Raw genomic sequence first — 144,179 nt, forward strand, 5'->3', positions numbered from 1 at the left:
ATCCCGCCAGCAGAACCTGAGAATCGTCGGTCTCCCGGAGGGATCCGAAGGAGCGGACGCTGGGGCATACATAGCGGGCATGTTCGAGAAGTTGCTGGGGGATGGGATGTTCTCCCAACCGGTGGAGGTGGACAGGGCTCACAGAGCACTCGCGAGGAAGCTGCGAGTGGGGAACCCCCCGAGGGTAATGGTGGTGAGATTCCACAGGTACTTGGATAATAAGCGTATTTTACAGTGGGCCAGGCAGACACGGAGCTGTAAATGGGACAACAGTATCCTGCGGATCTATCAGGGTCTGAGCGCGGAGGTGGCCAAGAGAAGGGCGGGGTTCAACCAGATAAAGTCGACCCTTTTGAAGAAAAAGGTGAAGTTTGGACTGCTGTATCCGGCCCGTCTCTGGGTCACGTATGCGGAGCAGCATTTTTATTTCGAGTCGCCCGAGGAAGCGATGGACTTCGCGAAAAGGAAAGGACTGGTGGCGGGCTGAGGACGTTGAATTTTGCTACAACGTTCATGTTAAAAAAGATTCTTGTTTTTCATTTTTCAGACGTTATTTGTAATGCCTTCTGTATTGATTTGGGGCCAGTTGCAGAGCTGATTGAGTTAAAGTTTACATTTGCACTGATGGGGGATGGAGGTGTGTTTGTCTAGATGCTGGATCTTCTGTTTGATCTTTTCTGTGCTTATTGGTTTTTTTCTGCAGGGCAATTGTGTTGGGACTGGTTTGTCGTTTGAGTATGTGTGTATGAGGGAGGGAGCGGGTGGGGAGGGAACAATAGGTGGGAGAATGTCTGGCGCCATGGGCGGGGGTCACCAAGCTAGCTGGGTGGGCTAGCTCATGGAAGCACAGTGGGGGGGGTGAGCAGATGTTATGCTTGTCGAAGGGGGTGGTTTACATTGTGCTGTTATTAGTTGGGGGGGGAGGGGAGGGAGATGTTCTGCTGACGAGGGAGGGACTGTTGCTGAGGGACAGAAAGGAGGTCGGGGACGTAGGCTGCCTGGGGGCGGGCCTGCAGATGCGTGGGGCGCACGCGGGCTGGAGACTGGCCCAAGAAAAGTGATGGCTGATCGGCGAAGGGGGGTGGGGGGTGCGATGAGCCCCCTAAGAGGACTAAATGGGCCGGTTAAGAGGGCACGCGTGTTCGTCCATTTGAGGGGACTGAAGGCGGACGTGATAATGCTACTGTGGTGAATGCATTGTACTAACCATTCACCACTGTATTACATTGTATCACGCTGTTGCCCATGTGGACTCCACCTATGGACCATTGTACAGTACTACACGGAATGTATCATGTTGGTGCCCTTGTGGGCTCCGCCCCCTTGAGGGGAGGTATAAAGAGCAGCTGCCCTGTAGGCGGCTCTCACTAGCAGAGCAGTCGCAGGCAGGCACTGTTCTAGTCGATTAAAGCCACTGTTCACTTCAACTCTCTGTCTCGAGTGAATTGATAGTCGCATCAGCTACAGGAGACGCATCTTAGAGTAGCTGATCAGATCAGATTAAGGAAGGGATGAGTCGGACAGGTTTTTCACTCGGGGCTGGACTCAAAGACTAGAGGGGTCGCGATCCTGATTAATAAGCAAGTGGTGTTTGAGGCGGGAAGAATAGTTACGGATGTGGGAGGCCGGTACATTATAGTCAGTGGGAAACTGGAGGGGGTGCAGGTGGTACCAGTAAATGTGTATGCACCAAATTGGGATGATGTGGAGTTTATAAAGAGGATGCTGGGGAAGATCCCGGACCTAGATTTGCATAAGTTGGTCATGGGAGGGGACTTCAACACAGTTATTGACCCTGGTTTAGACCGGTCGAGCTCAAAGACGAGCAGGGCACCAGCAATGGCAAAGGAGCTTAAGGGGTTCATGGAGCAGATGGGGGGGTGGACTCATGGAGATTTGGGCAGCCGAGAGTGAAGGAGTTTTCCTTCTACTCACACGTGCATAAAGTGCACTCCCGGATTGATTTTTTTATTTTTAACAGGGCTCTACTGATGGGGGTGGTGGACACGGGGTATTCGGCGATTACAATCTCAGATCATGCCCCGCACTGGGTTGATCTACAGGTTAGCAAGGAGAGTAGCCAGCGCCCGCACTGGAGGCTGGACGTGGGACCTTTAGCTGACGAAGAGGTGTGCGGGCGGCTGAGGAAATGTATTCAGAACTACCTGGAAGTCAACGACACGGGTGAAGTTTCGGAAGCGGTGGTCTGGGAGGCACTGAAGGCAGTGGTTAGAGGGGAGCTGATCTCGATACGTGCCCACATGGAGAAGGTAGACCGAGCAGAGATGGACCGACTGATAAAGGAGATATTGCAGGTCGACAGGAGGTATGCGGAGACCCCAGAGGCAGGGCTTTTAAGGGAACAACGGAGGCTACAGGTGGAGTTTGACTTGTTAACTACAGGGAGGGCGGTAGAGCAGCTGAGGAAGGCAAGAGGGTCGATCTATGAGCATGGGGAGAAGGCCAGCAGAATGCTTGCACAGCAGCTTAGAAAGAGGGAGGCAGCCAGGGAGTTAGGGAAAGTGAAGGATGGGGACGGAGTCTGGCTGGAGACTCAGCAGGGGTGAATAAGGCATTCAAGGAGTTTTACAGTAGGCTGTATGGGTCGGAACCCCCAGCGGGGCCAGAGGAGATGAGGCACTTCTTAGGTGGGCTGAAAATCCGGAAGTTGGTAGAAGGGCTGGGGGCCCCGATTGGGTTGGAAGAGATGGTGGAGGGTCTGAAGGCCATGCAGTCGGGTAAAGCCCCGGGGCCGGACGGGCACCCAGTGGAGTTCTGTAAAACGTTCTCTGGGATACTGGGGCCGTTGTTGATGAGGACATTCACTGAGGCAAGGGAGCGTGGGGTGCTTCCCCCAACGATGTCACAGGCCACAATCTCATTGATCCTGAAGCGGGACAAGGACCCGGAGCTGTGTGGGTTCTATAGGCTGATATCCCTGTTGAATGTGGACGCAAACTGCTGGCCAAAATCTTGTCCTCTAGGATTGAGGATTTTGTTCCGGACGTTATTGGGGAGGACCAAACGGGGTTTGTTGAGGGAAGGCAGTTGGTGGACAATGTAACAAGGTTGTTAAATGTGATCATGATGCCTCCGGAAGGTAGGGAGGTGGAGGTAGTGGTCGCAATGGACACAGAGAAGGCTTTTGATCGGGTAGAATGGGATTAACTGTGGGAGGAACTGGGACGGTTCGGATTTGGGCGGGGCTTTATTGACTGGGTCAGGCTGCTGTATCAGGCTCCTGTTGCGAGCGTACGGACGAATAGGACAACATTGGACTATTTTAGGCTGCATCGGGGAAACGAGACAGGGATGCCCCCTCTCCCCACTGTTGTTTGCGTTAGCCATAGAGCCGCTGGCAATTGCGCTGAGAGCCTCAGGGGGCTGGATGGGGCTGGTCCGGGGGGGAGTGGAACACAGAGTCTCGCTTTACGCAGACAACCTGCTCCTGTATGTATCGGACCCATTAGAGGGGATGGAAGAAATTATAAGGATTCTGGGGGAATTCGGCCGGTCTTCGCGGTATAAACTAAATATGGGGAAAAGTGAGATGTTTGCGGTCCAGGCAAGGGGGCAGGAGAGGCGACTGGGGGAACTGCTGTTTAGAGTGGTAGGGGGAAGCTTTCGATACCTAGGCAACCAGGTGGCGCGGGAATGGGAACGGCTGCACCAGCTAAATCTGGCCCGACTAGTAGGCCAAATGAAGGACGATTTTCGGAGATGGGACGCGCTCCCTGTGTCACTAGCTGGGAGGGTGCAGACAGTGAATATGGTGGTCCTCCCGAGATTCCTGTTTGTGTTTCAGTATCACCCCATGTTTATTCCGCGGTCCTTTTTTAAACGGGTCAATAAGGTAATCACTGGCTTTGTATGGGCGGGCAAGACCCCGCGAGTAATAAAGGGGATGCTTGAGCGGAGCCAGGGGGAGGGCGGGCTGGCGCTGTAATTACTATTGGGCGGCGAACATAGCCATGATCAGGAAGTGGGTGGGGGGGGGAGGGTCGGTATGGGAGCGTGTGGAGGTGGCTTCTTGCAAGGGCACCAGTTTGGGGGCATTGATAACAGCGCCTCTGCCGCTCCCGCCGGCACGGTACTCCACCAGCCCCGTGGTGGTGGTGGCCCTGAGGGTAATGGAGGAGGCACGTGGGAGCGGATGGAGCATTGATGTGGTCTCCAATCTGTAATAATCACCGGTTTGCCCCGGGAAGGATGGATCGAGGGTTTCGGAGATGGCAGAGAGCAGGGATTGAGAGGATGGGGGATTTGTTTATAGAGGAGAGCATTCCTAGCCTGAGGGAGCTGTAGGAGAAATTGGGATTGGCGAGGGGAAAGGAATTTAGGTAGCTGCAGGTGCAGGACTTCCTACGCAGGCAGGTTTCAACCTTCCCGCTCCTACCACCAAGGGGGATACTGGACAGGGTAGTTTCTAGAAGGGTGGGAGAAGGGAGGGTCTCTGACATTTACAAGGAACTCATGAGGTCAGAGGAGACGCAGACTGAGGAGCTGAAGGGCAAGTGGGAAGAGGAGTTGGGAGGAAAGATAGAGGATGGTCTCTGGGCAGACGCGTTGAGTAGAGTCAACGCGTCCACAACATGTGCCAGGCTCAGCCTGATACAATTCAAGGTTGTTCACTGGGCTCACATGACAGTGGCCCGGATGAGCAGGTTTTTTTGGGGTAGAATATAGTTGCGCGGGAGGGCCAGCGAACCATGTCTACATGTTCTGGACATGCCCAAAGCTGAGGGGATTCTGGCAGGAGTTTGCGGACGTCATGTCCACGGTATTAAAAACAAGGGTGGCACCGAGTCCAGATGTGGCGATTTTCGGAGTATCAGAAGATCCGGGAATCCAGGAGGAGAAAGAGGCAGACGTTCTGGCCTTTGCTTCCCTGGTAGCCCGGAGGCAGATATTATTAGCTTGGAGGGACGCAAAGCCCCCGAAGTCGGATACCTGGCTATCTGACATGGCTAGCTTTCTCTGCTTGGAGAAAATCAAGTTCGCCTTGAGAGGGTCAATATTAGGATTCGCCCGGAGGTGGCAGCCGTTCGGCGACTTCTTTGTGGAAAATTAACCTCAGCAGAAGAGGGGGTGGTGGTGCTGGGGGTTAGCTTAGTTTAGAGTAGGGGGTTAGTAAAGGTGGGTGTAAGGGAGGAAGACGGCTTTTGCACTATGTTTATAAATTCATGTACTTTGTTTATTTTGCTGTTGTTGTAAAACCATAAATACCTCAATAAAATGTATTTTTTTAAAAAGTATCATGGGTCTGAAACGCAGCGGTATGACTATCCGGTCGAGTCGAAGAAGTAGACCATCCACGACCGTCAAATCTCTTTGAACGTTTCTAAATTGAGGACACTGCCCTTTTGACCATCCATTATTGATATGGCGTATGGCGCGTTTTAGCAATGCATCCTTCTTTGTCTCCTCTCGGATAAGGTTGATCTTTTCATCTGAGGCGGGAACATTGTCTGCACACAGCTGTACTTGAGATTCAACATGTTGTATGAACTCAAATGATTCACTTTGTGCAGTGATGGAGTGTGATAACGCATCTGCTATGATCAAATCTTTTCCTGGCATATAGATGAGGTCGAAGTCGTATCTTCTGAGCTTCATCAAAATTCTTTGGAGTCGTGTCGTTGAGATCCTTCTGTGTAATATGAACCAACGGTCTGTGATCCGTTTCTACAGTGAAAGTGGGGAGTCCATAGACATGGTCATGGAACGTCAATATGCCGGTTAGTAGACCAAGATATTCTTTTTCTATTTGAGAATATCGACATTCTGTTGGTGTCATCGCTCTGGATGCATATGCAAAAGGAACCCAAGATGAACTGTCATCTTTCTGCAACAAAACTGCTCCTAATCCATCCTGACTCGCATCAATCAAAATTTTTGTCTCCCTGTTTGGATCGAAAAATGTCAATATTGGTGCAGTTGTTAGTTGTGATTTCAAATCAAGCCACTCTTTTTGATGATCACTTGTCCATTCGAAAGAGGTTGATTTCTTGATCAAGTTGCTTAGAGCTGTTGTTCGGTTTGATAAATTAGGTATGAATTTGCCTAAGACGTTGACAACGCCTAGAAAATATAGAACTGCTTTTTAGTCCTCTGGGACTTTCATTACTTGAATGGCTGCGATTTTGTCAGTGTCAGGTCGCACACCGTTTTCAGAAATTTGGTCTCCAAGGAATTTGAGTGTGGAAGTGCCAAGGCTACACTTGGATTGATTCATCTTAAGGCCATACTTGTGTATGCGCTGAAAAACTTTGCTCAGTCTCGAGATTTGTTCGTCTTCTGTTGATGACCATATGACAATGTCATCTACGTAGACAGGACATCCACTATTCCCTCGGTCATCTGTTCCATAATGCCGTGGAAGATTTCAGACACAGAGATTATTCCGAAAGGCATTCTGTTAAAGCAAAATCTGCCAAAAGGTGTATTGAAGGTGCAGAGTTTTCTGCTCGAGCCATCCAACTGCATTTGCCAGAATCCTTGTAATGCATCTAATTTTGTGAAGTTGCATGCATTTACCATCTTGCTGGTAATTTCCTCTCGTTTTGGAATGGGATAGTGTTCCCTCATGATATTCTTGTTGAGATCTTTGGGGTCTATAAATATCCGCAGATCACTTGACTGTTTCTTCACGCAAACCATCGAACTGACCCAGTCAGTCAGTTTAGTGACTCTGGAAATTATTCCTAGCTGTTGGAGTCTTTCTAATTCTAGCTTTACCCTTTCTCTTAGTGGAGCAGGAATTCTCCTAGGTGGATGAACTACAGGTTTTGCATCCGTCCTGAGTAAAATCTTGTGTTTGAATGGGAGCGTGCCCATGGCTTTGAAGACATCTGGATATTGTTAAAGGATACCTTGGATATCATCGTACAGTACAGGTTGAAACAAGGTTGCAGTGTAAATTTGGTGTATTAAGTGTAACTCCTTGCAAGCTTGTGCACCTAAGAGTGATGCTTTATCTGATTTGACAATCTGATATACTTGTGGGAAACTATCAAATAGCATGATCCAATTGATGAGATTGAATAGCCATTGTAGTCTTTTAATCTACAGGCAGCTGGAAGTGTTTTATGGGTTTTCTTAAGCCTTGTGAGATCAAGCTTTGAAAGGAAATTAGCTGAAGCGCCTGTGTCCAACTTGAAATTAATTGGGCAGTTGTTAACTTCTAACACTGTTTTCCATTCTGTGTTGGAATTAATGGAATTAATTAATTTGGTAGTTGCTGTTACTTCAGTGGAGTTTTCATATTTTTCACTAATCCCTACAAAGAATGCATTTTCCAGAGAGTAACTATCTGAATCTGTTGAAAAATTATGTTCTACATCTTCTTCCTTGGATTCAACACTACGAACATTAACCTGTATTGAAATGGGTAGAGCAGATTTAAATGCGAGTGAGGATCTGCATTGTGCAGCACAATGATTTAATTTGCCACATTGTGAGCATTGTTTTCCTTTGGCAACGCATTTTTTCTGAAAGTGGGAGGTTCCACATGTTGAACACGTCATGACGTTGACGTCATTACGCACGACACTTCTTTACGCATGCTCAGATCGGCTTTTGTCCCTCTCGCATCTTTTGATGAAGTGCGCATGTGCAGGGTTATAATGCGCATGCACAAGATGGCTGCCATCCGAAATGTGCATCTTCTTCATCTGCAACACTGCTTTAACAAACTCTACCTCATGGTGAATTTTTGTACCCTTTTCACGGAGAAAATACTCTTGGTACTGATTTTTAGATTGTTGATGAACTATACACATTTCTATTGCAATTTCTAGAGTTAGATCCTTTTGCCTGAGTAATATTTCTCTTAGATGTCCATCATTAATGCCAAACACTATTTGGTCACGAATTATCGAATCATTAAGTGCAGAAACGTTACAGGATGGTTCTAGCAGTCTTAGATCAGGTACAAAGCTGTTTGATGGTTCACCTTTGTTTTGCAATCTCTTCTTAAATATGTAGTGCTCAAATGTTTCATTAGTTTGAATTTTACAGTGGCTATCAAATTTTTCAAGAATTATATCAAACTTTGTTTTGGTTTGACCCACAGTGTATTGAAAAGAAGTGTAGATCTCAATTGCATGTGGACCAGCTATAGTTAATAGCAGAGCAATTTCACGAGCATCTGTTGCATTAGTTAAGTCAGAAACTTCTAGATAAATCTGAAACTGCTGTTTGAATAAACGCCAGTTTACATTTAAGTTACCGGTGATCCTTAGATGTTGAGGAGCTTCAGTTTTGTCCATCGAGCTGAGATTCTTCGAAGTTCTGCAATCAGAAGGTGTTGCTTCACCAGTCGAATAGCTGCTAAGTTTTTACTTTTTTCTTCTCTCACTGGATTATACTAGCTCGTTTCTGTAGCCAAAAGCCTGGTACCATGTTATATTACTCTTTTGGTAATATATCTCGTTACTCTTTGCTTCTTATCCAGAGTGGTCTGATGGTGTGATTCTGAAGAAACCATGAGCCTTTAACTTAAAGCAAACTAATTTATTGAGTAATGATTGATTAATATTGAGTTTGCACACTCCACAGAACTATAACAAGTAATCAAGTAATTTATATTAAAGTATTAACTAATTCAAACTACATGTGCTAAACTATGCTGTGGTCTATCTATCATACACTCTACTGTCTTTTCACTCCTGGTTGAAAGAGAGAGATGGAGACCAAGATCCTTTAGGTGTTCTTATTTATAGTGGGATCCAGTGGTGCCCTCTAGTGGTTGTGCTAGACTGAGATGTAATAATTAACCCTTTAGTTATCTACATATATACATATCATTACAGAAGGTGCTTGGGTTAAGTAGCTGGAAAGTATGAAGGTTAGCCATATGTTTTATTAAATCAGTTCTACAAACATAGGGGCTTGAGATTCCGGACCTGAGATGATTTTGCGGCAATGCAAATCGTGCCCAAATGTGTAGCTGTCCTGTTTCCATAAATCTTTATTCCCCTCTTTATAATTCTCTCCAGGCTCACATCACTTTTTACCTCTGCAATCTCATTTAGCCCAGTGTCCCAGCACACAACTCTTTTCCCCAATTTTAGTTTCCATTGCACTTACTTCTTCCCCCCACCCCGCCCAGCTCCCCACTTTCCCACCCCCAATTCCAATTCAGTTTTTGCCCCACGCTCTAGAATAAAGTCTTACCTCAACCATATCTGGATCACTACTTACCCTAATCTTTGAAAAACCTCCGGAAAACTTACTTCTTGGATCTTGCCTTCAATCTCCATTGTTAGACCTTCTCCCACCACTGCTCAGTTCTCATTAACCTTTCACCTCCATGGAGCACGTTGGGATATTTTCATTACTGGACATTTGCTGGTGGTTTTCTTTCAGGAACATAACTTGAAGAAATGCTCCTTTTGAAAAGCAGAATGAGGGAATATTGACAGAGCCAGCAGCAAGCGAATTGGGAATGGTCGCTTGTCCTGCTCATTGACTCAAGCTCCCATAGTCTCAGGTGCCGTAAAGGTGCTGCTCCTATTTCAGCTGCAAAAAGACCTCTTTGATCAGCACAAAAGCCAACATACCCACCTCCTGATAACAGTAAATAATTTGACCTATCGATATTGCAGAAATGGGGAAGAAGATCAAAGCAGAAAATGAGAATTAAAAGTGCACATTGCGAACCCGGGTCAGAAATCGGCTTAGCTTCACTCTTGCAAATTCCCCCCCAAAAATAGGAATTACTTTTTGGATTTTCTTTGCAAAGCATCAAATCTGAATGCAGCAATCAATGGCAGAATCAATTTGCAGTCAAATTAAGTGCACTGCACTACCAGTCAGACTGACAGCTCTGCACAATAATAGCTTTAACTAGCTCTCCACTATTTTAAGGAACCAGCTAACATTCTCAAAAATCCCTATCTGGACAATTTTATTAACATTGTGTGAATCTGGTTATTTCTAATGGGTTACTGACTGATTGTGTTTAGACAATGCAGACAAGGGTTTCTACAAACCTATTACCAGCATCCTAAAAATAACCCATTGAGGTGATTCATTATCTGCCACTTGAGAGCTGTTTCCTGTTGAAATTAACTTTTAATAATCTCTCAGATATTGAGTGAAGCCAATTTTAGGTAGAAGCGGGTTGTAGTAATTCTTTGGATTGACATTTACTGTGTAATTCTGTCAACAACCAAGACATTAATCAGAATAACGTTAGATAATACTGATCAGGGCTTGCACCTGTATAACATTAGCCTACGTTTATTTTTCAGAAGTTGATTACCTGTCAACACATTTCAAGATATTTCGTCTTTATTTCGAATGTCTGGCAATCACATTTTTTGCCGCAGTGAAAAATCAAAGGTGATCTATGTTATTGTTAAAGAGAGCGAGACATGTCGAAGCTTTTCATCTTACAGTCATCAGGACAAAGAAAAGAATGCCAAATTTGAAACAATCACAGCAATTTACACCAACGCCGATAAAGATATTGATTGGGTTGGATTGGATTGGATTTGTTTATTGTCACATGTACCGAGGTACAGTGAAAAGTATTTTTCTTCGAGCAGCTCAACAGATCATTAAGTACATGGGAAAAAAAGGGAATAAAAGAAAATACATAATAGGGCAACACAAGGTATACAATGTAACTATATAAGCACCGGCATCGGATGAAGCATACAGGGTGTAGTGTTAATGAGGTCAGTCCATAAGAGGGTCATTTAGGAGTCTGGTAACAGTGGGGAAGAAGCTGTTTTTGAGTCTGTTTGTGCATGTTCTCAGACTTCTGTATCTCCTGCCCGATGGAAGAAGTTGGAAGAGTAAGTAAGCCGGGTGGGAGGGTCTTTGATTATGCTGCCCGCTTCACCCAGGCAGCGGGAGGTGTAGATGGTGTCAATGGATGGGAGGCAGGTTTGTGTGATGGACTGGGCGGTGTTCACAACTCTCTGATGTTTCTTGCAGTCCTGGGCCGAGCAGCTGCCATACCAGGCTGTGATGCAGCCAAATAGGATGCTTTCTATGGTGCATCTGTAAAAGTTGGTAAGGGTTAATGTGGACATGCCGAATTTCCTTAGTTTCCTGAGGAAGTATAGGCGCTGTTGTGCTTTCTTGGTCATACCGTCGACGTGGGTGGACCAGGACAGACTTTTGGAAATGTGCACCCCTAGTAATTTGAAACTGCTAACCATCTCCACCTCGGCCCCATTGATGCTGACAGGGGTGTGTACAGTCCTTTGCTTCCTGAAGTCAATGACCAGCTCTTTAGTTATACTGGCACTGAGGGAGAGATTGTTGTCGCTGCACCACTCCACTAGGTTCTCTATCTCCCTCCTGTATTCTGATTTGTCGTTATTCAAGATCCGGCCTACTATGGTCGTATTGTTAGCAAACTTGTAGATGGAATTGGAACCGAATTTTGCCACGCAGTCGTGTGTGTACAGAGAGTAGAGTAGGGGGCTAAGTACGCAGCCTTGCGGGGCCCCGGTATTGAGGACTATTGTGGAGGAGGTGTTGTTGTTCATTCTTACTGATTGTGGTCTGTTGGTCAGAAAATAGAGGATCCAGTTGCAGAGTGGGGAGCCAAGTCCTAGGTTTTGTAGTTTTGATATGAGCTTGACTGTGATTATGGTGTTGAAGGCAAAGCTGTAGTCAATAAATAGAAGTCTGATGTTGGAGTCCGTGTTGTTGAGATGCCCTAGGGATGAGTGTAGGGCCAGGGAAATGGCGTCTACTGTGGACTGGTGCGACGGTATGCGAATTGCAGTGGATCAAGGCTTTCTGGGAGTATGGAGGTGATGCGCTTCATGATCAACTTCTCGAAGCACTTCATTACAACTGAAATCAGGGCCACCGGACGGTAGTCATTGAGGCATGTTGCCTGGTTCTTCTTTAGCACCAGTATGATGGTGGTCTTCTTGAAGCAGGTGGGGACCTCGGAGTGGAGTAGGGACAGGTTAAAGATGTCCGCGAACACCTCTGCCAGCTGGTCCGCGCAGACTCTGAGTGCACGATCAGGGATCCCGTCCGGGCCCATCGCCTTCCGAGGATTCACTTTCAGGAAGGCCGATCTGACTTCGGAAGCTGTGATGGTGGGTATGGGTGAGTTATGGGCTGCTGGGGCACTCGACAGTGGATTGTTGGCTACTTGCTCGAACCAATCATAGAGTGTATTGAGTTCATCGGGGAGGGGTGTGCTGCTGCCAGAAATACTGCTCGGCTTCGCTTTGTAGCCCATTATGTTGTTTAGTCCTTGCCACAATCGCCGAGAGTCTGTGACTCTAGCTTGGTTTGATATTCTCCCTTGGCATCTCGGATGGCTTTGCGGAGGTCGTACCTGGATTTCTTGTATAGATCAGGGTTGTCTGACTTGAACGCCTCAGATCTGTCCTTCAGTAGGGAGTTAATCTCGTGATTGAGCCATGGTTTCCGGTTGGGGAATGTACATACTGCTTTCTTCGGCACGCAGTCGTCCACACATTTGCTGATGAAGTCTGTGACGGTGGTGGCATATTCATTTAAGTTGGTCGCTGAGTTCTTAAATATGGACCAGTCCACTGTCTCTAAGCAGACAAGCATCTCAGATGTTTACTCGGACCAGCACTGCACGGCCTTCTTAGCTGGATTCTCCCGCTTGAGTTTCTGCTTGTATGCCGGGAGAAGGAGCACCGTCTTATGGTCTGATTTCCCAAAGTGCGGTTGGGTGATGGAACGGTAGGTGCCCTTGATTTTTGAGTAGCAGTGGTCAAGAGTGTTGTCGCCCCAGGTGGGACAGGAGATGTGCTGGTGGAATTTTGGCAGTACACTCTTGAGGTTGGCCTTGTTGAAGTCTCCGGCCACGATGAACAAGGCCTCTGGATGTTCTGTTTCGTAGTTGTTTATAACTGTGTACAGTTCGTTCAGCGCCTTCCTCACTGCTGCCTGGGGTGGGATGTAGACCGCTGAACTCACGCAGAAGATAGTATGGGCGGCACTTCATGGTCAGGTATTCCAGGTCCGGGGAGCAGTAGGTCGCCAGAGTCGCCACATCCAAGCACCAGGAGGAGTTGATGAGGAGGCAAACCCCCCCACCCTTCGCTTTCCCTGATGATGCCGTGCGGTCCGCCCGGTGAATTGAGAAGCCTTCAGGTTGTATGGCACAATCCGGTGAGGCGAGGGTGAGCCATGTCTCTGTGAAACAGAGCACACAGCAGTCTCTTACTTCCCTCTGAGAGGTAAGTCTGGCGTTAAGTTCATCGAGCTTGTTTCCGATCACTTGGACGTTTGCCAGGAGTATGCTGGGGAGAGGGGGGTCTTGAAACCGCGTTGCTTCAGTCTAACCTGCAGGCCGCTGCGTTTCCCTTGCTTCCTCGGCCGGCGGTTGCGGCTGCATGGTCCTGGGATCCGATGCGAGAAGTCTGACCTTGTGGAAGGTATGTGGTTGCGTCTGGTGAGTCATTGGTTGGAGAGTCGACTCTAATTGATTGAGATAAAAGCAAAATACTGTGGGTGCTGGAAATCTGATATGAAAATAGAAAATGCTAAAAAATCTCAGCAGATCTTGCACCTCTGGAGAGGCTAAACAGAGTTAATGACCAGAGTTTTCCAGTTGTTCTCCAGCGGTGGGTATGTAGAATGGAATATCCCAGGGCCAGCAGCGGGATCAGAATATCTCACCACCAGCCAATGACGGGCCACCTCCGCAGCCGTGAAACACACGCCGCAGACTTGTTTCGAGTCCATATGGCTATTCTTCAGAGCAATTGACTGAGAGGTTGTCAAATGTACATATGAACGTACATACAAATTTGGAGGAAGAGTAGGCCATTCAGCCCCACGAGCCTGCTCTGCCATTTGGTAAATTCATGGCTGATCTGTGATCTGTTTGTGGTCTCTACCTTAATATCCAATCCCTAAACCCTTTGTCTCCCTGTCTTTTTTAATGCTTTGTAACACATATTACTAACACTATTGGTTCTATGTAGTGTATAGTGGGTGAATGGGCATGGAAAAACCATAGCTTGGCATGGAGGGCATGTAGATCCATAAGAGTTGTTTGGGAGCATACCTTGGCATGGGCGGAATGAGGAGACACGGTGGGTGGAGGGGCATAGCCTGGTATGAGGCCATGAGGTTGCATGGGGACTTTGTGGGAGGCTTGAGGGTATGAGGAGTGAGGGTTAAAGGGCCTTAATTTCAAATTATAAATGTAATGAAGTCCCACAACACTCAGGCGGGCCTTTTAAATAACCCACCTCAGCATCCAGCAGCCTCTGACTTTTTCCCTGGGTCGGTTGGCTTGACTCCAGCTTCCACCCACTCTCCAGAGTGAGGATCTAACCTTTACAGGTACCTACTCCCAAGCCAGGCAAGCTGACTCAGGAATTTTCCTGACTTCCAAAGGACAAAGAAAAGTACAGAACAGGAACAGGCCCTTCGGCCCTCCAAGCCTCCGCCGACCATGCTGCCCATCTAAACTAAAATCTTCTACACTTCCGGGGTCCGTATCCCTCTATTCCCATCCTATTCATGTGTTTGTCAAGATGCTGCTTAAATGTCACGATCGTCCCTGCTTCCACCACCTCCTCCGGCAGCGAGTTCCAGGCACCCACCACCCTCTGTGTAAAAAACTTGCCTCGTACATCTCCTCTAAACCTTGCCCCTCGCACCTTAAACCTATGCCCCCTAGTAATTGACCCCTCTACCCCGGGGAAAAGTCTCTGACTATCCACTCTGTCTATGCCCCTCATAATTTTGTAGACCTCTATCAGGTCGCCCCTCAACCACCTTCGTTCCAGTGAGAACAAACCAAGTTTATTAAACCTCTCCTCATAGCTAATGCCCTCCATACCAGGCAACATCCTGGTAAATCTCATCTTCACCCTCTCTAAAGCCCCCACATCCTAGTGAAGATCTAGGCCCTTATGTCCTATTTTACAATTTACATTCCTACCTATCTTTCTGCCATCAGCATGTTTAGCAACCAGGCATTCTTTTCATCCACATCATTGATATTTGATTTGATTTGATTTGATTTATTGTCACATGTACTGAAGTACAGTGAAAGGTATTTTCCTGCGGCTGAGGAACGTACACAGTACGTACATAGTAGACACAAGAATAATCAACAGAGAACATTGACAAATGGTACATCGACAAAACAGTGATTGGTTACAGTGCGGAACAAGGGGCCAAACAAAGCAAACAAAACAAATATGCTGAGCAAGAGCAGCATAGGGTGTCGTGAATAGTGTTCTTACAGGGAAAAGATCAGTCCGAGGGAGAGTCATTGAGGAGTCTTCTAGCTGTGGGGAAGAAGCTGTTCCTATGTCTGGATGTGCAAGTCTTCAGACTTCTGTACCTTCTGCCTGATGGAAGGGTCTGGAAGAAGGCAATGCCTGGGTGGGAGAGGTCTCTGATAATGTTTTCTGCCTTCCTGAGGCAGCGAGAGGTGTATACAGAATCAATATGGGGGTGGCAGGTTTGTGTGGTACGTTGGGCTGAGTTCACCACAGTCTGCAGCTTCTTCCAATCTTGATATAGATTATAAATAATTGAGGCCCCAATACTGATCCGTCCATTGGCTACATCTTGTCAATTCAAAATGGTCAATTTATCCCTACTCTCTTTTTTACTGTAAGCTAACCAATCCTCTATTCGTTTTGGCATGTTGCCCTCTCTCCAACATTGTCTTCTGTAATAACCTTTGATTTGGCCCCCTGTTTAATGCATTTTGGAAATCTAAGTACATGACATCTTCAGGTTACCCTTTATCGATGTTGAATATTGCTTCCTCAAAGAACTCTAATAAATTAGTCATATATAGCGGCCATAACTTCCGTTGATTGGCAATCGGCATTGAATTGCCACTCCATACTCACTTACCTATGCTAAAATTCTTAAGTGTCTGTCTCATCCGACCTTCATGACTATGTGAGATTCATGCGGTGCAGTGTGTCCACGGCTCCAGCGTCGAAGTCCAAAAGAAGCGGTGTAAAGGAGCACACACACCCTTTTAATGGCGCTAGCTACCATAAAGCAGGTGAGTTTAAAGGTCCCACTGAAAATAACAGGTCAGGGAGAAGGTAAGTGGAAGGAATCTGGGGGTGGGGTGGTTACACCTTGTGGGGCAGTCAGATTTTGGTGGGGTGGTGGGAGGGGGGTGGTTGGACATCAAGGGGGTGGGGTGTAATGAACTGGGAGGCTAGGTGGTCGGACTTGGGGGCTAGATGGTTGGGTCAGGGTGACAGGGGTTGGGTTGGGCCTGGGGGGTAGGGTTATACAGATGTAGGCATCAGGTCAGAGTGAGTGGGCTTCAGTGTTGGCTCAGGTTGGGGGATGTTCAGCCAGGTTGAGTCAGTTTGGGGGGATTGGGGATCAGTTTAAGGGGTTTGGGGAATTCCATATGGGTGAGGATCATGGTGGGAAATACCGTGGGGTGCTCCTTGGGGGGGGGTGGAGGAATGCTCTGGGGGTTCGGGAGTGTCAGGGGAGTCCTGTGCAGGACTTGGTCTGGGTGTTTAAAATAGTTGTACTGATATTAGAAGTGCTTTTATTTCTCCTAACTCTTTCCAAGTAACTGTTAGCATATCACTGGCAGAACCATCCGAAGTTAACACTTCTGGACAATTGCTATGTAAACTCTTACCTGGGAACTTCTGAAAGGAATTCCCCAACACATCTTGGGACACCCACCCAACGCCGACGCTGGAGAACTAGGAAGTTACTGAATAATGTTCCTTCCACAGAAACATGTTGACCCCGCCTGATCATATTGCAATTTACTAAGGCCCTGCTATACCCTCCTTAAAAATAGATTCCAGTATTTTCCTATTATAGATGTTAGGCTAATTGAGTAGTTTCCTGCTTTCATTCTCATTTCTCGAATAGAGGATTTACATTTGCTATTTTCCAATCTGATGAGTTCTTTCCAGAAATTAGGGAATTTTGGAAAATTAAAACCGACTTTCTCAGCAGCCATTTCTTTTAAGGCTCCAAGATAACATCCATCAGGAGCTGGGACATGTCAGCTTTTATGTTTCCTCTCAGTACCCTTTCCCTGGTGATTGCAATTGTTTGAAGTTCCTATCTCCCTTTCATCACTTGATGTATAATTATTTCAATAGATGTTATTTGCATCATCTACAGTGAAGGCAGGCATCTATTCAATTCTTCCACCAAGGGCGGCATGGTGGCACAGGGATTAGCACTGCTGTCTTACAGCGCATGGGACCCGGGTTCTGTTTCAATCTCGACCAACTGATTGTGTGGAGTTTGAACATTCTCCCCCTGTCTGCGTGCGATTCTTCCCACAGTCCAAAGATGTGCGGGTTAGGTGGATTGGCCATTCAAAATTGGCCCTTAGTATTTAAAGGTTAGGTGGGGTCACGGGGTTGGGTGGGGGATTGGGCCTGGGAACGGTTCTCTTTCGGAGGATCGGTGCAGATTTGATGGGCCAAATGGCCTCCTTCTACACTGTAGGGATTCTATGATTTCCCTTTTTCCATTATTCCCCAGACTCACTCTCTGGAGGACCAATGCTCACTTCAGTTATTCCTTTTCTTTTCCATACCTCTAGAAATTCTTAATACTTGTTTTTATGTTCCTCGCTAGCTTTCTCTCATACTCTAATTTCTCTTCATTTTTGCCTAGTTTTTACATTCTGTTCAATCTTCTAATCTTCTGCTAATTATTGTGGAATTATACTCCTTTTCTTTCAATTAGATATTATCTTTAACTTCCTTAGCTACCCAAGAACGATGAATCCTTCTCCGAGAGTCTCTCTTTCTCAATGGGCCACATCTTTGTTGAGGGTTATAAAATATCTCCTTAAATGTCTTTTACTACATTTCTACTAATCTATCGCTTCATCTAATTTTCAAGTTCACTTTAACCAGCTCTGTCTTCATATCCTTACAATTGCCTTTATTTAAGTTTAAAACACTAACATTAGATCCACTCATCTCCCCTCAAACTAAATGTGAAAGTGTTATGATCACTGCTACCTAGGGGAAAGATGTATTTGCTAATTTAATTGTAAATCCAAAGTATGTGCACTAACTATATTAACTATAATCTTAGACTAAATTATCCTTGCACTAAATAGAACTAATATGGCTGAATTGCAGGCTTAAGGCAATACGGCGTTCCTGAATACATTATCTAATCACCAGCAAAACATTCAACATTGAGACAATAAAACAAGACACAAAGGTCTGTCATGGTTCTATCTTGTCAACTGGTATTCATGAGCATGTCAATGTGCAGTGATGCTGCCACTTTCAATGCAATGTAAAGTGATTTTGTATTAGAATGCAACAGAAAGGTAGCAATGTCACCAAACCACACTGAAGCCAAGTCATGATTATTGTGAACACTATTTCAACTTTGCACCACTTCCATTATAATTTTGGTTCAGAATGAAGCTACATTTCTAAACTGTCCCGAAATCCATTGGGAACATTTAAAAGACTGAGTGATTTTTTTTTTTATGTTAGGAGAAAGGAGACTCATAGACTCAGGTTAGTTTGCAGAATGATGGCTGTGTGTTCACTGAGCAACTGAGCAGAGTTACTGGTTCAACATTGAAGGCTCCAGCTTAACTGTAGCTTTCCCTAAGCCCTCTCCTCCTCAAAAAAACAAATCTTTGTGCAAATCTTCAGTTAGTCATCCTAATCTCCGACTACCTCATGGCAGGCTGGTGCAAAAGATTAGATCACCTGGGGTCAGGGGTGAACTTGCTGGATGGATCCAGAAATGGCTTGGCCATAGAAGACAGAGGGTAGCAGTGGAAGGGTGTTTTTCTGAATGGAGATATGTAACTAGTGGTGTTCCGCAAGGATCAGTAAATGGGACCTCTGGGGCTGGAATCTCCGCAGCCCCGTGCCGAAGTCACGTTTGGTGCGGAGACGGAGAATCAAAGTTTCCGACGGAAATGTGCCCAGCGCCACTTCGGCGATGCTCCGGGCCCCGAATAACCGCATGTCAGTGAATTGCGCCATGCAACTGGTGGGCCACTGCCAGAGGCCCGCCCAACGGTACTCCGCTCCTGACCGGCCGAGTTCCTGACGGCGTGGAACTAATATGGTATGGCCGGTCGGCTGCCCTGGTGTGGGGCGGGGTGATCGAGCACTGGGGGGGGGGGGCCTTATGAGCGGCCAGGGCAGCGATCGGGCCAGTCCGATGCATGGGCGCGCAGCCGATTGGGCTGCCATAAATTGTTTGTGTTGGTCCGTGGTCCGAGTCCGCCATGGTGCTCGGTGAGCCCACTGGAGGCCGCCGCCGCGCATGCGCGGACTTGGAACCGGAAGTGCGGGGCCCGTATCCGCAGCCAAAGCTGCGTGAAGCACTTCGGGTCCCTGCTTGCCCCATGTAAGTGAATCGGATTGGTTTTTTTCACAATCAGGAGCATAGAGACACAGAGAGATATGGCGTGGAGGTCCAGCACAGGTCGGAATGGTGGGAAAGAAAGTATATGGCATGCTTGTATTCATAGGACGGGGTATCGAGTATAAAAGCTCGAAATTATGTTACAATTATATAGAACGTTGGTTAAGCCACATTTGGAATACTGTGTCCAATTCTAGTCACCGCACTACCAGAAGGACGTGGAGGCTTTGGAGAGAGCACAGAAACGATTTACCAGGCTGTTGCCTTGTATGGAGGATATTAGCTATGAGGAGAGATTGAATAAACTGGGATTGTTCTTCCTAGAGAGACAAGCGGCTGAGGGGTGACCTGATGGAAATTTATAAAATTATTAGGGGTACAGATAGGGTGAACAGTTCGAGGCTTTTTCCCAGGGCAGAAATGTCAATTACAAGGGGGCACAAGTTCAAGGTGAGGGGGAAAAGGTTCAGTGGAGATGTGCGGGGGAATTTCTTTGAAACAGAGGGTGATGGTGGGCTGGAATGCACTGCCGAGTGAGGTGGTTGAGGCAACTACGTTAGCGACCTTTAAGACTTATCTGGATAGGCACATGAACAGACGGGGTATAGAAGGATACAGGTGGTTGGTCTAGATAGGACACATGATAGGAGCAGGCTTGGAGGGCCGAAGAGCCTGTTCCTGTGCTGTATTGTTGTTTGTTCATTATAAAGAAGGAAAGAGGAATAGAGAGGTGGAGAGGTTTATGTAGGGAATTCCAAAGTTAAGTACCTTGGCAGGTCAAGGTCCAGCAACATATTGTGGAGTGGTGAAGGCTGGGGATGCTCAAGTGGAGAGAATTAGAGGAGCACAGATATCCTGGAGGGTTGAATGAGGGGGCGAGGTCATGAAAGCTAAATCTGTCTGATGCCCGCACATAATCTCCGCGCTGGGATTGAATGCCCTTTGTTGGCGGTCCGGGAGAGTAACTGACAACAGCGGATGTCAGTTTGGTTAATTATCTATGCCGGCGTTGTGCTTGAGGGAGAGCAGTCTCCCCTCCAGGCGAATGATTAACTGGGAGGTAATGTGCCTGGGAGGACTCCAGTGACAATGGGCTCAGTGTTCATGCTCGGGCCACCTGCACACAGCTCAGTTAACTGCAGCCTGGTGGGAGGGGGGAGCTGCTGTTGCTCACCCTCCCGACCTCCCCCCGGCCCCGTGCAATGCCTGCCGAGGTGAGAACAGCTCCGGAAGACATCCTGACAGAAAGGCGCCAAGTGGAGCGTGTGCTGACGGTGTGGGGCGAAGCGAGCAAGGAGCCCGAAGTGCCCGAGTGTTTCCTCGCCTTCCCGCAGGATCTGGCCAAACGTTTCTCTCACACGAAGCGGGTTGGGAATTACCTGGTGGGTAAGATGATCAACAAAGGTTCCTTCGCCAAGGTGATGGAAGGGCTGCACGTCCCAACAGGGGAGAAGGTAAGGAGACAGGTCCCTCAACTGCGCTTGACTCCTGAGTAAGAGATGACACACGAAAAGTGCATTCGAGGGGAAAGCCCAGAGCCTTACATTAATTGATTTACGGCAAATAGTTGAAATAGAAAGAAAAAAGTAGATGGAGTCCAACATAGAAAAACAAAATTAACGAGCCCCATATATATTATCACCTCCAAACAGGTTCTGGGACCTGAGGAGAGGCTCAGGGCGACTCTGCTGGAGTTCACCAGTCTTCAAGATTTTCACTCCGGTGAATTAAAATTCATATGTTTGCGCGCGCGTTTGCTTCTCTCGTGTCATTCTGCCTCGTCTATACCGACGTTTTATACCTGTCATTTGTGCAGAAGAACCTCGAATTTGCTGTGCAGAGTGCCAATGATTGCGACTGCGAAAACCCAGCCTGCGTCATTCTGGGCTAGCCTGCGGAGTGCTTACTACTGTCTGACATTGTCTGATTCCATGGCATTTAATCCCATACTCAAATAAAGCTTTACATTTCTCGTGAGCGTTTCATCAATCGGCGATGATCAGTTTTGGAAATGCATTGCTGAGCCTGCTTTACTGTTAGTTTTTGGTTCATTTATTCTTGGAAGGGAGGTGGGCGCCACTGGCTAGGCCAGCACATCCATAATTGCCCATGGTGGTGGTGAGCTGCCTTCTTGAGCGGCGGCAATATATATGGTGTAGATACACCCACTGTGCTGTTAGGGAGGGCGCTCCAATGGCAGTGAAGGAACGGCCATATATTTCCAATCAGGATGATGAGTGGCTTGCAGGCAGTGATGCTCTCATTCAACTGCTGCCCTTGCTCTTCTAGGTGAGGGAGAAGGTCGCTGGTTTGGACGGTGCTGTTGAAGAAGCCTTGGTGAGCTGCTGCTGTGCATCTTGTAGATAGTATACACTGCTGCGACTGTGTCCGTGGCGGGGGAGAGTGATCATTGCGCTGGTCAAGGAGACACAGCCTGAGTGAGTGAGACATAGACAGAGTGAGAATTTGGTATTTTGGTGCAGTGAGCTAATTCGGTGAAGAGTGGGAGAAGGTGCTTTTTCCCGACTGTTTCTCTCTCTTTCTTCGGGCCTAATTTTGGGAGCTGTTCAGAGGAGGAGGAGAAGTCTCTGTGAGTATAAAAACCTAACGGTAACTTCCTGTTTTCCAGCTTTGTTTTATTTTCCAAAAGTGACATCAGAGGGAAGCTGTGATCTGATTGGTTGATAGCAAATCTGCCCCAAATTTTTTTTAAAACGCAGCGAAACTCGTAAACTTAAATTAAACTAATTAATTAATTAGTGATGGCTGGTCAGGTGATGTGCTTGAGCTGCTTGATGTGGGAGCTGGCAGATCCCATTGCGAGCTGCAGCGACTACATCTGCAGTAGGTGTTGGCTGCTCGAAGAGCTCCGGCTCAGAGTTGATGAGCTGGAGTCTGAGCTTCAAACACTGAGGCACATCTGGGGGGGGGGGAGACTTACCTGGACACTGCGTTTCAGGAGGCAGTCACACCTGTCAGAGTAAGTAGTTTAAATCCTGCCAGTGGCCAGGGACAGCAGGGTGTGACTGCAAGTCAGGCAGGTAAAGGGAACCAGCAGTCAGGAACTCAGGAGCCTCAGCCCTTGACCCTGTCCAACAGGTATGAGGCACTTGCTCCCTGTGTGGATGGCGAACAGGGCTGCAGGAAGGATGAGTCAGCTGACCAAGGCACCATGGTTCAGCAGGCCATTCAAGGGGAGGGAGTAAATAGGCAAGTTGTAGTTGTAGGAGATTCTATTATCAGGGGGATAGATAGTATCCTTTGTGAGCAGGATAAAGAGTCCCGCATGGTATGTTGCCTGCCCGGTGCTAGGGTGCAGGACATCTCTGACCGGCTTCAAAGGATACTGGAGAGGGAGGGGGAGGATCCAGTTGTTGTGGTCCATGTCGGTATCAACAACATAGGCAAGCCTAGAAAAGAGGACCTGTTTAGAGATGAAAAGAGCTAGGATTCAAATTAAAAAACAGGTCCTCAAGGGTCATAATCTCCGGATTACTGCCCGAGCCACGTGCAAATTGGCATAGGGAGGCAAGAATAAGGGAAGTTAACACGTGGCTGAAAGAGTGGTGTGGGAAAGAGGGGTTCCTTTTCATGGGACACTGGCATCAGTTTTGGGACAGGGGGGACCTATACCGTTGGGATGGTCTCCACCTGAACCGAGCTGGGACCAGTGTTCTGACGAAAAGAGTAAATAGGGTTGTCAATAGGACTTTAAACTAGAGATTGGGGGGGGAAGGAAAAGTCAGGGAACCAAGAGATGAAGTAATCAGTGGGAAGCGTAGCTGCTTAGGAATACAAAAAAGCACGAAAAGACAGAACTCAGGAGAGGTTACGATAGTCCCCATCCCACAAAATATGACACAGTGTATGGAAAGGCTCAGTAAACAAAGGTCCACCACACTAAGAAAACAAAAAGGGACGGTCAATAGAGAATTAAAGGTGCTATATTTAAATGCGCGCAGTGTACGGAACAAGGTAGATGAGCTTGTGGCCCAGATTGTGACTGGCAGGTATGATGTGGTAGGGATCACAGAGACGTGGTTGCAGGGGGTTCAGGACTGGCATTTAAACAACCAGGGATTCACAACCTATCGAAAAGACAGAGAGGTGGGCAGAGGGGACGGTGTTGCCTTGTTAATTAGGAATGAAATTAAATCAATAGCACTAAACGACATAGGGTCAGATGATGTGGAGTCTGTGTGGGTAGAGTTGAGGAACCACAAAGGCAAAAAAACCATAATGGGAGTTATGTACAGGCCTCCTAACAGTGGTCAGGACCAAGGGCACAAAATGCACCACAAAATAGAAAGTGCATGTCAGAAAGACGAGGAGCGTCTGGGTCGGAGAATGGCCGTTGGCCGCCGTGAATCCCGTTCCCGCCCCCGCCGAATTCTCCGGTACCGGAGATTGGGCGGGGGCGGGAATCGGGCCGCGCCGGTTGGCGGGACCCACCGCTCAATTCTCCGGCCCGGGTGGGCCGAAGTCCCGTCGAGAAATTGCCTGTCCCACCGGCGTAAATTAAACCTGGTATTTACCGGCGGGACCAGGCGGCGTGGGCGGGCTCCAGGGTCCTGGGGGGGGCACGGGGTGATCTGACCCGGTGCCCCCACGGTGGCCTGGCCCACGATCGGGGCCCACCGATCCGCGGGGGGGCCTGTGCCGTGGGGGCACTCTTTCTCTTCCGCCTCCGCCACTCTCCCCACTGCGCATACGCGGGAAACTTTCAGCGGCCGCTGACGCTCCCGCGCATGCGCCAGGAAACTGTCAGCGGCCGCTGACGCTCGCGTGCATGTGCCGCATTTCCGCGCTAGCTGGCGGGGCAACAATCGCCGTTTCCGCCAGCTGGCGGGGCGGAAATCCCTCCGCCGCCGGCCTAGCCCCTCAATGTTGGGGCTCGGCCCCCAAAGATGCGGAGCACTCCGCACCTTTGGGCCGGCGCGATGCCCGTCTGATTGGCGCCGTTTTTGGCGCCAGTCAGCGGACATCGCGCCGTTGGGGGAGAATTTCGCCCAAGGTCACAGTGATCATGGGGGACATCAATATGCAGGTGGACTGGGTAAATAATGCTGCCAGTGGACCCAAGGAAAGGGAATTCATTGAATGTTTACAGGAGGGCTTTTTGGAACAGCTTGTGATGGAGCCCACGAGGGGACAGGCCATTCTGGACTTAGTGTTATGTAATGAGCCAGACTTGATTAAAGATCTTAAATGGAAAACTTAGGAGGCAGTGATAATAATATGGTAGAATTCAGTCTGCAATTTGAAAGAAAGAAGGTAGAATCAGATGTAAAGGTGTGACAGTTAAATAAAGGTAACAACAGGGGCATGAGGGAGGAACTGACGAAAATCGACTGGGAGCAGAGCCTAGTGGGAAAGACAGTAGAACAGCAATGGCAGGAGTTTCTGGGAGTAATTGAGGACACAGTACAGAGGTTCATCCCAAAGAAAAGAAAGGTTATCAGAGGGGGGATTAGGCAGCCATGGCTGACAAAGGAAGTTGGGGAATGCATCAAAGCAAAAGAGAAAGCCTATAATATGGCAAAGAGTAGTAGGAAGTCAGAAGATTGGGAAGGCTACAAAAACAAACGGAGGATAACAAAGAGAGAAATAAGGAAAGAGAGGATCAATTATGAAGGCTAGCCAGCAACATTAGGAATGATAGTAAAAGTTTCTTTAAATACATTAAAAACAAACGGGAGGCAAAAGTAGACATTGGGCCGCTCCAAAATGACGCTGGTAATCTAGTGATGGGAGACAAGGAAATGGCTGAGGAACTAAATAAGTACTTTGCGTCAGTCTTCACAGTAGAAGACATGAGTAATATCCCAACAATTCAGGAGAGTCAGGGGGCAGAGTTGAATATGGTAGCCATCACAAAGGAGAAAGTGCTAGAGAAACTAAGAGGTCTAAAAATTGATAAATCTCCAGGCCCAGATGGGCTACATCCTAGAGTTCTAAAGGAGATAGCTGAAGAAATAGTGGAGGCGTTAGTTATGATCTTTCAAAAGTCACTGGAGTCAGGGAAAGTCCCAGAGGATTGGAAAATTGCTGTTATAACCCCCATGTTCAAGAAGGGAATAAGGAACAAGATGGAAAATTATAGGCCAATTAGCCTAACCTCGGTTGTTGGCAAGATTCTAGAATCCATTGTTAAGGATGAGATTTCTAAATTCTTGGAAGTGCAGGGTCATAAGAACATAAGAACTAGGAGCAGGAGTAGGCCATCTGGCCCCTCGAGCCTGCTCCACCATTCAATGAGATCATGGCTGATCTTTTGTGGACTCAGCTCCACTTTCCGGCCCGAACACCATAACCCTTAATCCCTTTATTCTTCAAAAAACTATCTATCTTTATCTTAAAAACATTTAATGAAGGAGCCTCTACTGCTTCACTGGGCAAGAAATTCCATAGATTCACAACCCTTTGGGTGGAGAAGTTCCTCCTAAACTCAGTCCTAAATCTACTTCCCCTTATTTTGAGGCTATGCCCCCTCGTTCTGATTTCACCCACCAGTGGAAACAACCTGCCCGCATCTATCTTATCTATTCCCTTCATAATCTTATATGTTTCATGCTAAAGTGCAAAGGGACTTGGGAGTCCTAGTCCAGGATTCTCTAAAGGTAAACTTGCAGGTTGAGTCCATAATTAAGAAAGCAAATGCAATGTTGTCATTTATCTCAAGAGGCTTGGAATATAAAAGCAGGGATGTACTTCTGAAGCTTTACAAAGCACTAGTTAGGCCCCATTTAGAATACTGTGACCAATTTTGGGCCCCACACCTCAGGAAGGATATACTGGCACTAGAGCGGGTCCAGCGGAGATTCACATGGATGATCCCAGGAATGGTAGGCCTAACATACGATGAACGTCTGAGGATCCTGGGATTATATTCATTGGAGTTTAGGAGGTTGAGGGGAGATCTAATAGAAACTTACAAGATAATGAATGGCTTAGATAGGGTGGATGTAGGGAAGTTGTTTCCATTAGCAGGGGAGACTAGGACCCGGGGGCACAGCCTTAGAATAAAAGGGAGTCACTTTAGAACAGAGATGAGAAGAAATTTCTTAGCCAGAGAGTGGTGGGTCTGTGGAATTCATTGCCACAGAGGGCGGTGGAGGCCGGGACGTTGAGTGTCTTTAAGACAGGAGTTGATAAATTCTTGATTTCTCGAGGAATTAAGGGCTATGGAGAGAGAGCAGGTAAATGGAGTTGAAATCAGCCATGATTGAATGGTGGAGTGGACTCGATGGGCCGAATGGCCTTACTTCCGCTCCTATGTCTTCTGGTCATATGGATGGTGTCGAGCTTCTTCTGAGTTGTTCGGCATTGCACTCATCCAGGCAAGTGGGGAGTATTCCATCACATGCCTGATTTGTGCCTTGCAGATGGTGAACAGGCTTTGGGGGTCAGTCAGGTGGTCAGTAACTGGCTGCAGGATTCCTAGCCTCTGACTTGCTCTTGTACCCACAGTATTTATATGGCTAGTCCAGTTTACTTTCTGGTCAGTGATAACCCAGGATGTTGATCGTGGGATGGCAATGCCATTGAATGTTACTGCTGTTCACCACTCAGTCTCATCCTTCACCTGGCTTTTCACATGATTTCTTTTTTCAATAAAACTATGGGCTTCACTTGATTTTAGGCATCAAAGCAATGTGTTCGGGTGCACAGTACTGTGCTCAATATGGGCTGTCTGAAAGTAGAGTAGTCACATTTCAAAGCTACTGTCCTGAACGCAATGGTTAAACCCTTCCCACAGTTGTCTTTGACACTGCAGCAATGCAAGTGGCGCTCATTTAAAGGACCGCGGAGTCCCTAGACGAAACTCAAAGGCGAGCTTTTAAGCACAACTAAATATAAATCTAAAAGGTGCATGAGTTCCTCCTTGATCCGCATTAAATCTGTGGGCTGCTGACTTTCATTGCTCAGCTTCCCCCATTCCCAATCAATGACACCTTCCTCCCCCCTCTCCCCCATCGATTTGGGCCAACAATTATTCCTTTCCGTGGCTGGGATCTTCTTCTTGGGGGTGCCACTAGTGCCATGGTTGCCTTCTGAAGCAAGAAAACCAATATTGCACAATCTTTCAGCCCATCAGTGTAGGTGCAGCAGTCATTATTGCCACTAGGTTTGTGCCTTAATAATGGACGCAAATCATTTTCTTGGATTACTTGCTTTCCAAATTGAGTACACCTTTCTGATAAAATGCCATTTCTACTTAAATGGTCCATTGCAAGAAATGTTGCCATCTGTTAAGTGTGGTGCGTCATAAGAATATGGGCCTGACCTGGTCTATTTGATTTATGCATTCTGTCCACCATGTACTTAAAAGCAATCCACAATAGTAGGACTTCCCATGTCGCCCTTGCAGAAATAATAAAACTGAAGGTTCAATCCTTGACGCTATTTAATTCCTTGTCTCCATTCTATCTGCTTTCAATATAATTCATGAACCTCAACATTTATATGCATGCTGATAATATCCACTTTGTTGTGAATATCAGATTTAATAATTCATGTATTTTAGAGAAATAGCTTTTATTTTTAGGAATTAAAGTGTTAAATGCAATATAAATAGGAACATCAGATTGAGAATGGTGGAGGAATTAAAATCAGGAATGGTCAAGAGACCAAAATTATATGAGCGTAATATGTTGAAAGGTTTTGGGGTCGGAGGAGATTACAGAGATAGGGAGGGATTTAAAAACACAAATGAGAATGTTAAAATCAAGGCATTGCTTCTCCGAAAGCCAATGTCAGTCAGCGAGAACAGGAGTGATGGGGGAACAGGACTCAGTGCATATTAGGACAGGGACAGAGAAGCTTTCACTAACCTCAGATTTATGGAGGGTAGAACTTGCAATGCCTGCAGGAGTGCATTGGAATAGTCAAATTGATAGGTAATAAAGACATGAATGAGGATTGCAGCAGAAAGTAAGCTGAGGCAGGGACGAAGATAGGCACTGTTACAGAACTGGAAATGGGCAGTCACGGTGGAGGCACAATGCATGGTCGGAAACTAACCTGGAGATCCAATACGACACCAAGGTTACAAAAAGTCTGGTTTACTCTCAGAGTTGCCAAGCAGAAGGATGGAGGTGGTAGCTAGGAGTGGTGTATGTAGTGAGAAGCAAAGACAAGACTTCAGTCTTTCAGGAGGTTAATTTGATGGACTTTCTTCTCATCCAGTACTGGATGTCGGATAAGCGATCTGATAGTTTAACAACACTGGAGGAGATGAGAGAGATGGTAATAAGCCCGAGTTGGCTGTCATCAGTGGAAATGTGAAAACTAACGGTGTGCTTTCAGATGATGTTCAAAGAGATTTGGGGGTGCATAGCTCTTTAAAATGCGATAACAAGTGCAGAAAGTAATCAAGAAGGCTAATGGAATGCTGGCCTTTATAACTAGAGGACTGGAATATAAGGATGCAGAATTCATGATGCACCTTTACAAAACCCTGGTACGATCCCACTTGGAGTACTGTGAGCAGTTCTGGGCATCAGACCTTAGGAAGGATATTTTGTCCTTGGAGAGAGTGCAACGTAGGTTGACAAAAATTATACCTGGGCTTCAAGGGTTAAGTTATGAGGAGAGATTATACAAATTGGGCCTGTTTTCTCTAGAATTTAGAAAGTAAAGGAGTGATCTGATTGAAATCTTCAATATATTAACAGGAAAAGACAGGGTAGATAAAGATAAACTGTTTCCACTGGTTGGAGATTTTAGATCTAGGGGACATAGTCTAAACAAAGAACAAAGAAATGTACAGCACAGGAACAGGCCCTTCGGCCCTCCAAGCCCGTGCCGACCATGCTGCCCGACTAAACTACAATCATCTACACTTCCTGGGTCCGTATCCCTCTATTCCCATCCTATTCATGTATTTGTCAAGATGCCCCTTAAATGTCACTATCGTCCCTGCTTCCACCACCTCCTCCGGTAGCGAGTTCCAGGCACACACTACCCTCTGCGTAAAAAACTTGCCTCGTACATCTACTCTAAACCTTGCCCCTCTCACCTTAAACCTATGCCCCCTAGTAATTGACCCCTCTACCCTGGGGAAAAGCCTCTGACTATCCACTCTGTCTATGCCCCTCATAATTTTGTATACCTCTATCAGGTCTCCCCTCAACCTCCTTCGTTCCAGTGAGAACAAACCGAGTTTATTCAACCGCTCCTCATAGCTAATGCCCTCCATACCAGGCAACATTCTGGTAAATCTCTTCTGCACCCTCTCTAAAGCCTCCACATCCTTCTGGTAGTGTGGCGACCAGAATTTAACACTATACTCCAAGTGTGGCCTAACTAAGATTCTATATAGCTGCAACATGACTTGCCAATTCTTATACTCAATGCCCCGGCCAATGAAGGCAAGCGTGCCGTATGCCTTCTTGACTATCTTCTCCACCTGTGTTGCCACTTTCAATGACCTGTGGACCTGTACTCCTAGATCTCTTTGACTTTCAATACTCTTGAGGGTTCTACCATTCACTGTATATTCCCTACCTGCATTAGACCTTCCAAAATGCATTAAACATTAGATCCAGACCATTCGGGAGAGTTGTTGGCAAGCGCTTCTACACACAAAGGGTGGTAGAGGTTTGGAACTCTCTTCTACAAATAGCAATTTAAGCCAGATCAGTTGTTATTTTAAATCTGAGATAAACTTTTGTTGAGGAAAGGTATTAAGGAATATGGGCCAAAGGCAGATATAGGGAATTAGGTCACAGATCAGCCATGATTTCATTGAATGAGAGATCAGAATCGAGGGCTGAATGCCTACCCCTGTCCCTATGTTCCTAAATTGTCTTGGGGCAAGAAAGTGGCCAAGAGTAGATTTTTGGGGTCACCGGAGGTAATGGACTGGGTGTGGCAAGAGACCCCATTGATGGCAATTCTCTGACTCTGATTAGATTGGTGAGAATAGAACCAAGTGATGCAGTCCCAGACCATTGGAGGAGAATGGTGTGGTCAACCACATCAGAGGTTGCAGACGGGTCAAGAAGGATGAAGAGAGAAGGTTGACTTTGTCAGTCACACGGGATATCGTTTGTGACTTTGGCCCTGCGGCAAAGGCTGAAAACCTATTGGAGGGATTCAAAACTAGTGAAAGATGGGGTTGGATTTGGGAGGCAACAACAAGTTCAAGGACTTTGGAGAGGAAAGGGAGGTTGGAGGTGGAACGGTAGCTTACAAGTTTTGTGGTGGCAGGACTTTTTGAAGACACGGGGGGGTGAGGAAAGCAGATTTAAGGGAGAGAAGGACAGCACCTGAAAAAAGAGAACCATTAACAATGTCAGTTAACATGGGGACGAGGAGGAAAGTTGGGTAGCCGTTGGTTTAATGGGAAAAGGATTGAGGGAACAGACATGGATCTTATGGTTAAGATGAGATCAGAAACGGCCAAAGGAGAGATAGGAAAGAAACTAGAGAAAGGTGTGTGTTCAGTTCTGGGATAGTTATGTTGACACTCTTGGTCTCTGTACAAGAGGTCAAACAGTTTATATATCAAACAAACATTCTACACTGTAATTTATGATTCAATACAATTTTATTATATACTTCAATCAAATATGCCACTCATGTGATTCTTATCTTCACTAATGATTACAATTGTCCCAAGACTCACAACTTGGACGTTTAGATATTACCCATTCAGGAACTGATCAGGTTCTCTTCTGCAGGGCCTCCCATCCATTGGCTTTGTCTACACCTCCCGCTGACTTGGGAAAGCAGGCAGCATAATCAAAGACACCTTCCACCTGGGTTATTCTCTCTTTTAACCTCTTCCATCAGGCAGAAGATACGCAAGTCTGAGAATACACACCAACAGAGTCAAAAACAGCTTCTTCCCCGCTGTTAGCAGACTCCTGAATGGCCCTCTTATAGACTAATCTGATGTCTCTATGCGTCATCTCTACTTTGTAGTACCACACTCCGTATGCTTCACCTGATGTCTGTGTCTATGTATTTACATTGTATATTTATGTATGTCCTATGTTTTTCATGTATGGAACCATCTGCCTGGACTACATGCAGAACAATACTTGTCACAGTATCTCTACACGTGACAATAAATCTAACTCTAAAGCTGACATGAGGAATTTGTTCTCTCAGAGGGTTGTGAGTTGTTGGAACTCCTTGCGCAGAGAGCGGCGGGGGAAGGGACCTTGTGTATATTTAATGCTGAGATAGATAGATTTTTGATCAATAAGAGAATCGAAGGTTAAGGGCAAGGGCAGGAAAGTGGGTGCGAGGAATGCCGGATCAGCCATCATCCTACTGAAGGGCGGAGCATGATTGAGGAGCTGAACACCTATTCTTGATCCTATTCGTTATGGTCTAACTCCTGCATTCTCCTATTGCCTAAGATGCCAGGCTGGTGATGGGGAAATGTTTTTGACACCTTGTTTTGGACCCTGAAGAAACCTTACACTGTGGGTGAAGCCTGGTACCCTCTTGTCATGCTTCACTGTATCCATTGAGAATGGGAAGGAGATGCTCTTCCGTGCAAAGAAACTCAGTGATCACCCTGTTTTGCAGGGCACACCGAAGTGCAGTTTGTCACTCATGAATCCAGTGGCCTGTAATGAGCCCATTGCAGAATCGTTAGTGGTCAAAGTGACCATGATAGTTCTAAGCAGTGCAGTTTGTGTCCTAATTGTGGGTTCAAATTGGGACCGCAGCAGGCAATGTGGCTGCAAGACCATCTCCTTAGTAACATCATGGTATGCTTGGTAACATCATGGTACAAAAAGTGCTGCCTGAAGACCCATTGTGGGTATAGCCTCCTGCACGTAGCCCTCCCACTCTCTCTTCCAGATGTTCCTCTTTTCTTCACTGCTCCCACTCATCCTCAGCCATGAAGGAAGACCACCGGATCTTGAATAGCTTGAATAAAACAATTTATAAAGCAGATAAAATCTATCCTGCACTGACAAGAAGCATAATTTGCTGAGAAAGGTCTTGATTGGCAATCAATTCCACAAATGGGACCTTTAACAAGCAGGGGGCCTTAACTCTAATACTATAAAAAGGTTTAAAAATGTCTCCAAAGGGGCTTAGGAGACTAACTGACAGCTAGATGCAAAATGACAGGTAGTCGATCTTTGGCGAAGAAATGAGCACACACATGTCACCCACGATATTGGACTCTTAGACATCTGTTTTATGTCTGTAGAACAGGCAATGGATAATCACATTGCTTAGCCAACATCTGAAAGCATCCACTAATTTGATTTGGTTGATTTATTTCACAGGTAGCCATCAAAGTGATTGACAAGAAAAAAGCAAAGCAGGACACCTATGTACAGAAGAACATGAAGAGAGAGCCCCGCATCCACCAAATGATCAAGCACCCAAACATCGTGCAGCTGTTTGAAACACTGGAGACAGAGAACTCCTACTACATGGCAATGGAGTTGTGCCAGGGGGGAGACCTTATGGATAGAATCTGTGAGAAGAAGAAGCTAGAAGAAAGAGAAGTGAGAAAATACACCAGGCAGATCTTGTCAGCAGTGGAACATCTCCATCGTCATGCGATAGTACACAGGTAGAATTGGAATTGTTTCCTGTTGTTATGATCCCGGTTGATGTTTTAACTGGACGGGTGAATTCCAGAATCAAACCCTGGCCCACATGACTGCAACTTTTAATTTTTGACTTGTGGACAAGTACACACTCTACTCTGAACCCAAGTTAGTGTCTATGGTTTTCTTCTCAGAATTCCCCAGATGATTTTCGCATGAGTTTCCAAACTCCACTCCCAAAACTTAATTCAAAATCTTCTCTTTCTCTTGATGATTTGCATTCCAAAATTCAGTCCAGGCTTTGCATATGACATTTTCAACAGAACTTCCTCTGCACTTTTAACAGCGAAACCAGTCCAGGATTTCACACCAAGCTCTTTAGGAGTTCTTTGTCTTGATGTTGTACAAGCTTCTCACAATTGCTTTGACTTTTGATTCTTAACCGCCTTACCTATCTGCCCAGCCACTTTGCGGTCTGTGGTTATGCACTCCAAGGTCCCTCTGATCTTTTGTGCTATCCAGGGTCCTACCATTCATAATGTAATTCTTTGCTTTGTTAGCCCTCCTCAAAGGCGGCACGATGGCACAGTGGTTAGCACTGTTGCTTCACAGCACCAGGGTCCCAGGTTCGATTGCCGCCTTGGGTCACTGTCTGTGCGGAGTCTGCACGTTCTCCCCGTGTCTGCGTGTGTTTCGTCCGGGTGTTCCGGTTTCCTCCCACAAGTCCTGAAAAACAAGTTTGTTAGGTAAATTTGACATTCTGAATTCTCCCTCAGTGTACCTGAACAGGCGCCGGAGTGTGGCGACTAGGGGATTTTCACAGTAACTTCATTGCAGTGTTAATGTAAGCCTACTTGTGACACTAATAAAGAATATTTTAAGATCGTATTAAAATGTCATCAACGTTTCATCTCCCTCTGATGTTTGCTGTGCTACTTTAAATCGAATTACTGCGATTGTTGCTTTAATTCAGTACTTTATTTACTCTTCCCTGAATTCTTCTGAACATTACCTTGTTTTCTGGGACGTGATTCTCCACTCCCACGCTGATTGGGAGAATCGCCTGGGCCGCCAAAATTCCCTGGGATGCCGGTCCGGTGCCCTCCCGCGATTCTCCCAAGCGGCGGAAACGGCCCGGTCGAGTTTCGCGGGCCGGAGAATCGCCGGAGACACCGAAAATGGCGATTCTCCGGCACCCCCGCTATTCTGAGGGCCGGATGGGCCGAGCGGCCAGGCCAAAACGGCGGGTTCCCCCCGGCGCCGTCCACACCTGGTCGCTGCAGTCGTGAGCAGTGTGTGGACGCTGGGGGGGCGGCCTGCGGGGGGGCTAGGGGGGATCCTGCACCGGGCTTTACCTGAAATGTGGGGTGGCCCGCGATCGGTGCCCACCGATCGTCGGGCCGTCCTCTCTGAAGGAGGACCTCCTTCCTTCCGTGGCCCCGCAAGATCCGTCCGCCATCTTCTTGCGGGGCGGACTTAGAGAGGACGGCAACCACGCATGCGCGGACGACGCCTGTTATGCGGCGCCGGCCGCGTCATCTATGTGGCGCCGCCTTTACGCGGGCGACAAGGCCTGGCGCGTGTAGATGACGCAGCCCCGATCCTGGCCCATTGTCAGGGCCTGAATCGGTCGGGACCGGGGCCGTTTTGCGCTGTCGTGAACCTCGACGGCGTTCACGACGGCGCGGCCACTTTGGCGCGGGAGTGGAGAATCCCGCCCCTATTCTCTTAACTTTGTGTCTAATAAATGTTCTTTCTGTCTCAATTCCCAGGTTATCTGGATTGTAATGTGTGCTTTAGGAAGCCTGCTTCTTTGCATCTCCCATCCTGTCCAGTCTTTCTTCTGCAGAGTTGAAAGATGTTCACTCTCCAAGAACCTGTCTTCAACTGCTCTCAAATTACCTAATCGTAAACTTAAAAGCTTTTTTGTCCTTACAAGGGCCTCCAGTTACTAAGGAACCCCCACATGCGTATGCCTTTTATTTATTTTTCATACCACAGCCCTCTCTAAGCACAATAGAAAGACAGTTGGAACTTAATTAACCCCCACACATACAAACACCTTTGTCCGGCACGAATATAACTATAGGTTTTATCCTTCCAGGCACAGAAACACTAAACTAAACACACCTAAAACTATATCTTATTTCCAATATTTCCCAATGCAAATATAAATCCCTTAAAACTACTTTTGTTCTTGTAACACTGTCCATCCAAAAGAGTTAATTCCTGCTTTCCTATACCTGTGTGTTGTCATGATTATCCATCCTGTCTCGGTTCTGAAGTTATTTATCACGTCAAACTTTAAACAACAGGGATTGTTTAGATTCCATCCTGCCAAAGGGAAATTTGGGAGTGTGCGGTAGGCAGGTAATTTAAATGGTTGTAAGATTACACAGCACACACTGCTGAATTGCTAATATCACTGCCAAATTAGAAAATAGTCCTTATTTCCTATTAATCCTAATTTATGACACGTAGTAAGATTTTGATGGATTTTAGTTCTGTGCAATCAGTGAGACACATTTCATCTGGGGCAATTCTGCGAAGAAATCCACAGACACAAACTTGGGTTCAGAGCAGAGTGTGCATTTGATCACAGCCAATCTGTATGTTTAAAGGGACTTTGTGTTTCTGAGACCATTGTAGTTTAAGATGTACTTTGTAATCTGTTTAAACCGTAAAATCTGAGTGTTTGTTAAGATAAGGGGGAGTAAAGGAGTATTGTACCATAACCCAATTTGTCATGTTCAATAAATGTTGTTTTCTTATTGTTCAAACTAATTAGTGATCCTGTGACTCTGTTCCTTCACATTTTATTTAAAAAGTAAAAGTTACGGTCTTTTGAGCCAGGGTCCCATTTTGGGACCTACCTGTCCAGTTATAACACCAACTGGGACCGTAACGCTGTCCCCAACAAGACAGAATCAAACCGACTCCCCCTTGACATTTAATGGCATTACCATTGAGTTTTGCTGAAAAAAGACACATGCTGTTGAACATTTTTATCTTGAACTCATCAGGACATTCACAAGAATATCAAATTGTAAAAGAAACAACAATTGATATTGCATGAAAAGAGACTGCTGATTGGCTGGCAAGGACTCACATAGGTAGAGGTATTGCCATGGAGAATGCACCACTTGACTGATACCTGGCAGTTAATTGTCAATCTTTGTTTCAATTCATACCAGGCAGGTTGACTCTGAATGGTTAAGGCCTTCCCTTAGTGAATGAACCAGGAAATGATTGCCATCTATTTAGTTTAATTGAAAAGGGAATAATGTGTGTACATGGTCCTACAAAAGAAAAGGTCCTGTATATTATATATTAATAATTTGGATGATACAAAGTTGGGTGGGAGGGTAAGCTTTGAGGAAGATGCAGAGATGCTTCAGCGTGATTTGGACAGGCTGAGTGAGTGGGCACATGCATGGCAGGTGCAGTATAATGCGGATCAATGTAAGGTTGTCTACTTTGTTAGCAAAAATATGAAGGCAGATTATTACTTGAATGGGTGTAAATTGAGAGAGGTGGGTGGATACTCAGCACGACCTTAGCGTCTTTGTGCATAAGTCGCTGAAAGTAAGTACACAGGAACAGCGGACAGTAAAGAAGGCTAACGGCATGTTCGCCTTCACAGCAAGAGGATTTGAGTATAGGAATAAGAATGTTTTACTGCAATTCTACAGGACGTTGGTAAGGTCACACCTGTAATATTGTGTGCAATTCTGGTGTCCTTATCTGAGAAAGGATGTTCTTGCTACAGAGGGAGTGCAGCAAAGGTTTATCAGGCTGATTCCTGGGATGGTGGGACTGTCATATGAGCAGAGACTAAGTCGGTTAGGATTATATTCATTGGGGTTTAGAAGAGTGAGTGGGGATCTTAATAGAAACTTATAAAATTCTAACAGGATTCATCAGGGTAGATTCAGAAAGAATGTTCCCGATGGTGGGGGAGTCCAGATCTAGGGGTCATAGTTGAAAATAATGGGTAAACCTTTTAGGACTGAGATGAGGTGAAATTTCTTCACCCAGAGAATGATAAATCTGTGGAATTCACTACCACAGAAAGTAGTTGAGGCCAAAATGTTGTGTTTTCAAGAAGGAATTAGAGAGCGCTTGGGGCTAAAGGGATCAAGGGACATGGGGGGAAAGCGGGATCAGCGCATTGAATTTAATGATCATGATGAATGGCGGAGCAGGCTCGAAGGGCCGAATGGTCCATTCCGGCTTCTATTATGCATGTTTTTATGTATTAATATATATATAGCTTATAGCACACATAAGTGAACCACACTGAGCCTGACTGATAATCTTAAATTGGTTGTCAGCATCATTATTCAGATACTCAGGACAGTTTAGTAAATGTTGTCCAATCACGGAATAACATCTGATGTTGGGCACTATGGGCAGGATGTCCTGGTCCCTCCCACCAGTGGGATAATCCACTCCCAGTGAAGTCAACAGAGATTTGAATGGGTCGCTGTGTGCATCGTGGGGAGAACCCATCATGTGGGGGTGCTGGAAATCCCAACCAATGTTTCGAGTTTTGCAAGAACTCAACGCTGAATTGGCTGGTTGGCTACGATCTGTACTTTGTGTGTTGCGGACAGCTGAAGGGATATGCTGTTTGTTACGATCCACCAGTCTCTGAGACATACAGACTACATGCCTATCATCGCATCGACACTGAAATTGATATACCACATCACTCGTTTGTGTTTCGAATCTGTATGACTTTGAGCATATGTCTTTTTTCAGAAATGCTCAAGTTCTGTATACCAAATAACTACTGGCATTACCATCACAGAAGGCCCCACTAACAACATCCTGGGGATTATTAATGAACAGAAACTGAACTGGACCGGACAGACTTGAAATGCTAACTCTGTTTCTCGCCCCACAGATGCTACCAGACCTGCTGTGATTTTCCAGCATTTTATTTCAGATTTTCAGCATCAGCAATCTTTTGCTTTTAGTTAACTGCCAAGTTTTGTTTAAACTCAAGCCAGGCAGATTGACAGTGATTGGTCAAGCATTGCCCTGGGGAAAGAACCAGGGAATGAACTGCCTAATTGGAAAACGAACAACGTGTGCACATGTTTCTTCTGTCTGCAAAAGACAGAGCCTGGTATAGTAATATACGTACCTTCTAGCATGCTTATCTGAGCTACACTGGGAGCCTGGCTGCAAGATCAAGGTGAGTCCTGATGAAGGAGCTATGCTCCAAAAGCTAGTGATTCCAAATAAACCTGTTGGACTTTAACGTGATGTTGTAAGACCTCTTCCTGTCCCCAAAGCCAAGTCAGGAGTGTGATGGAATATTCTCCACTTATCTGGATCAATGCCATCCCAGAAACACTCAAGAAGCTCAACACCATTCAAGACAAAGCAGCCTGCTTAATTGGCATCCTATCCATCATCTTAAATTCTCACTCGCCCTCCATCACTGACGCACAGGAACAGCACCAACTCACCAAGACTCCTTTGACAGCCCCTTCCAAACCCGTGGCTCCATCATCTGGAAGGACAGGGACAGCATCTGGAAGGACAGGGGCAGCAAATGCATGGGAACACCACCACCTGCAATTTCTCCTCCCAGCAACTCACGATCTTGACTTGGAAATGTATCGCCGCTCCTTCACTGTCGCTGAGTCAAAATCCTGGAACTCCCTCACTAACAGAACAGTGGGTGTGCCCTGTTTTGTATTTTCTTTTTATTTAATTTTCTTTTCATAAATGATCTTTTTGAGCTGCTCACAGAAAAATACTTTTCACTGCACCTCAGTACACATGACAATAAACAAATCCCATCAAATCCATCAGATGATTTATACAATTATACCAGGGATAAGTGGGGCGAAATTCTCCATCAACGGCGCGATGTCCGCCGACTGGCGCCAGAAACGGCGCCAATCAGACGGGCATCACGCCAGCCCAAAGGTGCGGAATGCTCCGCATCTTTGATGGCCTAGCCCCAACATTAAGGGGCTAGGCCGACGCCGGAGGGATTTCCGCCCCGCCAGCTGGCGGAAATGGCGTTTGTTGCCCCGCCAGCTGGCGCGGAAATGCGGCGCATGCGCGGGAGCGTCAGCGGCCGCTGACAGTTTCCCGGTGCATGCGCGGAAGCGTCAGCAGCCGCCGACAGTTTCCCACGCATGCGCAGTGGGGAGAGTCTCTTCCGCCTCCGCCATGGTGGAGGCCGTGGCGGAGGCGGAAGGGAAAGAGTGCCCCCACGGCACAGGCCCGCCCGCAGATCGGTGGGCCCCGATCGCGGGCCAGGCCACCGTGGGGGCACCCCCCGGGGTCAGATCACCCCGCGCCCCCCCCCAGGACCCCGGAGCCCGCCCACGCCGCCTGGTCCCGCCGGTAAATACCAGGTTTGATTTACGTTGGCGGGACAGGCAATTTCTGGGCGGGACTTCGGCCCATCCGGGCCGGAGAATTGAGCGGGGGGTCCCGCCAACCGGCGCGGCCCGATTCCCGCCCCCGTCCAATCTCCGGTACCGGAGACTTCGGCGGGGACGGGATTCACGGCGGCCAACGGCCATTCTCCGATCCGGTGGGGGGTCGGAGAATGACGCCCGTGATTTCAGTTGTGTGCACAGATTGGAGAAGCTGGGTGTGTTCTCCTTGAAACAGAGAAGATCAAGGGAGAGATATTTAAATATATCAGGGCTTTTAATCAAATTGGTCAGGAGAAACTTACTCTGGCAAGTGGATCTGTAACCAATGGGCATGGATTTAAAATAATTGACAAAAGAACTAGCGGGGAAATTAAGAGGTGTGTTTTCACAATGGATTTGGAACGTACTACCAGAAAGGGTAGCAAATAAGATTCCATAGCAACTTTCAAAAAGTAATTAGACATGTGTTTGAAGAGGACTAATTTGTATTGTAATGGGTAAAATGCTGGGTTGTGGGAGTAAATTAGGAAACTCTTTTAAAGAGCGGGCACAGATATGATGGACTAAATGGCCTCCTTCTGTACAGTAAGATTCTATGATTCTAAATATAGAATCAAAGAACAAAGAACAAAGAAATGTACAGCACAGGAACAGGCCCTTCGGCCCTCCAAGCCCGTGCCGACCATACTGCCCGACTAAACTACAATCTTCTACACTTCCTGGGTCCGTATCCTTCTATTCCCATCCTATTCATATATTTGCCAAGAATCATCGAGCATAAAATCTTGAACATCCTACCAGCAATGGCACTAGGGAGAAAGTCATTCATTGTGAATCATTTCCTTTTTGATCAACCTGCTTAATCTAACTTCGACTCTCTGTACCATTTTAACATTCTGTTGTACTCAGCATGGTGTAGCATATGAGATGCTTGCCTTTATTACCGAGGCATAGAATATAAAAGTACGGAGGCTATGATGAACCTGTATAAAATGCTTGTTACTCCACAGCTAAACTACTGTGTGCAGTTCTCATTGCCACACTGTAGGAAAGATGTGATTGCTCAGGAGAGGGAAATTTTACCAGGATGTTGCCTGGGCTGGAGCGTTTCAGCTATTAAGAGGGGCTGGTTAAGCTGGGGTTATTTTCCTTGGAGCAGGGAAGGTTGAGGGGAGACCTGTTTGAGGTGCACAAAATTAGGGAGGACATAGATAGGAAGGAAGCTTTCCCTTGTGGAGGGGCAATAGCAAGAGGACATAGATTTAAGGTAAGGGGCAGGAGTTTTTGAGCGGTTTCAAGGAAATTCTTTTTTAGCCAGAGGGTGGTGAAAATCTGGTACTCACTGCCTGAAAGGGTGGTAGAGGGAAACCTTATAAAATTTATGAAGCATTTGGCTGAGTAGTTGAAATGCTATAGCATACCAGGCTACAAACCAAGTGCTGGAAATTGGATAAGAATAGATGGCTGCTTGATGCCTGATAGAGACACAATGGGTTGAAAAGCCTCTTTTTGTGATGCAGAATTCTGTGACATTATGGGCAGGACGTTTTGCGCAACCTGCCATGAAGGAAGCGCACCATTGACTGGTGGATATTCTTGGCCTGCCTTTGTCAACGGAGATTCTCATTTAATGCATCCCTCACCACAGGGAAGCCCGCGTCTCAGGTGTGCAGTCAATGGCACCGGAAGATCCTGCCGGCATGAATAGTGGAAACTTCCAGTCTATGATTCATGGGACTTGGACGTGGAAGACGCAGACTGTGCCAGCGTTTATTGTCCATGCCTAATTTCTCTTGAGGGGCAGTTAAGAGTCAACCACATAGCTGTGGGTCTGGAGTCACATGTAGGCCAGGCCAGGTAAGGACATTAGTGAACCAGATGGGTTTTTATGACAATCGACAGTTGTCTTCATTCGACTTTTTCAAAATTCCAGATATTTTATTGAGTTTAGATCCATCACCTGCCGTGGTGGTAGTCGAACACAGATTCCCAGATCATTTTTCTGGGTTTATGGATTACTAGTCCAGCGACAGTACCACTATGCCACCATCTCCTGCGCTGGTGGGAGCCCAAGATGTCTCTGTAGCAGCACAGATTTCTTGCAGCTCAAAGGGAACCTCACCCCGATCTAACCAGGGTCGGTGGTGAAATTCTCTGCGTGACATTCCACCATAAATTGGGATTAACAACCCACATTTGTTTAGGCCGAGGCTACTTGTCAGAAGGAATGTGGCCTTGGCATGGAGCTTCCACGCTGAGTTTACATTTGGTCCGGGCCTGCATTTCACCAGTTGGGAATGGACCCTGACGATGACTGGGATTCAGCTTTTGGGATACTCTTCCCTGGTTCCCTTAAGGAAGGGGGTATTTTTATTCCTGTACACTAGGGGCAACAGTGTCCTTGAGAGCAGCCTTTTAATACGGCCTGTACCTCCATCATGGCTTTGATGTTCCCATAGTGCCTCAGAACTCTGTCAGAAAAAATTGGAAAAGCACATCTTCTCCTGAAATAAAAACAGAAAGTGCTGGAAAAACTCAGCAGGTCATTCAGCATGCGTGCAGGGAGAAACTGAATTAATGTTTTGAGATCAATATGACTCTTCTCCTGATCCTGAAAAGGTCAGGAGGTTGTAGATCCACAGGTGCATCTTATTTGCACCTGAGAGGAATCAAGAGACAAAAAAAACCAAAGAGCATTGAACAATTCAATCAAACTCAGTTTAAATGTAAAATGTCAGTTGAAATGATTGCATTTTAAAAAAATAATTTCCTTTCGTTTTCTCAAGGGACCTGAAAATTGAAAACTTCCTCCTTGATGAAAATAATAACATCAAAATTGTTGGTAAGTATTGGTAAGTGTAACACAAAATAGAGTAATCATTAGAAACTAGTGATCCTGAATATATTTCTTGATTAGAAGTCACTTGCTCTGCATTTATAATAAATTGCTTGCAACCACCATTAATATGGCAGGGAAAGGAATTCAATTCAAACACAATAATGGTAATTGTGACATTAAACAATGGTGTAAAATGTGCAATGTATGTCAGCCTCCCAATAAATGCCACACCCAATTGACTTCAATGGAAACAAAAATCAGGGGAAGTTTTCAACCGAGCCAAACCAATATCATTGATCTGACATTATCATCAGAAGCCAAAATTATTGAGTGTGTTACAGACAGGAAGTGGGTCAATTTAAACAACCCTGACTCTGAGTGTTCTAAACCTCTATTAATAATCCCACAACAAATTGGAGGTGAGATAAAATAAAAGGGTTGGTTTATTTTACAAACACAAGCAAAATGTGGGAAAGAAATTTTGCAAAGTCCTCCCATTTTGCACTCATACAGTAAAATAGGGATAAGGGAAAGAATGGGGTGTAGGCAGGACCACGATAAAAATAAGAGTTATGATTTTACATGAGTCCAGATTCCGGAATTAAAAGACCAATGGCTTAACCTTCAGAGGGTAGTCGTCTTGTTATTGCAGGGTTGTCTGTCTTTCCAGGAGCAAGGACTCCCACAATGGCAGAAGGCACGTAGAGGTGAATTAGTCTTGAAGGCATAAATACATTAGACCCATTGTTCCAGTAGTTCACAGTATAGATGAGGGCCAGGCAATTTATATAGACAGAGCTCATTCTGCTGCTACCTGCTCAATGGTAAAATAGTAGCAGAGATAGGCTGCCTGCCTGAGGTCCTGCTTCAATTCTGAGGTCAAACAGTGATTGAAGATAAAATTCAATGACTTTATAATGAAAGGAGTTCAGACAGAGTCTCGGTCATGTGGCAGGGTTGTTTTGTGTTGAGTTACTCGGCTAACAAGACCCATGATTGAAACCCATTGTGTTTTGGAGCAGGTATTAGCAGTGCTGCCTCACGGCGTCGAGGTCCCAGGTTCGATCCCGGCTCTGGGTCACTGTCCGTGTGGAATTTGCACAATCTCCCCATGTTTGCGTGCGTTTCGCCCCCACAACCCAAAGATGTGCAGGGTAGGTGGATTGGCCACGCTAAATTGCCTTTTAATTGGAAAAAATTAATTGGGTACTCTAAACTTTTTTTTAAAATGTTTTGGAGCAGGTAACAATGGGGGCCATTAGCACTGCATTGGAGATTAGGACAAACAGCTGCCTTTGTCCTTAGCTGGCTGGGGAAAGACATTTCGTCTGCAAATCCAACAGCATCTGTGGAGTCAGAAACGGAGTTAACGTCTTGAGTCCATGTGACACTGCTAAAGAGAATCATATGGACTCAAATCATTGACTCCGTTTCTCTCTCCACAGATGGTGCCAGACCTGCTGGGTTTTGCCAGCATTTTCTGTTTTATTTCAGATTTCCAGCAATTGTAGTATTTTTCTCTTATTATTGTCTGCTGATCGATTGTGTTGGCTTGGCTGGAATGTTTATATGATGCAAGGAGTGGTACATGCCAGGGGGTGTGAGGTGTTAGCATTTGTTCATTTTCAAACTGCTCAAAAACTTACAGCATGTAGCTACCTGCAGCCTTTCTGTCAGCTCAGCAACTATCCATTTTGAAATACAGAAAAAGAATTTTAAAACAGCAAGGTTGATGGGGCTATATATATTCTTGATATATATATATATATATGTTGTCATCCTGTCTCCTGGCCGAGATCAGTGTAAAAGATTTTCAGAGCAGTCTATTTCTGTATTTGACATATGAATGTCACCACATTATATAAATGTATTCAAAAAATGTTTAACAAGAAGAGTAGGATTCTGAAATTAATTAAGTTTATTTGAAAAGGGTGCCAGGGGTATAGTTCCCTTATAATAATCCTTTATTGCAAGGCAGATGAAATATAAAAGTAAGGAAGTGTTGCTTTAACTGCATAGGGCATTGGTCACATCACATCTTGTGTACTGCATACAGTTTCTGCCTCTTTGTGTAGGACTTATAGACTTGGACTGGAGGAAGTTAATTCACAGGCTGATGGGGTTGTCTTATAAGGAAAGGTGGATCAGGTTAGCCTGAACTCGGTGGTGTTTAGAAGAATGAGAGATGACCTTATTGAAGCATTTAAGATCCTGCCGGGCTTGACAGGATAGAACCATAGAATCCCTACAGTGCCGAAGGAGGTCATTCGGCCCATCAAGTCTACACAGGCCCTCTGAAAGAGCAGTCCACCAAAACCCACTCCGCTTCCCTATCCAAATAATTCCTTAACCTAACCTACACATCTTTGAAAGACTTCTTACTGTGCCCACCCCAGTCCAACGGCAGCATCTCCACATCACACATATCTTTGGACATCAAGGGGTAATACAGCATGGCCAACCCACCTGACCTCCACTTCTTTGCATTGTAGATGCTGAGAGCATGTTTCCCTTTTTAAAATCTAAAACTAGGGGGCACATTTTCCAAATAAGGATCTCCCATTTAAGATGCAGATGAAGAGAAATTTCTTCTCAGAGGACCGTTAGCCTGTTTGAATTCTCTACCTCAGAGAGCAGTCAAGCCTGGGTCATTGAATATATTCCAGGTTGAGATTTTTGATCTTCAAGAGAGTCAGGAATTATAAGGGACAGACAGTAAAGTGGACTTGAGGCCACAATCAGATCAGTCATGATCTTATTGGATGGGGAAGTAGGCTCGAAGGACCAAATAACCTACTCCTGCTTCTATTTCTTATGTTTCTTATGTCTTGTAAACAAACTAATGGAAGCCATTTTACTGTTCAGGCACCATTCAGGGTTTAATGCGGCTGTGAGGAAGAATAATTGAAGACTACTCTTGCCCGTGCCCTCTTTTCAATCTTCCACCTAAACTAAGGCCTTCCATGGTGCAAATCAGAAAGCTGAACACATCATTTGTAATTTTCCACTGTGGAAGATGCCTGATACCTGTGGAACCAAACCAACAAAAAAATCAATCCTCCATGAGAGGAAAGGGATTCGGATTTTCAAAAGTTCATGAGTAAAAAATAAGGTCCACACTTGTTCACCTATTGAACTCTTAGGTAACTTTTTTCGTAGTCATTTCATGTTTTGTTTTTTCTTCAATGTAGATTTTGGATTGAGCAACACCCTAAAGAATGACAGCCAGGAGTTACTGAACACACAGTGCGGGAGCCCCGCCTACGCTGCCCCAGAGCTACTGGCCCATAAGAAATATGGTCCCAAGGTGGATGTCTGGTCAATGTAAGTATTAGATTAGGAGTAACAGCTAATAATTAAACCTATGTTGGACTACAGGATGTTTTTGTGCATCCCCATTGCAATTGGTGCAATTTAATATATTTCAATGTCTAAAAGAATCGTGTACTGATTTATGGGACTACATTTTCAAAGGGCTTGAGAAGTGAGCCTGGACTCTCCGATCTGGAGACTAAATGCTCCCACCAACAGAGAATCGTGACTGGTGTCTGCTGGCGCTGCGAACGGGGCCCAGGTGTGAGTCTCTGTCCTTAGCCATGCAAATATATGCAAGGTGGAGAGCTTGTCGGATTCCGTTGGAAATCCGGCATCAGGCTGCCGTTTCGAGCAGGCAACCTAATCCCCGAGATCCAGTGGCAGGCCCCCTTCCCTCCCTCAATGCAAATCCTGCACCCCCTTCTCTCCCCCTACCCCCACCCGCTCCACCCTACCCCCACCCCCACCATGAGAATAACGAATAATCCCGTCCGGAGCACGCATGCATGACGATGATCCCCCCTCCCCACTGACCCCACCAACTCCCCTAGCCCCCCATCAGTCACAGCCATCAGAGACCCTTATCAGTCATCCCTGCCTGAAAGCTGAAGAGCAGTCTAGGCAGCACTGTGAAAGGAGATCAAGGGTTATGGGGAGAAGGCAGGAGAATGGGGATGAGAAAAATATCAACCATGATTGAATGGCGGAGCAGACTCGATGGCCGAGCGGCCTAATTCTGCTCCTGTGTCTTGTGTTCGAAAGATCATTGCATTGTCACTTATCCTTCCCTCACATCTGCTGCCTCAAAGAAAAGTGATTAAAGCAGCAGCTATTACAAGTGTTAGCACCTTCCACCAAAGCCAAGTCTACTTGAATGGGTATCAAATCACTTGACAACCTTTGAAATGCAAAACTTTCATTCAATTTCACACAGCAATACATTCACTAGCCTGTGATTGACAGTTGCATTAATCCAGAGACAGGTGCTTTATCTATCTTTCCCTTCACGCTTAACTTGCTTTGATGCTAACCACAATGTTTATAAACACTCTTGCTTGGATTTACTGCTCCTTACCACATTAAAAGGAGCTAAACTATTTCACTTCCTCTTATTCACAACAGCAATCACTTAACTCCTTTTGATGTTAAAGTTGCGCCCATAACTGGTACTCCACAGATGCTTCCCTGCCTGACTTAAGTGCTTCCGTCATCTTGTGTCAGATTTCCGAGATCTGCAGTACCTTGTTTTTTCCCTTATCCTAAAGTTACGAGCCTGGTTTCAAAACAATTATAAATCCAGCTGCTGTAATTTCCATTAAAGAGGTATTTTTAAAAAGGATTCAGACAGCGTGAAACAGACGCAGTCAGATGTTACGGTGGGATGGTGAGACAGTGTTAATGTCACTGGGCTACTAATCTGCAGACCCAGGCTAATGCGCTTCGGATATGGGTTCAAATCCCACCATGACAGCTGGTGAAATGTAAATAAAAATGAAAGGTAGTCTCAATAGCGTTTTTGTAAAAAGCCTTTGGTTCACTAATATCCTTCAGGGATGGAAATTTGGCCTACCTGTGACTCCAGACCCACAAAATGCCCTCTGAAATGGCCTCATAGGGCAATTTGGGATGGGCAATAAATGTCAGCCTTGCCTGTGTTGCCCACATGTCATGATAAAATTAGAAAAAGCTGAAATTTCTGATCATTGGATTTCACAACTCCTTCATGGAATCATAAATTACATCATAGAAGGAGGTCATTCGGCCCACTGTGTTTGTACAAGGTCTCTGCAGGCGCAATTTGGGAGCAATTCAGCTAGTCCCACACCCCTGCCTTTTCCTGGTAGCCCAAACCTTCTCTCCTCAGATAATTATCCAGTTCCTTTTTGAGAGGCGCTAATTAGGTTTGCTTCCACCCTTTAACACAGGTAGTGAAAAGGGATTTTTTTTCCTCGTGTAATCTCTGGGTCTTTTGCCAGTCACCAATCACTAGTGGTCAGCATGGCTGCCTCACAACGGCAGGGACCCGGGTTCAATCCCGGCCTTGGGGTGACTGCCCGTGTAGAGTTTGCACATTCTCCCTGTGGCTGCATGGGTTTCTTCCGGGTGCTCCGGTTTCCGCACACAGTCCAAAGATGTGCAGGTTAGGTGGATTGGCCATATTAATTGCCGCTTAGCATCCAAAGATGTGCAGGTCAGATGGGATTATGGGGATAGGGTGGCAGATTGGACCGAGGTAGGGTGCTCGTTCAGAGGGTCGGTACAGACCTAATGGGCCGATTGGCCTCCTTCTGCATTGTAAGGATTCTATTCTATTCCATCCTCTGGTTCTTGACCCTTGAACAAATAGGACCAGTTTGTCCCTATCTACTCTGTCCAACGCCTCATAAATTTGAGCATCTTGATGAAATCTTCGCTGAACCTTCTCTTCTCTGGCATGAACAGTCCCCGGTTTAACCAATCTATCCATGTAACTGAAATCTTTCATCTCCAGATCAATTCTAGTAAATATTTTCTGCACCCTCTCAAATATCTTCACATCCTTCCTATAGTGCTCAGAACTGGACACAATGGGCTGGATTCTCCGCCACGCTGCACCACATTTCTATTTCACCCCGCCGGCGGGATACTCCGTTATGCCGGCTGGTCAATGGGGTTTCCCATTGTGGGGCAGCCCCACGCCGTCGGGAAACCCCCAAGCTGCCAGCAAAATGGAGCATTCTGCCGGGGGAGAAGCCAGCCCAATATTCCATTTGAGGCTGAACCAGTGTTTTATTAAGGTCCCTCACTATCAACCTCACAGTTCAGAATACTTCCAAGTTTTGTCTCATCTGAAAACTTTGAAATTGCGCCCTGCACACCCAGTCCAAGTCATTAATGTGGATCAAGAAAAGCAGTGGGCCTAATAGTGACCCTTAGGGAACTCCTCTATAAACTTTGCTCCAGTCCCAAAACCTACATTCACCACTACTCTGTTTCCTTTCATTCAACCAACCTCAAATCTACTCTGACACTGTCCCTTTTGTTCATGGGCTTTAACTTCGCTATCAACGCTGTTAAGTGGAACTTAGGTGACTTGAACCGTCTTTGTCACCTCATCAAAAAGCGCAATCAAATTAGCTCAACGTGACCTTTACTGGCTCACTCTGCGTGGTAAACAACATGTAAAAGTACAAGAGATGTCTCCAACTCATCCAAGAAATGATAGGATTGACAAACCTTGCTCGGATTCAACTTCTCAACAAACCTGCTCCAGCAAGCTTGTCTGCCACAGTCTGACATGTGAGACTTGTTTTTAAAACCAATGATTACTGACAGTTCTTCAGTTTGTACAGAATATACAGAAAGTGCTGGTATTTTTCTCAAATTTTCATTTGCAATTGATGGAAAGGGATCATATGGTGAAAAATTGTAGGATGATAAAGGTCATAGCCTGAATTCTGTAAAGTAAGATGAGAATTTTAAGTTCATTTGCTTTTCCTGATCGCTCAACTGCTTTACCCCCTACAGAGAAGCAAAATGACTCATAGATTATATTTACAGAAGTACTGTGTCTGTAAACTTGTTGTACCTTAAAAGGAGAAGTGCTCTCCTTTGCAGTCCCTCAGAAACCTAAACATTATCCAGTGAAACTATCTAGTTATTTAGTTTCACCCCATTTCCGAGCTAGTTAGAAGCAGGCTGGGAGCATTTTTATGCTCTCATGGTATTTAAGATGAGCATTAGAAATAGGAGCAGGAATGGGCTATAGGACCCCTTGAGCTCATGGCAGAACTATTACATCAATTTTGATTTCTAGTTTTTGATTTGTTATGTTGTAGGTGTAACATAAGCGGCTTCCTTGTGGTGCACTTGACAAAGGAAGGTTCAGAAGTGGAGATAACTTCAACACGTTTATTAAACTATTTACACTTCTATTACTCGAGTTTGACACTACTGCTAATCCTACCAAAGCTACCCAGACTGACAAACCAGTTGCTGAAATCCACGTGGTGGGTTTAATATTGAATCAACCCTGTGTCTGTACTCACTGACTGTCTCCACTGGAAAGAGCCAGATCATGTGTGTGGTGTCCTTTATATATGGGTTGGTGTAATGCCCCCCTGTGGTCGTGTCACCTCCTTGTGTATCGTGAATGTCTATTGGTCGTGTCATGTCTACTTGATCTATTGGTTGAGTGTGTGTGTGTGTGATGTCTCTTGTGCTCCCTCTAGTGTCTAGCAAGCCTACATGTATTTACATTGATGCACATCACCACAGTTTTCAACTCAGAAAATAATCTTTCATTGAAATCTACAGTGCAATTGTCCTGTTCATCACTTGTAGGCACAGTTCCACTCTCAAACCCACTTTCCAAATTCACATGTGGTCAATTTACATTTTGATTTAACACAGTCAAAATGTCATTTTTGTGCATTGACATCTCTTCTTCTCTTGTCAAAATCTCTTTTAGTTGTTTCAAGAATGTTGTTACGATGCTTCTTATGTTCACTCAAAATAGTGTAATCGTGTTCCGGTTGCTCTTTGGACTTTTTGTGACCTTGTTGTTTCCCCCAGTGCCATTTCAAACAAATTTTTTCAATTCTGTTTGAGCCATATCAGCCACTTCCTGTCTCTGAAGTTTCATAGTTTGTTCTAAACCTTATACTTTTTTTCACTATTTCTGAACCAACTCAATCCAGTTTCAAATTGTGACACTCCATACCCTCTATCTTCTTCTTAATTTCCTTTATTTTGCTTTCAAGTTCACAAATCTCATCATTCTTCTCACGACAAAGCTCTAACAGTTTGTTAGTTTCTCTTTTTAATTCTGCGTTCAACCAATTATTCTGATTTACCAGAATTCCTTTTCTTGTTCAAGGCATTTTCCATGATACTTTATTAATATTTCTGATGCTTGAAGCTCACCAAGTTTTAACTGAAGATCAACCTTTGCCAAGTTTGCCGTTTTATATTTATCCTTTAGACAGTTCAAATCCTCAGTCAAATGTTCCACTTTCCCCGACTAATTCTCAGTTGTTCTCATCAGTTTCTTTTTTTCATTCGCAAACTCCTCTTTCTTACTTGAAAGTTGATTTTCTGAGTTAATCAGGTTTTCCTTCAATTGCTTGTTATCAGCAATAAGTGTCTCATTTTTCTCCACAGTAGTTTCCAAAGGTTTGTTAAGATCTTCATGATCAACTGCCCGTTGCAATACAGTTGTCATCATATTGTTGTCTTCACAAGCCAAATCATTACCGAAGGTGAAATCCATTCCTCCCATCGGTAATTTAGGAATAATTCCCACTGTAACAATTCCATTTACAAAATTACTTCTTAAATTAACTTTACACAAAAAACAGGTTTATCCTTTCTATTAATATGCCTTACTAATAATTTTCCCTTCATAAAACATTGCGGAATACAAATTGTTTGATTGGCCTGCAGTGATTGATCTGCTTCTGTATCATTTAAAATTGTAATTTGCTTACTTATTTTGTTAGACAAGTAAGGAAAAACTTCTTCCTTTGAAAATAAACATCCAGAACCTCCAAAGAGTTGGCATGGTAGCACAGTGGTTAGTACTGTTGCTTCACAGTGTCCCAGGTTCGATTCCCGGCTTTGGTCACTGTCTCTGCGGAGTCTGCACATTCTCCCCGTGTCTACATGGGTTTCCTGCGGGCGCTCCAGTTTCCTCCCACAAGTTCTGAAAGATGTCCTGTTAGGTGAATTGGACATTCTGAATTCTCCCTCAGTATACCTGAACAGGCGCCGAAGTTTGGCGACTAGGGAATTTTCACAGTAACTTCATTGCAGTATTAATGTAAGCCTACTTGTGACACTAATAAAGATTATTATTATAGCCTGACTTCCTTCACCAGCACATTCAAACAACTCTCTGAACTATCTTGAGATCTAACCCCCTTTATCATTGATTCTGAAGGAGCATGTTTCACCTGCACCACTGCTGCAGCTTTAATAGCCATTTCCTTTTCAGATGCTTCCTTTCCTACCACTGCAACTAGTCTTCCATTTAGTTTCCAACAATCTGCCCTCAAATGTCCCACTTTTTTACAATGGAAACACTTAGGCCTCCAAATGTCATTTCCATCCTCAGCACCATCCTTTTTGATCTGAGGTGAAATTTCTTGACCATTCTCAACTGTTCCATCTGTTTCTTGACTATTGTTTTCTTTTCTCCTTCCCACTTTCTATCCTTCTCATGTTTAAAAGGATGACAGAAAAATGTTTGGTTCTCTGGACCAATTCATAATCATCAACTAACTCTGCTGCCTGTATAGCAGTTTTACCTTTTTGTTCTCAACATGCATCCTAAAACGAAAGTAAGTGAATCTTTAAATTTTTAAGTTCTTTGAAAAGAATCACCTCTCTAAGGGCTTCATATGTTTTCTCTACCTTTAACGCCCACATCCAATGGTCAAAACTATTTTGCTTCACTCTCTCGAATTCTATATGAGTTTGCCCGGCTGTTTTCTTGTGTTTCAAAATTTCTGCCTGTGCACCTCAGGAACCAGCTCACACGTACTAAGGATAACTTTCTTTATTACATCATAATCCACAGATACCTCCTACGACAATGATGTATACACCTCACTAGCTCTATCTACCAGTGTGTTTTGTAAAAGTAATCTCCAAATTTCTTTTGGTCATTTTGTCGGTTCAGTCAATTTTTGAAAATAAATGAAGAATGCTTCCACATCCTTCTCAAATTTTGTAAGAGTTTCTATAAACTTAAACATTTCCCCACTAGGTTCAAGTCTAGAACTACATCCTTCCTCAACCTCTTTGTTAACTGCCAGCATCTTAAGCTAAAATTCCCTCTCTATCTCCTTTGCCCTTTCTGCTATTGCTAACGCCTTCATTTCCAATTCCCTTTGAAAAGCTCTCTCTTTTTCCTGCATTTCAAATTTCTTCAGTTCCATTTCTTTCTCTTTTATCTTTGCCATTACTTTTTTTTTTAAGATTCACAGATCCCACCATTTAACAATAAACCACAGAACAAATTTTACTATTCAGCATCCAGTAACTTGCTGTCCACGTTTCAAAATATCCCAACGAATTATTACTAATCAGCATCCTTTTCTCCACATTTTGAAATCCCACATGAGCTCCCACTTTTGTTGTGATTCTAGTTGATGTCATAACTGGATGGGAAGATTCCAGAACGGAGCCCTGCCTCAAAAGACAGGAACCTTTCATTTTTGTTTATAAAACGTGGAGTAACAGAGTCACAGGGCCACTAATCAGATTGACAACAAGGGAAAAAACATTTATTGAACATGAAATGTTGCATTATCACATAATACACCTTTACTCCCCCCTTAGCTTAACAATTACATGCAGGCTTTAAGACGAACTCAAATTACAAAGTACATCTTAATCTACAATGGTCTCATTCACACTAAGCCCATTTTAAACATGCAAGATGACTGTTGGCAAATGCACTGTCCACTCTGAATCCCAAGTGAATGTTTGTGGATGTCTCCTCAGAATCCCCGCAGATGATTGTCATGTGAGAGTTCCCAAACTCCACTCCCAAAAACCCTTTAAAATCTTCTCACGCAATTATAATGCTTTCGATTGGTGGTTTGCATTCCGAAATGATTTCCAAATGAAACTTTTCAACAAAGCTTCCGCTTCACTTTTGACAGTGAATCCAGTCCAGGATTTCACACCAATCCCTTTAAGATTTCTTTGTCTTGACTGCTGTGCAAACTGCTCACAGTTGCTTTGAGGCTCGATTGCCAGATTGTATTAAAATGGCATCACACATTTGTTTTACCTTTGAAGGCTGTTGTCCCACTTTAAATCTGGTTACTGCAATTGTCTCTTTAACTCAGAGCACTTTTTGTTTACTCTTCCTTGAATTCTACTGAACCTTACCTTGGTCTCTGTTAACTTAACTCCAGACTTCTAGGACACATCTCTTAATTTCCCTAGTTTCCTGAACTAGCTGCTCCTCAGATCCCTGCGCTTGCTTTCTTAACCATTATTTCATGGTATGAATTTTCTTCTAGCAAAGCGGAGTGAGTTGATTTCTCCCTCGCCGTCTAAACCAACTGCTTCTAGCAGAGCTGTGAGAGCTGCCTTCTCTCTCACTACATGTCTCCAACTGCTATCAAATTAGCTAAATTAAAACATAAAAGCTTCTCTCTCTTACAAAGCCCCAGTTGTTAAGCAATCCTCACATGCTTATGCCTTTTATTTATTCTTCACACCATAGCCCCCTCGTAGCACAATAGAAACACGGTTGGAACTTAACCAACCCCCACACATACAAACCCCTTTGTTCAGCATGAATCTAACTATGGGTTTTACCCTTCCAGGCACATTAAATTAAAGCGTCTTAAAACTATACCGTATATCTAATGTTTACCAATAAAAACATTGCCTTTGCTTTCCTAACACTATGTCCTTTTGAAGCTCCACATTATTTTCTTCTCACTTTACAAGACTTCCAAGTTTTGTATCATCCGCAAACTTTGTTATCGTCCCATATATATCACGGTCTAGATAATTAATATATATCGGGAAAAGCAAGGGCCCCAATGCTGACCCATGGGGAACGCCACTATAAACCACCCTCCACCAAAAAATATCTGTTCACCATTATTCTCTGCTTCCTATTATTCAGCCAATTTTGTATCCCACTAAATCAATGCTGTCTGTGCCTGCTGAGGTGCCGTCTCACCATTTGAAGAACAGCAGAGAATTGTCTCTTTTGTCCTGGCCAATATTGATCCCTCAATTGACATCACAAAAAATAGATTATCTGGTCATTATCTTATTGCTGTTTGTGGATGTTTCCTGTGTGAAAATTGGCTGCCGTGTTTCCCACATTAGTTACCCTTCAAAAAGTGCTTTGTTGGCTGTAAAGCATCTTGAGGCATTCGATGGTTCCTTAACACATATATTTAGAGACTCTCCAGCCAGGAGAAACAGCTCCTCAGCATCTACCCTTTCAAACCCTCCAACAATTTTTGAAGACTAAATTAGATTATTTTTCATTCTTTTAAACTCCAGAGAAAATAGGTCAAGTCAATTAATTTCTTAGTTCAGCTTCAGTGGTTAGGCCTGTTACTTGAATTGAGACTTATTTTAAAATGTAAAATATTTTGAGCTAGGCTGCACTTATAAAAATAAACATGGCTCCCTGGACGAGACCTGCCACCCATTCAAAATAAATGGATAGAAATCTTGCAGATATAACATTTTGACTTTGCACTCCTGACAGTGGGCCTTATTGCCCAGTAAGATATGCTGATAATTCTGACACATGTGACACCTAATTTTCCAGCCATTGCATCTCCCAAATTTCCTACGTTCAGTGCCATCAGGTGAAACATCCTGCCAGAAGCATGAATTCAAATAACTACCCCGCGTGACCTCAAGCTGCAGGAAGTCAAACGCAACGCCAGGTTGTGGGTGGAGGCGGGGGGGGAGATATAATTTACATAGCACCACTTCAGGTGGCGCTAATTGGAGTTACATTGATTCTCCAGAAGCAAGCAGCCCTGAAGGCCGTTACCTGCACCCCCAATCAGTGTTCCCCGCTGATATCATGGAATATCGCTGCACACGTTGCACAGGTACTGTCCGGCCTCGGGGAATCAAATAATTTTGTTCTCACAAAATGTCTGCCCCAGATTGCTTGCAAACAGCAATTATGAAAGTTAAATGCACCGTTTTGTAGTATTTCCAGCATAATTCTGCTTTAAGCAAATAACTTTATTTTCCATCAGTCTTCAGCAACTGTTCCTGACACGTTTGTTGGAGATGATAATAGCTGAAAGTTGGACGGGGTAAATTATCCTCTTCACCACTTGGGTGGTTACCTGGCTAGGCAAATCGCCAATGTATTAATGGAATGAAAATCATGTGGGTGGGCAATCCATGCTGTCAGATTATCACTCTGGTAGTCAAGACACCTCAACAGTGACATTAATCCATGTATTCAAATAACAGGTGGAGGAATGTTACATTTTTATTCATTATTATAATTAACACCAATTTCTATTCTCATTGATCTGTCAATCAGTCTGATCTTCTCCAAAATCGTTTCCTGTCATTTCCACAGCTTTTCTATTGATGTCACAGTGGACGAGAAAGACGACATATGCACATGACTATGTGCTCTGAGATTCAAGCATAAGAACACATAACATTGTTTAATATTTTACAAAGCGAGCCTCACCACAGAATAATCTAGTACCTTACAGTTACTCACTAGGATAATGGTGTCCAAATGCTTAAAGCTTTCATATGAAATTCCTCAATAGGGGCAATTCCCGATATGGCAAACACGACATTCAGCCCAAGTAGTCCACTCGAGCTTCCTAACATTTTTCTCCATTTAAATCTACCATTATAACTATGGCCAGACGTTTACAGCCCCCCCCCCTCGACCCGCCACACACGCGCACACACAGTAGATTTCTAGGGGGTGGGGGGGGAGCAAGAAACTGCAGGGATGTGATTCCTTCTGGGTTTTCACGCGCCTCAACTTAGCGGTGATTTTACACCTTAGGCGAGAAGTCTGACATCCCAGGTGAGCACCTCAACTGGCCAATTAATGGCTACTTTAGGGATCTTTTCCCATCCGGCCTCAATGTTTCGGCTGGTGGGCAGATTGAAGCTCTGTGGGGGAAATCCAAAAATAAAACAACGTCGATCTCGAGCAGGAAGTGGAATTGGGGAGGAGCACCTCCATCAGAAACTCCCTTTTGACTGGGGATGCAGCACCCTTAAGGCCCAGTGAACCCCCCCCCCCCAGCCTATACGCTAAGACCCAATCACACACACACACACACACCCCTTACACTTACCTGGGTCTCTGGTTATTGGGACTTCATCTCAGACAGCATCCTGAAAATCCAGGTCCATCTGTTCCCTTCTCCCTCACGTGTATGTCTAGTTTGACCTTAAATGTATCTGTACTGTTTGCTTCAACGAACCCCAGTGGTGGTTCACATTCACATTCTCAATACCCATGTGGTGAAGAGGTTTTTCTGAATTCACTATTGAATTTGTTAGTGACTATTTCACATTGATAACCTCTAGCTACAGTTCCTTCCTCTTATTCACAAGAGGAAACTTTATTCTGTATCCACTCCATCAAAGCCGTTCAGAATTCTGAACATCTCTATTAGGTCAGCTCTTAAATTACTTTATTCAAGAGAGAACAGACATAGCAGGCGGGATTCTCTGATCCTGAGGCTAAACGTGGCCTCAGGAGCAGCGATTCTGACCCCTACAGCCGCTCCAGCTGCCAATCCCGGCGTCAGATGGGCACCGCGGTTCTTCGCAAGTGCAGTGGCACCGGCGCCAACGCGCGCATGCGCGGTGGCTTTCTTCTCCGCGCCGGCCCCGACGCAACATGGCGTAGGGTTACAGGGGCCGGCGCGGAACAAAAGAGGCCCCCAGCCTGAGAGGCCGGCCCGCCGCTCGGTAGGCCCGGATCGCGGGCCAGGCCGCAGCGGAGGCCCATCCCGGGGTCGGACCCCTCTCCTCCCACCCCCACCAGAATGCCCCCGGATGCATTCACGCCAAGGTCCCACCGGATAAGACCAGGTGTGAACGACGGCGGCGGGACTCGTTTTTTTTAGCGTGGCCGCTCTCCGGAGAATCAGCAGACTGGCGTTGGGGCAGCGTCGCGCGATTCACGTCCGTCCGGACGATTCTCCGGCCCGGCCTGGGCTGAGAGAATCCCGCCCAGCATGTCCTCAGCCCAACCATCTTCAGCTGCTTCATCAATGACCTTCCCTCACACTGTAAAGTCATATGTTTGGATGTTCGCTGATGATTGCACAATGTTCACCACTATTTGCAGCTCCTCAGATGTTGAACCAGCCCCTGTTCAAATGCAGCAAGTCCTAGACAACATCCAGGCTTGGGCTGACAAGTGGCAAGTAGCAGTTGTGCCACACAAGTGCCAGGCAACAATCATCTTCAACAAGAGAGAATCTAACCATCGCCCTTGATATTCAATGGCATTACCATTGCTAAATCCCCTATTAATGTCTGGGGGTTGACAATTGACCAGAAACTGAACTGAATTAGCCTTATTAATACTGTGGTTACAAGAGCAGGTCAGAGTCTGGGAATTCTACAATGTGTAACGCACCTCCTGACTCCCAAAAGGCTATCCACCATCTACAAGGCACAAGTTAGGAATGTGATGGAATACTCTCTATTTGCCTGAATGAGTGCAGCTCCAACAACACTCAAGAAACTTGATACTATCCAGGACAAATCAGCCCACTTGCTTGGCACACTGTCCACCACATTAAACATTCACTCCCTCTACCACCGATGTACAGTCGTAGCAGTATGTGCCATTCACAAAATGCACTGCAGCAACTCACCAAGTTCATTCAATAGAATCTTCCAAACCCACAGATGCATGGCAACGCCACTACCTGCATGTTCCCCTCTAAGCCACACACTGTCTTGAATTGGAACTTGAGGCGTTCCTTCACTTTTGCTGGGTCAAATTCCTGGAACTTCCTTTCTAACAGTGCTGTGGATGTACCGACACCACATAGCCTCTAGTGACTCAAGAAGACGGCTCACCACCATCCTCTCAAGGGCAATTTGGGACAGCAACAAATGCTGGCCTTGCCAACGATGCCCACATCCCATAGAAATCCTGTCCTGAAATGTATAGTCATGGGGCGCGATTCTCTGACCCCCCACCGGGTCGGAGAATCGCCGGGGGCTGGCGTGAATCCCACCCCCGCCGTGTCCCGAATTCTCCGCCACCAGAGATTCGGCGGGGGCGGGAATCGCGCCGCGCCAGTTGGCGGAAATCGGGCCGGTCGGCGGGCCCACCCCCGGCGATTCTCCGGTCCACGATGGGCCGAAGCCCCGCCGCTGTCAACCCATGCCAGCCGCCGTGGATTGAACCACCTTTCGAACGGCGGCGCGGGCGGGCTCCGGGGTCCTGGGGGGGGCGCGGGGCGATCTGGCACCAGGGGGTGCACCCACGGTGGCCTGGCCCACGATCGGGGCCCTTTGGGGCGGCGCAATGCCGGACTGATTGGCGCCGTTTTTGGCGCTGGTCGGCGGACATCGCGCCGATTGCAGAGAATCCCGCTGATTTCTGGAATATATGGTTTCCTTTATTACCTGTGATCAGTACATTTTTTAATGAAAGGGGTAAGTGTTTTCTTATCTTCAGAGTGTATATCCCAATTATATAATCCAGCAGTAAGCTTTTGTGAGTTTAAAAATAAATAGACTTATTTATTCACACGTAATTACTCCAAATTAAACAATCATTCACTCTCACATGCACACAACAATAAGATACAGGTGAAGGCAATGTACTGTTACTGTTTACAATTATCTCAGTCTCGGGTTTATGATCTCTCATTCCCATTTTACTGACCTGTAGCTTCTTAGGTTTTTGAAGCTTTGAAGTTGACTAAAGTCTCTTGTAAAGCAAATAATTTGCAGCAAGGTTTGATGTCCTTCTGTCTGTTGGGAACTCCTGCTTAGAAGAATTGGCCGATTGAATTACTTGCAGCTAGTTTGATGGCTTTGATGGAACGGCCTGCAAACAGCTTTCATTAAAAGCCGACAGCAACTTGGCTGTATCATCATGAGACTTTCTATAAGTTCAAAGTCCTTTTCCAAACAGTGCTATGTATGTTGATTCCAACACCCTGTGTTGTTCAACATCTGTGAGAATCATCCAGTCTAGTTTGAATGGAGGAAACCGTCAAAACATAATTGAGGGTTGGTAGGGTCCATTCGACTCCATCTGCAACAAATTGAAGTTTGATGCTCCCTTTTGTCCAGAATAAAACAGAGATAAAGACAGACAGGCTGGAAATTCTATAGTCCATCCTTAAACAAAGAAAGGGCTGAATTCCCTGAATGGCTGTGAATTGAGATCTTTAACAAGGTATTTGCTTGAGACTTAGATCTGTCTGTATCTCAAGTACATGTCACATGATTTGCCACAGCCATTTTAATTTTCTGTCTGTCTAATTTGAAGAGTCCTGGATGAAAGTTCAGAATATACAGGGGCATGACACTTGAAAATGTTCTCTACACACTCTCTAGTGATGCCATATCCTTTTTGCAGTATGGCTGCCAAAGTTGCATGCAGCATGGACTGACCAAGATTTGATACAAGTTCAGCATAATTTGCCTATTTTTCATTTCTCTCTATCTAACAATAAAACTGTGTGCTTGCTTTGTTTCTTATGGCCTTGCTAACCAGTGGCATGGTTAATGTGAAAGTACTTTGGGTTTTTTTCCTTCCCACTTCTGGGTTTCCTTGTGCCATCACAATTGAGATAGTCGTGATTAAACTTACTCCCATATCTCTAGCAAATCCATTCTGAAGGTTATGCCTTGATGATGGTTGGATCAAGTTGACTGGGAGGAAGTCTACATGCCACATGAGCACTGGCATAGTTTACGCTTGCAGTGGGGAAGCTTAGTCCACAGGAGGGCAGAACACAGATCCAGATGAGAAAATTGATGTGCCCATTGCACAGCTCTAACATTTTTCAACAGAATGAATAACCCGAATAAACACGAGGAAGACAAATCAGGTGCATTGACATCCAAGCTCAGTTCTGTGACCTGGACACATATTCAGCAAGTTTTCCCAATGAGAGTGCAGGCCCATAAATATTACCCATTACTGTCGAACATAGGACAAACTATACATACACTAGCTTTGTGGGGTCTGTTTTCCCTAATTGAAGATCTGAGTAAATTCAGAAATTCCCCAAAATGATGATACTTTAATAAAAATGTCAAAGCTACATTTTAAAGTTGTTGAGTGGATTGGTAGAGGCCACATTGATCAATATTTTGCTAAATCTAGTAAATCATTAATGTTACCTAGTATCCATTAACAGTCTCACAATGTTTCTAAAATGTGGGAAAAGTTGAACACACATATTGATAAACCTGCACACAAACTATATATGATGCATTATTCAATAATTCTTTCTTAACTGAATTTCAAATGATAAATCCCCTTTTTGTGTATTCTCAGGGATCAGTTCACTAGCGTAGCACTTCTGCTTCAAAATAATTTTTCCTTAGCTCCATTTTAATTCATGAGGAGCTTAAAATTTGACATAGCGAACTCCTTTGTCAGTCGGTGTGAGCATGTATAAACTGGTGTGAGGAAATGGGATTGACCCTTGGGAACTCTGAAAGAGTTAGGTTAATTCAGCATGCCAGTTGTGACTCAAAGATATGAAAAGGAAACAAACTCTTGTCTTGTAAGAGTCAGAGAAATATCTTACTGGCAGAAATACATTACATTATAATCTGTTACAATGAGCTCTGTTGTGGAAGAAAGAAGGTGAAGATCTGAATTTCCTACTGTTCTGCATATTCTTTCCTTATGTCTCTTCCCACCCCACTCTCCACAAACCGCATCCCAGACCCCTTTACCCACCCCTCAAAAGTGTGTTATGTGAATCACGACAGGTATCCAGTGGGTGAGCCTTTGATTTGGGAATAACGTTTCCGTCTCTAAGTCAGAAGGTTTAAACTGCACTCCCTGATTATCAGAAACTGGAGCACTCGCTCTGCATTCTGAATTGATGTCCAGTTTATTGGGTGCTGCACCCCACCCCCTAGCCCCTGCTCACCCACCTCATATGGATCATGGGAGGCAAAAAGGACTCTTTGGGCAAGTAGAACTACCACTAGCCTATTGGCTGGTGTACAAAGAAGTTCACGTTGCAGCCTGTCTGATGCTTAATCAAGCTCTAAATCTTCCATTACTTCACAATGTTAAGCACACTGAGATAACACGGGCTGCAACTGGATGCAGCTATGACTGAAATAGACTCCAGACCTTGAAGTTAGTTCAATTTGATTTATTGAACCTGTCACACAGTTAACACCGTTCTCTGTGAGTTTGACTCTCTGCTAACCTAAGTGTGATCTCTCTGTCTGACTGAACCAGACTAGCTCTTAGCCACGTGCTGTATGCGTTACGTGATATATACACCAGACTCACTCTGTAGATGTCCCCAGTGGAAAAAGGTGGAGTATGAGTGCCTCGTGCCTTTTATAGTGGGTAACCACCCCCAAGTGTTCTGCCTGCTGATTGGTTATGTCCTGTTCTCTGTGCTCATTAGCTGCCTGTCTGCATCTCATTATGTGCATGTCTGCATATCATGACATCTGCCCTTTTGAAATGTTTTTCTGCAGCCTATGTGAAAGTATTTACATGTGTAGGCAGAATAACTAACACATTTACATGAGATGGCAGATGGGAACATGTGTACGTATGAAAACAGGTGTCTCGTGTGCAAAAACAGACATAGCAAGCAAAACAAATGTTCATAAGTCCAGTCTTTGGGGCTTGTATCTGATCCTGGTCGACCGCCGGAGAGGTGGTGGTGGGGACGACGGCGACTTGATGGGCGGGATGGCAGCCGGACTGGTGGCCTCGTGGTTCGAGGTGTCAGGAGGTGGCACAATAACAGATGGAAATAACGAAGAATGTGGTTGCGGGCGGGCAACTGTGCGCAGTGCCCGTCTGTTCCGCCGCACAACAGAGCCATCAGCCATACGCACAACGTACAATCGAGGAGCGCCTGTCGGACAACAACCGCTGGAGCTGACCAGCCCCCATCAGGTAGCTTGATCCGAACAGCATCCGCCGGGGATAGCACAGGCAAATCGGTGGCATGAGCATCATAGCCCTGCTTTTGCCGGTCCCTGAGTTTCTGCACCTTCTACAGCACCGGGAGGTGATCCAGATCAGGCAAGTGTATGGCTGGAAGTGTCGTCCACAGGTCCCGGTTCATCAGGAATTGAGCCGGTGACATGCCGGTAGACAGAGGGGTTGCCCTATACGCCAGCAGCGCAAGGTTGATGACAGAAGCAGAATCCGCAGCCTTGCAGATGAGCTGCTTCACTATGTGCACCCCTTTCTCAACCTTCCCGTTGGACTGTGGGCTGGAAGTGACGTGATGAAACTGATATAGCTGGGCAAATCTTGACCACTCTTAGCTGCTGAAGCAAGGACCGTTGTCACTCATGATAGTGAGTGGAATACCATGCCTGGAGAACATCTCCTGACAGGCCTTGATGATGGTCTTGGATGTCAGGTCCGAGAGCTTCACAACTTCTGGATAGTTGGAAAAATATTCGATGATGAGCACATAGTCACGACCATTGGCGTGAAAGAGGTCGATGCCCACCTTGGACCATGGGGAGGTCACTATTTTGTGCTGCTGAAGCGTCTCCTTGCTCTGTTCTGGCTGGAAGCATTGACAGGTCGGATAGTTGAGGACCATATTTGAGATGTCCTGACTAATCCCAGGCCAGTAGACAGCTTGCCTGGCTCTGCGCCTGCACTACTCAATACCCAAATGCCCCTCATGGATTTACCGGAGCACCAAGCTCTGGAGACTGCATGGAATGACAATGCGCTCCAGCTTGAGGAGGGTACCATCAACCACCGTCAGGTCATCCTTCACATTGCATTTTTGCCAGCCATTGGCGAGGTGGCGCATGACACACTGCAGAAGCGGGTCTTTGCCCGTCTCATCGCGAATGCGGATCACCTTTTCATCTGACGCCGGGAGGTTGCTGGCCCACAGCTGCACCTGTGATTCGATCTGTTGGACGAATACCGGTGGGTCGGCAGGCATGGTAACGGAGTGGGACAAGGCATCCACAATAATGAGCTCCTTGCCAGGCGTGTACACGAGCTCAAAGTCATACCATCTGAGCCTGAGGAGGATGCGCTGCAGCCGGAGCGTCATTGCGTTCAGATCCTTGTGGATAATGTGGACCAGAGGCATGTGGTCCGATTCAACGGTAAACATCGGCAGGCCGTCGACATAGTTGTGGAACTTCAGAATTCCAGTAAGAAGGCCCAGGCATTCCTTTTCAATTTTGGCGTACCGCTGCTTGATGGGTGTCATCGCCCGTGATGCGTAGGCAACAGGAGTCCAGGATGAGGTGTCATCGCGCTGGAGCAACACCGCACTGATACCGTCCTCGCTCGCATCCATCAAGATTTTTGTTTCCCTGTCAGGGTCAAAAAATGCCAGTACAGGTGCACTGGTGAGCTTGGCTTTCAGCTTCAACCACTCTGCTTGATGAGCTGCCTGCCACTCAAAGGCAGTAGACTTTTTCACCAGGTGTCTGAGGGCCGTGGTGTGTGAGGCCAGGTTTGGGATAAACTTGCCCAAGAAGTTCACCATTCCTTGCAAGCGCAGTACCGCCTTCTTGTCTTCAGGGGTCTTGATGGCCTCGATGGCCTTGACCTTGTCTGTGTCTGGGCGCACGCCCTGCTGAGATATCTGGTCACCCAAGAACTTCAGTGTCGACATGCCAAAGCAACACTGCCCTGTTCAGCTTGAGGCCATTGTCATGGACACGGCGGAATACCCGCTGGAGACGAGAGATGTGCTCTTCGGGGGTTGTGGACCAAATGATAATGTCGTCCACATACACACGAACCCCTTCAATGCCCTCCATCATCTGCTCCATGATTCTATGGAAGATCTCCAAGGCCGAGACAATGCCAAACGGCATACGATTATAGCAGTACCTGCCAAACGGTGTGTTGAAGGTGCAGAGCCTTCTGCTGGACTCATCCAGCTGGATTTGCCAGAACCCGTGTGATGCATCTAACTTTGTGAAAACCGGGCGTGTGCCATCTCACTTGTGAGTTCCTGCCACTTTGGGATGAGATAGTGTTCCCGCATTATATTCTGGTTGAGATCCTTGGGATCAATACAGATGCGCAGCTCCCCCGAAGGCTTTTTTACACAGGCCATTGAGCTGACCCAGTCATTCGGTTCTGTGACTTTGGAGATGATGCCCTGATCCTGAAGATCCTTCAACTGCGCCGTCAGGTGCTCCTTCAGTGGTGCTGGGACCCGGCGAGGAGCGTGGACCACAGGCATGGCATCAGGCCGCAGCAGGATCTTGTACCAATATGGCACAGAGTGCCCATCCCGCCAAACATATTCGGATACTGAGCGAGGATGTCGTCAATGCCGGCTTGAAGATCCACGTTGGGGGAGGTCATTGTGTAGACCCACTGCACAAGGTTTAGCTGCATGCATGCATGTACCCCGAGCTGGGAGGCCCTGTCTAGCTTGACGATTTCAAACCTTAGCCTTGCGTGAATGCTCCTGTTGGAGACGAGCAGACGGCAGGATCCCAGTGCTGTGATGGCATTGCCGTTATAGTCCAGGAGCTGGCAGGCTGCTGGAAGGAGCTTGGGTGGCTTCTTGATGTGGTTGAAATCTGCCTGTGGGGGTTTATTAAATTGGAGAGGGTGAAATTTGCCTTAAGGGGATCGGTGCAAGGGTTTTTCAGGTGGTGGCAACCGTTTATGGACTTCCTGGCAGAACGGTAGACAATGGTCAGCAGCAGCAACCCGGGGGGGGGGGGGGAGTGGGGGGGTTCTATTTTACTTTTGTTTGTCTATACTGGGGAATCTGAGGGGGTGTATATATTTGCTATGTTTGCTATGTGTTAATTTGGGGTGTTAATTTATTATTTATGTATAGGGGGGAGGGGGGCACGGGGTTGTTTTGTTTTGTATTTAATTCTATTGGGTTCCTTTTACATTTTGTTGTGGATATTTTGTGAAAACTTTAATAAAAATTATTTTTAAAAAAAAAAGAAATCTGCCTGTGAAAGGAGATTGGCAGAAGCACCTGTGTCCAGCTTGAACTGGATAGAGCATTGATTTACTTGCATCACCGCACGCCATTCGCCCGCAGAATCCACAGTGAGGATGGGCAGGCTCCGTGATGATGTCGGTGAGGCATGTTCACGTGTAGTGATGACGCCCACATGCTAGGGGGATTCCAGGCAATCGTCCACTGGATCCATAATGCTGCCAGGATCTTTGCTGGACACTCCGAACGCGCCTGCGTTGGAGTTGGGAGCGCTGGCCCTTGACTGGTGGTGCAGACCTGCACAAGGCTGCATAGTGTCCAGGCTTCCCGCAATTTAAACAGTGCCTGCTTCTTGCAGGGCAGTGTTTCTTTAAATGGGCGGTGCCACAGTTCGGGCACGTCATGACGTCGTTACGCTCTGTGCGTCATCGCACATGCGCAGTGCAGTCGGCAGACGTTCGCACCTGCGAAGTGTGGTGATCGGCCGCTTCGTTATCCCATTCGCATCGCGCATGCGTGGGTCCCTGGGAAGAGCGCGCAAAATGGCCGCTTTCATCAAGGCCGAGGCGCTGTATCCGGGCGATGGCCTGCACACGCTCTGCCTCGTGGGAGGCAAGCTTCTCAGTTTCAGCCGATTTGTATTGGGAATACCGATTTTTGGCGTGTTCATGCACTGTACACATTTCAATTGCAACTGACAGGGTTATATGCTTGATTTTTAAAAGCTGCTCTCTCAGAGGATCAGAGTGAACTCCAAAAACGATTTGGTCCCTGATCATGGAGTCAGCAATATCACCAAAGTTGCAGGATAGCGCTAGTAGACGGAGATTAGTTAGGAAGAAGTTGAAAGATTCGTCTTTACCTTGTAGGCATTGTTGAAATATATAGCACTCGAACTATCAAACTTGTCCAGGGTGGTCTGAAACTTTGTCTTGTTCTGGCCGTCGGCGAAGTTGAACGAGTTAAAGATTTGGATGGCTTGATCCCCCGCAGTTGAAAGGAGGAGCACGATCTTCCTGGTATCAGACGCACCCATGAGGTCTGAGGCTTCGATGTACAGCAGAAACCTTTGCTTGAAAGTCCGCCAGTTGGCACTGAGATTGCCGGAGGTCCACAGCAGTTGAGGAGGCTGGATCTTCTCCATGGTGCCGGGATGCATTTGCTGGTCGTCATGGAACAGACTAAGGTAAACCACCTAAGGATAGCAGTCTACTGGTACCATGTCGTGTTAAGCACGCTGAGATAACACGGGCTGCAACTGGATGCAGCTATAACTCAAGTAGACTCCAGACCTTGATGTTAGTTCAATTTGATTTATTGAACCTGTCACATAGTTAGCACCGTTCTCTGTGAGTTCGACTCTCTGCTAACCTAAGTGTGATCTCTCTGTCTGACTGAACCAGACTAGCTCTTAACTACGTGTTGTATACGTTACGTGATATATACACCGGACTCACTCTGTAGGTGTCCCTAGTGGAAAGAGGCGGAGTGTGAGTGCCTCGTGCCTTTTATAGTGGGAAACCACCCCCAGGTGTTCTGCCTGCTCATTGGTTATGTCCTGTTCTCTGGGTTCATCAGCTGCCTGTCTGTATCTCATTATGTGCATGTCTGCATATCATGACACTAATCTCCAAAGAAACGACAGATTTTAAAGAAAGCTTCCTACTTATGGTGCTCATATAAGCTAATGATGGGGAAGATAGGGTGAAGGTTCCGTGGAATCCATACAATGCAGAAAGAAGCTATTCGGCCCATCGAGTCTGCACCCACCCCACAAAAGGGCACCCTACCTAGGCTCACTCCCCCTCCCTATCTCCGTTGCCCCACCTAACCTGTAAATCTTTGGACACTTAAGGAGCAATTTAGTATGGCCAATCCACCTAACCTGCACATCTTTGGACTATTGGAGGAAATCGGAGCACCTGGAGGAAACCCACGCAGACATAGGGAGAATGTGCATACTCCACACAGTCACCCCCAAGGCTGGAATTGAACACAGGTCGCTGCCGCTGTGAGGCAGTAGTGCTAACTACTGTGCCAACGTGCCGGCCCTGAGGTTGGAGGAGAAGTGGAATAGTACTTGAAGTGGGTCCATTAGAATATGAGTATCCAGCTTTCATCTCAATCTTTCATCCTTCATTCACCTGAAACCTGGCCAATTTGTCAGTTTTCAAGCTTTCTTTTCTATCGGCCCACCACAAAGTCATTTAACTATTCACAATCTTACTATGGCTTTTATTTCACTCGTTTCTTATTTCTATTGTTTTGTTGCACGACACTATCATTTCAATACATTAGCCATCACATTTTCCATTTTTGCACTTATAGAATCATAGAATCAACAGTGCAGAAGGAGGCCATTCGGCTTATCGAGTCTGCACAGGCCCTTGGAAAGAGCACCCCACTTAAGCCCCACACCTACATCCTACCCAGTAACCCCACCTAACCTTTTGTTTTTTTGGACACCAAGGGCAATTTAGCATGGCCAATCCACCTAACCTGCACATCTTTCGACTGTGGGAAGGAAACCGGAGCACCCGGAGGAAACCCACGCAGAAACGGGGAGAACATGCAGGCTGCGCACAGACAAGCCTGGAATTGAACCTGGGACCCTGGTGCCGTGAAGCAACCGTGCTAACCACTGTGCTACCTTGTTGCACCTAAGTGCTTCTCTATTTATGATTGTGTGTTACCCCTTTCCACTTATCCTGTTATTTTTTAGAAAGCAGTTTAGATGTAAAATCGTATAGTTCTGATGAAGGCATCACCCCCGAAACATTAAAGAGTCTGTTTGCCCAACAGGAGCTGCGTGAGCTGCTAATATTTTCTGGTTTTATTTCAGATATCTGAGACCAGCATTTATTTAATAGGAGAATGCATTTCTTCTGCCAGATCTCCTGGGGTTTCCATTTGATCTGCAAATATTGTCAGGAAATTGTGCTGCTCTATCCCTTTGTGGCCACTGAGAGTTTATATTTGTTACTTCTTCCTGGTTAATAAAGAGTAGACCGTTGGCCATTCTTTACATTAGAAGTAACAAATATATCATTGCTATTGTGATTTTTGTACGGACAACTCTTCTTACAGTCCACGTGGTCTTGTCTTCGCAGTGGGGTCAGTATGTTTGCGATGCTCACTGGCACATTACCGTTTACCGTGGAGCCATTCAACATCAAGCAGCTGCATCAGAAGATGGTAAACGGAGAAATTAGTTCCATCCCACCAGAGATCTCCTCAGGTATCAGACATGTTGAACACCTAACAGAAATGACGATACATGGGCATGGATGTTATATCAGAGGTGCCAAAAGGGTGGACTATCGAGCTGCATTTTCCCAGCCCTGTGGTAGTGAGCTTGGGGGTGAGGGGAGACACACCACGATAGTTTTCCAATGCATTCTCGCCAATGGGGTACTTTCTCAGTGATGGGCAGGTAGGAAGATCAACCTGGCCAATCTATAAAGACAAGCAGGAGATTGAGATCATTACATCCCTAATTAATGTGATTTAGAGGTTTTGCCTTCATTTTGCTAAAGCTGCCCACCCCTTTCCAACTCCTCCTGGGGAAGGCCATTTGAGCTGGGGGCTCCATGACCCAAAGTAGGTGCAGCGGACAGGAAAGATCATCCCTGCAAATCAAACAATTCACCAGGAGGGGTTTTCCCCCAACTCTGAAGGGCCTAATCTCTTGCCTCCTCATAACGTTTAATGCGTCCATTTTGTCCTCGCAGTACCTGTCCTGCCTTAGTAGTATCCACATCTCCCAGTGGAGTTAACGAGACTCCAGAGCCCTCTGATTGGACCAGGAGCATCAAGCGGCTGAATAGGTATAACCAAAGAAGATAGCCAATTTTAACATTTCATCTGAAAGAGAACACACTGGTAGCGGCCCCCCTGGCGATTCTCCGGCCCGCGATGGGCCGAGTGGCCGCCCGTTTACGGCCGGTCCCGCCGGCGTAAATTACAACAGGTACTTACCGGCGGAACCTGGCTCCGCGGGTGACCTCCGGGGTCGTCGGGGGGGGGGGGGGGGGGGGGTCTGGCCCCGGGGGATGCTCCCACGGTGGCCTGGCTCACGATCGGAGCCCACCGATCCGCGGGCGGGCCTGTGCCGTGGGGCACTCTATTCCTCCGCGTCAGCTACTGTAACAGTCGCGGAGATGAACTCCCCCTGCGCATGTGCTGGGATGACGCCAGCACACGCTGGCGCTCCCGCGCATGCTTTAACTCACGCAGGCTGGCGGAGGCCTTTTGGCGCCGGTTGGCGTGGCACCAATCCCCTTCCGTGCCGGCCTGCGCGCCGCAAACCACTCCGGCGCCGGCCTAGCCCCTGAAAGTGCGGAGGATTCCGCACCTTCGGGGCGGCCCGACGCCGGAGTGGGTCACGCCACTCCTTCGCCCCGGAGTTGCCCACCCCGCCGGTTTTCGCAGAATCCCACCCCTGATACATAGGCCTGGCTTTTCATCTTCAAGGTGGGTAGGAGGAGTCAGGAAAATCCCCAGCCCGGCTCACTTGCCTTGGGAGAAAGTACCAGCGAAGGTGGGATCTTCATTGCTGGGGGTTTGGTGCAGGCTTGAGTTATATCAGCGACCCAGGAAGAATATGCAGGCAGCCCCAAGGGCTCCTGGGCGTGGAGGTGGACATTTCCCATTAGAAATATAACACAAAGACCCCCCATCCCTCACCACTCACACCCCTTTCACCATCCAAACACCGCATGTCCCATCCATGCCACCTTATGCCCCTGCGCCTACCCCTCATAACCCCCTATGCCAAATTCTGCCCTTCTACCCTTCCCCTCTGGCCTCGCATACCCATATGCCAAGCTATGGTGTTTTATTACTCAATAGATGTCTAGGCTCTCAGCCAAGCCTACACAATGAGGCTTGGCTGAGAGCAAAGAAACCATGAAATTTGTTGAAATCCTTTGCCCCTCAGAGGAAACATTCCTTGATTCACAGCTCAGGCTTACTGATCTCTGCTGCCAATGTTTGTTTCCACAAGTTAAGTGGTTTCAAGGATTTGTGTTTTTTGATACTTTGAAGGTCCAGGTTAATTAACACATTTATTAACCTGCAGTGAAGACTTTTTTCCAACACAGGAGAACGATATGAATGGGCTACTTTGTTCCAAAGATTTTTGTGATACCATTTTACAACATATGGTTTACCGGTTATAGAAAGTGTATGTTGGGTCACTAGGAATAGAAGTGCCATAGCTTGGCATCGTGGGTGTGAGGGTTAGGTGGGAGGGAAGAGCCTGTCGTTGGGGGCCAAGAGGTGACATGGAAGCTGGATGAAAATGCAGAGCTTGGCATAGAGGGAATAAGGCCAAGAGGGGTGGATTCGAGGATGTAACTTGGCATAGATGGCTTAAGGGGGACCTTTTGAACTTAACTATTAAAAAGTCCCCTTGTGCAGACTAGGATTCATGACACCTCTGAAGCACCATGTGCCACGACTCTTTAAAAACCTGGTCCAACTCCATGAAAATTACAGAGGAGGAAGGCTTGCCTATCTCCACAGGGAGCCAGCCAGGTCGGGAATGTGGGCTTTTGACAGGAACCAGCCCCCACCCTTTAAAGGCACTTGTGAATATCAGACAGCCTGTGAACGGGTTTGGAATCCGGGAATCGGAATTCGAAAGCCACTTTTCAAGGGATTCCAAGTCAACCCGACTTGGTGAAAATACAGGCCATAGTCTCCACCTACAACTCTTGTCAGTCATCCTTTGAACGTAGCTCATACAGCTGTGCTTTTCGCTCAGGTGCTGTGCACGTCCTGCTTTCCTTGCTCGAGCCTGACCCAACCAAACGGCCCACTGTCAGAGAAGCAATGGACGAGAAATGGTTAAATGAAGGGTTCATTCGAAGGCCATTGCACTCAGTTGTTTACAAGAACAGGTACTTACGAAGCGAACCATGGAACCTTTGAAACATTGTAATCATTTTCATAAAATAAATGTTTCAGCATGTTTCAACTACATTTGGAAAAAAGTCAATTTGCTGCAAAATGGATATTGTTCTCAAGTCTATTGCACTAAGCAAAATATAATCATGGAGATTGTCGTGTTGGGTGCTCTGCTGCACAGACGAACCAACACGGTTGCGGAAGGTACAACTCAGTTTTATTACTAACAATATTAACATTTGTAAACTGGTTACTGTGGTTCGTTCATTACCCTCTAACCTGTGGACCCAGCCCTAACACCATCTTGGAGAGGCACTCGGCACATGGTGAATGTCTGAGTGGTTTGCTGTGAGCTCTGTGCCCTGAGCTGTCTCCTGCTGGAATGAATCGGAAGTGTTGTGTTCCCCGTTTTATAGTGTATCTGCTCTTGCTTCTGATTGGCTGTGATGTTGCGTGTGTATTGATTGGTCCGTTGATCTGTCCATCAGTGTGTATGTGTGTTTGCACCATGATGTTCATCTGAATATCATGACATCCCCCTTTTTTTACAAGAATATGTGCCTATGTGGTAATAAACATAGATGTGTACTGAGTGCAGCTGAATGTGTGTGTGTGCAATATCTACAACATGTACATGAGGCTAAACTATATGCATAGGAAGGTGTCAGGTGCAACATAGCAATGAGTTTGTACCATCAACAAAACAAGTGTAAACATCAAGCATCAAAATGAACTCCTGTAACGACAAAAGAGAAACTTATTAACATAGTGGCATAAAACTTTTAGTTAGTCCAATGTTCAAACAGGCTCATAAGTCCAGCCTAGTAGGTGGGTGATGAATTCGGGTTGACCGCCTCAAGGGTGGGTCAGGAACCACCGGCTGAGAAATGGGCCTGGCCACAGGCAGCAGAGGAATGGGCATGGTGGCAGGAAGCTCCACAAATTCGACATCAGGAACAACAGGAGGGCGTGGCACCGGCGTATGGTCACGTAGCGAGCGCGGAAGCAGGCGAAGAGCCCGGCGATTGCGCCACCGAATGGAGCCATCAGGCATGCGAACCAGGGAGCCATGCGTCGGAGAACTTCGGCAGTTGCCGACCAGCCACCCTCTGATAGGTGGATGCGGACGTTGTCTCCAGGCGCCAAGGCAGGAAGATCAGTTGCCCGAGTGTCATGTGCCACCTTCTGCTGAGCACGCTGCTGTCGCATCCTTTGCAGTACTGGAATGTGGTTGAGTGTAGGGACAAGAATGGACGGCACAGTGGTCCTGAGGGCGCGACCCATCAACAGCTGGGCTGGTGAGAGGCCAGTGGCTAGTGGGGCCGAGCGATAGGCCAGCAGGGCTAAGCAGAAATCCGATCCGGCATGAGCAGCCTTGCAGAGGAGCCGCTTGACGATATGAACGCCCTTTTCCGCCTTGCCATTTGACTGGGGATGCAGTGGGCTGGACGTCACGTGTGTGAAGCCATACGAAGCAGCAAAAGAAGACCATTCTTGGCTCGCAAAACAGGGCCCATTGTCCGACATGACAGTAATCGGACTGCCATGTCAAGCGAAGGTGTCTTTGGATGCCCTTATGACAGCGGACCATGTTAAATCGTGCAGGCGTATGACCTCTGGATAATTTGAAAAGTTATCTATGATGATTACGTAGTCCCTGCCAAGTGCTTGAAAGAGGCCCACACCCACCTTCGCCCAGGGGGACGTCACCAACTCATGGGGCTGATGCGTCTCGGGGGGGTTGCGCCGGCTGAAACCTTTGGCAGGTGGGGCAGTTGAGCACCATGTTGGCAATGTCATCGCTGATGCCCGGCCAGTATATAGCTTCTCGGGCCCTCCGCCTGCACTTCTCAACCTCGAGATGGCGTTCGTGCAGTTGGTCGAGGACCAGCTTGTGCATGCTGTGTGGAATCACAATCCGGTCCAGCTTTAGGAGGACACCGTCAATGATGACCAAGTCGTCCCAGACATTGTAGAACTGTGGGCACTGCCCTTTGAGCCACCCTCCCGTCATGTGGTGCATCACACGTTGTAGAAGGGGGTCAGCCGTAGTCTCCCTGCGAATACGGGCCAGACCTGAATCGTCAGCTGGCAGATTGGCTGATGTGAAGGCCACATGCGCTTCGACTTGACAGACGAACCCCTCCGAATCGGGCGGTGTGCTCACTGCTCTGGACAGGGCATCCGCGATGATGAGGTCCTTTCCCGGGGTGTAGACCAGTTGGAAGTCGTACCTCCGGAGCTTGAGCAGAATGCGCTGGAGGCGAGGGGTCATCTCATTCAGGTCTTTATGTATAATGCTGACCAGGGGACGATGGTCGGTTTCCACGGTAAACTGGGGGAGACCATACACGTAATCGTGGAACTTATCTATTCCGGTCAATAAACCCAGGCACTCCTTCTCGATCTGCGCATAGCGCTGTTCTGTGGGGGTCATGGCCAGCGAGGCACAGGTGACCGGGGCCCATGATGCAGTGTCGTCCCGTTGCAGGAGTACCGCCCAATGCCGGACTGGCTGGCATCAGTTGAGATCTTCGTATCCCGAGAGGTGTCGAAGAACGCCAGTATCGGGGCTGTGGTGAGCTTAATTTTGAGCTCCTCCCATTCCTTCTGGTGTGCGGGCAGCCACTGGAACTCCGTAGTCTTCTTCACTAGGTGGCGAAGAGCCGTTGTGTGGGAGGCGAGGTTGGGAATGAACTTCCCCAGGAAGTTGACCATCCCGAGAAACCGTAGCACTGCCTTCTTGTCTGCCGGCTGCGGCATGGCTGTCATGGCGCTCACCTTGTCTGCATCCGGACGCACTCCCGACCGGGATATATGGTCCCCCAGAAACTTTAGCTCAGTTTGGCCAAAGGAGCACTTTGCTCGGTTGAGGCGCAGGCCGTGTTCCCGTATCCGCGCGAAGACACGCTGGAGACGACTGATGTGCTCCTGCGGTGTGGTGGACCAGATGATGACGTCGTCAACATAGACGCGCACCCCTTCGATGCCCTCCATCATCTGTTCCATGATTCTGTGGAATACCTCGGATGCCGAGATGATGCCAAACGGCATTCTGTTATTGCAGAACCTGCCGAAAGGAGTGTTGAAGGTGCACAGCTTTCGGCTGGACTGATCCAGTTGGATCTGCCAAAAACCCTTCGAGGCATCAAGCTTTGTGTAAATTTTAGCCCGGGCCATTTCGCTCGTGATCTCCTCCCGTTTGGGTATGGGGTAGTGTTCCCTCATGAAGTCGTTGTTCAAGTCTTTCGGGTCGATGCAGATCCGGAGTTCGCCGGAGGGCTTTTTAACGCACACCATGGGGCTGACCCATGGCGTGGGCTCCGTGACCCGGGAAAGCACTCCTTGGTCCTGGAGATCCTGCAGCTGCTGCTTGAGGCGGTCTTTGAGTGGTGCTGGGACTCTACGAGGTGTGTGAATGATCGGGATGGCATCCGGTTTGAGCCGTATTCTGTAGGTATAGGGCAGTGTGCCCATGCCTTCGAATGCCTCCTGGTTGTGGGCGAGGAGCGAGTGGAGCTGTGCCCTAAATTCAGCATCCGGGAAGTCTGACGTGCCTTCTGGAGACAGAGTGTGTACCCGCTGAACAAGGTGGAGAACCTTGCACGCCTGTGCGCCTAGCAGGGAGTCCTTTGATGGACCAACTATCTCAAAGGACAGTGTGGCCGTGTACGCATTGTGCGTCACCTGGAGCTGGCAGGATCCCATGGCCGGGATAACGTTTCCGTTAAAGTCGACCATCTTACAATGGGATGGCCGAATTGGTGATCTGACCTTCAAGGCGTAGAAGGCTGACCATGCTATCAGGTTGGCGGAGGCACCAGTGTCCAAACGGAATGTGATTGGTGATCGGTTGACCGTTAGGGTGGCACACCATTCATCACCCGGATTGACACTGTTCACTGGCATCGGCTGGTGGGTCCTGCTTGGAGACATCCTGTTCCTGTCGATGACCGCAACGGGGAAGGCTTCCCGGTCATCTGTATCGCCGGTCTGTATATCGTCCGGGTATGATTCGGAGTATGGAGGCTGAATGGTCCGCACGTCGCTGCAAGGCTGTCGGAATTGGGGAGCGTTGGCAGGTTGAGCTGCTCGACAGCAGGCAGCGTAGTGGCCCATCTACCGGTTCTTTGCTGGACATTGCCGCTTTAAATGTGCGGATCCACAGTTGCCGCACGTCGTGACGTCATGGCGTTCGTTGTGCCATCCCGCATGCGCAGTTCGGTCCTGCATAGAGCGCGTCACGTCCCTCTGCATCGACGTCTCTTTTGGCGCGTACAAGCGCGGGAGGCCACGAAAAGCGCGCAAAATGGCTGCCCTCATTCGGGCCGCGGGCCGGGAGGAACTCGATGGACTGGACCCGCTCGGCCTCGTAGGACCCCTGGCCTGCCGATTCGGCCGCGTAGGACCCCTGCCGTGCCGATTTGGCCGCTTGGAATTGGGAGTAGCGGCTGGTCGCGTTTTCATGGAGAACTCAGACTTCGATGGCAGTGGCTCGGGTGAGACTTTTTATCTTGAGGAGCTGCTGGCGTAGGGTGCCCGAGGTGACTCCAAAATCTATCTGGTCCCGAATCATGGAATCGGAGGTGGCCTCGTAACCGCAGGACTGCGCAAGGATACGGAGGTGTGTAAGGAAAGATTGAAAAGGCTCATCCCTACCCTGCAGGCGCTGCTGGAAGAGGTAACTCTCGAAACTCTCATTTACCTCGACACTGAAGTGTTGCTCGAGTTTGAGAAGGACCGTCTTGTACTTCGTCTTGTCCTCACCTTCCGCGAACACCAGGGAGTTGTAGATGTGGATGGCGTGTTGCCCTGCCATGGAGAGGAGGAGGGTGATTTTCCTGGTGTCCGAAGCATTCTCCCTTTCTGTGGCTTCTAGGAAGAACTGGAAGTGCTGTTTGAACAACTACCAGTTAACGCCGAGGTTTCCAGCGATTTGGAGCGGCTGATGGTGTCCATGGCGCAGGATGACGGATTCCTGAGGGTCTCGATGCCCTCAACCATGGAGTACAGCGACTGGGCGATTTCCCTCAGTGAGTGAGTCATGTCCCTCTGCAACCTGGCCATGAACCTTTGCGTCTCAGTCATGTCCCTCTGACTAGCCCAGGTCAGTCAGCGCCCCACCTCTCCATGCCCTCAGCCATGACCCTTTCTGATTGGGCCAAGCTCTGGGGCACTGCAGTAATGTTCATGTGGGCCCAGTACATGGCTGACTGTGACTGGGCTCCCCTGAGCCTCAGCCATTGACCGCACAGTATGCCCCAAGCCTTGGACATCTTGACCCGTGGCAGTGACTTTTCGACCCAAGGTTTCCACTGCGGACGCCACCCATTCATTGTTGGCCACAAGGTGGTTGGACTCCTCCAACTGCACCAGCAGGCACTGGGAGGTTGTTGACACCCCCTCCTGTAGATCATGGCTCTGCATCTGCAACTCCACTAGTGATGGGATCATACTTTCCAGAAGCGCGATACTTGGTTCCTGGAATCGGGCAGCCCTCCAACTTTCTACTCCCTCTGGAGTTCCTACCTCCACCTGATGTGCTGTAGCATTTGTGCAGACCAGATGGTGACCCAGGAGGCTCTTCACTAAAATGCCCCACCGAGGCACCGAGTCTCTGCGATGTTGGAGGGTGCGGGGGAATGCAGGGCTGAGAAGTCGGTGTCGTCCCCGGACTGGTCCTCCGGGGTGTGCTGGGGTTGTGACTGGGAGCGAGGTACCCCAGATGGGCCAGCATGCTCTGATGGTGATCCTGCAAGACAAAAGACAAGACGCATGGTGGGATCTTGGGAAGGAGTGGTTTGGGGAGAGGGGTGACGTGCTTGCTATAGGGACATCATTTTGCATTTGGGAGCTCATTTGGCTGCCACATGCTGACCTCACCACGGAGATAGGCTTCTCCTGCACCTCCTCAGATAATGCCATCGCCCTCTGCGTGGCGGGGGTGAGAGCCCTGTGGTCTGGGATGCCCCCTCTGGTCTTCTCCCGCTCCCTTCTGTAATGGGCTGCCTTTTTCTAGGGGACACATAAAGGACATGGTGAGATGCATGGCGGTGGGTTACACAGGGTGCCTGTAGCTGGTGGCATATGTGTGCAAGGCACCTGGCCGAAGTGGACAATACAGGTGTTAGGGTTTGTTTCAGGGTGGGATGTGAGGAAGGTACGGGCAGGTGGGTTTTGATAGGCCTCTATGGGAGTGAGGGGGGGATGTGAGGAGTGAGGGACAACAGTGATGCCAGTTGAACAGAGGTGGTGACTCAGCCGAGCTGTCCTAAGGAAGTCATTCATCTTCTTGCGACATTACGTGCCAGTCCGCCTGGTGAGGCTCACCGCGCTGAGTGCCTCAGATACCTCCACCCAGGCCGGGTTGATGGCCGTGGGGAAGAGTGTCCCATCTCTCCTTTACCGCATCCAACACTCGATCAAGCTCCGCGTCCGTGAAGCGTGTTGCTGCTCTCCGTGGAGCCACCTTCTTAGCTGGAATGAGAGTGTGTTAGGAGTGGAGTGCTTAACAGCAGTTTCAGTTTGTTAAGCTCTTCAGTGTCAATTCTAGTGACAGCAAATCTGACGCCGGCAGGAATGAGAGTTGATGTAGATGCACGTGGGTAGAGTGCTGGCTCATTACCATGTCCTGAATTGCTCCAGAAATAGCGCCCACAATGGGGACGCGAACCGCACGCAATGCGTCCCAGCATCAACACTTAGGGCTGGATTCTCCGATTTTGAGGCTAATTGAATTGTTTGAGGAAATGACTGTGCCTGTAGAGATAGGCGACCGGGGTGCGGGACTCTGTGATCCTGAGGCGAAGTGTTGATGCCGTTGGAAACGCCGTCGCATTTCTCGACGGCGTCAACATGGCCTCAGGATCAGCAATTCTGGCCCCTTCAGGGGGCCAGCACGGCACTGGAGCGGTTCCCGCTGTTCCAGCTGCTGATCCCGGCGTCAACTGGGCGCTGCGGATTCCGCGCATGCGCAGTGGCACCGGCGCCAACGCGCGCATGCACAGTGGCTTCCTTCAACGTGCCGGTGCCGACGCAACATGGCGCAGGGCTACAGGGGCCGGCGCGGAAGAAAGGAGGCCCCCAGTCAGCGTGGCCGGCCCGCCGATCAATGGGCCCCGACTGCGAGCCACGCCACATCGGAGGCCCCCCCGGGATCGGACCCTTCCTCCCCTCCCACAGGTCGCCCCCCCCCAACCCTTCCAAGCTGAGTTCCCACCGGCTGAGAGCAGGTGTGGACGGCAGCAGCGGGGCTCGGCTTTTTTACGACGGCCGCTCGGCCCATCTCGGGCTGAGAATCGGCGGGCCGGCCGTATAGAGCGGCCCCCGACCGGCGCCGCGCCAACCACATGGCGGCAATGGCACCAATCTCTGCTTTGCGGAGAATCGCGTGCCGGCGTCAAGGCAGCATGCCGCGATTCGCGCCGGTCGCGGGGATTCCCCGGCACGGCCCCGGGCTGAGATACTCCCGCCCCGGATTTTCCGTTCCTGAGACTAGGATCTGGATACTCCGATTTTGAGGCTATGTCCAGAGCATGTGTCTAGTCTTATGACCAAAATGTTTGGCGCTCTCCCGCACCAATGTTCTGCCCGGTGGGGGGGCTAGCAGCCGCGCCACGTAAAGCCTTTACCTGCAGATACGGATGGAGAATTGCTAAGTCCGTGGCCGCGCATAGGTACGGTGGTGACCTGCGGCGGCCGCACCGTACAACATGGCGCCGGCTGCGCGCAGACCCGGCCTGGCAGATAGTGCCCCCTGTAACTCTCCTCGCCACACCCGGACCTCCCCCCAGCCACCTGCCATAGCCCGCCCCCCCTCCACCCACCAGCAAAATGACTCCCCCCCCCCCACCCCCCGACTGTGGCGGCGCTGGACACAGTCCACAGCCGCCAAGCGAGGTCCCCGAAAACTGCGCCCCACGCCGTCGGGAAGTCGGTGCTGGGAAGGGGCTTTTCACAGTAACTTCATTGAAGTCTACTTGTGACAACAAGCGATTATTATTATTATAAGTCATCCCATCGGGGGAGGGCCTCAGGAGACGTCCTGAGGCTGTCCCAACGGCATCCGCCGTACTCAGCGATGAAGCCACTTTTGAGGGGGCGGAGCATCAGAAAAATGGCACCGCCCCCAATTTCGGCATAAATACGGATTCTCCGGCCAATCGCCAAATGCGATTTTGGCGTCAGCAATCGCAGAATCCAGCCATTAGTCTCTCAAACAGCAAATTTTGCCCCAAGTTACATAAAACTTTAAGAATAGTTGTTTTTTTTGCGGCGTTTAAAAAATATATTTCTGTTCTCCTTTTTCACATTTTCATCCAAATTTACATTCACCAATAATCAATCAACAGAAACAAATACAATGTCAATCCCCTCAACATTTTAAACATAAACATCAAAGAAAAGGGTTCAGGAATCCACCATCCACCCATACATAGTCACCAACAGCACATAGAGTCCAACCCCACCACCCCAAACCCCCCTCCCTCTAATGTTCAATGTCGCTCACTTCTTGAAAGTACATAATAAACAAAGCTCATGATTTGTAGAACCCTTCCATCCTTCCCCTCACCTCAAACCTCACCTTCTCGAGTGTTAAAAACTCCAACAGAACCCCCCGCCAAGCCAGGCCACAGGGTGGAGAAACTGACCTCCACCCCAACAGGATCCGCCTTCGGGCAATCAGCGAGGCGAAGGCTAAAACATCAGCCCCCGCACCCTTTTCCAACCGCGGCCGATCCGATATCCCGAATATGGCCTCCAGAGGACCCGGCTAAGAATAGTTATTAATTGAAAAGCAGAATACTGCGAATGATGAAAATCTGAAATTAAAGCAGAAGATGATGGAAATATTCAGCAGATCAGGCAACATCTGTGGAGAGAGAAATAGAGTCAACATTTCAGGTTGATGACTTTTCTACAGAGCTGGGGTGGGATTCTCTGATTGTGAGGCCATGTCCTCACGTCAACATGGGAACGGTGGCGTTTTATGCCCAGAAATCCAGCGTAAAATGGCCACCGATCCTCCATTTGGCTGGGGGCTAACATACAGGCTAGAGTAGAGCACCCGGCTCTAGCTGCCGATATGGCCCAATGAATTGCCGGGTCCGTGGCCTGCAGCGGCCGCGCCGTGCAACATAGTGCCGGCCTCGCGCAGACCCGGCATGCGAAATAGTGCCCCCCCTTTTGGCCAGCTCGCAAGCCCCGGACCACCCCCCAACAGTGCCCCCAGCCCCTGACAGAGTCCCACACTGCCTGCGGAACAGCCCTCCCCCGACTGTGGCAGCGCTGGACTGAGTCCCTGGTGCCACGGGTCCTATAGGTGTTTCCCCCTCCCCCAGGGCATCCCCCTGGGTGCCCTCTGGCCCCAGTTGATGCATCAGGTGTATGGGCACGCTCCAGCACAACCAGTGCCATCCTTTTAGCTGGGATAAGCGTGTGTGAGGAGTGTAATATGTATGTTGTCAGGCTCCCGAGTGTCAATCACTGACCCGGCGAATCCTACACCGTTTTTCATTGGAATCGATTGTGTTCCACATGGCACCAGTGCTAGTCCCTCAACAATAGCAGGTGTGGCGCCGGCTTTTCTGTCAGAAAAGTCCACTAATTCTCCGTTGGCATCAACACTTAGTCCCAGAAATGGAGAATCCTGCCCATTACGTCTCGAATTTCCCCCAGTTCTAATGAAAGATCATTGACCTGAAACATAACTTTGTTTGTCTTTCCACAGATGCTGTCTGATCTGATGAGTATTTCCAGCAGTTTTTGTTTTATTTAAGAATAGTTTTATTTTAACAAAAGGCTTCAACATCTTTAAATATTTCTGAAGGAGGTGACTTAAAAAGAAAACCCTTTTAAAATACTTAAATGTTTCTGGCTGCCAGCAATTAACACACCACAAACAAACTCCAACATTTAGAATTTACAGTGCAGAAAGAGGGCATTCGGCCCATCGAGTCTGCACTGGCCCTTGTAAAGAGCACCCTACTTAAGCCCACATCTCCACCCTATCCCAGTGACGCAGTAACCCCACCTAACCTTTCTCGTCTGGACACTTGGGCCAATTTATCATGGCCAATCCACCTAACCTGCACATCTTTGGACTGTGGGAGGAAACCGGAGGAAACCCACGCAGACTAGGACCCTCGAGCTGTGAAGCAACAGTGTTACACTGCCGTCCCAAACTTCTGTTCTTAAAGTGTTGTTCTTTGACCACTGGCTTATTTTGATTCCACATAGCAAAAGTTGTAAGTGTCCAACTTCAGTATTTTAATTTTTCTCAGGAACTAATTTTTAATTGCGATATTTTGGATAGTACAGCAGCTAATGGTAGATAAATAGATTGAAACGGTTCCAAGGTTTAAAAAAGTACGTTCACCATTTATTCTTACTTAGCCTGCAGCAATGCAAGTATATATAGTTTCCTGTTACTTATAATGCAGTCTTTCATATATAAAAACAACATTTAATAACATTGTGGTCCTAACCTGTGTAATAACATATTTATTTTATAGACTTTGTTCTGATGAATTGAACTCAGTGGTTTTAAACTTTATGACAGAGAAAACTGGCTTTGGGCTTACAGAGATTATGAACACATTGATCAATAACAGGCCATCCCCCAGCATGGCAACTTATTATTTGTTACTGAAAAAATTGGCACGATGCCAAAAAGGAGTAAAAAACAAGAAGGTACAAAATATTGGTTCATCTATATTTTGGAATTCTTTGCAACATTTTGATCTGTTCTCCTTTATTGAAAAACAGTGTTTGTTTATTCCAATCTGGTTGTAATTTATTACGAACATTCTTTCATTCCTTGCTTTATTGCATAGAAAAATGAGTCAAGCGAGTGGAATTTATCATTTAAAACTCTGTGGATTGATCAGGCAGAAAACAACATCTCTAATAAGAGGCCAACTCAACAGGTACATTGATGTTAGCCACCTCTTAATTTTACAGGGATCACTTTTGCTTGTTGTGGTAGAGGAATGCCAGTTCTGTGGAATGAATATACTGACACACTACAGCCACTCGGTGTCAACACCAAGCAGGTATGGCCTGCTTTTAACTCTGGGCTAGTTTCGGGACGGATGAGTAGCAGTAAGAGTTAGAAATTGGTGTGTTATCACCAGGACCTCATCTAAATCTCATCACCCACTCAGGCAGGATGTCAGTGGGACGTAAACTCAGTGGGAGGGTAATTTACTGGGGACCACGGTTCGAATCCCACCATGGCAGATGGTGAAATTTGAATTCAATAAAAATCTGGAGTTAGAAGGGCCTAATGACCGCCATGAAACTATTGTCAATTGTTGTAAAAACCTGCCTAGTTCACTAATGTCCCTTAGGGAGGGAAATCTGCTGTTACACTGCCGTCCCAAACTTCTGTTCTTGAAGTGTTGTTCTTTGACTTCTGGCTTATTTTGATTCCACATAGCAAAAGTTATAAGTGTCCAACTTCAGTAATTTAATTTTTCTCAGGAACTGGTCTGGCCTACGTGTGACTCCAGACCCACAGCATTGTGGTTGACTCTTCCTACCATCTGAAATGGTCTAGTTAAAGGGCAATTAGGGATGGGCAATAAATGTTTACCTACCCAGTGAGGCCCACATCCCACGAATGAATAAAAAATAGTGACAAAAAACAACTTGACCCAGGAACTGTCCGCCATGACCAGGTAGGGGCCAGGATCAGCTGCGGGAATCAGGAATGGGAGTGGGCATTTCTGGTGGCCCTCCAAGGCCAGTTTAAAGAACAGCAGTTTTTTCAGCATCTTCTGGCCCCAATCCTTGAGTAACTGGATGGGTTGGTGGGTGCTCATTGCGGCCCTCTGCACAGGCTGCCAAATTAAAATTGCAGTCGCATCCCATTGGGGCACAAAATATCTACCTAAAAAAAAAGTTTGCCAGCTTCTGACAGGTATTCAGTTGGGCAAGTTAAAGTCAAGAACCGTAACCCCTAGTGGTTCCAGTGTAAGTCGGTACCACAGCAATTTAAACTCTCCATCTAACCTGAAGTAGCAAGCAGTAAGGATAAAAATTGTGACCATTAGGAAAAATTCAGAACTTTTCTTAACCGTGACCTATGAAAAGCACCACAGTTGATGTAGCACTGATCTCCCAATTGTGTTCTGATAGAATGAACAAGACGAATAATTTTGAATTATAGGTGCTTTGATGCTGTGGGTGAGAATTACGGTGATTGAACACATTCCATTTTGGATTGTTTACATAACTTGAATCAAGATCTCCAATATTAATGCATATAAAGTCTATGATGTAGTATTAGGGTCTTTGGTATAGCAAGAGTTAATGTGGGACTGGGAAACAGTACCTCCACAGTGTGATGTAAAGAGACCTGTGACCTGAAACTAGAGTCAGATGTGGACTGGACAGAGACCTGTGTAGAAGTAAGCATGGAGTTAGCTCATAGCTTGGGCTATACCCTGTATATATGTACATCATTATGTGTTATCAATAAACACAATTTTCAACCATAGAAGATTCATATTCTCTTCGTAAGACCTACTGAAGATACAACAAATGATATGTCATCTTCTGTGAAAGTTGGCATTGCCGTTTGTTGACTCATTTGGGTTATGGTCAATTCAGTCAATCCGTATCCAATAAATATCGAAAAGGTGAATTTATCGATGAAGGTATCCAAATGATGGAATAATGATAACTCTAACAAGGCCTAAGAATTTGTAAGAATCTTATTTGTTTTTTTACTTCTCGCCTGAGTCTCCTCAGGCCAAAATTTGATATCCTTCAGATTATTCATTTTTTCTGGTGTTTCCACAGGTCTTCCATTGAAGTTAAGACGTGTGCTTAGAAAAATCCCCTTGGAATTTTCCCAGCTTTGCTCCCCTTCCAAGATATAAATAAAGACTTCACTATAAATACATAGATACATAGAAGATAGGAGCAGGAGGAGGCCTTTTAGCCCTTCGAGCCTGCTCCGCCATTCATCACGATCATCGCTGATCATCCAACTCAATAGCCAAATCCTGCTTTCTCCCCATAGCCTTTGCCCACTCTCCCCAAGTGTTATACAGCCAGCTCTTGAATATATTTAAAGTTTTAGCATCAACTAATTCCTGTGGTAATGAATTTCACAGGCTCACCACTCTTTGTGTGAAGAAACGTCTCCTTATTTCTGTCCGAAATGGTTTACCCTGAATCCTCAGACTGTGACCCCTGGTTCTGGACACACCCATCATTGGTAACATCTTCCCTGCATCTACCCTGTCTAGTCCTGTTAGAATTTTATAAGTCTCTATGAGATCCCCCCTCATTCTTCTGAACTCCAGCGAGAACAATCCCAACCTAGTCAATCCCTCCTCATATGACAGTCCCGCCATCACTGGAATCAGTCTGGTAAACCTTCGCTGCACTCCCTTGAGAGCAACAACATCCTTCCTCAGAGAAGGAGACCAAAACTGCACACAATACTCCAAATGTGGCCTCACCAAGGCCCTGTACAATTGCAGCAACACATCCCTGCTGCTATACTCGAAACTTCTTGCAATGAAGGCCAACGTACTATTATCCTTCTTTACCGCCTGCTGCACCTGCATGCTTACCTTCAGCGAATGGTGCACAAGGCCACCCAGGTCCCGCTGCACACTCACCTCTCCCAATTTACAACCATTCAGGTAGTAATCTGCCTTCCTGTTTTTGCTTCCAAAATGAATAACCTCACACTTATCCAAATTATACTGCATCTGCCATTGGTTTACCCACTCGCCCAACCTGTCCAGATCTTGCTGTAGGATCCCTGCATCCTCGTCACAACTCACCCCCCCACCTAATTTGGTATCACCTGCAAACTTTGAGATGTTACATTTTGTTCCCTCATCCAAATCATTAATATATATTGTGAATAGCTGGGGTCCCAGCACCGATCCCAGTGGTACCCCACTGGTTACTGCCTGCCAATTTCAAAAGGACCCATTAATACCGGTAGTACAGGCAGTCCAAGGAGCCGAGATGATGACCTGATGTGGGGAGTGCATCCAATGGGCTCAGGGTGTTCTTTCCAGCAAGAACCTACAGATTGTTTCATACAAATGCTGCACGATATTTTTTTCTAATTCACAGAAAGAAAATGCAACTGTAAAGCAAAGCAAACAGGCAGAAGCAAGAACTCCAGACCAAAATCTCCCATCAGCATCACATGGCACTAAGATAACTGTCAAACATGCACATCAGGAGAATGGAAAGAACTTAGAGACAAGTGACCAGCTGCAAACGTACGTGCCTGCAATGAAAGAATTAGTTAAAGAAGAAGAGATTGCAATTTCTCTAGAAAATCAGGACTACTGCTTCCCAGAAGGTACAAATGGAATTTGGTTTATAATGAGCACTGTTTTGTTGTCAAAGGAGATGGAAGTTTTAAGAACATGTGAGTTTGAGGTGATCCACTGAACCAAAGCTGATGTATTGCACAAGAGTTAACTGACTTGGTTATTTAAGTTAATTACTGATTATATAAGTTAAGGAGACGAAATCATTGGAGCATATCTGCGGAACAGCTTTTATCACCGGCATGAATGATCTGTCAGATTATTTAAAATTGGCGCAATGGGTTTTGCGAAGTGAGACTGATTTACATTTCCACAATTTACTTTATGATATGATGTAAAAGTGTATTACTGTATGTGTTATGTGCTACAAAAGTCATAGTGGAAACAGCTGTGTTTTATACATATAATGGGCTGCACTGCAAACAGGTTTGAAGCCAAGGGATACATAAAATCCAGCAGGTGGTCTTCCTGCTGCCTACTCTCCTACATCCGACCTGTCTGAAATTTTACAGGATTAGGGGAGCTGGCAGGTGACTTGTTCCCCCCCCCCCTTAAGGCCATTTAAGGGCCTCACATCACTGGTTTCATTATTTTACCTGCGGTATGAGGAGACCCAAACAATATAGAAAGACCATCAGCCTTAGCTTTGTGGATTGGCATCATGCAAGGATGGGAAGTTTCCTCCTTTGTGCTTCCCATGAGGAAGGCACGTTCCGAAAGATAATTCACCCATCCCCCTCCAGCATCCTAAATTGGCCCTGTTATTACCACCTTCACCCTGCCCCAACCCTCTGGCCAAGACCCACTACTCTGGACTTACATTGGCACCTTGGCATAGTGGGAATGCCTGTAGTCCCAGCCATGATCAGTTCTCCCATTTGCACTGCTGGGAGTTCAGAGCTGCAGCAACCCTATTGGTCAGCAGCTCTCTAAGGCAGGACCTCTTCCGGCAATAGGGGTGGAAAACCTGCCTTCAAGAAAATTAAGGCGCTCTCAGCTTTAAATTGCTGAGGGGCAGTTATTAGAAACCACCCAGCTTGTCCCAGAGCCAGGATCATAGAAGTACTTTTCACAATTCATAATTCAGGTGGCATAGTCTGCTAATGAGTATTAATTACAGTAATAAAACAAATTTGATTGCGATGGATATAATTGCATCAATTAAATATCCAATTATATTTAAGATTAACTGAGATTACGATCTTCAAACAAGAGATTAATCATGAGTACTTTTTAAATCATTGGCAACCCTAATTGTAATCAAGCATATTTTAGTAATTTGCTTTTTGGAATTTTAACGGCTACTATTAAGGATCAAAAGGATTTACTTTGTTAAGTTAATGCTAGTTATGGTGAGTACTTTTGCTTCTGTAAGAAAATATTAACTCTGTTTCATGTCACTTGTAGTTATCAACAAGTCAAGGGCCTGGAACAGGGATAATCCATTATTGATTAATTCCTCGAAATGGTTTTGTTATTATTTCAAATCTACAATGCTAAATTCTGTATGCACAACAAGCCATGTCATTGGCTGAAAATTAAAATCTATAAATTGGTTTAGGGAACTATTAACACAACATTAAAATAATTCTGTGCATTTGCAGTTTCTAAATTTGCCAATAGGGAACTGGTGCACCTCGGACCTCCCAAGTCTTCATCTCGAGGGATATCTGACAAAGCAAGCTCAGAATTTCAAGATAAATCAGACATCACCCATGGGACGGCTGGTGCTCAAAAACAAGGCCATGAAGAGCAAAAACAGGATGACCATTTACAACCCATAAGTCAACAGGAAATGGAAGGGAATCTCAAATTAACAACAGGCAGTCTTGGTAAAAAAACACCCAGATCTTTGCTGGAGAGCAAAGGGAAACACTACAGAAGCCCAACAGCCCATCATGAAACTAAATTTAAAGATCTTCTCCAAGCTATGGAAGACCAATCAGCAGCAGCAAATTGGAGGTATCAGGAGAAAGATGGGCGCAATTTTGTGCTTTCCCCCTTGCCAAAACTCAAGCAAAGTGTTTTTAAAGATAGCCTCGGTAAGAAAGCCAGTTGGGTAAGAGCACCTTGCCATGGAACAAATAGGTCATCACCCTTTTTGGTCAATGGTGGGAGACATAACCTTCTACCATCTTCTCGCCAGCAGACTTTGATGGTCAAGAGCTTGCGTCAATCCAAGGAGAAAACACAAGCTTCTCTCACCAGCAACATATTCAGAAGGGACTGCATTCAGCTCAGGGCATCTCAGAGACCAACAGATTTTAATCTGCCAGTGTTGTCGCCAGCATTTCAGTCAAAGGCTGACAAAAAGGGTGAAATACTAAGGCTAGACTTTGTGTAAATAATGTGACACAATAATGGATAGGTATCTGCTGGAAGACTCTGATTGCTTGCAATTAATAGTGAAATCTTAAATGTGTTCATTCTATGTATCCCCCAAAATATCAAATAGGGTAAATCTTCCCCAGTTTTGTATAGAAGATTCACAAAACGAACAAATAGATGACCTGACCAATAAACTAATAAACAAATAGCTTCTGATATCCAGAAACAGAAACATTGCAACATGCAAATCAGCCATTTGTGGGCGACGCGGTAACACTGGTTAGCACTGCTGCCTTATAGCAGCAGTGACTCAGTTTCAATTCGGACCTTGGATTATTGTGTGGAGTCTGTACATTCATCCCGTGCCTGCGTGGGTTTCCTTCGGGTGCTCCAGTTTCCTCAAGTCCAAAGATATGCAGGTTATGTGGATTGGCCATGCTAAATTGCCCTTTAGTCAACGGTCAGGTGGGTTACAGAGATGGGAGGGAAAGGGGGAGTGGGCCTGGGTAGGGTGCACTTTTGGAAGATCATGGTAGACTCGATGGGCTGAATAGCCTCCTTCTGCACTGTAGGTATTCTATAATTCTATTCTATGTATTCAATGATTTGCTCAACCAGTCCTTACTGGAACTTTCACTTCCTGTGGGCAAATGGACCTGATCACATTTGATTGACCTGTTCCCATATCTCATTGCACACCTACCAAATATATTTTAGATCTTTTTCTCATTTATTCTTGGGGTGTCATCATCTCTGGTATGGAATTTATTTGCCTTCTTAACCTTCCCTTGACACAGTGCTGATGGACCTTCTTGAACATGTACATTTTATATGGTGAATGTCTTTCCGCATTGTTTTTAGGTGGTGAGTTGTGGAATTTTCACACCACAATGAAGTGCCACAGACAGAACGTATGATCACCATGTTTTGTATGGAAAGAGGTGTGTCTATTCTTACATTGCAGTGCGTATTCCAATTAATTAATTTGGCAGAAAGTCTTTGTGAGTTTAAAGTAAGGAAGGTTATTTATTCGCACACACCATAAATTAATGCAATATCACAGTGTTCCACAGAAGGGTGCTATCAAGATATGTCCACTCCAGGGATAGGTCTCCTACCAAGGATAATTCAGTTTGAACTTTCTGGAAGGTTAATAGTCTACTGACCCCTTGGCAGCCATCTGAACAGTTCATCTATGTCCATTTTAAATAAATAAGTGACAGTCCAGAAGCTTTGATATGAACACAGTCCATGTTTAAAGTAATGAATATTGCATACTTTTACAGGGCATGACAGAAGGAATAGTGATGGTGCATGAGGGAACTTGAAGATGATGGTATTTTCATGCACCTACTGCCCTTGTCAACACGGTTTGCAGTATTTCTGCCACAAACACTAACCTTGGAATTGAATTCCATAGTCTCATTGTAAGCTATGAAAATAATTTTCAAATATTTTAAATCTCTATCAAATGTTGTATCTGTGGCCCCCTCATTCTAGACTACCTAATCTGCTTCTGTCCATTCTGCCTCATAATTATAAAGACTATTATATTACCTCTTCATGAAAAGAACAATTTTTCAAATTGCCTTCGTATTTATATGTCTTCGTACCTGGCAACATCCTGTAAGTCTGCATTGTATCCTCTCAAAAGCCACAAAGCTTTCCAATGGTATGGAGGCCAAAACTGCACACAGTACTCTTACTGAGGCCTTATTAATGTGTTGTATAACATCATCATTACCTCTTGGTTTTTGTATCTCCTGAGATAAAACCTAGAATTCCATTTTTTAAAATTAAACTTGAGCTGTTGCTTTTATATTTTTTTTTTAACCTGAAACCCCTGCTGCTGTTCCACAGCATCCAGTATAATAACAAGCTGCTAGCTTTTTAACAAAATCTGTCACCTTACATTTACTGACATTAAATTTATATGCTACTTTTTAGCCCATTTCCCCATCTTATCATTGTCCATTTGTAGCTTCTTTTTGTCTTGTAAGGAATTAATTATATCTCCTGTTTTGATATAATTTACAAATTTCAATACCCATTCTAGACCAATACCTAAATCATTGACATACACAAGGGCAAAAATCTCCCCAGACTAACTGGGCAAGTGTTAAATTCACCTATCTTAATGAAAATTGGTGATACGAGTAGGCAGCATATTTATATGGCATGAGTCTGCTGTTTTAGTTAACACATTGATTCATTTATTTAAGTAACAACTGAAGACTGTTAATCAAATGTACCATGTCCAATATTGTCAACAACAGTGACTACTAGCCTCTACTGAATTTAGTCGTTTCACATTAGATTCAGTTGCCTCCAGAAACTTTTAGCAGTACTTGGCACTCTGAAGAGAAAATGTTTTGAGGTATTTATAAAAAGACAGGAGCAGGGCAAACTTTAGTTTACTGAATAAGGAATAACTCACAGACCGTTTACCTCACCATCCCTAACCATGTTTGAGAGGCTTGCTAGTCATGCTTCTGCAGACACCAATACCTAAATGGGCATCTCCATATGCAAACCTGGTCAGTGACTATTTCAGAGCTGTTCACTCATTGGGTCCATCCCAGTTAAGCACAGTGCAGACCAGGTGCATTCTCGGATTCCGCCTGCCGCGGGACTGGAAATTCACGCCCAAAGTCAATGGACCATTGGCTGGTCCATTAAATTTTCCATTCCCCCACCCGGTGACAATTCCCACCACAGGTGGGACGGCAAAGCCCTGTCTGTGAGCCAATGTCAAACATGTATTTACCCATTGATCCATGTTGTAGGATCTAATCGTAATCAAGCTGAAAAGTGTCTGAGAATGCAGTTTTAATGGTGAATATTCAAATAGCACGGTGGCATATTGCTTAGCACTGCTGCCTCACAGCCCCAGGGTCCCGACCTGGGTGGCTGTGTGTGCCTCCGGGTGCTCCTGTTTCCTCCCACAGTCCAAAGATGTACAGGTTAGGTGGATTGGCCATGATCAATGCGCAGGGTTGCAGGGATAGGGCCGAGGAGTGGGCCAAGGTAGAGTGCTCTTTCAGAGGGTCAGTGCAGCCTCGATGTGCACTGTAGGGATTCACAAATATCAGTGGTTCAGTTCTCAAACAAGAGCTTGCAATAGGTGACAGAGATTAGCAAAAAAATACTAAAATGATTGCATATTACAACAACCACACGAAGTGAAACACTATGATGACAAGGTGGTAATGTTGAACTATTAGATTACCATTCCACTGTGGAGACCATTGCAATACTTAAGCACTTTTTATCGCTTCAAAAGTATTTATTTTAGTCCACATTGATTTAATCACTCAAGGCGAGTGCCAAAGCAACTTGTGCCTATTTTGGGCTTTTTACATGTGTAACCTATATCATTTTTTTAGTAAGTCAAAATGTATATATTTTAGCTAAAAGAATAATTTATACTCTGTAAAGAGTGTTAAAGTATTTTACATCTACGAGTGGAATTTCCTTTCCTGTTTGCTCAGGGATTCCATGTTGCAGAATTTTATTTAACTGAATAAACAGTCTGGGCAAAGGAATATTTGGCGTAAATCTGTACATTTCTGATTCCTCTGTAATGATTCAGAATTTTGTAACTTAAAATTGTTGATCTCCTGTGGTGTTACTCACAAATAAAAACTGATCAACTGTACTTACTACATTATGTTTATTGTATTTGATGTATACAGTATTTCAGTATTTACTGCTATTCTATTGCTCACATGTCTCCACTGTATATCTCTATTAAATTTTATAATAAATATAGAAAGAAAATGCTGAGCCTTTCTGCCGCAGCTTATATTCTGTTTGTGGTCTTGTCAGTGGATTTTTGCAAAGTCTTTTGTCACCTATGGAAAATCAGTGCAGCCTGCACCATGTTCTTACTTTGTCATTGGCTGGATTTGCTGGTCCCGTCATGGCAGAACCCATAGCGGAAGTTCAAAGGGTCCCAAGGCGGGCTGGGTACGGAAGGCTTGGAGGGGCGTGAAGGGGGCAATTGGGTCTCAGGGGAGAGAATGGGGGGGCGGGGGGGTATGTCCTGGAGGCAACTGGACTGTGTTGGATCCAAATTTAGGGGGATCGGCTTCAGAAGGGGGCATTTGTTGGAGGTACGCACCCCCCACTCCTTCCCAATCAAAATCTAAGCCATTGATTTTTCAGGTTTCCCCCACACAAGGTCAATCCTCCCATCAGCGTAAAAATTGAGGCCCTTAAGTGGCCTTTGATTGGCCTCTTAAGGGCCTCAATTGGGACAAAGGTGGACTTCCTACCCTAGGCCTTGCCCGTCCCAGTGTAAAATTGCTGCATGGTCGGAGCTGGCAGGAACCCAGAGGAAATCTGTTCCTTCACTTTCCCGATACCCCCCCATCCCCCTTAAAAATTAGTCAGCAGGGGAGCGTGAAATTCTGCCCTTGATTTCCTAGTGGCGGCTGGGGACAGTAAATTCTGCCCATTGTAACAGCATTCTTTATGGTAACTCATGGCTAGAAAGAACCATTGAGCTTTGATTAACACAGATCAGTAAAACATAGGATTGTTTTGTCACCCTCTTCTCACAGATCAATTGAAACACACAAAATCAATGAGCAACTGTTACTATCGAAACACAGAGTATGGAGTAATGAACAATTAATCTATAAGCAGATATCCATCTGCATCCAGCTGACTTTACTTTTATCAGTACTGGAATAGAGAGAGACCTGTCGAACAAACACAAATAATCAAATCAGCTTCAATCAATTGTCTTTGCAGACCACATTGTGAGCAGCAATAACAAAATTCAAATTGTACTTGTATATTGCTGGTTTATAGAGACAGTCTTTCACAGTTCTGACGAAAGGACATTGACCTGTTTCTCTCTCTATAGGTGCTATTTGACTTGCCATGTATTTCTGGCATTTTCTGTTTTCATTGCCGAATTCCAGTACCTGCAGTATTTTGCTTTTGTGTTATTTAAATGTTTGCATTGTTTGACCTTTACATCAGCAAGCATTCGTCTAGCTTCTGGGACATCTTTCAAGTAAATGCATTAAATTTCAAATTCTGCTTCTGACAAGAAAACATGAATTAAAAACAAGAATTCCACCAAAGTCTGAAAATACTTGTATTTTAATCAACAGCATGCCAGAAGACCTAGAAACACACCATATAATAATCCCTGGATTACATCGCAGTCTCCTCTTTGATGTAATAGCATAGTAAATCATACATTAATGGTCCAGGAAATGAGTCTTACCTCAGTGATACCTGAACCTCTCCCTTTGTACAGTTTTTTGATGTACAATCAAGACTAGATTGAGACGGGTAAATACCAAGGGGATTTCACATGGAATTTGATGGAGGGGATTTACTCACGGACATAAATTAAGGATTGTGTTGTGTGAAATCTGGTACAAGGAATCACAGAATTGTTACAGCACTGAAAGAGGCCATTCAGCCAGGCGCGTTAACGCCAACTCTCCGTACGACCAAATTACCTCGTGCCACTTGTCTGCCTTCTACTACAGAGAAGGTTATGGACCAGCTGGAGGAAGGTGGGATTAAAGTGAACGGCTATTTTCTTTTATTTTCCCCTCTTCTTTGGCCGGCGCAGACGAGGTGTGCTGAATAGGATCTTTCTGTGCTGTAACGTTTCTATGGTTCTATCATTCTCCTGTAATTCTTCACATTCTTCTTTTTCAGATAACAAACCAGTTTCTCCTTGACTGCCTCGACGGAACCTGCCTCCACCAACTGTCAGGCAGCACATTCCACATCCTGACCACTTGCGTGAAAAATCTTTTCCTCATGTCGCCATTGCTCCTTTTGCCAATTATCTTAAATCTGTGCCCTCTGCTTCTCAACACTTCCATCAATAGAAAGTTTCTCCCTGTCCAGACATTTGATAATTTTGCTTACCAAGCACAATTAAATCTCCTCTCAACCTTCTCTTTTCCAAGGAAAACACTCCCATTGTCTCCAATCCATCTTTGTAACTGAAGTTCTTAGCCCTGGGACGACTCTCGTAAATCACTGTCTCTAATGTCTTTGCATTGTTCCAGAAATGTTGCGCCCAGAACTGGATGCAATACTCCATTGTTCTACACAAGTATAACATAGCCAACCTGCCTTTATACTCTGTGCCCTATGAATAAAGCCTAGGATGCTGTATATTTTATTAACCAATCTGTAAACCTGTCCTGCCATATTCAATGATTTATGCACATATATACCCAGGTTCCTGTGCTCCTGCATACCCATTAGAATTGTACTCTTTCGGCGCGATCGAACTATGTCCCATAGCGAACGCGTTTAGCTGTGTGTTTCCCGGTGCTCGCAGCACCGAGAAACACAATACTATCATGTGGCTCCGGTTAGATGTCGGGGCCTCAGGGGACACACACGCAATCAAGGCGGCACTAAGTCTAATTTCCTGCACTGAGGAGCCCCAGCTTTCCGAAATTGCTGAGTGCAGGGAGAGGTTGGTGCGCCATTTTAAATTGGTGTCCCCAACTCTCGAGCCCCCAACGCAACCCCCAATCCCCCCAACTCACTGTAAGAAGGCCCCAGGCCCTCCCGCACGCCCCCACAGGGCAACCCTCCCTCCCATCCCAATCACTGCCGTGCAGAAAATGCCAGCTTGGCACCATGACAGTGCCACCTGGGCACCTTAGCAGTGCCAGGCTGGCACCACAGGCTGGAGGGTGGCAATGCTACAATGCCCAGGTAGCACTGTCAGAGTACCACCCTGCCCAAAGGGCATGCACCTGGGGGCTCTAATCCCCTGGGAGACCCCCACAAGTGCTGTTCCATCTGGTCCCCGTTTATGGATACCAGTACTGAGTGGTGCTCGCCCAAGGTCTCCAAGGCAAAGGGGATAGAACCCAACGCCTCAGGAAACTGCATATTAGAGTGAGACTAGCTGTCTCGCTATAATATGCAGATTTGCCAAAAAGTAATACCACCCACAATGGGCGGGTTTCACATCGCAGCATGTCGCCAGGTCGTGTTAGATCCTGGGAGCCATGGCATGCCGGGTAGATCCCAGAAGCGGATTCACCTGGCAGTTACCAGCCACGTTGCGCCACGTCACGCTGCTTTTCGGGGTCCGTGTGGCCGATAGATTGTGCCCTTTATCTTATATTGTTTCTCCACGTTCTTATGAACAGAATGAATCTCTTCATACTTGCCCACATTAAATTTCACCTGCTACCTGACCACCCATTCTAACCTGTTTCGGCCCTTTTGAAGTTCCACACCATCCTCCTCATAGTTCACAATGTTTCCAAGTTCTGTATCATCTGTAAATTTTGTTCACCAAGGTCCAAGTTATTAATAAGGGCGCGATTCTCCGGCCTCGTTTCCCTCTTGCTCAAGCAAAGCAAGGCCAGTGAATAGTGGGAGATGCCAAAAAAGAGAACCGCGCCGGGCGCCAAACAGTTTGCGATGCGACCGGCCTGTTCCTGTAGGCGAAGTCAGGATCCTGCCGTAACATGGCAAGAAACCAATTATCACCACTTAAGCCCTATTTCCATACAATTGACAAGAGCCACCCCATATCCAACGGCCTCCTGTCAGCCGCCTCCCCAGCAAGTGGTCACGCTGGCGCTGATTAATACTCCCTTTGTAAAACATGAACCTGACTGAAGGGCTTCTGTGGGGAGGTGAGTAGCCATCTTTTCTCACAGGCAAAGAACCCGGAGGTGCTGGGCTTGCCATCCCAGTGCGCGATAGGAGTTGAGGGACCCTCGGCTGGGGGTAGGTGACCGTCTACAGAGGTGGGCTGCCATGCATGGAAGCGCTGGAGGGGGGCAACTGGAGGCAATCACATGCGGCACCACCATGCCAACCCCTGGATTGTGTGTACCCGTTCCTGGGGCAACCTGTGTCCCTGCCTGTCTGCCCCACCGACCATCCATAACCCCCATCGACTGCCAAGGCCTCTGTCTGTGTGGCTGAGGGAATTGGCATTCGTGGTTAAGTGCACTTAACACGACGCAAGTGCATTCCCGTGGGTGGGCGGGCCATGTAACATTTAGAAGTCATTGCCTAACATCCCAATCACACCTTGATGCCTGGACACTGTGTCTGAACACTGCGGGAGTCAACACCACACACGCAGCAGCCAACATACAAACACCCAGGGGTTGGGACACAGCTCCGGGGACATGTCCACGGCCAGAGGGTGGGTGAGTGCCACGGGGAGGGGTAGATGTCTGCAGACGTGGTTGGCCCGCATTGCGGAAGAAAGTGACAATAGCATCATACTGGTTGTGCACAAAGATGTTTGTAGTGTTTGACAATTCCCCACATTCCCGATGGTGCCACCCTCCTCCCCCCCACCTCCCTCAACCCCTACCTATTATCCCACCCCCTACCCCAGTGCCCTCAGTGATCTTCAATGTGCTTTGCCCTCCTAATTCTACCACTACGTCTCGATGTGTCCCCAGGATGCACATCAGAGGGGGAGGCAGCCAGCTGCTTACCACATCCCATGGCCTTCGATGTCTCTGGCGGCATCCTTTGGAGGCGCTGAGGCCGGAGGGCCCGCGGCTCACTTATATGTGGCACATGCCCAGCTGTGCTGCCCTGCACCATGTGATGGTTGTGAGATGTGGCCACATCAGAGGGGTGGAACTCGGGGGAGCTGGTGGCCACTATCGCCACTCCATGAGACAGGTCCGGGTTGGCACTTGGCACCCCTTCTTCACACTCAGTGCCCATAGGGTCAGGGGGTTCATCTTGGGACGCAGGGGCAGCTGGTTCAAGCCCTGCTACCCTGCCTCATCAGGCTCTGCCAGCCCTGGTGGTTCACCATGGTCCCTACCATCCTGTCAACGCCCTCGGTGATGCTGCTCAGTGACTGGGCCATGCTCTGCAATGCCTCGGCAATGCCCACCTGCGGCTGGGACAAGCTCCTCAACTCCTCGGCCATTCCCATCTGATAGCCAGATGGGAATGTCCCGCAGAACCTCATCAAGGTCAGTCTGGTACATTCTGTCGAGACCCTCAGCCATGGTCGTCACTGACTGCGCGACACCTCGGACACCTTCACAAATGGTGCCGACATCGTGCAGCAGCCTCTCCAATGCGGTTGCCATTCCAGCAGTGTTGGCCTCCGTGCCACACATTGCCATTGACAGCTCCCGGCCGTAGCCGATGGCATAACAGGGCATAATTAGTGTGGTAGTCACCACTGTTGTATTATATTGTATACACTGCACTGCATACAAAGGTATTATGGTAAGGCCCCTGTACTACAGGTACGGGGGTAGATCCCTGCCTGCTGGCTCCACCCAGTAGGCGGAGTATAAAAGTGTGTGCTCCCAGTAAAGCAGCCATTTCGGCAGCTGCTGTAGGAGGCCACACATCACTGTGTAATAAAGCCTTGATTACTCTCTACTCTCGTCTCGTCGTGCTTGGGTCACTGTCTATGCGGAGTCTGCACGTCCTCCCCGTGTGTGTGTGGGTTTCCTCCGGGTGCTCCGGTTTCCTCCCACAGTCCAAAGATGTGCAGGTTAGGTGGATTGGCCATGATAAATTGCCCTTAGTGTCCAAAATTGCCCTTAGTGTTGGGTGGGGTTACTGGGTTATGGGGATAGGGTGGAGGTGTTGACCTTGGGTAGGGTGCTCTTTCCAAGAGCTGGTGCAGACTCGATGGGCCGAATGGCCTCCTTCTGCACTGTAAATTCTATGATGAATTGCTAGTGCATCAATTTATTAAGCAGAGATTTTACAAAGGTGGATCTCCGCATCAAGCCGGATCGCCTGCAGCTGCATCCTCAAGCAGACATCGCCAAAAAGGACTTCACACATTGGCTAGCTTGCTTTGAACCATACATCGGATCTGTGACAGACCCAATCTCAGAAGCACAGAAGCTCCAGATTCTGTACACGCGGCTGAGCTCCGATGTCTTTCCCCTCATCCAGGACGTGCCTACCTACGCAGAGGCCATGGCGCTACTGAAGGAGAATTACGCTCAGCAGACCAACAAGATCTACAACAGGCACCTCCTATCCACACGGCACCAACTTCCCGGTGAGTCTGTGGAAGATTTCTGGCGTGCCCTGCTCGCCCTGGTGACAGACTGTGATTGCCAGGCCGTTTCAGCCACTGAACATTCTAACTTGCTGATGAGAGACACGTTCATTTCAGGCATAGGGTCGGCCTACATCCGCCAGCGCCTCTTAGAAGGGGCTACGCTTGACCTTGCGGCGACCAAGAAACTAGCGCTCTCGCTCACAGTCACCTCACGCAACGTACAGGTATATGCCCCCGACTACACGGCCCACCCCTCCTGGGCATCGAGGACCCCGCCAGCGGCCACCCCATCGTGGACCCCATCAGCGACTGCCCCCAGCCAACCCCACGTCTGCGCCGCGCGGCAGCCAACCAACGCCGGGGGACCCAAGTGCTACATCTGCGGACAGACAAAACACCCCCGGCAGTGCTGCCCGATGCGGAACGCGCTCTGCAAGGCCTGTGGCAAGAAAGGACATTTTGCTGCAGTGTGCCAGGCCCGCTCAATCGCCGCTAATGTCCGTGCACCCCCTGCGTGCGGCCCGTGGGCGCCGCCATCTTGCTCCTCTCACAACACATGGGGCCCGTGGGCACAGCCATGTTGCCTGCCTCAGGACACGTGCGGCCCGAGGGCGCCGCCATCTTGCCTGCCTCAGGACACGTGCGGCATGTGGGCGCCGCCATCTTCCCCGCCTCAAGACCCCTGCCCGTCAGGCACCTCATCGGGTCGCTCATCGCCTGCAACCGCCAATGACCAGCCGCGTCTCGCCTCCGTCACGATCGACCAGTCCCGACCGCACAACCTCGCGACCGCAAAGGTGCAGGTCGACGGACATGAGATATCCTGCCTTCTGGACTCCGGGAGTACTGAGAGCTTCATCCACCCTGATACGGTAAGGCGCTGCTCCCTCGCGGTACACCACATTATCCAAAGAAACTCCCTGGCCTCCGGATCCCACTCCTTGGTGGTCCGGGGGTACTGCAGCGCCACCGTCACTATCCAGGGCGTAGAGTTCCACGGCTTCCAGCTCTACGTCCTCCCCAACCTCTGCGCTGCCTTGCTACTCGGCCTGGACTTCCAGTGCAACCTCCAGGGCCTCACCCTGAAATTTGGCGGGCCCCTACCACCCCTTACTGTATGCGGCCTCACGATCCTTAAGGTCGACCCGCCTTCTCTGTTTGCAAAGCTCACCCCGGATTGCAAACCCGTCGCCACCAGGAGCAGACGGTACAGCGCCCAGGACAGGACCTTCATCAGGTCAGAGATCCAGCGGCTGCTGCGGGAATGTATCATCGAGGCCAGCAAAAGCCCCTGGAGAGCCCAAGTGGTAGTGGTGAAAACAGGGGAGAAAAACAGGATGGTCATTGACTACAGTCAGACCATCAATCGGTACACGCAGCTCGACGCGTACCCCCTCCCATGCATATCTGATACGGTCAATCAGATTGCACAGTATGGGTCTTCTCGACGGTGGACCTGAAATCTGCCTACCACCAGCTCCCCATTCGCAAGGTGGACCGCCCGTACACCGCGTTTGAAGCGGACGGCCGCCTTTACCATTTCCTTCGGGTTCCCTTCGGCGTCACTAACGGGGTCTTGGTCTTCCAACGGGAAATGGACCGAATGGTTGACCGGTACAGACTGCGGGCCCCTTTCCCGTACTTGGATAAGGTCACCATCTGCGGCCACGACCAGCAGGACCACGACGCTAACCTTTCCAAATTTCTTCACACCGCCAAACTCCTCAACCTAACATACAAGGAGAAGTGTGTGTTCAGCACGAACCGATTAGCCATCCTCAGCTATGTGGTTCAGAATGGAGTTCTAGGGCCCGACCCTGATCGCATGCGCCCCCTCATGGATCTCCCCCTCCCCCCACTGTCCCAAGGTCCTCAAATGATGCCTGGGGTTCTTTTCATACTACGCCCAGTGGGGCCCTAACTATGTGGACAAGTCCCGCCCACTCATCCACTCCACCGGTTTCCCACTGACAGCCGAGGCTAACCAGGCCTTCAACCGTATCAAGGCCGACATCGCCAAGGCCGCGATGCATGCGGTCTACGAGACGCTCCCCTTCCAAGTTGAGAGCGATGCATCAGACGTCGCTCTGGCCACCACCCTCAACCAGGCATTCCCGTGGCATTCTTTTCCCTCACCCTCAATGCCTCCGAAATTCGGCACTCCTCCGTCGAAAAGGAGGCCCAAGCTATCGTTGAATCAATGGGCCGAATTACCTCCTTCTGCACTGTAAATTCTATGATAATCTATGATTAATCTAGGATAAAGGTTCGGCACAACACCGTGGGCCGATGGGCCTGTTCTGTGCTGTATTTTTCTATGTTCTATTCTATGAAGCTGTGCGGCACTGGAGGCATTACCTGGCCGGCAGGAGATTCACTCTTCTCACAGACCAACGGTCGGTTGCCTTCATGTTTAACAACACACAGCGGGGTAAGATCAAAAATGATAATATCTTGCGGTGGAGGATCGAGCTCTCCACCTTTAATTACGAGATTTTGTATCGCCTCGGTAAGCTCAAGGAGCCCCCCGATGCCCTGTCCCGAGGTACATGTGCCAGCGCACAAGTTGACCGACTCCGGACATTGCACGATGATCTCTGTCACCCAGGGGTCACCAGCTTTTATCACTTCATTGAGGCCCGCAACCTGCCCTACTCCATTGAGGAAGTCAGGGCGATCACCAGAGACTCCCAGGTCTGCGCGGAGTGTAAACCGCACTTCTACCAGCCAGACCGTGCGCACCTGGTGAAAACCTCCCGCCCCTTCGAACGCCTCAGCGTGGACTTCAAAGGGCCCCTCCCCTCCACTGACCGCAACACGTATTTTCTCAATGTGGTCGATGAATATTCCAGATTCCCCTTCGCCATCCCATGCCCCGATATGACATCTGCCACCGTCATCAAAGCCCTCAACACCATCTTCGCTCTGTTCAGTTTCCCCGCCTACGTCCACAACGACCGGGGATTCTCATTTCTGAGCGATGAGCTGCGCCAGTTCCTGGTCAATAGGGGCATTGCCTCGAGCAGGACGACCAGCTACAACCCCCGGGGAAACGGGCAGGTGGAGCAGGAGAATGGGACGGTCTGGAAGGCCGTCCAGCTGGCTCTACGGTCCAGACATCTCCCGGCCTCCCGCTGGCAGGAGGTCCTCCCCGACGCACCTCACTCCATTCTGTCGCTCCTGTGCACGGCGACTAACGAAACCCCCCATGAACGTCTCTTTGCCTTCCCCAGGAAGTCCACCTCCGGTGTTTCGCTCCCAACGTGGCTGGCAGCTCCAGGACCCGTTCTCCTTCGCAAGCACGTGCGGCTCCATAAGGTGGACCCATTGGTTGAGAGGGTACAGCTACTCCACGCAAACCGCCAGCGTAGCGTACCCCGACGGCCACCAAAACACTGTCCCCCTCAGGGACCTTGCACCAGCTGGGACCCCACACCACCCCCCCTTGCCCCGGTGCCACCCTCCCTTCCCCCAGTGCACCACACCACAGCCCCCAATCCAGGACACTCTGTCCTCCCCTTGGTCCAACCCGTAGATGAAGAGGATGTCGATACGCTCCCAGAGTCACCGACGACCGAGCCAACGCCTGACTCGCCACCAGCACTGCGGCGCTTTCAAACACGGATCAAGGCACCCAACCGTCTAAATTTGTAACCTTCTCTGAAATTTTAATGACAACCTGTATGCATATAGTTTTCCACCACCCCCGCTGGACTCATTTTTAACAGGGAGTGAATGTGGTAGTCACCACTGTTGTATTATATTGTATATACTGCACTACATACGAGGGTATTACGATAAGGCCCCTGTACTACAGGTACGGGGATAGATCCCTGCCTGCTGGCTCCGCCCATTAGGCGGAGTATAAATGTGTGTGCTCTCCGAACTGCAGCTATTTTGGCAGCAGCTGTAGGAGGCCACACATCTCTGTGTAATAAAGCCTTGATTACCCTCTACTCTCGTCTCGTCGTAATTGATAGCGCATCAATTAGCCACACATGTGGTTCACAATGGTGGGGGGGATGTGAATGAGGGGTTGGCGGTGGGGTTGAATGGGGAGGGGGTGGTGGCAGGGTTCAGTGGGTTGAAGGGTTCAGCGGGGTAGATGATCCCATGGGGAGGTGGTGGAGAGCTCTGGGGGAGGAAGGGGGTGGCGGGGGGGGGGGGGGCGGCATTGGTGTCTATTCACTCGAGCTGCCCGGTGCAGACCGTTCACCTTCTTCCTGCACTGGAGGCCAGACCTCCTGGTCACACTCCCCGAGCTCATTGCCGCCGCCACCTCATCCCAGGCAGCACTGGCTGCTTTATGTCTGACCCTCCAGGACCCTAGAGGGAACAAGACATCCTTCCTGGCCTCCACAGCATCTAGCAGCTTCCCCAGATCAGTGTCCCCGAATCTTGGGGCTGGTCTCCCTGGCGCCGTTGTTGCAAGCTGGCTGGGGTTAGCTGAGCAAGTGCAACAAGTGCTGCTCGACCTTGCTCGTGGGGGGCTGGCGAGCGCGGTCCCGGTGAGTCAGCTGGCGAGCGCGATCCCGGTGAATCAGCTGGCGAGCGCGGTCCCGGTGAATCAGCTGGCGAGCGCGGTCCCGGTGAATCAGCTGGTGAGCGCGGTCCCGGTGAATCAGCTGGCGAGCGCGGTCCCGGTGAATCAGCTGGCGAGCGCGGTCCCGGTGAATCAGCTGGCGAGCGCGGTCCCGGTGAATCAGCTGGCGAGCGCGGTCCCGGTGAATCAGCTGGCGAGCGCGGTCCCGGTGAATCAGCTGGCGAGCGCGGTCCCGGTGAATCAGCTGGCGAGCGCGGTCCCGGTGAATCAGCTGGCGAGCGCGGTCCCGGTGAATCAGCTGGCGAGCGCGGTCCCGGTGAATCAGCTGGTGAGCGCGGTCCCGGTGAATCAGCTGGCGAGCGCGGTCCCGGTGAATCAGCTGGCGAGCGCGGTCCCGGTGAATCAGCTGGCGAGCGCGGTCCCGGTGAATCAGCTGGTGAGCGCGGTCCCGGTGAATCAGCTGGCGAGCGCGGTCCCGGTGAATCAGCTGGTGAGCGCGGTCCCGGTGAATCAGCTGGCGAGCTGCCATTTGCAGTGAGAAGCCCGTGAGGCCTCTTTAAGTGGGGCAATCAACGTTGCCGGCCTCGCTGGGCCGAGCGCCGGGAAGCCCGCGGCAATTCCCGCTCGCTACAACACTTAGAAATCTTTCCGTAGAATCAAGAAGCATAAGAGTACCAGCCTTTGGAGGACTGGATTATAAACCTTCCCCCAGTCTGAAAAACATCCATAAACCACTTCTCTTTGGTTCCTGTCATTAGACAATTTTATAGCCAAGTAGCTAATGTCCCTTTTATTCCAAGAGCGAATCCTTTGCTCACAAGTCCGTTGTGCAGCTCTTTAACAAATGCCTTTTCGAAGTCCGAATCCACCACATTAACAGCTTACTTTTATCAATCCTTTCTTTTACCTCACCAAAAACCTCAAGCAAGTTAGTTAAATGTGATTTTATTTATTGTTATGGGTGCGATCTTATGGTCACGTCGCGCTGAGCACGAATCCAAGCAAGCCGGTTAGATCGCGGCAGATTCTGAAATCGGGAACCTTGCCTGGCACAGATCAGTTTCCAATCTAACCGGCAGTTGCCCTCGCAGTGCCAGTGACAGTCCAGGCAGCCAGACCCCAGAGAAGGCGTCAACAGCATCGTTGACAGTGACTCGAGGCGACAGCCCATGTGCTGCAGCCCACTCCAAACTCCGAGGAACCAGCCGCCCTTCAGGCCAGGGTGGGGCCAGAGGAGGGGGACACCGCCGCTGACCAAGGTTTGCAGGCATCTCTGGTCATTTGAAGAGATGTCGGGCCGCATGTGCCACAGAAGGCTCCACGTCAACAAGGGCCATCAAGAATTAGCCGCCAGAGTTACTCAACCCTAAAGGAAGGTGAATGGAGCAAAACTGTTTGTGTGTAACAGAAATGAATGAATGGGTTGCAGCTCAAGGATCTGAGGGGGATTAAAACAGCCGACTGGTTCTCTTTTCAGGAATTGACATAAGTTGCATTCTGTGTCTGAGCCAGCAGGTATATGCCACGGTGAGTGTTCCAACAGTGTTTATCTGATTCTGTCTAGACTGCTCTCCAGCTTCCAGACAGGGGTCTATTTTCTGCGGGGGCTTCCTGACAGACGTCTCTTTTCTGGAGGCCCTGTGGGGGATCTCTTTATTTAGGGGGTCTCTTGGGGGTCTCCTTATTTAGTGGATCTCTGGGGGGGTCTTTCTATTTTTGGCGCCTCTGGGGGGGGGTCTCTTTATTAGGGGGTCTCAGGGGGCGCTGGGATGGATCTGCTGGGAGTGGGGTGGGCGGGTCTTGCATTACGGTGGGCAGCGTGGCCCTTGGATGGACTTTGGGGGCAAGTCCCTTTAGGAGTTAACCCCCTTTCCCCACGGCTAGGTCCACCACGCCAGGGCCATGCTTATCCATACCTGCAGTAATTCTCACCTACTTGATTCCCGGCCCAGAGGACCGGAGAATCACACAGGCCCGGAGAATATGGGGCCCGGCCCGCGAACTCGATTCCGACGCCAGCGTGGGGGGCCGGAGCTTCGGAACGCCAATCACGTTTTCTCCCCGACGCTGGATAAAAATATGACACAAGAATTGTGATGTAAATATGTCAATGCAAAGTCAGGTTTTACAACCAGGCATTATGATATTAGAATTTTAATATTCTGTGCATCAAAATGTTGATCAAGGTATTAAAAAAGTATGCTCGTACTGTGGGTTATCACAGCAACAACAAAGATTGCATTTGTGTATAAGTTGTTTAAAAGGGGTAATTATATTTTTCAATTGACGAGACGGAAGTTGGGGATCAAATGCATGGAAGTGTATCTAAGATGGAGGACAATTGATGTCCTTGATTTGTAACAGGTATTGTTCTCATAACAGAAAAATTGCCATTTAAATGAATATTTTAACAGCAAACTAAGACTTGATGAAGCCCTGAAAGCAATGTAAATAATTAACAAGAAGCTGTGATATTGGATGACATTTCCTCCACAGATACCTGAGCCCAGTAAACTGGTGAAAAGGGATTGAACTCAATGAATGTGGATTGCAGAAGCTTCATGTTACTGTTGTGAACAAAAATATCAACAAACATCAAACCATGCCTGAAAAGAGGTAAATGGAAGGTCTGTAGAATGTCAATCAATGAGAAAGATGCGTTCTGAATTTGTCAAGATTTAAAATTAACCCAAGGACTTGGGAATAATGAACTGGCACCTTGCTGAAAAAAGAGACATGCTGTCGAAGCTTTGCGTCTTCGACTCAGCAGGACAGAAGCATAGATGCCAAATTTCAAAGGGAACAACAATATATACTGCATGAGAAAAAGGATGCTGATTGCTTGACAAGTCAGCTCTGATTGATCAAGGCATTACCATGCATATGTGAGCCCGACTGATAATCTTAAAATTGTTGTTAGTGTAATTCTTAGTACACTAGGGATTATTCAACAAGTGCGATCGAATAACAGAATCACATCAAGCTTTGGACAATATATTCTGAGTTTTGCCAGCACGTATTGCCTATCAGTACTCCTCTGTCTATTGCAAACAGCCAGAGGGATGTGCTGTTTGATATAATTCGCCATTGTCAGGACATGCATCCAATGTACCGAGCATCACCCCAGCACTAAAATTCATATAACACATTACGCATTTGTGCGGTTGGCAAAATGTATTTTGGGCTTGGCAGCAGCATCCTGTTGGTGGTAAATACCACACCTGTTGCTACTGCACAGTAGCAGCATGAAATGGCCAGCTCTACCTCCTGCTCAGACTTTCAAATAAAATACATAATAGGGCATCACAAGGTGCACAATGTAAATAATGGGACACCGGCATCGGGTGAAGCATACAGGACTGTAGTATTAATCTGGTCAGTCCATTAGAGGGTCGTTTAGGAGTCTGGTGACAGTGGGGAAGAAGCTGTTTTTGAATCTGTTTGTGCGTGTTCTCAGACTTTTGTATCTCCTGCCCGATGGAAGAAGTTGGAAGAGTGAGTATGCCGTGTGGGAGGAATCTTTCATTATGCTGCCCTCTTTCCCCAGGCAGCGGGAGGTGTAGATGGAGTCAATGGATGGGAGGCAGGTTCATGTGATGGACTGGGCAGTGTTCACGACTCTCTGAAGTTTTTTGTGGTCTTGGGCCGAGCAGTTGCCACACCAGGCTGTGATGCAGCCAGATAGGATGCTTTCTATGGTGCACCTGTAAAAGTTGGTAAGAGTCAGTGTGGACATGCCGAATTTCCATAGTTTCCTGAGGAAGTATAGGCGCTGTTGTGCTTTCTTGGTGGTAGCGTCGACGTGGGTGGACCAGGTCAGATTTTTGATGATGTTTACACCTAGGAATTTGAAGCTGTCAACCATCTCCACTTCGGCCCCGTTGATGCTGACAGGGGTGTATACAGTAATTTGCTTCCTGAAGTCAATGACCAGCTCTTTAGTTTTGCTGGTATTGAACATAGATCATAGATCATAGAATTTACAGTGTAGAAGGAGGCCATTTGGCCCATCGAGTCTGGGAAAGATTGTTGTCGTTACACCTCCGGTATTCTGACTCATCGTTGTTCAAGATCCGACCCACTCTGGTTGTGTCGTCAGCAAACTTGTAGATGGAGTTTGAACAAAATTTTGCCACGCAGTCATGAGTGTACAGGGAGTATAGTAGGGGGATAAGTACGCAACCTTGCAGGTCCCCGGTACTGAGGACTATCGCGGAGAAGGTGTTGTTTATACTTACTGATTGTGGTCTATTGGTCAGACAGTTGAGGTTGCAATTGCAGAGTGAGGAGCCAAGTCCGAGGTTTTGGAGCTTTGATATGAGCTTGGCTGGGATTATGATGTTGAAGGCAGAGCTGTTGTCAATAAATAGGAGTCTGGATGTAGGAGTCCTTGTTGTTGAGATGCTCCAGGGATGAGTATAGGGCCAGGGAGAGGGCATCTGCTGTGGACCAGTTGCAGCGGTATGCGAATTGCAGTGGATTTAGGCATTCTGGGAGTATGGAGTTGATGTACTTCATGACCAACCTCTCGAAGCACTTCGTTATGATTGATGCCAGGGCCACCTGATGGTAGTCATTGAGGCACATTGCCTGTTTCTTCTTTGGCATACTTTACCCTGGCGGCATAACCATGGAAGCCGTACTTTCCAACAATTGGCGGATCATATCAAACAAAACCTCCCTTCAGCTAACCATGCTCAACCAATCCGAACTTACCAAACCCAGAACAAAATGTCTAACTTTAGATATGGAGCAGGATTCTCTGATACTTGGCTAAATGTTGACGCCGTCGTAAACGCCGTCGCCTTTCTTGACGGCATCACAAGCCTTCAGGATCAGCGATTCTGACCCTTACAGGGGGCCAGCACGGCACTGGAGCGACCCACGCCGTTCCAGCTGCCGATCCCGACGTCAGATTAGCGCCGCGGGTCTGCGCATGAGCAGTGGGACCGGCGCGATTGCGCGCATGCGCGGTGGCTCCCTTCTCCGCGCCGGCCCCGACGCAACATGGAGTTGGGCTACAGGGGCCGGTGCAGAACAAAAGAGGTCCCCAACCCGATAGGCCGGCCCGCCGATCGGTAGGCCCCGATCGCGGGCCAGGCCACAGCGGAGGCCCCCCTCCCCGGGTAGGACCCCCCTCCCTCCCACACCAGGTCGCACCCGGATGCATGCCCGCCGAGGTCACGCCGGTAAAACTACATGTGGACGCCGCCTGCGGGATTCTGATTTCTTTGGGTGGAGAATCGCGAGGGGGCCACGTAGAGTGGCCCCCGACTGGCGCCTGCGCTGACTGCACCGGCGCCAATGGCACCGATTCTCTGCTCTCCAGCGAATCGACAGTCCGGCGTCGGTGCAGCGTCACGCGATTCGCGCCCATCCCGGCGATTCTCTGGCCCGGCCTGGGCTGAGAGAATCCCACCCATGATTCCTTGATTGGACATATCTTGCTAAACAATCCTGAGTGTGTTCAGAATTAACAACCAATTTAAGATTATTAGCCAGGATCGCAATATTTACTAGTAGCTTATGCTTGCTAGAAGTTACATATATTCACATGCAGCGACCTGTCCTCTGCAGAATTTTGTGAGTAACAAATGCCTAATCATGTTCACTTTTACCAATTACCAAGCATGCCTTACTTCTCCCAATGTGTGTCTTTCCTCTCCCAAAGGTGTCCCGGCATCCTATCTGAAGGGATACCTTTCCTATCCAGAGAGGTATCCTGGCAATACAAAATACTCCCTCCAAGTTCAAACCTCCTGCTACCTGTTCTAATCTGGATTCCACCCTCATGTTTTTCCAAGATTCCACTTCAGTAATGGTAACTGCCAATTTAAATGATCAGCTGCCTCTGTGAATCAGGCATGCACAAAACCTGGCCTGACTCCTGTCCCGCCCCCATGAAAATGGGAAAGTCAGGTTTAGAGGTAGGACTTTGACATTTTGATGGAGAACCTCATCGTCGTGGTGAAAATCTGGGAAATCCTCTCTGTTTGGATCTCCCGCTTTCAAGGTATTGCTGCTAATTATCTTGGCTGCTTGCTGACTTTCAACGAGTTAGTTCTGGCTTTCTGACCAACTGACAACTGATGACTAATTGCAACCAGCTCTTAGTTGATTTTTGAAAGTAAACAAAAACATGGCTGACCCCATGTGGCTTTTCACAAATTCAAGTCTTTTTCTATTTAAGGGATGGTGTTTATGTTGATTTTGCATCCTGTGTTGTGGATTAACACCTCTGAGGGTTTGAGACAGTCATCAACAATGGGCCGGTGATCTTTCATTTTGTCCAGTATGGGACATGAAAAAAGGCAATCTGATAACTCTTTTATGTTGGCCTTTCCTTGTTTCGAGAGATGTGTGATTTCTCTGGATGGGTGTCCATATTTAATTAGGAATTTGACTGCGGTTTGTGATGCGACCATCAATTCACTCGAAGACACGTGGAGAAGTAAACCGTGGTTTTAATCAGCTTAGAACTGAGCCTGCCTGTGACCGGTACAACACTGAAGGCGGCCCCGCAGGTCAGCAGCTCTTATACTTCCTATAAAGGGGGTGGAACCATGGGCGGAGCCTGTACATGCCCCAACATATCCCCTGTGGGTGAAGCCACACAATGGCCCATAGGTAGAGCCCACAGGGTTAATAACATAACACAGTGCACTGGTGAATTATCAGTAATTATACATTCACCACATTCACCCCCTGTTTAAAAATGAAGTCCGGCGGGGGTGACGGGCTCATAGATTCAGTCGGTCCGGTTCCCAGATCGTACGTTGCGACCGCCGAAGCACTGGTGTTGCAGCCACTTTGGGTGGTTGTGGAAGTGGGTCCGGTGCCGGCACAGGCATGGACTCCGGGAGCGGCTCTTCCGGAGCTTCATTCCTGTGGACCGGTGCGGCGGGTGGGAGGGAGCTCGGGAACCATATAGGGGTGGGGGCGCTGAACATGGGAGGTTGGATGGGACATAGTATGGGGGATGCAGCAGTGGGAGTGGTGTTGGAGCCTGCGGGCACCAGGTCCCGGAGGGAGACGGTATCTTGCCGGCCATCGGGGTGTTCGACATATGCATAGTGTGGGTTGGAGTGCAGGAGCTGGACCCTCTCTACCAGGGGGTCGGTCTTATGGCTCCGAACATGTTTTCGGAGGAGGACTGGACCCGGTGTCATCAGCCAGGGCGGAAGCGAGGCCCCTGAGGTAGCTCCCCTAGGGAAAACAAACAAACGGTCATGGGGAGTCTGGTTTGTGGCCATGCAAAGGAGGGACCTAATAGAGGGGAGCGCATCGGGGAAGGACCTCCTGCCAGTGAGAAACTGGGAGATTCCTGGACCGCAGGGTCAGTAGGACGGTCTTCCAGACCGTCGCGTTCTCCCTCTCTACTTGCCCGTTTCCCCTGGGGTTATAATTGGTAGTCCTGCTCGAGGCGATGCCCTTACTGAGCAGGTACTGATGCAGTTCATCGCTCATGAACGACGAGCCCCTGTCGCTGTGGACATAACTGGGGAAACCAAACAGGGTGAAGATATTATGCAGGTCTTTAATGACAGTGGGGGTGGTCATATCAGGGCAGGGGATGGCAAACGGGAAGCGGGAGAACTCATCTATGATGTTAAGGAAGGACGTGTTGCAGTTATTGGAGGGGAGGGGCCCTTTGAAATTGATACTGAGGTGTTCAAAGGGCCGGGATGCCTTCTGTCCGGTCGATAGAAGTGCGGTTTACACTCCGCACAGATTTGGCAGTCTCTGGTTATAGCTCTGACCTCCTTGGTGGAGTAGGGCAGGTTGCGGGCCTTGATGTAATGGGCGAGCCGGGTGACCCCCGGGTGGCAGAGGTCGTCGTGGATAACCCGTAGTCGGTCATCTTGCGCGCTGGCGCATGTGCTGCGGGACAGGGCATCTGGGGGCTTGTTGAGCTTCCCAGGACGATATACTATATCATAGTTATAGGTGGAGAGTTCAATTCTCCAGCTCAAGATCTTATCATTCTTGATCTTGCCCCGCTGTGTATTGTCAAACATGAAGGCAACCGATCGTTGGTCGGTGATGAGGGTAAACCTCCTACCAGCGAGGTAGTGCCTCCAGTGCCGCACGGCTTCCACGATGGCTTGGGCTTCTTTTTCGACCAAGGAGTGTCGAATTTCGGAGCTGGTGAGGGTGCGTGAAAAAAACGCTACCCGACTGCCTGCTTGGTTGAGGGTGGCGCCTAGAGCGACCTCTGAGGCGTCGCTCTCCACCTGGAAGTGGACGGACACGTCCACCGCTCGCATCGCAGTTTGGCGATGTCCGCCTTGATGCAGTTGAAGGCCTGGCGAGCCTTGGCTGCCAGTGGAAAGAGGGTGGCCTTACATAGTGGGCGGGCTTTGTCCGCATACTGGGGGACCCACTGGGCGTAATACGAGAAAAATCCAAGGAACCTCTTCAGGGCCTTGGGACAGTGAGGAAGAGGGAGATGTAGGAGGGGGCACATAGTCAGGGTCAGAGTCGGGCCCTAGGACCCCGTTTTCCACGACGTAGCCGAGGATGGCTAGACTGATTGTGCGGAAAACGCATTTATCCTTGTTGTAGGTGAGGTTGAGTTTTTGGGCGGTTTGGAGAAATCGGTGGAGGTTGGCGTCGTGGTCCTGCTGATCATGGCCGCAGATGGTGACATTGTCCAAGTACGGAAACGTGGCCCGCAGCCCGTACTGGTCCACTATTCGGTCCATCGCTCGTTGGAACACCGAAACCTGAGCTCTCCAGGGGTTATTGCTGGCCTCTATGAACCCCTCCCGCAAGAGACGCTGGACCTGGGACCTAATGAACGTCCTGTCCTGCATGCTATACCTCCTGCATCTGGTGGCTACTGGCTTGCAATCAGCAGTGAGGTATCGTGACGCCAAAGGGGACCCGGAGGAAATGGAAAAGGCGGCTGTCTGCCTCAAACACCGTGTAGTGGAGGTCCTCCGGGCGGATTGGGAGCTGGTGGTATGCAGACTTCAGATCCACCGTGGAGAACACGCGGTAGTGTGCGATCTGATTTACCATGTCTGCAATCCGGGGAAGAGGGTACGCATCGAGTTGTGTAAACCAGTTAATGGTCTGGCTGTAATCAACCACCATCCGGAACTTTTCCCCGGTCTTGACGACCACCACCTGAGCTCTCCAGGGGTTATTGCTGGCCTCTATGAACCCCTCCCGCAAGAGACGCTGGACCTGGGACCTAATGAACGTCCTGTCCTGCATGCTTTACCGCCTGCATCTGGTGGCTACTGGCTTGCAATCAGCAGTGAGGTTTGCGAAGAGGTGGGGGGGGGGCGATTTTTCGGGTCGCGAGGCTGCATATGGTGAGCGGGGGCAGGAGCCCCCCGAACTTAAGAGTTAGGCTCCTGAGGTTGCACTGGAAGTCGAGTCCCAAAAGGAGAGGAGCGCAGAGGTCTGGGAGCGCATATAGTTGAAAATTAGCGTACTCAGCGCCCTGTATCGCTAGGGTTGCAGTAGTGCACCCTTCGATTTGCACCGAGTGCGACCCAGAGGCGAGGCATATGGTTTGTTGCGTCGGGAATATTGGGAGCGAGCAGCGTCTTACCATGTCCGGGTGAATGAAGCTCTCTGTGCTCCCGGAGTCGAAAAGGCAAGGTGTCTCGTACCCGTTTACCCGGACGGCCATCATGGAGCTCCGGAGGTGTTTAGGTCGCGACTGGTCCAGGGTGACCGCGCTGAGGTGTGGGTAGCCGGCGGCGTGATCGGAGGTGCTGGGGCGGCCCCGCGATGGCTGTCCGTGTAGGTCGTACGCGTCGAGCGGCGTAGCAGATGGTGGTCAAGATGGCGGCCCCCGTTGGTCGAGTGTGGCGGGCGGTGAGGAAGATGGCGTTCAAGATGGCGGCCCCCATGGATCGCACGTCGCCGGCCGCGTGGGGGAGGATGCCCAAGATGGCGGCCTCCATGAGTCGCACATGTTATGCGGAGATGGAGTCGGCAGACACACTGCCACCTTGCGGGGTCTGCGGGCCTGTGAGTCTGTGGATCGGGTCTGTGGGTTCGAGTTCTTAGACCTGGCCAGGCAGACCTTGGCGAAGTGTCCTTTTCGCCCGCAGCTGCTTCAGTTCTCGTTGCGGGCCGGGCAGTGCAGTCGGGGGTGTTGGGACTGGCCACAAAAGTAGCAGGGTAGCCCCCCATGATGGGCGGGCAGCCGCGCGGCACAGGCCTGGGGTAGTCTCGGGTCAGGAGCCCACGAGGGGGTCGCGTGATCGGCCGGGAACGCAGTAAGGCTCTGAAAGGCGGCCTCCAGAGAGGTAGCCAGTTTTACCATGTTGTCCAGGTCCTGGGCCCCTTTTTCGAGCAGGCGCTGTCTCACATAGTTCGATCGGACCCCTGCCACGTAAACGTCTCGGACGGCGAGCTCCATGTGCTGAGTGGCCGTAACGGCCTGGTAGGTACAGTTGCGCGCGAGGGCTTTGAGGTTGCGTAGGTAATCATCTGGCGACTCCCCGGTGCACTGGCGGCGAGTGGTGAAGACGTGTCGCGTATATACCTCGTTCACAGGTGTGGTAGTATGCATTAGGGGTCATGTGGGACTGTGCAGCCATGATGTCATTGGCTGACAGATCCCGGGTCCTGGTTGGACGTTGACCTCGAGCTCCGCCCTGAAGGCGGAGTATAAGTACCTGGAGTCCTCCCCCGCAGGTAGTCTACTACCGAACTGCGGGGGAAACAGTCACGCTTAATAAAGCCTCATCGACTTCACTCTATTCGTCTCTCGGAGTCTTTGTGCGCTACAATTTATTAAGCGTGACTAAAGGACTATGGAGCTCAGGATGCCTGAGGATCAGCCCCCACGCAGTGAATGCGGCAGCAGCTTTCAAGCACTGGCAGACTTGTTTTGAGGCCTACCTCAGAACGGCCACCGGCCGGGTCACAGAAGACCAAAAACTACAGGTCCTGCACTCAAGGTTAAGCACGGAGATTTTCTCTTTCATCGAAGACGCAGAGGATTTCCAGACGGCATTCGCAGCACTAAAAAGTCTCTATGTCCGCCCAGTAAACCAGATCTACACTCGCTATCAACTCGCAACGAGACGGCAAAGTCCCGGAGAATCGATAGATGAATTCTACGCCGCGCTACTAATTTTGGGACGAGCCTGCAGCTGCCCGTCGGTGAACGCAAATGAACACACGGACATGTTAATGCGCGATGCTTTTGTGGCAGGTATGAATTCCTCCCAAATCCGCCAAAGACTTCTAGAAAAAGAGTCACTAGGACTCTCAGAGGCACGGGCCCTAGCAGCCTCCCTAGACGTGGCCGCGCGAAATACCCGCGCCTACGGCCCCGACCGCGCGGCAGCCCATTGGGCTCCGTACGTACCCGTCGCGACAAACCCACCCCCCCCCCGGACACCCCACAGGCTTGCGCAGTCCAAACGCCAAGTCGCACCGGGGGCGCCCGCTGCTATTTCTGCGGCCAGGCGAAACACCCCCGGCAGCGCTGCCCGGCCCGTGCAGCGATCTGCAAGAGCTGCGGAAAAAAGGGCCATTTCGCGGTTGTGTGCCGGTCCCGCGAGGTCGCCGCTGTCCCGGGAGAACAGGGAGCCTTGCACGCCGCTTACGCTCCCCAACCCCCCCAGCGCCCCATGTACGACCCGCAGGCGCAGCCACTCTGAGTCCCGACCACTGCAGTCCCGGGAGAACAGGGAGCCCTGCATGCCGCTTACGCTCCCCAACCCCCCCCCCCCCGCGCCCCATGTATGACCCGCCGGCGCTACCACTTTGGGTCCCGACCACCGCTCTCCCCGGAGAAGATGGAGTTCTGCGCGTCTCTAACGCCCCCCAAACGCCCCCCCCCCCCGCGCCCCACGTATGACCCGCCGGCGCTACCAATTTGGGTCCCGACCACCGCTGTCCCCAGAGATGAAGGAGCCCCGCGCGTTCCTAACGCTCCCCAACCCCCCCAGCGTCCCATGTGCGACCTGCAGACGCCGCCATTTTGGGTCCCGGCCACCACAAGGGGAGGAAGGGCGCCGCCATCTTGGACCACCCCAGACCTGTACGACGCATGGGGGCGGCCATTTTGTCCACCCCGCCGCCATCTTGTGACCCCCCAGCCATGTGCGATGCATGGGGCAGCCATTTTGTTCACACCCGACGCCATCTTGGACGGCAACAACGGACCCCAGTGTCGACGGCTCCACGGGGTTCGAAGAAGACGCTCAACTACTACAACCACGTCTCGCTTCAATAACGCTGGACCAAGCTCGGCCCCGGACACTCCAGACGACGACGACAACGGTGCTGATAAACGGGCACGAGACACCATGCCTAGTCGACTTCGGGAGCACGGAGAGCTTTATCCACCCCGACACGGTAAGACGCTGTTCTTTGACCACCCATCCCAGCGCACAAAAGATTTCCCTAGCTGCAGGATCCCACTCCGTACAGATCAAAGGCTTCTGCATAGTTACCCTAACGGTGCAGGGGAGGGAGTTCAAAAACTACAGGCTCTACGTCCTTCCCGTACTCTGCGCCCCCACATTACTGGGATTAGACTTCCAGTGCAATCTACAGAGCCTTACCTTCAAATTCGGCAGCCCAATACCCCCACTCACTATCTGCGGCCTCGCAACCCTCAAGGTGCAACCCCCGTCCTTGTTTGCAAACCTCACCCCGGATTGCAAACCCGTCGCCACTAGGAGCAGACGGTACAGCGCCCAGGACCGGACCATCATTCGGTCCGAAGTCCAGCGGCTACTAAAGGAAGGCATAATCCAGGCCAGCAATAGTCCCTGGAGAGCACAGGTGGTAGTAGTAAAGACAGGGGAGAAGCAAAGGATGGTCATAGACTATAGCCAGACCATCAACAGGTACACACAACTAGACGCGTACCCTCTCCCCCGCATATCCGACATGGTCAATCGGATTGCCCAATATAAAGTCTTCTCCACCGTGGACCTCAAGTCCGCCTACCATCAGCTCCCCATCCGCCCAAGTGACCGCAAGTACACAGCCTTCGAGGCAGACGGGCGATTATACCATTTCCTAAGGGTCCCATTTGGCGTCACAAACGGGGTCCCGGTCTTCCAACGAGAGATGGACACGGGTTGCGGGCCACGTTCCCGTATCTCGACAATGTAACCATCTGCGGCCACGATCAGCAGGACCACGACGCCAACCTCCAAAAATTCCTCCAGACCACTCAAGCCTTGAACCTCACGTACAACGAGGACAAGTGCGTTTTTAGCACCAACCGGCTAGCCATCCTGGGCTACGTAGTGCGCAATGGGATAATAGGCCCCGACCCCGAACGTATGCGCGCCCTCATGGAATTTCCCCTCCCGCACTGCTCAAAAGCCCTGAAACGCTGCCTGGGGTTTTTTTCATACTACGCCCAGTGGGTCCCCCAGTACGCAGACAAGGCCCGCCCCCTAATACAGACCACGACCTTCCCTCTGTCGACAGAGGCTTGCCAGGCCTTCAGCCGCATCAAAGCGGATATCGCAAAGGCCACGATGCGCGCCATCGACGAGTCCCTCCCCTTCCAGGTCGAGAGCGACGCCTCCGACATAGCTCTAGCGGCCACCCTTAACCAAGCGGGCAGACCCGTGGCCTTTTTCTCCCGAACCCCCCACGCTTCAGAAATCCGCCACTCCTCAGTGGAAAAGGAAGCCCAAGCCATAGTGGAAGCTGTGCGACATTGGAGGCATTACCTGGCCGGCAGGAGATTCACTCTCCTCACGGACCAACGGTCGGTAGCCTTCATGTTCGATAATGCACAGCGGGGCAAAATCAAAAACGACAAGATCTTAAGGTGGAGGATCGAGCTCTCCACCTTCAACTACGAGATCTTGTATCGTCCCGGAAAGCTGAACGAGCCGTCCGATGCCCTATCCCGCGGCACATGTGCCAACGCACAAATTAACCGCCTCCAAACCCTCCACGAGGACCTCTGCCACCCGGGGGTCACTCGGTTTTACCACTTTATCAAGTCCCGCAACCTCCCATACTCCTTAGAGGAGGTCCGTACAGTCAGAAGGAACTGCCACATCTGCGCAGAGTGCAAACCGTATTTTTTCAGGCCGGATGGTGCGCACCTGATTAAGGCTTCCCACCCCTTTGAACGCCTTAGTCTGGATTTCAAAGGACCCCTCCCCGCCACCGACCGCAACATATACTTCCTTAATGTGGTGGACGAGTACTCCCGCTTCCCATTCGCCATCCCCTGTTCTGACATGACCGCGGCCACAGTCATTAAAGCCCAGAACACCATATTCACACTGTTCGGTTGCCCCGCATACGTCCACAGCGACAGGGGGGTCCTCCTTCATGAGTGACGAGCTGCGCCAGTTCCTGCTCAGCAACGGGATAGCCTCGAGCAGGACGACCAGCTACGACCCCCGGGGGAACGGGCAAGTAGAGAGGGAGAACGGCACGGTCTGGAAGACCGTCCTACTGGCCCTACGGTCCAGGGACCTCCCAGTTTCACGGTGGCAGGAGGTCCTTCCGGACGCCCTCCACTCCATCCGGTCACTACTGTGTACTAGCACTAACCAAATGCCTCATGAGCGCCTCCTTGTCTTCCCCAGGAAGTCCTCCTCTGGAACGTCGCTGCCGACCTGGCTGGCGGCCCCAGGACCCATCTTGCTCCGAAAGCACGTGCGGGCGCACAAGTCGGACCCGTTGGTCGAAAGGGTTCACCTCCTTCACGCGAACCCGCAGTACGCTTACGTGGAGTACCCCGACGGCCGACAGGACACGGTCTCTCTGCGAGATCTGGCGCCCGCCGGCAACACACTCACACCCCCCGACACCAATCACACAACCCCCCCCGTTCCTGCCACCGCCGCACCCCGCGACTGCCCCCTTCCCAGGAGGATCAGTCCTCCTCCCAGGCCCGACCAGGAATAAAGCCCAAGCTGAAACCATAAGGCTCCCGGAGACGACAACACCGGAACAAGCACCACCACCACCACCGGGGCCGAGGCAATCGACACGGTCGACCAGACCGCCCGACCTACTCGTGGCGTCGATCTAACAGTACAATGTGGACTTTTAACAAGAACATTTTGTCTTTTCCTGACGATTACTGTAAATAGTTTGAAACAAAAAAAAAAACCTTGTACATACTGTTATAACATGTGAAAGTTTTCCTCCCAGGACCAGCCTTGTAAACCCTTACCACCATGCGAAGCATCACCCCGGGTTCATGTTTAACAAGGGGTGAATGTGATAGTATGCATTAGGGGTCATGTGGGACTGTGCAGCCATGATGTCATTGGCTGACAGATCCCGGGTCCTGGTTGGACGTTGACCTCTAGCTCCGCCCTGAAGGTGGAGTATAAGTACCTGGAGTCCTCCCCCGCAGGCAGTCTACTACCGAACTGCGGGGGAAACAGTCACGCTTAATAAAGCCTCATCGACTTCACTCTATTCGTCTCACGGAGTCTTTGTGCGCTACAACAGGCCGCACATAGAGGCGTTCGAGTAGTGCGAGGGCCTCTGTATCGGAAGCGGCTTCGCCGAGCTGGACAGAAATGCAATGGCTCACCCGTGCGTGGAGGAGGCTCAGCTTCTGTTCGTCAGTGATGGATGGCGTAGACGACGCGGCGAGATTGGCTTCGAATCTTCAAAGCCTATGTGTAAAAATGTATTTCGCCTCCGCGGCCTGTGGATCGAGTTCCAGTCTGTCAGGTTTGAGGGCTGATTCCATCGTAGTATTTTAAGCTGATTAAATTGATGCGACCATCAATTCACTCGAAGACACGTGGAGAAGTAAACCGTGGTTTTAATCAGCTTAGAACTGAGCCTGCCTGTGACCGGTACAACACTGAAGGCAGCCCTGCAGGTCACCAGCTCTTATATTTCCTGTAAAGGGGGTGGAGCCATGGGCGGAGCCCGTACATGCCCCAACATATCCCCTGTGGGTGAAGCCACACAATGGCCCTTGGGTAGAGCCCACAGGGTTAATAACATAACACCGTGCACTGGTGAATTATCAGTAATTATACATTCACCACAATTTGCTACTGTTTGCAGCTCAAATTCCAAATGTGAAATGATTTGTAGCAGCCATCTCAATAGCATTTTTGTGACTGTAAGTTCATAATAAGCCAGGCATGACTAAACATAGACCGCTTCATGGGACATCTCTGTTTAGTCCACTAACATGACCCTGGATTCCGGTTGCTTCTCATTTTAATTCTTCACCTTGCTCCCATGCTGACCTTTCTGTCCATGGCCTGCTGCAATGTTCCAGTGACGTTCAATGCAAACGATTAAACAGGAGTTGTTAATAAAGTCTCACTGTTAACATATTCAAAGACTACGAAGCTGACTTCATCGTATCCAAAGCAGGGCTCTTCATGCTGGCAACATCAGGATCAAAACATTTGGAGGTGATAATTTTTAAGCTACAACATTGTTCTAAACTTGAGAAAAAAGTCTGCAGACCTGCAAGCTAGAGGCTGCCTTACCCTCGATAAGGCAATCCGGCCATGTATACTGTCTGAGTTACATGAGCAATAAGGGACCACCCTGAGGAGAAAGAACAACACTTCATGGGGCAGAAACCAATCTCGGTCCAATGTAGCAAGTCACAAAAATTCAGGGACCACCATAGTCATTGAAAGCAACTCCTGAAACACACCGCAGCGCAACCTTGCCAGTGCTGTGATATGAAGCATCCTCTCAGGAACTATCAGTGCCCTGCACATATTGCCCGGTGCTTCCACAGCAACTGACAAGGTTTATTTGGTAAACTGTGAAAGTCAAAACCCCAGCTTCCGCTGCCTGTCCAAAAAAATGACTCAGTGTGGTATTACGGGCCAGGGTTTGGAGAACCCCAAAGTGTATCATGGAGTTCACCTGACCTACAACTTTTAATAGACTGTGGTTATGGTGAGCACACGGGCCTACTCTGCATTTGGGATACAACAAAGGTCTACAGTAATTTTAAATTAAAACAATGTTTATTTATTTTATTTTTTTAATAAATGTTTTTATTGGGTTTTTGAACAAAGTATATTTACCGTTATGTACACGGAATAAGAAATATATATATATACATATATAGAAGAGAAGGGCACACCCAAACACACCAAAAAAATAAGTAATAATACAAAATAAAATAGAATAACTGGTAGGGTATTGTGCACCAGCTCAACAGCAGCAGCTCAGTACAACTGGCACAATTATTTACAACAAATAAGTAGGTGACTGTTTGTGGGAGGGAGGGAATGGTGGGGTGGAGACTGGGGAGGTAAATATACATTTGGGTGCCAGAGAAACAATTACAGTGGGCAATACTCAAATGGGTTTGGTGTTGGTGTTGTCACTTGCTTCTCCCGGACGGATCTCGCTGCCGTTGTCGTCTCGCACTCAACTCCGCTTCAGCCATTCCTCCCGTCTTTCGCCTGGATTCTCCTTGTATTCCTGGGGATGCCAAGTTTGTTATCGCATCCCGTGCCCTCCTTTCGGCTGTCATTTCCCTGCCTCCCCCCCACCTCCCTGGTTCTCCTCTCTTGTTCCCTGTCCCTCCCTTCCCCCCTCCTGTGGTTCGCCTTTCTTTCCTCTTAGGTTTAGCTGTCCCCCACCGCCCTCTCCCGGTCTATCCCTCCCTCTCATGTTTTAGCTACTTTCCCCTGATTCTTGGCTATCTGCCTATTCTTCTGCTTGTTCGTTGGCCACAAACAGGTCCTGGAACAATTTGGTAATGGCTCCCACATTCTGTGGAAGCCATCGCCTGACCCTCGGGTGACAAATTTGATTTTCTCCATTTGGACAGATTCCGAGAGGTCGGATAGGCAGTCTAACAATGTTTATTCATGAAACCAGGTACACTTTATAAACCCACAGTGAACATCTTAACAACTATCAACACCAATAAATCCCCCAAAGAGTAAATACTCTATAAGTAACTCTTAATCTTTCTTTGCAACATCCATAAGACAAAAAAAAACCTTTTTACTGTAGGACAGCAGGTTTAAATTCTCTACTGAGAGCAGTTACCACATTAAAATCACCAAATGAACATGCTTTAGCTTGCAGAGATTCATACACATCTTGCTGTGACTGCAGCTTCTCCAAATCTAAAACTAAACTAAAAACACACCCTGCAGCAGACAGCCCAGCTCCACCCACTCTCTGACATCACTGATAAACACCCATTTCTTAAATGTACATCCACTACAGCTATTTTATAAACACCCAATTCGTAAAGGTACTCTCACATGACACCTCCCCCCAAGAAAAAACATAAACTATCAACTTCAAGAGGGTTTCATTTTTCACCTTTTTCACTATCCTTTAAGAAATATTGACAGTGAATATACGTTTCTTTTTGAACAAAACAAAACAAGCTAACATTTATAATAATATAGTCCATTTTAGTTCTTCTTCCTCCATCGAACCTGCTTCTGTTCATTACGTTTGTGACCAAACTCGACTATCACGTTTCTCGTCCTGCCACATGTACTATTTTTAAATGAAATGGCTGTAACAATAAACTCCAACAAAACAGTCTGGCATTGTTATTCCGAAATCGCTCCAAAAATGTCAATGGGTTATGATCGGTATATATAATGGTGTCAGACGGATTGCTGGTCACATAAATGTGAAAATGTTGCAAAGCCAGCACCAAACTCAAAGTCTCTTTCTCAATCTTTGAATCTTCTGGTGAGAATTCAATTTCTTTGAAAAATAACCAATAGGCCACTCCAGTCCTTCATCATCATCTTGTGGAGGCAAAGCATCTACGCCCACATCACTCGCATCAACAGTCACTTTGAACGGTTTGGTATAATTTGGGATGGCTAACACAGGAGCAGTGGTTAACACAGCCTTCAAGCCGTCAAATGCCTGTTGACACTCCACTGTCCACTTAAATTTGCTACACTTCTTTACCAAATCCGTCAGTGGAGCAACCACACTGCTAGAATTTGACACAAATTTCCGGTAGAATCCACTCATGCCAAGAAATTGCATTATTTCCCTTCGTGTCGTGGGTGTTGTAAACTCCCCAATAACTTATGTTTTCACATCCTGTGGGACCATTCGACCCTGTCCGATTGTATGGCCAAGGAAAGTGACTTGGGCTTTTCCAAATTCTCTTTTGGCTAGGTTTACCACCAAACCCGCCTCATGAAGTCAATCTAATAACTCCATCAGATGTTTTAAATGTTCTTTCCATGTGTGGCTGAAAATTACCAGATCGTCGATGGATACCGCACAATTGGGTAATCCTGAAACAACTTTGTTAGTTAACCGTTGAAATGTGGCTGGAGCGTTTTTCATGCCAAGTGGCGTAACCTTTGAATTGGTATATACCATCTGGAATAACAAAAGCTGAAATCTCCTTCGCCCTTTCGTATAAAGTAACCTTTAAGTAAATCCAGTTCGGAAATAAAAGCTGATTGTCCCACTTTCTCAATGCAATCCTCCAAACGTGGGATAGGATAAGAGTCCATTCTTGTAACTACATTAACCTTTCTGTAGTCCACATACAACCATTGGGTACCATCTGGTTTAGGTACCATCACTATGGATGAGCTCCATTGGCTGAACCCACTTCAATTATGCTCCTCCTTCTAATGAGTCAGACTGTATCTCAGGCAATTTTAAATGCTCAGCTAGCACCGTAAGTACCTCTTCTTTTTGTATTCTGTCAGGTAATGTTAACTGCAATGTTTTTGCCAAATCTAAAAGCCTGTCTTTAGTCTCTGTTCGTAAGGTACTGCGTGTGATCGTCTCCACCCCCAAAACCTCAGAGCCTCTGAAAGAGCCATTGTCCACAATGCACTCTCTACTTAAACTGGTATACCACACCTGAAAAGCAACCACAATATACTCACCCCTCACTGTCTTTTAAGTTTCCAAAGCCAATCCAATAGATAGACATTTATCCCCCTTGAGCCCCCAATTTGTTCTGGGCCAGGGTTTAGAGAACCCCAAAGAGTATCATTGAGTTCCCCTGATCCACAACTTTTAATAGATTGTGGTTATGGGGAGCACACGGGCCTACTCTGCAGGTGTGATGCAACAAAGATCTACAGTACTTTTAAATTAAAACAATGTTTATTTATGAAACCAGTTAACACTTTATAAACCCACAGTAAACATCTTAACAACTATCAACACCAATAAATCTCCCAAAGAATACAGTATTCTATAAGTAACTCTTAATCTTTCCTTGCAACATCCATAAGACAAAAAAAAACCTTTTTACTGTAGGACAGCAGGTTTAAATTCTCTACTGAGAGCAGTTACCACGTTAAAATCACCAAATGAACATTCTTTAGCTTGCAGAGATTCATACACATCTTTCTGTGACTGCAGCTTCTCCAAATCTAAAACAAAACTAAAAACAGACCTGTAGCAGTCAGCCCAAAGCGAAATTAAAAGCAGACCAGCTCAACCCACTCTCTGACATCACTGATAAACACCCATTTCTTAAAGGTACATCCACTACAGCTGTTTTATAAACACCCATTTCTCACATGACAGTGGTTAGATAATGGGAGCCGCTGGTAAACTCCCAGAAAAGCCCACCACAAATAACACTTCGAAACATTTCCATTGGATTGGGTCCTTAGAATCTGTTTCAGCACTGGGGAGCTGAACTCAGAGATCGGGCCTCCATTTTGAAAGGGTGCCCCAATGTCTAAGTGAGCTTGTGGATCCCCCATACCTCCCACCCATGGGTAATGTTACCCCCACACATATGGGCATTACCCCCCCCCCCAAGTGAGCACACCTTGTTATGGGGTCCCTGGGGGTCCCCCATCTCAAGGCCCTCCCACACTCCCATCGTGGCGATCGGGAAGCCTGTGGGAGGCTTCAAGGGATCTACCGGCCATATTGTACTCCCATTGGGGCATGGCGTGGCCTGTGTGTTCTTTTGGGCGTATTTGGCAGGGTGATTCGCACCATCACACCTGGTCTCCGTTTGTGGAGATTAGTGCTAATCCGTGCCCGAGTGTGTCCTTACCAGTGTGACCGGTGACTCTCCGGTGCTGGGAGAAGGCGGCCTCAAACAGGCTGTGTATATTTAGATGAGGCTAATGGCTCATTTAAATATGATTTTCTGAATTGCGCCCAGCAAGTGCGTGATCCAGAGTGAGCCAGGTGACACGCGATCGGCTCGGCACAAAACCTGTTCGTGATGCACCTGGCACAATGGGATCGGCACCAGATACAACACAGCAGGAAAACTGCACCCACAATTTTGCCGTTTATTGCTAAGGAATGGATTATAAAAGTAGGGAAGTGTTTTTTACTCGCTGCAGGGTTTTGGTGAGAAATCACCTCGAATATTCTGCACAGTTTTGGTATATTTGCATTGGAGGCAGTTAAGGAAAGGTTCACTTGAGCTGGTTCCTGGGACGAAGGGATTGTTTTGTTAAGAAAGGTTGGACAGGTTGGACCTATACTCATTGTCGTTTGGAAGAATGAATCTTATATAATGGTTCTGGGTCTTGGTGTGCAGGGGACAATTTCAAAATTTGGGAATGACACAGCACTTGAAAGTGTTGTAAACTGTGAAGAGGACAGGGTAGAACTTCAAAAAGACATAGAGAATTTGGTGGAGTGGGCAGATGGGTGGCAGATGAAGTTCAATGCAGAGAAATGTGAGGTGATGCATTTTGGTAGGAAGAACATGAAGAGACAATATAAAATAAGGAGTGAAATTATTAAGAAGATTCAGGAGCAGAGGGTCCCGAGTGTCTTTGTGCATAGATCATTGAAGGTGTCAGGGCAGGCGGACAGATCAGTTAATAATGCATAGAGTGGCTTGGGCTTTATTAATAGGAGCATAGAGTACAAGAGCAAGGAGGTTATGCCGAACCAACACAAGACACCAGTTAGAACTCAGCTGGAATATTGGGTGAGATTTTCTGCCTCCCCCCACTGCGGTGTAACTTCCATCGGTGAAGGTGGCCCCCATTGCCTGGGGGCTGGATATTCCAAATTGGCTTACATTAACACTGCAATGAAATTACTGTGAAAAGCCCAAGTCGCCACATTCCGGCGCCTGTTCGGGTACACTGAGGGTGAATTCAGAATGTCCAAATTACCTAATAGCACGTCTTTCGGGACTTGTGGGAGGAGACCGGAGCACCCGGAGGAACCCACGCAGGCACGGGGAGAACGTGCAGACTCCGCACAGGCAGTGACCCAAGCCGGGAATCAAACCAGGGCCCCTGCCGCTGTGAAGCCATAGTGCTAACCACTGTGCTAACGTGCTGCCCATTACAGGGTTCTGAATGCCCTGCACCCTCCGCCGCTGGGAAACGAGCCACGGGGGGTTACCATCGATGGGACTGGAAGATCCTACCAGGGTAAGAGCTGGAAAACCTTGACTATTGTGCACAGTTCTGGGTGCCTTACTGTAGGAATGATGTGAATACCTTGTAGAGAGTGCAGAGGAGGTTTACAAGATTAGTTCCAGGAATGAGAGCCTTCAGTGATGAGGATAGATTGGAGAGTTTGAGACTGTTCTCCTTGGAAAGAAGAAGGCTAAGAGGAGATTTGATAGATATGTTCAAAATCATGAGGGGGCAGAACAGAGTAGATGGGGAGAAACTGTCCCACTCGTAAAAGGATCAAGAACCAGAGGACACAGATTTAAAGTAATTTGCAAAAGAAACAAATGTGATGTGAGAAAAATCTTTTTCACAGAAGTGATAAGGGTCTGAAATGCACTGCCTGGGAGTGTGGTGGAGGCAGGTTCAATTGCGGCAGTCAAGAGGGCATTAAATTATCATTGGAGTGGAAACAATATGTAGGGGGTTGATGCTGAGAGCATGTTTCCTCTGGTGGCGGAATCTAGAATTAGGATGCACAGTTTCAAGACAAGACACCTCCCACATAAGATTGAGATAAGGAGGAATTCCTTCTCTCAGAGCGTCACTAATCTCTGGAATTCTCTATCCAGGGACCAGTAGAGGTTGGGACATTGAAATAGTCAAGTCTGAGTTACACAGATTTTTGATCTACAATGGAGTCAGAGTTATAGGGGGGCAGGCAGTAAAGTGGAGTTAAGGTCACAATCTTAAAGCCGTGATCTTATTGAATGAGGGAGCAGGCTTGAGGGGCCAAATGGCCTACTCCTGCTCCCATTTCTTAAGTTCCATAGAATCCCTACTGTGCAGAAAGAGGCCATTTGGCCTATCAAGTCTGTGCCTGCCCTCCAAAAGAGCACTCCAGGCGGGCCTACTCCCATCCCTGTAGCCCACGCATTGATCATGGCCAATCCAACTAACCTGCACATCTTTGGACAATGGGAGGAAACCAGAATACCCAGAGGAAACCCACGCAGACACGGGGAGAACATGTTAACTCCGCACAAACAGTCACCCAAGGCTGTAATTGAACGCAGGTCCTTGGTACTCTGAGGTAACAGTGCTAACCACTGTGCCACTGTGCCCCCTGTTCTGCTGTTCTTATGTGGGGAGATGGTGACATAGTGATAATGTTACTGGACTAGTAATCCAAATGTCTGGACTAAAGGTCTGGAGACAAGGGTTCAAATCCCACCATTGCAGCGAATGACTGTTGTCGATTGTCATAAACCCCTTCCCCCCGTTCCTCTAATGCCCTTTAGGGAGTATTACGGGCCAGGGTTTAGAGAACCCCAAAGTGTATCATGGAGTTCACCTGACCCATAACTTTAAATAGATTTTGGTTATGGGGCGCACAAGGGCCCACTTTACAGGTGTGATGCAACAGAGATCTAAGAGTATTTTTAAACAAAGACAATGTTTATTCTATGAATCCAGTTAACATTTTCGAACACACAGTAAACATCTTAACAACTATCAATACCAATAATCCCCACAGATACAATATTCTATCAGTAACCCTTAATCTTTCCTTGCAACATCCATAAGACAAAATACCCTTTTTAACACAGAGATCAGGTTTAAATTCACTACTGAGAGCAGTTATCACTTTGAAATCCTCAAATGATCTGGAGACAGTCTTTAGATTGCAGAGAGAGATCCTTATACAGCTGTTTGCTTTGCCTGCAGCTATCCAGCTCTCAAAGCGAAACTAGAACACATTGTAGCTGCCTGTTCAAAAACAAAAGTGAAAGACAGACAGCCCAGCTCCACCCACTCTCTGACATCACTGCAGCTATGTGACAAACACCCAGTTCTTAAAGGTTCTCTCATATGACAAGAGGGAAATCTCCTAGCCTACATATAACTCCACAGCAATATGGTTGACTCTTAGCTGTCCTCTGACATGGTAAGAACTCATTTCTGGCAGCAAATACTGACTGACTTTTCCAATGATGCCCATGGCCCATGAAAGAATAAAAACAAATGTGAAGGATAAGGCCAGAACATTATGCTGATAGTCAGATGAGAAAGGATGCAAAGCAAAACGCATGTTCGGAAAAATCTAATTTTGCTGCCCAAATACATCACTTTTCAAAAGCTTTAAAGCTACTCTGGGGCGAGATTCTCCGACCCGCCGCCGGGTCGGAGAATCGCCGGGGGCTGGCGTGAATCCCACCCCCGGCGGTTGCTGAATTCTCCGGCATCGGATATTCGGCGGGGGCGGGAATCGCGCCGCGCCGGTAGGCGGGACCTCCCCCCCGCGCGATTCTCCGGCCCGGATGGGCCGAAGTCCCGCTGCTAGGATGCCTATCCCGCCAGCATGGATTAAACCACCTCTCTTACCGGCGGGACAAGGCGGTGCGGGCGGGCTCCGGGGTCCTGGGGGGGGGCGCGGGGCGATCTGGCCCCGGGGGTGCCCCCACGGTGGCCTGGCCCGCGATCGGGGCCCACCGATCCGCGGGTGGGCCTGTGCCGTGGGGGCACTCTTTTCCTTCCGCCTTCGCCACGGTCTCCACTATGGCGGAGGCGGAAGAGACTCCCTCCACTGTGCATGAGCGGGGTGCCGTGAGCGGCCGCTAACGCTCCCGCGCATATGCCGCCCGGCAATGTCATTTCCGCGCCAGCTGGCGGGGCGGAAATCAGTCCGCCGCGGGCCTAGCCCCTCAACGTTAGGGCTCGGCCCCCAAGATGCGGAGGATTCCGCTCCTTTGGGGCGGCGCGATGCCCGACTGATTTGCGCCGTTTTTGGCGGGAGCGTTAGCAGCCGCTCACGCCGATACCGGAGAATTTCGCCCCTGAAATGCCAGAATCACAACATTGACCTTTCAAGTCACTATTAATAAATCAATTCTAAATCGTACTAAGTCAAAATGAATTGTCAATAGAAAGTTTACTTTTGAAACGTCCCATTCTTTGGAGGTGACACGCTGCAACAGCGGTTAACTTGCTCGGCAAGTCTTGACATGATAAAAGTAAATGTGTGATAGGCAGGTTAAGTCCAGATTAGTTATTACTCCTGGAGCCAAAATTGGGAAATTAAACAGTCTTGTTTTGTTGTGGTATGAGCCAATATAATATTACAAACATGGAGTTAGATATGTCCAACACCTCTACCAAATCATATTTGTAGAATGTAGGAATACCTGTTCATCCGCCTCATCAAAGGTAATTCCTGAGATTTAAGGGGGTTGTATTCTTCTCACTACTGATCTCACACTGGTATGCAGGTTGACATGAGAGGGAAGTCATGGGAAATAAAGTCAATCCCTAACACTGGAAGCCCGCCCTAATTCTAATTTTCAGGAAGATCTCAATTTAATCAGCACGTGCTCCATTAAAAGCAGTCTTCTCAATACCATAGATCACAACGTATAAGTCGACCGGCATATAGGTTAACTCCATTTCTCAATGCAATACTGCATATTTAAGCCTATACTGGGTTGACTCCCCATTTTCCAACATGTTTAGGGTCCATTCGCATTAGGAGTCGGCCTCAATTTTTCAGCTCAGAAGTTCATGTTTAGAGTTTTACTTGCCTTATAATTCAATGTAATGGATCAAACAGGCGATATAAAACATGTTGCCATGAAGTTGCATGGGAGTTTAAGACACGGCCACTCAGAGCAGGCTGCGTGTGGCAACCGATGAACAGAAATGGGTCCTTGTGCAAATAGAATTAAATGTGCAGCTGGTTTCAAGCTAACTTGTAACATTAGCTAACTTTTCAAATAACTGTGCTGCAACGAGGGAACTCAGTGTTAGTGTAAAAATGGTGTGAAAATGTGCTGTAATATGTGTTGTGCTGTGGTAGGGCAGCACGGTAGAACAGTGGTTAGCACAATTACTTCACTGTGCCAGGGTCCCAGGTTTGATTCCCGGCTTTGGTCACTGTCTGTGCGGAGGCTGCACGTTCTCCCCGGGTCTGCGTGGGTTTGCTCCGGTTTCCTCCCACAAGTCCCAAAAGGCGTGCTGTTAGGTAATTTGGACATTCTGAATTCTCCCTCTGTGTACGCGAACAGGCGCCGGAGTGTGGCGACTAGGGGCTTTTCACAGTAACTTCATTGCAGTGTTAATGTAAGCCGACTTGTGACAATAAAGATTATTATTATTATTTTAAAAATAACAGATAGTCAGAGGGTTAAATCCATCTACACTCTTCTCCAACAGTGTTACTTACCAAAAATCAGAGGAGTACTCTGGATTGGTACAATGCAATTGCAAGTTCGATACTAACTCGAAGCATCACAGAATGCGAATTTCACAGACTCAGCCCCTTCAAGAGGAAAGAAATGGCATTAATGTTAAATAACTCCAGTTGGAAGAACTAATACATGTATAATCACAGTGAGATAATTGACTATCTTCTGTATTGTAATTTATCTCAGCTACTATTCTGCTCTGCTCACTTGTTGACCTGAACTGTGAGACAAGGAGATGCTGGATAGAAGCTCCATGGTCTTCCGAGAAGGGGAAAGAAAGGTGAGTGACACATTTTTATTGGATGGTGCATCATCTTCTGAGGAGACAGCAAAAGAGTGGTTGCAAACTGTCCGGTTTGTAAAGGTAAATGGGCGTTAGTTGCATAAAATGACCCTCTACTGCACAATGCTATTTTTTTCCAGTTTCTTCACCATTTTCCAATTGGTAATTTTATGATACATTCATGGGAGCGTGTGCTGTGGAACCTGCATATAATGAAAAGTAGGTTGAGATTGTCCAACTTAATTTCATGTTAGGTTCATAGAATTTATAGAATTTACAATGCAGAAGGAGGCCATTGGGCCCATCGGATCTGCACCAGCCCTTGGAAAGAGCATCCCACTTAAGCCCACATTTCCAACCTATCCCAGTAACCCAGTAACCCCACCCAACCTTTTTAGGACACTAAGGGCAATTTAGCATGGCCAATCCTGCACATCTTTGGACTGTGGGAGGAAACCGGAGGATCCGGGGGAAACCCACGCACACAGACTCCGCGCAGATAGTGACTCAAGTTGGGCATCGAACCTGGGACCCTGGAGCTGTGAAGCAACTGTGCTAACCACTATGCTACCGTGCTGCCCCAAATCCTGTGGGGTATAAATTAATTATGGTGCACTTCTATAGCAACATAACCAATGGCAGACATGGAGGCTGTGTCTCAACCAAGAGGCCTGAGGCTCACCAGAAATTGGGCGTTCGGCCTTATTTGCTAAATTTTGGCAAGTTAATTGCAGAATAATTTCTGTAATGAGATCTGAAACAGGTGTCAGGTTGTTCACTTCTGACTGACGGGGATGCCTGAAAAATGGTTCATGGTTCTGACATCATAAATCAGGTACAAAAAGTCTAATTCCTACCCCTTTGATCCAGCAGAGAGAAAACACAGTCATGTCGTGAAAAGCATTATATAAATGTGAGTCTTTCTTTTATTTTTGGAGCCATGATTGTACTTGGTCAAATTGTCTGAAAGCATCAGATGCTACAGTTTTGTCTTTCACACTTGTTGTTCTGCAACATGTAAATCTAACCCATTCTGATGGAGTGACTGTGTTTTCTCCCTGTTGGATCAAAGGGTAGGAATTAGACTTTTTGTGTTGATCTAAGATGTCAGAACCATGAACCGTTGTTCAGGCATCCCTGTCAGCCACAGGTGAACAATCCGATGCCTGTTTCAGGCTGGAGTGGCCTGGAGATGAGATGAGGCATGGAGCCTGTCCCTCAACTGAGAGGCCTGAGACTCACTTGAAATTGGGTCACAGGCTTTATTTATCAAATCTTTATTTATTATAGAATCAGGGAATCGTGATTGGCTGTACCGTTCCACCTACTCTTTCTAATTTATATGCAGCTTTTATAATTGAAAAGGAAAATTATTATTCCCCAAATTGTATCAAATTCTATAACTTCGGTACCTGGGAAAACAATGGACTGGATCCTCCGGTTGCCGACGCCGAAATCGCATTCGGCGATTGGCCGGGGGAATCTGTTTTGAAGCCGAAATCGGGGGCGCGCCATTTCTCGGATGCTCCGCCCCCTCAAAAATGGTGTCATTGCTGAGTACACCGCACGCCTTTGGGACGGCCTCTGGACATCACCTGAGACCCTCCCCCAATGCTCCACCCACATTGGGCCAACTTCCCGACGGCGTGGGACACGTGTGCTCACAGTTTTATGGGACCTCGCATGGCGGCTGCGGACTGTGTCAGGGGGAGTCGGTCCGCTGGTCAGGGGCTTTGGCGGGGGCTGGGGGTGGTAAGCTGGGTTACAGCGGGGCACTATCTAGCAGGCTGGGTCCGGGTGCGGCCGGCACCATATTGTCTTGCACGACCGCTGCAGGTCGCCGCCGTGTGCATGCGCGGCCACGGGCCCGGCAATTCTCCAGCCGTATCTGCAGATAAAGCCGGGCATGGCAGGGCTTCTGGTCCCTCAACGAATCGAGCATCGGTGCGGGGGCGGGGCAGACGTTTTGGTCGTAAGACCAGACACATGCTCCGAACATAGCCTCAAAATCGGAGAATCCAACCTAATGTGTTTTGCACTTGGTGAGGATTAGAGTTAATATTGGTCCATCTGGTTCCATAATTTCACTGAAATTAGAAAATGACAATTCGTCAAGTATTATTTTACACACCAGCAAATATTTCTCAATATTGATCTAACTTTCAGGATCATCAGAATTCATCTTAAGAGTACAGTGTATGTTCATTAATTACCTGAGGAACAAGTCTTTACTTGTCTCATGATTTATATTCCATCTGAGGCCGAGGCCTCCCTGAATTTGCTCATATTTAATTTTTAAGCAGCGTCAGAAAATAAAGGTTACGAGCAGATAAACAATTGCTCTGCTAGAGCCTGGCTGAGAAAGCGTCTAGCATAATCTTCTGTAGCAACAAAAGCATTTCAATCAAATGTTCGGCACCGACTCATAAAAAATTGAAAGATAATTGTTCAGGATCTTTATGCCGTATTTTGAAGGAGTTTGTGATATATTGGAACATGAGCCTGACCTCAAATGCAGCCATTTAGCAAACTAGAGGATGCAGATTTAAAATTAACAAGCCACATGTTGAAGTTTGGTTCATTAACCCTGTAATGTCTGTTTTGGAACAGGTACAGAGTTTATGGTGAATATATCTGTACTTGCTTAGCCAAAGGGGACAGGAAGGCTGGATCGGGAGAATCATATTTGCTGGTTAGGGAAGCTTGGGGTAGACTTTTCTGATTTTTTTTCAAAGGGTGGAATTTTCCGGCTGTGTATGTGTAGCCACCTGAGTTGGCCAAGTCCCGATTTAAAATGGAGAACAGCAAAGGCTGAAGGGAAATTCAGCCAACACAGGCAGAAACCAGCAGATGCAGGTATTTTAACTCTGCAAAAGCCCAGACAGCATCGATACCAGCGACCATCAGCATAATAATGTAGCAGCCATCTACATACTAATAAGCAATCCCAAGGAATAATCGCAACATTTAGGACAAACAAAGCTAAGCCAGACTCCCCGGCGCCAGCAGGAGCCAACACAAAAGAGGTTAACGAACACCTCAAGATCGCCCATCGATCAGGGAACCACTCCAGTATTGGAGAAATCGAACCAAGCGATTGGAACAAAGTCCAATCACCTAGAACCAGGTCCGCCCCAAAAGGCGGGAAGCCCCTGGGGACTATAAAAGTTAAGCCCCAAGTTCAAATCGTTCTTCTTGACCGGGCTGTACAGCAACGCGAACCAACCTTGACCGTGACCGGTGCAGCCGCCGCCGAGAGACCGTAAGTCTTAAATCAATGCTCGCTACGAGATAGGCGCTCCTAGCTACCAATCCGTACCAACTTCGAATCCCGCAGACTCAGAACCCGAACGAAAGGCCATTTGTTCCCCTGACCTGGTGGGCCAGTCCGAAGTTAAGTATAGGCCTGTTAGTTGTAGAAGTAGCTTAGACGTAGAATTTGTGCATGAGTAGCGATTACTGTGTATAATAAATGTGCTTTGATTTGAATCTTACCATTGAGTTATTGTCATCACTTGAACTTGAACCTCGTGGCGGTATCATAAAGATACCTGGCGACTCAAGAGCAAAGGTTATAAAACAGAGCCAATTGAACCAACCAAAAGTTAGCAACATATGTCAGCGGGAGCTTCAGGTCCCGCCGACGGAACAACCCTGCTGTGGGTTTCCCGAGGATGTATTTGATGGGAAACTTTGCCAATGGCGGGAGCAGAAGATCCTGCCACCGGCCAATGGCAGGCCGACTCCATGAAATCCCATCCAATTTGCCAACTCGGGTGGGAAAGACTTCCCGTCAGCTTAGCTGCCAGCTTTTCCCACCGAATCTTTGGACATGGAAAAGAAAATCCGGGAGGCGGGTCACACAACATCATGAGGTATGGTCTGAATTAGCCTTGGTTGCCAGCAATCGTGGCTCCTGAGAGACCGGCCGATGTAAAAAATAAATAAAATTAGGAATCACCCCATGGACACAGAACCCCCACCATGGGAACCTGCCTCCCACCCCCACCCCCACGTGGACACAGAACCTCTCAGTCAGGGAATGCCTCCCCCAACACAGGCACGGAAACTCCCCTATCTCACGCCTCCCCAATGGAAGCCCACCCCTTCGGCAATGTCCCTCGGCACTGCCACGACATTGCCCCCAGTGCCGTGCTAGGGGGCAGTGTCATAATACTGCCCGGGCATGACCCTCTGTACTTACCTGTACATCCCCAGAACGTTCTGTTCACCAGTTTCCCGTTTTAAAATAAACTGTTGTGAATGCCGCTAATGTGCTGTCAGGCCATCAGGACGTCTTTGCTACATGGGGGAATGTTACAGCGGGGATGCCCACTAATTATATTAAAATTCATTTAAACGCGGTTCCCTTATTGCATCACTGGAGAGAGGGCAGGGACTTTTGAATGGGTAAATCTCACCAGCGTTAAAGCCGCTTTGGGACCCCCCCAATTTACTTCCCCCTCCCCCCCATCGAAATTGGGAACAGGAAATCCCCCTCTTGGACTGGAATCATAGCAAAAAAGAAATAGAGCAAGACCTTTCAGGAGTGATGTTAGAAAACACTTTTTCATACAGAGGATTGTGAACGTTTGGAGTTCTCTTCCACAAACTGCATTTGGTTCTAAACCAATTAAAACAGGGATACTGAGATCGATAGATTTTTGTTCGTCAAAGGTATTACAGGATGTAGGGAAGAGGTAAGTATATGGAATTAGAATTCAGATCAGACGTAATCTGATTGAAGTCGGAAGATGCTTGAGGGGCTGAATTGCCCATTCCTGTTTCTATGTTTCTACTATAAATTGTTAACTCTTTCATTTCTTCCAGTTCTTCTGAAAAGTCATCAACTTCAAATGTTGGACAGAATTATTCATCCTGCGACCCTATCCCGCAATTGGGATGAAATACTTGTGGGGAACCCAGAAATCCCACCAGTCCGACCCCGAGGAAGATTTTGGAAGAGGTGGTCAATTATGTGGTTGTTTCCGGGAGCCCGATCCAATTCAGGACCAGGCCATTTGAGTTTCCACCTGTCCTCATTATGCCTGCATGTTTTAGAACCCATACTAATAAAAGCAGTAGCTCAGCAAGTGAAGTGAATTGTTAACTTTGCTTTATTGACATTTATAAATGGTTATAATAAGTTGTTCTTTCTGTGATTTTCTTTGTCACTGTCTCAATGTTTACTTGGATAAGATTCGGAGATGTGACACGAAAATAACAGCAAAATATTGCAGAAGCTGGAGGTCTGAAATAAAAACAGAAAGTGCTGGAAAAACCCAGAAGGTCTTGTAGCATATGTGGAGCGAGAAACACAGTAAATGCTTTAAGTCCAATATGACACTTCTTCAGAACTTTAGTTTCTTTTTAAAGACCATTTCTGAATGGGTGTCATTTTTTTAAAAATCAGCGTTTCCTCATTTGTCACTGTTAGTATGTCGCTCATTGGTTGTGTACATGGTGCAAAACCAATGTACTGAGTGAATCGGCATGCAAGGAGCATGAGTTGGTATTGAGTTGACATGGAGGGTATGAGAGGGCATGGGGAGTGGCTGTGGGGTGAGGGGATTTCAGCAGTGAGGGTTAGTGGGTTCAACTGCTTTGAATGCAACTGGGAAGAAGTTTCAGAAAACTGAGATAGGCCTTCTGCCCAGCCCATTTTGGCACTTGCCTGCCGAGAATCTGATAGTGGGGTCGGAGGGCCAGACCCCATCCCACACCCACCTCTATCAGAGTGAAAATTGCACAATTTGAGGCCCTTTAAATCGAGACAGGTCTGCCCATTGTTTGAAGAATTTGATTTGTAGGTTGAACTGATCACTATGAACACTTAAAACACTAATTGGCTAAACATGCATCAGTGTCTTTTCATTGATCTGTCGGCATCTCTTGTAACAGAAGTAGGCAGATGAGTTTTATGCCTGCTTATGTTGACCATATCTCAATAGGTAATCCGAGACTTTTTGACGTCGCATCCGTCACAAATTCAAAAACAGATCTGACTCATGTTTCACAGTGAAATAATAACTGCAGACCCATGTCATTCATCAGGTTCCTGATATTCATGGTACTCGTTCATAATTTATTAGTTTGAGCTGCAGGACAACACAGAAGGAGTGCAGGCAGGCTCTGTTGTGTGGTCACTTACTTTACCTGGTCACAAAAAGAAGAAGTCTCCTGGCCCTGATGGGATGCATCCCAGAGTGTTAAACGAGATGGCTAGGGAAATTGTATACGCACTAGTGATAATTTATCAAAATTCTCTAGACTCTGGGGTGGTCCCAGAGGATTGGAAAGTAGCAAACGTGACACCACTGTTTAAAAAAGGAGGTCGGCAGAAAGCGGGTAATTATAGGCCGGTAAGCTTAACTTCGGTTGTAGGGAAAATGCTGCCATCTACCATTAAGGAGGAAATAGCGGGGCACCTGGAGGGAAATTGTCCTATTGGGCAGGCGCAGCATGGGTTCATAAAGGGTAGGTCGTGTCTGACTAATTTGGTAGAATTTTTTGAGGATGTTACCAGTGCAGGAGATAACAGGGAGCCAATGGATGTGGTATATCTGGATTTCCAGAAAGTTTTTGACAAGGTGCCACACAAAAGGTTGCTGCATAAACTAAAGATGCATGGCATTGAGGGTAAAGTGGTAGCATGGGTAGAGGATTGGTTAACTAACAGAAAGCAGAGAGTGGGGATAAATGGGTGTTTCTCTGGTTGGCAACCTGTAACTAGTGGGGTCCCTCAAGGATCAGTGTTGGGCCCGCAGTTGTTCACAATTTACATAGACGATTTGGAGTTGGGGGCCAAGTGCAATGTGTCAAAGTTTGCAGACAACACTGAGGTGAGTGGTAAAGCAAAAAGGGCAGAGGATACCGGAAGTCTGCAGAAGGATTTGGCTAGGTTAGGTGAATGGGCTAGGGTCTGGCAGATGGAATTCAATGTTGCCAAGTGTGAGGCTATCCATTTTGGGAGGAATAACAGCAGAATGGATTATTATTTAAACGGTAAGATGTTAAAACATGCTGCTGTGCAGAGGGACCTGGGTGTGCTGGTGCACGAGTCGCAAAAAGTTGGTGTGCAGGTGCAGCAGGTGATTAAGAAGGCTAATCGAGTTTTGTCTTTCATTGCTAGAGGGATGGAGTTTAAGACTAGTGAGGTTATGCTGCAATTGTATAGGGTGTTGGTGAGGCCGCATCTGGAGTATTGTGTTCAGTTTTGGTCTCCTTACCTGAGAAAGGACATATTGGCACTGGAGGGAGTGCAGAGGAGATTCACTAGGTTGATCCCAGAGTTGAGGGGATTAGATTATGACGAGAGGTTGAGTAGACTGGGACTGTACTCATTGGAGTTTAGAAGGATGCGGGGGGATCTTATTGAGACATATAAAATTATGAAGGGAATAGATAGGATAGATGCAGACAGGTTGTTTCCACTGGTCAGGGAAAGCAGAACTAGGGGGCATAGCCTCAAAATAAGGGGAGGTAGATTTAGGACGGAATGTAGGGGGTTGTGAATCTCTGGAATTCCTTGCCCAGTGAAGCAGTTGAGGTTCCTTCTTTAAACGTTTTTAAGAAAAAGATAGATGCCTTTCTACAGAATAAAGGGATTCGGGGATATGGTGCACGGGCCAGAGAGTGGAGCTGAGTCCACAAAGATCAGCCATGATCTCATTAAATGGCGGAGCAGGCTCGAGGGGCCAGGTGGCCTACTCCTGTTCCTAGTTCTTATGTTCTAAGAGAGCCAGCCTCAGCACTTGCAAGAAGATTCCTCCATGAACCTCTTAGAGAGATATTTGTGTAAGAAAAGAAAGAAGAAAGAACCAGTATGTTCAACCTAAGTGTGCGGTGATTGATGGCAGATTCAGTCGAGGATTCAAGAAAATTTAATAAATATTTGAAGATGGCGGCATGATAGCACAGTGGTTAGCACTGTTGCTTCGCAGCGGCAGGATCCCATATTCGATTCCCAGCTTGGGTCACTGTCCATGCGGAGTCTGCACGTTCTCCCCGTGTCTGCGTGGGTTTCCTCCGGGTGCTCCGGTTTCCTCCCACAAGTCCCGAAAGATGTGCTATTAGGTAATTTGTACACTCTGAATTCTCCCTCTGTGTACCCCAATAGGTGCCGGAATGTGGCGACTAGGGGATTTTCAGAGTAACTTCATTGCAGTGTTAAGGTAAGCCTACTTGTGACAATAAAGATTATTATTATTATGTATATGGTATCTCATCATGTCCCCTCACATCATCGCCAATCAGTTACTTTAGAGATACACATATATAGGAAGGTATGAATGGCAGTAGATCATTCAGCCTCTCAAGTCTGTTCCACCATTCTACTAGATCAGGGTTGATCTGTGACTCAACTCCATTTAACCATCTTATTCTATATCCCTTGATACCTTTTATCCATCTCAGTACAGAACATATCCGGGTGAGTCCGTCACTGAGTTTTTGTTGAGACTACGAAAGACAGCCGAATTCTACGAATATGGTACATGTCTGTCGGAAATGCTGCGCGACCGTTTGGTACACGTCATCAATAATGTGGTCACTCAAAAGAAATTGTCGGCTGAACCATTCTTAAACCTACAGCAAACTGTTCAAATTTCCTTATCTCGCAAAAGCACCAAACGAGCTTAATTTAGATTGAAGGAGATCAAAAGGGAAATATGGTGTATTAGTAGCTCTGTACTGAGAAGAGGAGCAGAAGAAGAGAGAGAACAGAAGAGAGGAATAGCTGGCAAGTAGTTAAGATCATAGCCACACCCAGCTGGAAAGAGAAACTCTCCCAGAAAGCAGAATTCTAGGCTGATTTGAAAACCTCAGAGCAGAGACTACTGAAGAAAGGCTTCCTAAGCTTAAAGTGGGTGGTAATTATTTGCTGGGTTTTGCTCATAGGGTTACACTGTGTGAGATGTCGTTTTGTGAAAAGAGACATTTCTCAGAATTCAGAAACGTAGATAGATGGGAACGGGGTTAATTCCAGAATATAGTGTGTGTGTGTGTAGCCATTATTGTAGTTCATTGCAAATGTGTTTTGTATTGTGGCCTTTCTTGTGTGTGTTTACATATTAATAGTTACAACAAGACTGGACATTTTCCTCACTGGTTTGCATATCTTTCCTACATTATACCAAATTGTAAAAATACACTCTTAGCACCCCCCATTCCAAGTTACCCTCCAGGGCTTTGGGCTCCTCTCATGTTTAACATCAGTGGGGTTCTTGACAACCATTTATCATGAAGCGCATATCATCTGCCATCTTGGCCCAGAAGGATATCTGGGAAATATCGCTCTGATCAGCCTGTCCCGGCAAGCCGAAAAGTGCAGTTAGACGATTGGCCGGAGAACCATTTTTACACCGAAATCGGGGGCGGCGCTGTTTTCCCGATGCTCCGACCCCTCAAAAACGGCACACTAGAGGAGTACACCGCACGCCATTGGGACGGCCTCAGGACGTCACCTGAGGCCCTCCCCCAATGCTCCGCCCCGATGGGCCAACTGCCCAACGGTGTTGGTTGCGTGTCCTCTCAATTTTCGTAAACCTGGTGTGGTGGCTGCGGACTGTGTACAGCGCCGCCACAGTCAGTGGGGGGGGGAGCTGTTCCGCTGGCAGAGGGGGCTTCGGTGGGGGCTGGGGGGGACTGGTGGGGGTGGTCCAGCGGTGGAGAGGTAGGTTACAGGGGGGCAATGTTTGGCAGGTCGGGTCCACGTGCGGCCGGCTCCATGTTGTATGGCGCAGCCACCACCGTGCACATGCGCAGCCACGGACCCGGCCATTCTGCGTCCATATCTGCAGTAAAGACGGGCGTGACGCGACTGCTAGCCCCCCACCGGACGGAGCACGGTGCGTGAGCAGCGGCGACATTTTGGTCGTATGACCACATGCATCCTCCGGCCATAGCCGCAGAATCGGAGAATGCAGCCCCATGGGTGAGATATTCTGGTTGTTCACGCTGGCATGAACTTACGATCCCGCCGTTGGCACACCCTTACCATGGGTTTTGTGGCTGCAAGAGGTACGTTCAATAGGAAACCCTGTTGGCAATGTCGGGACCAGACGATCCCGCCGCCAGCCACTGGCGAGCTGCCCTCTGCCACTTTAGAACACGCTTCGGAGGGAGAGTCTGTAAGGGCAACAAACAGTTTACACTGAGTTTGTCGAGAAACAAAACTTACTTTATTTTACACTTAACCATTTTGGATAGCTCCGGTAGTTCCTTACTGGGTCTTCTTTCTAGTCTATGCCTTACTGGCCGACTCTATTTATACAAAATGAATATTGTTATGGATCATCCCCCCACCCCACCCCGCCCCCCCCCCCCCCCCCCCCCCCCCCTCCTAACAGGGGCCCGTATTCTGCAAAATTCACAGGCTAGTGAATCATCTCCACCCCGTAAGACCCGTGCGGGTTATAACAGGGAGGAAAATCTGTGTGATTCCTCTTCAAAGCCACCAATCTGTCTATATCCTCTTGTGATTTATCACTATCCTCCTCACAATTCACAATACTTCCAAGTTTTATGTCATCCACAAATTTTGAAATTGTGTCCTGCACACTCAAAACAAGGTCATTAATATAACAACAACTTAGATTCATATAGCATTTTTAATGTGATGAAACATCCTGAGGCACTTTACAGGAGCATTATAAAACAAAGCATTCCATGAGCTACATAAGCAGACATTAGGTCAAATGACCAAAAGCTTAATGAAAGAGGTCGGTTTTAAGAAGTTTCTTAAAGGAGGAAAGTGTGGTAGCGAGGCAGAGGACATTCAAGAGTTTGGGGGCTAGGCAACTGAAGGCGCAGACACTAATGGTGGAGTGATTAACATCAGGAATGCACAAGTGCAGAATTAGAGAAGTGCAGCTATTTTGGAGGATTATGAGACTGGAGTAGATTAAAGGGGGGGGCAACAATTTAAGTTAAGTACATACGGTGACCAGGTCCAGGCAGCGGGTGATTGAAGTGGGTGTTATCCTGTCCAGCTGTCTGCTGCTCAACTGCTGCTATATTCATGGCCGGGTATCGAGAGAGAGAGAGAACGTAGTGCCTACCGGCACGATAGAGGAGCAGAATTAGGCCATTTGACCCATCAAGTCAGTTCCGCCATTCAATCATGGTTGATATTTTTCTCATCCTCATTCTCCTGTCTTCTCCACATAACCCCTGATCCCCTTATTAATCAAGAACCTATCTATCTCTGTCTTAAAGACACTCAGTGAATTGGCCTTCACAGCCTTCTGCAGCAAAGAGTTCCACATATTCACCACCCTCTGGCTAAAGAAATTCCTTCTCATCACTGTTTTAAAGGATCGTCCCTTCAGTCTGAGGCTGTTTCTCCTACTAGTGGAAACATCCTCTCCATGTCCACTCTTTTTAGCCCTCTCAGTATTCTGTAAGTTCCAATTAGATCCCCCCCTCATCCTTCTAAACTCCATCGAGTACAGGCCCAGAGTCCTCAACCGCTCCTCATATGACAAATCCTTCATTCCACGGATCATTCTTGTGAACCTCCTCTGGACCCTCTCCAAGGCCAGCACATCCTTCCCTAGATACCATGCCAAAACTGCTCACAATATTCCACATAGGGTTTGACCATAGCCTTGTATCGCTTTAAGTGGCTGCTCTTTTGATGTGTTCCTCAGATTGTTTTATTTAGTTTAATTGGTTCAACCCAAAAGAGTCCAAAGGAACTCTCCTGGCCAAGGTGACCATCAACAGGTCCAGGCAGCAAGTGGTTGAGGGGCGTCATCCAACTCAATTGTCTGCCCCTTTACTGTGGCTACGTTCAGTAAGCTCCAGACCTTCCATGACCAGTGGGTGTTGGGGTGCATCATCACCTCTGGAAATTATATTTTGGTTTGGTTAGCTAAATTTCCTTTGACATTTTATTTTTGTTACACTGTCCCACCAGGAGCTTTTTGTTGAATTTATCGTTTAATATTTGTTTTATTAAAAGAATATAAAGGGACATTTACTGTCACAAGAGTTGAGTGGAGTCAAGAGATATACACATGTAATTCTTCACTCTGTGAATAAAGTTATCCCAAATAAAGATTGGCTTTGGATTTTCTCTTAACTGATTGGTTTTCAGGAGTATTGTGATGGGATCTGAAAACAAGGATGAAAATTTTAGATCAAGACATTGATTGAGAGGGAGCAAATGTAAACCAGCGAGCATAGGGGGCGATAGGGGAACAGGATTTGTTTTCAGCTAAAACGCAGGCAGCAGAGTTCTAGATAGTGTCCAGCTTTCAGAGGTTAGAATATGAGAGACCAATCAGAAGTGTGTTGGAACAGCCAAGTCTACAGACAATGAAGGCATGAGTGAGAGTTTCAGCAGAAGGTGAGCTGAGACCAGGTAAAATCGGCTTATAGTTATAGTGGTGGGAATGGGCAGTCTTGGTGATGCACAAATATGAGTTCAGAAGCTCAGCAAGGAGTCAAATGTAATGTCAAAGTTGCGAACAGACTGGCTTAATCTCATACTGTTGTCAAGAAGAGAGATGGAGTCCATAGCTAGGGAATGGAGTTTGGAGCAGGGACCATAACCAATGACTTCAGTTATCCCAATAATTAACTGGAATAAATTTCTATCAATCCAATATTGGATGTCGGATAAGCAGCCTGATAATTTAGCAACAGTGGAGGAGTCAAGAGAGATGGTGATGAGTTTGAGCTGAGTGCCATCAGCATATATGTGAAAGCTAATGATGAGCATTTGGATGATATCATCAATGGGCAGCATGTAGAAATAGGAGGGGCCAAGGATAGATCTTGAGGGACACCAGAAGTAACGGTGTAGGAACACCGTTTACAAAGGTTGGTGGAATTGCCGATAGCGATGAGGACTGTCAGAGGATACAGCAGGATTTAGATTGTTTGGAGACTTGGGCGGAGAGAGGGCAGATGGAGTTTAATCCGGACAAATGTGAGGTAATGCATTTTGGAAGGTCTAATGCAGGTAGGGAATATACAGTGAATGGTAGAACCCTCAAGAGTATTGAAAGTCAAAGAGATCTAGGTGTACAGGTCCACAGGTCATTGAAAGGGGCAACACAGGTGGAGAAGGTAGTCAAGAAGGCATACGGCATGCTTGCCTTCATTGGCCGGGGCATTGAGTATAAGAATTGGCAAGTCATGTTGCAGCTGTATAGAACCTTAGTTAGGCCACGCTTGGAGTATAGTGTTCAATTCTGGTCGCCACACTACCAGAAGGATGTGGAGGCTTTAGAGAGGGTGCAGAAGAGATTTACCAGAATGTTGCCTGGTATGGAGGGCATTAGCTATGAGGAGCGGTTGAATAAACTCGGTTTGTTCTCACTGGAACGAAGGAGGTTGAGGGGAGACCTGATAGAGGTCTACAAAATTATGAGGGGCATAGACAGAGTGGATATTCAGAGGCTTTTCCCCAGGGTAGAGGGGTCAATTACTAGGGGGCATAGGTTTAAGGTGAGAGGGGCAAGGTTTAGAGTTGATGTACGAGGCAAGTTTTTTACACAGAGGGTACTGTGTGCCTGGAACTCGCTACCGGAGGAGGTGGTGGAAGCAGGGATGATAGTGATATTTAAGGGGCATCTTGACAAATACACGAATAGGATGGGAATAGAGGGATACGGACCCAGGAAGTGTAGAAGATTGTAGTTTAGTCGGGCAGCATGGTCGGCACGGGCTTGGAGGGCCGAAGGGCCTGTTCCTGTGCTGTACATTTCTTTGTTCTTTGTTCTTTGAACAAGAAGAGTAACCATCACAAATGATTCTCTGGCTGCGACTGGATAAAGTAGAATAGAACCAGTTAAGAGGATTCCAACCAAGCTGAATCAAGAAGAGCTTTGTCCTAAAATTGATCCCTGCGGAGCCCCACCACATTTACCTTCCTCCAGTCATGCTTGTTAGGATGAATTGGATATTCTGAATTCTCCCCCAGTGTACCCGAACAGGCGCCGTAGTGTGGTGATGAAGGGATTTTCACAATAACTTAATTGTAATGTTATTGTAAGCCTACTTGTGACACTAATAAAGATTATTATTATATAAACAACTGATCACCACTATTCTCTGTTTCCTGTCACTCAGCCAACTTTGTATCCATGCTAGCAATTCTTCTCTTATTCCACAGGCTTTAACTTTACTGATAAACCCATTATGTTGCACTTTATTGACCAGCTTGTGGAAGCTTTAACTTTTGGAAGCTTTGACTTAGACAACAGCTTTGGCTTTGACAGACAGTCATCCAGATCGAAACGTTAGCTCGCTTCTCTCTCCACAGATGCTGTCAGATCTGCTGAGATTGTCCAGTATTTTCTGCTTTTGTTTCAGATTCCTGCATCAGCAGTAATTTGCTTTTAACTTTTGGAAGTCCATGTACACCACATGAACCATATCCCCTTTATCAGCATTCTGTTACCTCATCAAAAAACTAGATCAAGTTTATATATACTAATATTGGATTGAGTATTCCAAATGTCAAGGATTTCCACATCACTTTTTCATACAAAATGAGATTAATACTTTTTCTCCAAAATTAAATAATAAAAATTCAATACTTTTTTAATTCACTGCTTTTTACCACATTTTAAGTGATTATGCTCTCTGTAATAAATGACAAATATATAAATACATGTTAAGTGTAACAATGATTTAAATTATAACATTTTTCCTCTGGGACAAATGATTCTGTTGCAGCCAATTATATGCCTTTAGTCAAATGAATAGTCTGCAATCACTCAGTTACCCAGTATGTTGCCAAGCCTACTTAATTTGTTAGATACAGATTCCAATAAAGCCCTTTCAATTATTCAGAATTTCTTGGATTACCTTCTGTTGAGTATTTAGTTACATGACCTTTGTACATCCCATTATACTGAAGATACTTAAATTGAAGCTATTGTGGAATTTATCTCTGTTTTTTTGTTTTTTTTAGTTCCTTTTCAATATTTCCCCTCCTCTCCTTTCCTAAGAAGTTGGACTCCTCATTTAGAGATGACTCCATGGATGATCCCCATCGGCTTCTTGGTAGGAGATGTTTCTTTGGAGTCCTTGTCAGGCAATATTTACTCTTTATTGAGTAACTGTGTACTTGGTGGTAGCTCTATGGACTGCCTGCTTGAAGGTGGCTCCAGTGGCTTGTTGAGCGTTGATGAATTTATGGGCTCCTTGCTTGGGGAACGTTCCTTGGGCTCCA

General features: G+C 47.6%; 1 protein-coding gene across 1 annotated transcript; it reads left to right on the forward strand.

The window, feature by feature from the left end:
• Window positions 1-20,466: 20,466 nt before the first annotated feature.
• On the forward strand, window positions 20,467-88,099 carry LOC140410969 (uncharacterized). Its single transcript, XM_072499832.1, has 10 exons — window positions 20,467-20,804; window positions 32,613-32,905; window positions 42,079-42,134; window positions 45,323-45,455; window positions 68,191-68,318; window positions 70,848-70,983; window positions 81,505-81,682; window positions 81,826-81,918; window positions 85,097-85,331; window positions 86,907-88,099. The coding sequence occupies exons 1-10, from the start codon at window positions 20,553-20,555 to the stop codon at window positions 87,644-87,646; spliced, it is 2,244 nt and encodes a 747-aa protein (XP_072355933.1). The 5' UTR covers window positions 20,467-20,552; the 3' UTR covers window positions 87,647-88,099.
• The last annotated feature ends 56,080 nt before the right edge of the window (window positions 88,100-144,179 follow it).

Source organism: Scyliorhinus torazame, chromosome 4 (genome assembly GCF_047496885.1).
Source record: "Scyliorhinus torazame isolate Kashiwa2021f chromosome 4, sScyTor2.1, whole genome shotgun sequence".
In the NCBI taxonomy this organism is placed as follows: Eukaryota; Metazoa; Chordata; class Chondrichthyes; order Carcharhiniformes; family Scyliorhinidae; genus Scyliorhinus; species Scyliorhinus torazame.

What these genes read in the sequence shown, in the direction of transcription:
- LOC140410969 (XM_072499832.1), top strand. Translation starts at nt 20,553, where the DNA reads ATGCCTGCCGAGGTGAGAACAGCTCCGGAAGACATCCTGACAGAAAGG. An exon ending in ACGTCCCAACAGGGGAGAAG is followed by an intron (nt 20,805 to 32,612) that starts GTAAGGAGACAG and finishes TTTATTTCACAG; the next exon opens with GTAGCCATCAAAGTGATTGA. An exon ending in GGACTACTGCTTCCCAGAAG is followed by an intron (nt 85,332 to 86,906) that starts GTACAAATGGAA and finishes GTGCATTTGCAG; the next exon opens with TTTCTAAATTTGCCAATAGG.